This window comes from Lacerta agilis, chromosome 14, assembly GCF_009819535.1.
Source record: "Lacerta agilis isolate rLacAgi1 chromosome 14, rLacAgi1.pri, whole genome shotgun sequence".
Lineage (NCBI taxonomy): Eukaryota > Metazoa > Chordata > Lepidosauria > Squamata > Lacertidae > Lacerta > Lacerta agilis.
In genome coordinates, this window is record NC_046325.1 from 18,659,213 (window position 1) to 18,785,540 (window position 126,328).

General features: G+C 46.7%; 6 protein-coding genes and 2 non-coding genes across 16 annotated transcripts; 6 read left to right on the forward strand and 2 right to left on the reverse strand.

Annotated features, from left to right (window-relative positions):
- The first annotated feature begins 6,183 nt into the window (after nucleotides 1-6,183).
- Nucleotides 6,184-6,273, forward strand: LOC117059508. The gene has a single exon (XR_004427927.1). It is a non-coding gene; the product is annotated as a small nucleolar RNA SNORD88 (small nucleolar RNA).
- Nucleotides 6,274-6,762: 489 nt separating this feature from the next.
- Nucleotides 6,763-6,852, forward strand: LOC117059509. Its single transcript, XR_004427928.1, has one exon. It is a non-coding gene; the product is annotated as a small nucleolar RNA SNORD88 (small nucleolar RNA).
- Nucleotides 6,853-7,534: 682 nt separating this feature from the next.
- LOC117058231 (integrin alpha-M-like) lies at nucleotides 7,535-30,897 on the forward strand. 4 transcript variants are annotated; one of them, XM_033169262.1, is made up of 7 exons: nucleotides 7,535-7,609; nucleotides 25,070-25,147; nucleotides 25,795-25,922; nucleotides 26,796-26,941; nucleotides 27,172-27,325; nucleotides 28,945-29,095; nucleotides 30,569-30,897. In XM_033169262.1, exons 3-7 carry the CDS (start codon nucleotides 25,830-25,832, stop codon nucleotides 30,721-30,723), a joined length of 699 nt encoding a protein of 232 aa, XP_033025153.1. In that variant the 5' UTR covers nucleotides 7,535-7,609; nucleotides 25,070-25,147; nucleotides 25,795-25,829; the 3' UTR covers nucleotides 30,724-30,897. The 4 variants fall into 4 exon arrangements, with proteins under 4 accessions (XP_033025153.1, XP_033025151.1, XP_033025152.1 ...); XM_033169260.1 differs by lacking the exon at nucleotides 7,535-7,609 and adding an exon at nucleotides 18,835-18,864; XM_033169261.1 differs by lacking the exon at nucleotides 7,535-7,609 and adding an exon at nucleotides 20,112-20,212.
- Nucleotides 11,547-20,314, reverse strand: LOC117058229 (testicular acid phosphatase homolog). The gene is made up of 10 exons (XM_033169258.1): nucleotides 20,136-20,314; nucleotides 17,895-17,990; nucleotides 17,393-17,479; nucleotides 16,493-16,630; nucleotides 15,707-15,805; nucleotides 14,472-14,567; nucleotides 14,252-14,387; nucleotides 13,530-13,609; nucleotides 13,022-13,128; nucleotides 11,547-12,070 (listed from the first exon to the last, which is right to left on the reverse strand). The coding sequence occupies exons 1-10, from the start codon at nucleotides 20,304-20,306 to the stop codon at nucleotides 11,641-11,643; spliced, it is 1,440 nt and encodes a 479-aa protein (XP_033025149.1). The 5' UTR covers nucleotides 20,307-20,314; the 3' UTR covers nucleotides 11,547-11,640.
- Nucleotides 30,898-37,607: 6,710 nt separating the features above from the next.
- Nucleotides 37,608-45,838, forward strand: RABEP2 (rabaptin, RAB GTPase binding effector protein 2). The gene is made up of 12 exons (XM_033169785.1): nucleotides 37,608-37,870; nucleotides 38,151-38,381; nucleotides 39,709-39,830; nucleotides 39,911-40,030; nucleotides 40,536-40,859; nucleotides 41,392-41,487; nucleotides 42,498-42,596; nucleotides 43,469-43,612; nucleotides 43,739-43,916; nucleotides 44,095-44,106; nucleotides 44,214-44,290; nucleotides 45,529-45,838. The coding sequence occupies exons 1-12, from the start codon at nucleotides 37,864-37,866 to the stop codon at nucleotides 45,589-45,591; spliced, it is 1,473 nt and encodes a 490-aa protein (XP_033025676.1). The 5' UTR covers nucleotides 37,608-37,863; the 3' UTR covers nucleotides 45,592-45,838.
- A 4,782-nt stretch (nucleotides 45,839-50,620) lies between these two features.
- On the forward strand, nucleotides 50,621-55,754 carry TUFM (Tu translation elongation factor, mitochondrial). Its single transcript, XM_033169775.1, has 11 exons — nucleotides 50,621-50,710; nucleotides 51,907-51,953; nucleotides 52,099-52,261; nucleotides 52,900-53,066; nucleotides 53,288-53,392; nucleotides 53,555-53,719; nucleotides 53,825-53,957; nucleotides 54,086-54,190; nucleotides 54,379-54,530; nucleotides 55,107-55,226; nucleotides 55,417-55,754. The coding sequence occupies exons 1-11, from the start codon at nucleotides 50,656-50,658 to the stop codon at nucleotides 55,588-55,590; spliced, it is 1,386 nt and encodes a 461-aa protein (XP_033025666.1). The 5' UTR covers nucleotides 50,621-50,655; the 3' UTR covers nucleotides 55,591-55,754.
- Nucleotides 55,755-58,016: 2,262 nt separating this feature from the next.
- On the reverse strand, nucleotides 58,017-72,766 carry ATXN2L (ataxin 2 like). Of its 3 annotated transcripts, none has more exons than XM_033169069.1 (23): nucleotides 72,392-72,766; nucleotides 70,988-71,024; nucleotides 69,801-69,857; nucleotides 69,093-69,164; nucleotides 67,221-67,371; nucleotides 66,981-67,105; nucleotides 66,754-66,845; nucleotides 64,964-65,164; nucleotides 64,538-64,713; nucleotides 64,106-64,210; nucleotides 63,801-63,998; nucleotides 63,456-63,545; nucleotides 63,134-63,198; nucleotides 62,763-63,028; nucleotides 62,604-62,673; nucleotides 61,922-62,116; nucleotides 61,764-61,836; nucleotides 61,450-61,637; nucleotides 61,235-61,364; nucleotides 61,018-61,139; nucleotides 59,959-60,168; nucleotides 58,693-58,870; nucleotides 58,017-58,470 (listed from the first exon to the last, which is right to left on the reverse strand). In XM_033169069.1, the coding sequence occupies exons 1-23, from the start codon at nucleotides 72,643-72,645 to the stop codon at nucleotides 58,421-58,423; spliced, it is 3,105 nt and encodes a 1,034-aa protein (XP_033024960.1). In that variant the 5' UTR covers nucleotides 72,646-72,766; the 3' UTR covers nucleotides 58,017-58,420. The 3 variants fall into 3 exon arrangements, with proteins under 3 accessions (XP_033024960.1, XP_033024958.1, XP_033024961.1); XM_033169067.1 differs by having other exon boundaries at nucleotides 62,763-63,034; XM_033169070.1 differs by having other exon boundaries at nucleotides 61,973-62,116; nucleotides 62,763-63,034; nucleotides 72,392-72,765.
- Nucleotides 72,767-88,175: 15,409 nt separating this feature from the next.
- On the forward strand, nucleotides 88,176-99,827 carry SH2B1 (SH2B adaptor protein 1). 4 transcript variants are annotated; one of them, XM_033169257.1, is made up of 11 exons: nucleotides 88,196-88,316; nucleotides 89,212-89,382; nucleotides 90,904-91,832; nucleotides 91,969-92,070; nucleotides 93,385-93,476; nucleotides 94,416-94,522; nucleotides 96,237-96,425; nucleotides 96,591-96,817; nucleotides 97,142-97,313; nucleotides 97,568-97,676; nucleotides 98,609-98,767. In XM_033169257.1, exons 2-11 carry the CDS (start codon nucleotides 89,349-89,351, stop codon nucleotides 98,625-98,627), a joined length of 1,980 nt encoding a protein of 659 aa, XP_033025148.1. In that variant the 5' UTR covers nucleotides 88,196-88,316; nucleotides 89,212-89,348; the 3' UTR covers nucleotides 98,628-98,767. The 4 variants fall into 4 exon arrangements, with proteins under 4 accessions (XP_033025147.1, XP_033025148.1, XP_033025145.1 ...); XM_033169254.1 differs by lacking the exon at nucleotides 97,568-97,676 and having other exon boundaries at nucleotides 98,609-99,827; XM_033169255.1 differs by lacking the exon at nucleotides 97,568-97,676 and having other exon boundaries at nucleotides 89,212-89,339; nucleotides 98,609-99,827.
- The last annotated feature ends 26,501 nt before the right edge of the window (nucleotides 99,828-126,328 follow it).

A 126,328-nucleotide genomic window follows, 5' to 3' on the forward strand; every position in this document is an offset into this window, starting at 1 on the left:
TCTGTCCTTATGGAGAAAAACTGGGGAAGAGTAGGATGCCACTTTGCCTTCGTTCTGCTTCTTCTCTTAGACGCATCCTATAAATATCCCCCACATCCGACTCCCATACCCATCTCTTGGCTCAGCCTCTGAGGGCAGGAATTAACAAACTGTCTATTTTGGGGGCATATCTGGTTTCAGCTGCCATTTTGAGGGCATGAACCACCCAGAGGATGGGCTTGTTCAAACACTACAAGAAAATGACTGGAACTTTCTTTTTTTGGATGCTATACAAGGAATTCTCAGGAAATGGGCAGCATTAAAAGGGCCATGAGTTTTCCAGTGACCCAGATATAGCAGAGAGAAGGGAGCCAAAGGGTTGACACAGGTAAAATACATTTGTTTGACTTCTAGCTAAGATAAAATGGGGTCATACAGACCTCATGGAACTAGACGTTCTGGAACCTGGATATATCTGGTGGAAGGGTGATGTTGTGGTTGTTATCCTCCAAGATTTATAGAAAGCAGTATCATTTTCCCGTACACGGCTCTATGATGAGCTGGCAGGCTGCGGCTGGGCACGTTCTACTTGGTACTGTGGTTGGCATTCAAGATGGAAACTGAGTTTATCTCAAGCCACCTGCCAAATGTTTGCAGCTGCAATGGGAAGCCTCCTTCAACACATTGCTAAAGATGTGCAAATTCATACATTCCTCCCTGGAACAAAAGCACCAATACACCTCAGTAATTCCTACAATAAGTGCTAAATGCTAGTAACATTTGGTTGTAGTAGAGTAGCCACATGTCCAGACATATCCAGAAAATTGGCAAAAAAAAATGTCCTGGAAAATCCAGACGTATGGCAGCCCATGTCCTCAGAAATAGCTCAAAAACATATTTCACTTTTTGAAATATGGCAACCCTAGGTTGTAGTCAACACTAGTCCTACTCAGAGTAGACCCAGTGGTGCTAATTAAGATGGTTTATTTAAGTTTAGGGACGCGGGTGGTGCTGTGGTCTAAACCACTGCCGATCGGAATCCCCATGACCGGGTGAGCTCCCGTTGCTCGGTCCCAGCTCCTGCCAACCTAGCAGTTCGAAAGCACGTCAAAGTGCAAGTAGATAAATAGGTACCACTCTGGCAGGAAGGTAAATGGCGTTTCCGTGCGCTGCTCTGGTTTCGCCAGAAGCGGCTTAGTCATGCTAGCCACATGACCCGGAAAAACTGTCTGGACAAACGTCAGCTCCCTCAGCCAGTAAAGCAAGATGAGCGCCACAATCCCAGAGTCGTTTGTGACTGGACTTAACTGTCAGGGGTCCTTTACCTTCTTAAGTTAAGTTTACTCACCTCATTGCATCTACTCCGAGTGGAACTTGCAGTGCCGGATTTATACGCTAAGTAGGATGAAGCCTAGGGGCTCTAAATCTAGGGGGCCTCGCCAGCCTGCCCACTCCCCAGTGCCGCAATCTCCCCTCTCCCAAAATTGTAAACCCAAGACTTCATGCGAGGGCAGGGCAACTCAGGCCCAGCAACTATTAGACTCAGGGCTAGCCAGTGGGGCCCAATTTTAAGCAGTGGGGAGCAACATTATTTATTTATTTATTTTGTAGGGCCACAGTTCACAGCCAAAGTCTGCAAAATCTTATAGATATAAATAAAATCCATCTAGATTGCCCTGGTGCAGGGGGCCCCTTAGGAGCGGCCCACGGGGCCCAGTTTGGCCCAATTGCTCCAATTGCCTTAAGGTCAGCCCTGATGAGACTGTGCAGGGGTTGGACTGACAAGCCCTGCACCTTCTAGGTCCCTGGTGTCACCATTCACAGTACAGACTCCATGACTTGTTATGGAAATAAAGGGGGGCACTTATTGGAAATCAGTTTTGTCACCTCTTCCCCCCCCAAACCCCGAGACAGTGAGCCCAGCCACCTTTTATTCACAGTCGCATAAGCACTACACTACAGCATTGTAGCCCTGCTCCATGTAACTCCTGCCCCGTCATTTGATAGAGTGCCCACATGCCCTCCTTCTTGACATGAAATGCTCTCTATTGGAGTCTCCAGGTCCAGTACAAAGACCATAAGAAGGGAGAGCAGGGACCTTGAAGTTCCCAACAGCTGTTAACCAACCAAGCAAGCACACAGGTCACCTTTGTCACAATCAGGAGTGCCTATGTCCTGGCCAGGCCTGCACCCAATCTTGTTTTTGTACAATCTTGTTTGTCCTCAGTAACCAAAATTATATTATCAACATATACAAGCAGAAAAGTTGTTTTCCTTCATTTGCAAGGAATCATTCAAAACAAAGTGGCACTAATAAAGAAAAGTTCCAGAGTGGCAACAGAAAGCAAACTAAAAATGTTTTTGCAGTTCATCAAAACTATCCAGCAATATCAAGTTATAGGAAAACTGGTGATATTAACAGTAATCCTTCTAGTTGGTTAATTGGTTCGGCTACTTCCATGCACATGACGTGTGATGCTAATTATTTCCCCCAAGAGTTAAATGATAACTAATCAGAGGCAGCTACAGGAGAGCTATGAAATTCAGGTGAGGGTCAGATGCCTTGTCAATCCCAGCAGGTATATAAGAGGACGACCCAGCCTGCCCAGGCCTGCGGCCTGCCATAATAGCTAATAGTAATTAATAGACCTCTATGAATTTATCTAGTGCCCTTTCAGAATCAGGGCTGGAAGGGAATTGCGAGGTGATCAGTGCAAGATCTACTAATGCAGGAAGCAGCTACAGCATTCCCAACAGATGACCAACCAAACTCTGCCTAAATGCCTCCAGCAGAGGAGAGCCCACCATCTCCTGAGACATTCACTGTCAAACAGCCCTTATTTCTCAGGAAGGCTCTCCTAACATTTAATAGAAACTCCTCCACCCTGCATTTCCACCCCATTGATTCTGCTTCTAGTCCTGCCTCCAGAGCTACAGCAAACAAGTTTACTCCATCTTCTGCATCACAGGTCCTCGGTTATTTGAAGGCATCTATCAGGTCCCCTTTAGTCTTCTTTTTCTGCAGGAAAAACCATTTGGCTTCCACACACCCTGAGTCTGGTTGTCCTCCTCTGGATTCACTCTTGGTCGATGTTCTTCTTAAAATGTGGCGTTCACTCAGAACTGGACACAGCACTCTACATGTTGCCTTGCCAGTGCAAAACACAGTGTAGGGATTCCTTCCTGTGATCAGGACACTATGTTCATATTGCACTAGCTTAGTTTTCAACGTCAAGCCAACTAAGTGAATAGTCATCCCCATATACTGTGCCAGCAAATTCCATATATCACTGTTACTGTATTTTTAACTAATACAATTATGTATCATCTTTCCAATACTGTAATTCCCATCTCACCCCAGGGTGGTTCCATAGATAAGAGAATTTCTATTTGCAAATTGAATGCTGCAAATAAAAGTTCTTTCTGTTGTTGTTGCTTGTCTTGTCATACAGCTGATCCAAATCATACATCTCCCCATAGCATGGATGTATGATCCGGGTTGTGCCCAAGACAACTTATTTTGGGTTGCATAGATGTTCAATTCCCAGCCATTTACAATAATCTTGCCTGCATCTTCCAGAACTGCAAATATGGAACCGAAAGAAACCAGGAAGCATCTTCACTTCCATTGTAGAAGATTAAGAAGATGTCAAAGATGCACTCCTGGTGAGAGAGAATATGGCATAAATTTACAGGAAATAATGTTACATTCAGGAGGCAGGAGAGGGAGCAAAACCTGAGACAAAAGGGCAAGGGAAGACCCAATTCTGGTACTGCGGATGGAGATTTCAACTTGGGTCTAGATTTGAGTCTCACCTCTTCCACAGGCTCCTTGTGTCACCAGGGCTCAATAAATCTGAACATAAGGAGAGCCTGCTGAGTCAAGTCAGTGGTCCATCTAGCCCCGCATCCTGTTCTCAGAGTGGCCAGTGAGATGCATATGGAAAGCCCACCAGCAGGACCTGAGCACAAGAGCACTCTTCCCTCCTACTTTTCCAGGAGCTGGTATTCAGAAGCACATTGTGGTTGACCTTCAACGTAGCAACAGTTTTTCTTACAGCAGTATGGTAGTTATGCTTTAAGAAAAGTTACAGTCTGAAATTGCACATGTTCAGAGTATTTCACTTTTTAAAACTCTTTGTTTATTGCTGTAACATAGCAGTGCAAAAGTCTTGCAAAACATGTGGTGAGAGAGGTCTTAGAATCAGAGTTGAGAGGGATCACAAGGGTCATCTAGTCCAACCCCCTGCAATGCAGGAATCTTTTGTCAGTGTGGCTCAAACCCAGGATCTGAGATTAAGTCTTGCACTCTACCGACTGAGCTATCCCAGAATTGTGTGCTTTGCAATGCATATGGCCATGTAAAAGGGTGGGGGTGTTCACATTAATGCCATCAAATCCAGGGTTTAAAACTACTGAGAATACCCACTGCTCTTTCATCATCAACATGAGCAGCAGCAGCAACACTTATTTTCACATTTTTATCCCACCTATTCTTTGGAGCTCAAGGTGGAGTGCACTGCTTTCATTTACTAAAATGTATATATACCGCTTGCATGGGCGTAGCCAGGATTTTTGGGGGGGCGGGGCGGGGAGCAGAATCGACATGACTGATCAGTTAGTTATATATTTCTATTGTTTTACATGATCTGTGGTGGGTGGGTCAGTTGCCCCACTCCCATGACCTCTTGGTTGTATTAAAGAAAATAAAACCTCAAAGCGGATTTCCTCCCCATTTTATAGTCACAACAACCCTGTGAGGAAGGTGAGACACTTTGACTGGCCGAAGGGAGCTCAGAGAGCTTCAGGGCCAAACAGGCATTTGAACCCTCGACTCCTTTGCTACCAGCCAAAGTTGCTTCTCTATGCAGAATCTCCCGGCACTAAACAATCCCGCAAAACCCACCGGCAGAACCTCGCGCCGCCTTCCTCTGCCTCCCCTCTCTTGCGCACGCGCGCCCAGTTACGAGAGGGGAGGGGCGACGCCCGCGTTCCATTTCATCAGCTATGCGCACGCGCGGGAATGGTGGCCGCGCGCGAAAGTTGACGAGTTCGGACTCCGAAGATGTGGGCGGGGCGAGGCGGGAGTATAAAAGGGCCACGTGCGGCCAGTCTTCTTCCTGTTTCAAATGGCGGCGTGCAGGAGTTCGGAGGTGCTGCGGGATACAAAGGCAGGCGGGCGGGCGGGCAACGGGCCGAGTAACTGGGTTGCTTATTCCTTATTGGTTCCTCCACACCCTCGCCCGCTTCTGCTAGCCTGTCTGTTGGGGGAAGAGGAAGAGGTTTAGAATAAGAGCTGGGTGGTGGAGTTGCAGAGGCGGCGTTAGGGTACAAATAGGTAGAGAGGGACCCATAGTGGAAAGGGCACGTAGGGCTTGTGTGGTGAATAAACTGGAATGTAGCAGTAAAGAGGGAAGGGGTTGCGGTAAGGTGAGGATGCTAAAGACTTGTATAAAGGTGCTGAGTGTGTAAAGTCAAAGGAGGGTTGATGAGGCTCAGCAACGTAAGGGAGAATAGTTTTGTAAAAGGGTTTGGTTAAGGGCTATAGTGTAGTTGGCATGGGCGTAGCCGAGGGGGGCAGGGAGTGGCAGCTGCCTCCCCCAAATCAATATAAAATATGTCTAACTGAGGTTCTGCCCCCCAACAAAAGGCCTGCTCCCTCCAACAAAAATCCTGGCTACGCTCGTGGTAGTTAACAGAATTTTGGGGGGGTAGAAAAGGGATTTTGACTGAAACTGGCAGATGGGACTGGTATAAGAGAAATTATATAGGGACTGGTATAAGAGAATGCAGTGTGCTGTCAGGCAGGATTCTGGAAGAGTGCCTCTAGTGGCATATTTTACTAACCAGCTTTCCCTTCCTACAGCAATACTTCTTTTTGTCTATCTCCTGCTTAAAATGGAGCATCCATCTTGGGCCTCCAGTGACCTGATGAACTTGTGGTTCTGCGTAAGTGTTGCCCTGCTGAATACTGTTGCCCTGGGAAATCCTGAGCTACTGTAGAAGGTTTTCTGGGCACTTCAGTTAGATAGTAAAGAGTGAAATACCATCTCCCTTTCTAGTGTGCCAGAGCATTTGTTGGGTGTTCCATGCAAGGTCTGGCAAGTCCTGTATATGAGCCAAATTTCCTTCCATTGGAGATTGGAGTGCATTGTAAGCCAGGAGAGCATTGCTGTGTGTAGGTGGGAGTGCCGTGGTCACAGGGTTCTCCAATGATGTTAGCACTGGGCGCGGATTGTAATGACGATGACAGTGCCCCCCATGCCTTTGACATCATGGGGGACTGAGGAGCAGAATCCCTGTTGATCCCGGGAGGTTGAGGTGGGGGGAAGACTCTGGTGGGATTAGGTCCGTGTGTTGAACTTTGAGACACGTGTGTACAGTTGTGGCGGCTGGGACTTCCTGCAGAGGAGACAATGGCAAAACACTGGCGAATGAAAGCTCCCCCCCCCATGGCACTCGTTGAATTTTGTGAAAATCTTTTGGGATGCTATCTTTCTCTGCTCTCTTCTCATCCAGGTGTACAGCATAGCTTTGGGGAGGGGTGGTGGTGGATTGATCTAATATAGGGAACAGTCCCATGCATTCCCAGCTCCTAACTATGATACCTTTATTGTTGGTAGGTGACCCTGATGATGTACCCAAGATGAATATCTGCCTCGCAAGTTGGATATAGGTGCTTCAGTGGCAGCCAAGGTTGGTGAGCATTCACTTAATGTCAAGTCGGAAGAGGGGTATTTGAATAGAGTTAGTGCAGTGCTAGAAGTGGGACGGGAACGTGAGATACCCCAATGATGTCAGCACTGGGCTCTGATCGCTGTGATGATTTGGGTGCCTTCTGGGGACTTGACACTCCAGAAGACTGAGGGGTTCTGGATATGAGAGTCCCTACTTGGCTGTGCATCTCGTGTGTCTGAAGAGGGACAACTATGGTCTCCTAGCATTAATGCTCTTGCTCCATCAGCTTGTAAGCATGAGTGGCTTAGGAATGACACTGCAGCAGTTGAGCTTTTCCTATTGTTTAGTGCTAAAGTTTGTGTGTGTTATAGCTTCTGGAAGTACGGGACTACGTTTCTGTTAAGCTGGAGTAATTAACATTTTTAATGGTAGGGGGCCAGTGTATCATGCTGTCCAGATTGCCCCACCCCATTTTAAAGCTGCTTAGAGAGTTGGGAATTTGGAGTGGAGAAGCAGTGCCCATAACTTGCCACAACTTTTTAGATATTGAAGTTTGTGTGGGGGTCACCAGCATGGTGTCCTCCAAATGTTGGGCTCCCTTTAGCCCTCACCAGCATAACAAATGGCCAGGGAGGGTGAAAACTGCAGTCACGGCAATAGTGTGGCGCACCATGTTGGCTACTCCTGAAATTGTGAAGCACTTAATTTCTCTACATATTCTCTCTTTTTAAAAAAGAACTGCGTGGCAGGAAGGGAAAATGTGCTTGCAGGCATGAAATCCAATATGTGTAGTGAGTGATCTGTGAAACTGAAACTAGGCTACACCTTGTGGATAGTGTGCAAAAAAGTATTGCCAACATGGTTTGCTTTCTTCCTCCAGATATGGGAACACCTGAGCTCTGCTCTTGCAGACGGGAAGATGCAACTGGTTCCATGCCCTAACGGCTCACAGGTAGAACTGGGCAGGAAAGGCAGAGGAAAGATTATCTGGGCATTGAAAAGCACAGTGGTTGATCCTTAAGGGTTATGCCAAGGTTGTGATGAAGGGGGCCTCTTTTGCAAGATGGGACAGTGCTTTTCAGTGACTGCAGCAAAGACCGAAATGGATGGGTTTCTCCCACAATCTTGAAAGAATCTCCTGGACTATCAGCAAGTCACTGATACATTTTTTAAAATCCACTGATCCCCCCCCCCCTTTGCCTTCCATCATTTAAATAGCCTTTGCACACAAACCTTTCCCCCCAACTCTGCTTGGTCACCAGCCTCCTACTCTTTCAAACAAGGTTCTTGGTTTCAGAACCAAGTAGCTTGGCTCTTTGCTGCAGCTTTCTGTTAAGAGCAGTTGAGTTGAGCTTCCATCAGCTTTGCCAAAAGATTGGCAGTATCGGGCACCTCCTACCCCTGAACTGTGCCAGTTGGTCATTAAAAGAAAAACTGTTTAAGGACTGGTACCTGAGTTTGATTTCTTTCCTCTTCCCTCCTTGTCCTTTCCCCCATGTGTGTTGTGTTTTTAAGATTGTACGCCTGCAGGCAGAAACTGTCTTGCTTTTATTGATTGCATATAAGCCATGCTGGTAACCTTTGTTGAAGAGCAGAGTACAAATGCTCTAAATAAATTGTTGATCATAAGCCGTACACATCCTCCAAAGCAAGGCTGTTTGTTTCACCTTGGATTCTGAAGCAGCCTGAATATCTTGGGGTTTTTTGCAAAGAATGCTGCATTTTGCACAACCTTGCCATGTACTCTTTTTAACTTGGGATTGTATGCTTCGAGGCACGGACAATGTTATTCTGTGCAGCATTTACTTTTTTCAATAAAATGTAGAAACAATAAATTGTTTTGCATTGTTGCTTAGTCGTTTAGTCGTGTCCGACTCTGTGACCCTATGGACCAGAGCACACCCGGCACTCCTGTCTTCCACTGCCTCCTGCAGTTTGGTCAAACTCATGTTGGTAGCTTCTATAACACTATTCAACCATCTTGTCCTATGTTGTCCCCTTCTCCTTGTGCCCTCAGTCTTTCTCAATATCAGGGTCTTTTCCAGGGAGTCTTCTCTTCTCATGAGTTGGCCAAAGTATTGGAGCCTCAGCTTCAGGATCTGCCATTCCAGTGAGCAGTCAGGGCTGATTTTCTTCAGAATGGATAGGTTTGATCTTTAATTCTTCTTTGCATTGGCAAGGTTTGGAAAATCTGGCCATACAGATGTTGATCTACCACAGATGTCTTGTGTGGGGAACCCCCTAAGGCGGGGGTAGGGAACCTGTGGCTCTGGAGCCGCATGCGGCTCTTTCGCGGCCCTGCCGCGGCTCCGGGGCGGCTGCCTGGGGCGCGGAGGTGGCGCGGAGTGGTGGGGGCACTGCGCCTGAGAACTCCTCGGCCGGAGGGAAGACGCGCCAGCCCTGCCAGCGATGGAGGGGCGGTTTGCAGGGGGGAGAGAGAGAGGGAGGGAGGGGGCAGCCGGGGGGGAGGCGCGGGGGGGCGGGGCCTGGTGCGACGGCGGCAGCGCAGTTGGCGGAGCGGAGCGGGGCCGTCCCCGCCGCGGCCCGCCACTGTGAGCGCGCAACAGGCGCTCCTCCTTCGGCTCCGGGGCGGCTGCCTGGGGCGCGGAGGTGGCGCGGAGTGGTGGGGGCACTGCGCCTGAGAACTCCTCGGCCGGAGGGAAGACGCGCCAGCCCTGCCCGCGATGGAGGGGCGGTTTGCAGGGGGCAGAGTGAGAGGGAGGGAGGGGGCAGCCGGGGGGAGGCGCAGGGGGCAGGGCCTGGTGCGACGGTGGCAGCGCAGTTGGCGGAGCGGGGCCGTCCCCGCCGTGGCCCGCCACTGTGAGCGCGCAACAGGCGCTCCTCCTTCGGCTCTGGGGCGGCTGCCTGGGGCGCGGAGGTGGCGCGGAGTGGTGGGGGCACTGCGCTGCGCTCCTGGCCCGCCTGGCCTGCGCCCGCCGCGCCATCCTCCTGACGCGCCGCGCCTGCCCGCTTCCCTCCTTGGAGTGTCGGGCCCGGCGGGCGGCTGGGGTGTCCTTGTGGGGCTTGGCTCCGTTGCGCCTTCCCCGCTCCCCGGAGAGGCGGGCGGGCGGGGGACCTTCCCGGCGTCGGTCGCCGGATGGTGCTGCTGCCGCCTCCGCCTGGCTTTGCTGCTCCGCCTCGCCGTCCGGCGCCTCTTTGGCAGCGGGATCGGGGGGGCGCCCGGGGGCCCGGCCGGGACTCGGAGCCTTCCTGCGCCGCTGTGCAACAGGAAGGCCGGGCGGCGGCGGCGAAAACGTCCGGGCTGCTTCTGAAACCTCCGCCAACCGGTGCTTCGCCAGCGCTCGCTGCGGGCGGTGTACATGCTCAACGATGGCCCCAAGGGCGGCTCGGGGGCCCGGAGCCCCGAGGCCGGCGCGCTGCAGAGCCTGGCGCGATTCCCCCCCCAAAAAAACCTGTTTTTTGCTTTTTTGCTTTTTGCCTTGCTCTCCCACCCCCCCTCTCTTTTTTTTCCTCCCCTCCTTTTTTAATCCAAGGGGAGAAATCCCATTTTTAAAACAAACAAACAAACGAAAAATAAACAAACACCCCCCACAGCTGCTGCAGCCACTCTATTTGAATTTTTATTATTACCCTTTTCTCCCTCTTTCCCCCCTTTTTCTTTTCTCTTCCCCTTTTGTTTTTGTTTTCAAAAAAAGGAAAAAGAAGAAAAAGATTTTCCCCCTTTATTTTTATTTTTTAAACTACTACATATTTTTAATAGATATTCTCCCCACCCCACCCCACCCCCAATTTATATTTTCCCACCCCACTTTTCCATTCCCACCCCCCTTTTTCTTTCTTTATTAATTCGCTTGCCAACCTATCTTAGAGGGGGAAGCCCTCTCTCCCACCCACCCCACCCCCAATTTATATTTTTCCACCCCACTTTTCCATTCCCACCCCCCTTTTTCTTTCTTTCTTAGTTCGCTTGCCAACCTATCTTAGAGGGGGAAGCCCTCTCTCCCACCCACCACACCCCCAATTTATATTTTTCCACCCCACTTTTCCATTCCCACCCCCCTTTTTCTTTCTTTATTAATTCGCTTGCCAACCTATCTTAGAGGGGGAAGCCCTCTCTCCCACCCACCACACCCCCCCAAAACAACTTTGAGCTGAACCCCAAAAAACGGGGGTAGATCACTGCTGAAAGTAGATCACAGTTTCTTGGGAGTTGGCCACCCCTGGTATAAGACATGTAACTAGAATAAAAATTTTAAAAAACCAAGCAAATAATTGTAATAACTACTGTAATAAAGCACTGCTATAATTATATATAATTTCCCTAAAATTTTGGTTTCATTCGCCTTTCCGTGCTGAAATGTCACAACCTGAAGGACCATGGCTTGCCCCCCCCCCCCCAGTTTTGATCCTGGGTACGCCCCTGAGTCAATGCAAAAAAGTAAGAACTTATTCTTGTTGTTTTTACTAATTATACTTTGCATTGGCTCCTATACGTTATTTATTATTATTGCATTAAGGTAAGAAACAATATATGCAGCGTTATATTTGTTTTAAATGTCGCAATGGTTTTGCGGCTCCCAGGTTTTTTTTTTTCCTTTGGAAACGGGTCCAAGTGGCTCTTTGTGTCTTAAAGGTTGCAGACCCCTGCCCTAAGGCATTAAGCACAGCTTAGGACCGGTGGTTAGAGCGTGGTGCTGATAATACCAAAGTTGCAGGTTCAATCCCCATATGGGACAGCTGCATATTCCTGCATTGCAGGGGGTTGGACTAGATGATTCTCAAGGTCCCTTCCAACTCTGATTTTAAAAATTTGTGGTGTATGTCTGTCAGAGCAGATTACATACTAAAATGAAAAGCATGTGGCCCTCTAAACAATGTGGAGGCACAAGAATTTCCTTGCCGTGTCTGACAGAAAGGTACACACAGTGTAGTACTCACAAGCATTGCGCTACTTGCTTTATTTTTAAGTCTCCTAATAATTCCCTACAGTAAATGTGCCTCTTGCCTGTGCTGCTTGGACCATCAGCTTCTGTGGATGGAGTCTGAGTTTGCACCCCTTGGCTCCAGCCACTCTTTCCATGAGGGTGATTTGTGGTTGCCGTGAGCCCATATTCCCATCACCTCCTCCAATACATGATGCCTGCTCCGATTAATGCCGTGCTCAGCAGGCCTACTGCCACAGCCAATGCTGTTACGGTGCGCCCTGCAGAAGGAATTGAGCAGGTGTGAGTGGGAGAGTCTGCGCACCTCTGCCCAGGGGGAGGGAAAAGACCTTGCGTTACCTGTGCCTTCCTGAGGGTTTTGGCATTCGGCATCCCAGTCCAGTGGGACGACTGCCCTCGTAAGATGAATGAAGAGCGGCAGTGGGCAAGGTGTGGGGCAGTCGGGCAGGGCTAATGTGTGGGGCTGGTGGCTGCTTTCATTCCGATAAAACATGGATACACTGAAGGAGCTGGAAAGATCAAAAACACGGGATCTTAGTAAAGGTTGCACTCTTCACCTCTCATAACCCTGCGCTGCCAAACATTGGCTCTGATATTTGGTGCTTTCCTTCCTGCAGTGTCTCAAAATGTTCTGGTACTGTCTCAGCCTCTTAACTATGCTGTGCTTTGTGTTAATGTGTCAGCAACTGCAAATGTGCTGATAAGTCGCTGGGAGGCAGCTGTTAATACTGCAAGGGATACTAGGAGCTGACAGAGAGAGAGAGTCCCTCCAAATAGTGTACTCCTTGGTTTGGAGAGGACAACTTTTAAGAAAGGGTAGTAATAATAATGTTTCCTTATATCAAAGTCGGAACTAAAAAAAAAATACTGGACAGAGAAGACTTACTGTACTCCAAAAGGTGGCTTTTAATTTAAAAAAACCAAGGGAAAACATGCCATGGTTTCAAACAGGGAGCCTTTCCCCAGCCCTGCCTGGAGAATACTGGGGATTGAACCTGTGTGATCCTTTGCATGTGAAGAGATGTGTCCTACCATTGAGTTGTGGGAGGATAGCGGAGCCGCAAAAGGAACAGGGGTGGGGTGGGGCATGTATAAGCTGCATTTTCAACAAGTAAAAATTTCAGTTCTTTATGCAAAAGCAATTGTACATAATTTGTTCTATTGGGCACATAGTTATAGAGGAAGCTGAAAGCCTGAGCACATTCTGTCCCCCTGGGATACTGCTGCAGGTTATAAGCCTTTTAAGCTCACCCTCACAAGTCTTGAAGGCTGGACATTTTTTTGCTTCTTAAAATACTGCCAGCATTTTATTTCACCAGGATGATAATCAGTAGTTCATCAGCACCTGTGCAGTTTTTACATGCATTGCACATCAAACCTTTCTCTGTGATGGAGAGCAAATTCAACACCCAGCAAAACGAGAGAAACTCTTCCTGCCCCACAGATGGAACCAGACTTACTTATTGCTTTCCTGGTAGAACTCGAACCCATGACAGGCAGCATAGGGTGGAGGGGGACCATTGTAAATGCCCAGGGCTCCTTGAAGAGCGATTAAGGTGCTGTCATGCTAAAAAGTAGGTGAACAGAAAAAATGTAGCCAACATGTTTTTTTGTTTTGCATTTTACAATATATTGCTATGCCCCCCACTCCCTAAAACATGCCACTTTTTCATGTGCAGACTAGATGATATTACTTTGCTTCCCCCCTCATCTTCATGGAGGGTGCTATTCAGGAACCTCCTTTTTCCCCTTCATGTGATAAGTTTATTTCGTAGTTTGCAGGCTTAGTTTTATAGTTGTAGTTTTAGTGAGACTATTTCTAGCACTTTCAAAAAGGACTGCTTGCAGTGAACCCACTAAAGAGCCCTGAGATCCTTCTAAACAGGCAGGCTGCTATACACACTTAATCCCCCCTCCCCAATCTTCCCACATGGTCCCTCTGAAGTCTTAAGGTGGGAAAAGACTTACAGCAGAATACATGATCATCTTTAGGGGCAGATCTCGGCACACTACTTTGGAGAAGTTGCTCAGGATAGCGCCCAGTAATACCCCTGCAGGGTGGGAGAGAGATTGTTGACTGAGGGGTGTCCTATGGCAGTGTTTTTCAACCTTTTTTGGGCAAAGGCACACTTGTTTCATGAAAAAAATCACGAGGCACACCACCATTAGAAAATGTTAAAAAATTTAACTCTGTGCCTATATTGACTATATATAAAGTAATTTTTCAATTTTTCCCACGGCACACCAGGCAACATCTCGCGGCACACTAGTGTGCCGCGGAACAGTGGTTGAAAAACACTGTCCTATGGTATGTCGCAGAATAGCTGACCAACAAACACAAAACAAGCAGCTCTGCAAATAATTGGGGTCAAGGGGGTGCCATGTTGCATATGAAAATGGGAGTCCTGCAAGCACACACATGTGCTGAGCACTGGGGCATGCACCATCAATAACAGTTGAAGGGTTGAGTGGAAGAAAAACCATAGTAACAAAAAAAGAAAAACACAGAAATGTCATGACCCACACATAAATTGGTCAGGTATGGATCTGTGGAGGACAATGGGGAACACATTGAACTGGGAAATAGTGAGTTTTCAGGTGCTGTGTGAACGGGCTCTCCAGGTTTTTTTCCTCAGTACCGTGTTTTGTCAAAGCAGCGTTAGAATGTTTATCCTCTAAAAATCAAAATTTACCTCCAGTGAATCGCGCCTTCTCCTGGCTTGCATGCATTCCCACATGGGCTTCGACATTGAATGCTTCCATCTCAGAAAGGGTGGCCAAGACCTGTGGGGTGGCCCAGCTAGGCAAGGTCAGGTTGTGTGTTTTCTGCAAGGAAAGAAAAAACACTTAGAGAAAGGTGTGGTTGGAGGCAAACTGGGGGGAGGCTGTAATGCGGTGCAGTATGCCTACCTGGCAGAAGAGGGAGTCGTGGACCCTCCAAAGGCCCCTCAGGGTCAGCTGTTCCTGTTTAAGCCCTGTATGGTTTGCCATCTCTCTCATAAAGCCCTGGGAAGGGGGAAGAAGAATTAGCTAATAGATTGGAACTTCAATGGGCTTCGCCTGGAGGAAGCTAGTTCCACTATCCTACATGGTCTTACTAACATCAGTGGGGGTATACGTCCATGTAAACCGACATAGGCCTGAATGTTGTAAGTGAAGTGGTGTGGCTTCCAAAAACCCACTCCCATGTAGGGTTAGCACCACAGACCCATTATGGATGGCATTCAGTGTATGTTTCACTCAAGACTAGACCTATTAGAGTTAATAAACATGACTTAAGTTAGGCCCAAGGGCCCCTGCCTCTCAAATTTGTATATATTTTAAAACTATATATGTGTGTGCCTTTTGTTTGTTTGTTTGTTTTTGGGGGGGACTGTAGGGTTTTTTGGTTCTGAACATGCTTTTTTTCTTTTGTGAAATGGGTGGTTCCCATGACAGTTTCTTAGATTTCTTAATGTGCCCTCAGGCCCAACAAGGTGCCAGCTGAGGCTGATGGGAGTCCAAACCAGCTGAAGGGCACTAGGGTTGGCAAAGGCTGCTACGAATGCTTACCTAGGAGTAATTTATGTTTGAATAAACATGCTTGCATTACACTATTGGGCACTTTTTTAAAGTATTGCTTTTTTATCTTGTATCTGTTGTTGTTACTGATGTTTTTTATTTCATTCGAAATAGCTTTAGCTTTAATTTTTTGGAAACCACCCCAGATTCTTGCCCCACAAAGCGGTATATGAATATTTTAAATGAATAATAAAAATGCTCAGATTGGGTGCTAGACTGGTCATCAGAGATTTCCAAAAGTAAACAAAGGGCTGCCTTAAGCAAAAGAAGGCAGTCAGTTTTCTTGTCAATGGCAATGTAAGACAAGACAAGAGAACTGGTATAATGTAATTCACTCTGCAGGGAATCTTGGGAACCGTCTCTCTCTCTCTCTCTCTCTCTCTCTCTCTCTCTCTCTGTGTGTGTGTGTGTGTGAGATCAAGGCAGAGAACAAGACTCCCCCTCTGGTTGGTGCATTCCTCTTACAATGGTTGCAAAGAGTTGGATTGATGAATTGGATGAAGAAGAAATCCTGACTTTGGAATCCATTCCCCCCACTCTTCCTTCCTTCCTTCCTCCTAGCCAACCCCACCTTTCCCTGATACCTTCCAGGTCTCCATTTTAGCCTGATAGCTTGGCAAATTAATTGTCTCTCTCATCAGCTGTTGGTATCGTAGGCAGGTCCGGGTTGGCGGCTTCAGCAGCTGTGAGGTGCGGGGTAGGAAAAGACAGAAAATGCTGATTCTTGGGGAAAGCTGACCCCTCTTGCCTTTCCCATATGTAAACTATTGGACTACACCTCAGCAGAAGCAGGAACACTGATTGAATCTCACTTTCACATCCGTATACTCCTGCTCTGCCCAAAAAAAGGTGCCGTGTAGTGCTGTCTTCAGCAACCTGGTGTCGGGCAGATATTTTGGCCAACCATTCCCATCAGCCTCTGACAGCACAGGTGGTTGATAGGAATTATAGGTCAAAATATTTGCCAGACTACCAAGCTGGCATAGTGGGTCAAATGCTAGATTTCATGACACCCATCTAAATGGTAAATATCCTTCCTGAGTTTCTGTCCCAATTTTTAAACTTGACCAGAATGAATATGCAGGGCCTAGACAGGACTCATGCAAAAATGTGGTAAGACATCAAAATAAAAGAGGCAGAAAGAAATTCATTCTTGATAAAAGTTGGCTTTCGTGAAGTGGCACCCCCTTTTTTCAATCCTTAGCTTCTCTATCAAAAAATACATTTGATGCATTGACCACCTTGCAATGGAAGACTCGTAGGATGGTGTTCAATAAAAGCGATATAAGAAAATGCCACGTAGAATCAATGCAAAGCAGAGAAGCAGCTGATAAGAACCAGTAAAATCTGGACAGGTTGCGAAGGATTACCTTATCATACTTAGTAGGCACGGTGTGGATGGGGACAGGTCTCCAGCTGATCTCTGGATCTGAGCTTGGATAAAGCCCCATCAGGTTGGCTTGGGCGCTCATTAAGGTGCGGTCGTAATCTGTGCTGCGGATATAGATCTAGAAAGGGGCATAATGATTGGTTGGCCTGAAGGTGGGTGAAAGCCTTGGCTGTCCCCGAGTGCCAGTGGGGTTATTTATCCTGTCCTTGGGACTCTCCAAGCGCACACATCTCACTGGCCTCCACTACGCCCTCTCGAGGTGCTCTGGCCTGCCTGGAATGTTTCTTTGACCTGTGGTGCTAATGTCGCTTGCTTGCCCGAAGAGACAATAGAGTTGTGTTGGTGGGAGCGTAGAAGCTTTGGGCTTTTGTGTGGCTGGAACATAGCCTGGGAAGCCAGTGTTTGTGTGTTGGAGTAGGACATGGGAGACCAGGGTTCAAATTCCCACTCAGACATGAAACTTACTGGGTGACCCTGGGCCAGTCACCATCTCTCAGTCTAGCCTACCTTACAGGGTTGTTGTGAGAATAATACGGAGAGGGGAAGAGCTGTGTATGCCTCATTGAGTTCCTTGGAGGAAAGGTGGGATGTAAAAATCAAAAATCTCCATTGTCCACTTGGGCCTCTAGAGCCACCCAGTTTTTCCCTCTTGTTTCACCCACCACCCATTAGCTTTTTAAAAGGTGGGTAGAGCTGCTGTTATGGGTTTGGATACATTTGGGGGAGGGTGCTGCTTATTTTTGCATGTCAGCTAATACTTGAATTGTTGCATGCTTTATATATATTTATTACTGTATTCATATTTGCTGCCTAGGGAATTCTTGGATGCTGGTGTGGAATATATATATTGCCTTTATTAAATAAGCAAACACATATTTACCTCCTGTGGTTTGTAGGATGCACTCAGGAAGCCAGTATATCTCTCTCTGAGGAATCGTCCCAGTGCCTTCTGTTGCAAAATACCTACCTGCAGCAGACAAGGAAAAAAGCAAGTGGGGGGGGAGGAAAGATATGAAGCACCCTCCAAAACAGGGCTGTCCCATTGCTCCAGTGCAAAGCGAAGGCTGAGATCAATCGCCTAACTTGGAAGTGAGGCACCAATCTCATTCACCTTTACTCACACAAAAACTCCAGTCATGGAAATGCTGGCAAGTGCCTTTCTCCCCCTTCCCCAAGTTGTGGCTGTAGGTGACCATGGGGATTGGCAGGGCAGAAAACAAGGAGACACGACAGGTGGAGCTTGAGCCAATGGCAGGGAGAGCCAGCTCCTGACTGGTTGTAAAGCAAAAAGACAGCCAGACAGGGGCAGTGCCCCCTTTGCCTCCAGTGCTCATCCCGCCCCTCTGTGCACACACACACACACACACTCCCCAAGCCCCCACCTCAGTGAGTTGCTGGAAGCCTTGTGGCCAGGGTGCTGCTTTGTGGGGATCCGTGGGGTAGGTGCCCAGAGGGGATCGGTCACCATGGCGATACACCTAAGAAAGAAGGGGATCAGAACAGCAACATACAGCAAACCGAGTGATAGTTGAGCCCTCAGATTTCTTACCTACAGGACCAGGAATCTTTTTGGACTTTTAAAATATCTTCAGGGCTGTCACATGTAAGAGGGAGCATGCTTTTTCGCTCTCCTGTTCTTGAGGGCAGGACTTGAACCAATGGCTTGAAGTTACAAGAAAGGAGATTCTAAGTAAACATTCGGAAAAACTTTCTGACAGAGCTGTTCAGCAGTGGAACAGACTCCCACGAGAAGTGGTGGACTCCTTCCCGTGGAGATTTTCTAAGGCAGAGGTTGGATGGCCATCTGCCATGGAAGCTTTCGCTGAGATTCCTGCATTGCAGGGGGTTGGACTAGATGACCCTTCGTTCCCTTCCAACTCTTAAGATTCTGTGATCCTGGCCTGCAAAATGGGACCTACTGTGATTTACCTTTCATATTATTCCACCTCCACACCCACCCACACCCCTTTGCTATCTAGTTCTCTCTCACACATGCACAGAAACAGACACGTGTTTTCCCTTTCTGTAACAGATGGCACTGCTAGAGGGTCAGTCTAAACCAGAAACAAGATGCCTGCACCAATTCATTTACAGGTGAGGGGCAAAGAAAAGCAACCACAGCCGCTTTATAATTTTTACTTTTGAGTTTACATGACATGCTCCAAGTGTATTGCAAAATAAAAAATATGTACTATTATATGTATTATTATAAATTATGCATCCCATATATAAAACAACAACTCTGTTTTATAGCATCTAGTGCTATAAAAACTACCCCTTTAAAGAAATTAAATATACAAATTTCTAATTACTCCTCTTCAGATCTGATGCATTACAAGAGAACCATCCTATGTGTGTGAGTATATATATATTTCATAATAGGCCTAATACTTGTTTTCCACACTATCCCTTTAAAACACTCCCCTCCTGCCCCTTACAGGTGTATTCCTAATACCAAGCCTGCAGTCTTTTTCTGGCACCTCTGTGGAATACATTTTCATTAAAAGTGGCCAGGGATTGGGTGAGTCAGGGTAAAGTAATTAGTATGTTATTACCTTCTTAAGACTATTAGTTCGATCAGTTAAAAAAAAAAAAAAAGGATGTGCCAGCATCAGGTATCTGACAAAGTGGTCTTAAGTGCATGGAAACGTATGCCACAGTAAGTGTTAGTTTCTAAGGTGCTACAAGGCTCTGGGTGTGTGATGTGTCTCTGTGCCCAGCGCAGACACAGATCTATGGTGCCCTTCTTGTACAGAACTGTCCTGCCCACCGTGATGGGGTTGTAACTACGGTTAAGACAGACTTGGACTGGATCCATTGACATGAATGGGCATGACTAACTTAAGGTCCATTAATTTCAGTCGAGTTTGACCAACACTGGAAACAACACAAAGTGTTGGCGTTTTTAATAGCCAGTCACCTTAATGCTTTTCTGAGTTTTTATTGTTTTTTTAAAAAAGTGTTTTTTCTGTTTTAACAATGTACACCACCTTGATATTTTATGATACAGGGTACTGACATACTTTTATAATTAATTAAATATCAAAGTCATACACACACACACAGACACAGTGGTACCTCGGGTTACAAACACTTGGGGTTGCAGACTCCGCTAACCCAGAATTATTACCTCAGGTTAAGAACTTTACCTCAGGATGAGAACAGAAATCGCGCGGCGGCATCGGGAGGCCCCATTAGCTAAAGTGGTACCTCAGGTTAAGAACGGTTTTAGGTTAAGAACAGACCTCCGGAACGAATTAAGTTTGTAACCAGAGGTACCGCTGTGTGTGTGTGTGTGTGTGTGTGTGTGTGTGTGTGTGTAAGTGTAAGTAACTGAAAGTCAGTTCTAAGCCACCTCAGTAAGATTTATATCCTGAAAGGTGGGATATAGCAATATATTAAATGAAAGAGAGGCAACTCACTGCTTGGAGCAGAATGCACCCTAGGCCTTCATTCCCGACTCAAGGAATCCAAAAGCTCTGCTTCCCATCTCTGACCCCATAGACCTCACACACCTCACAAAGTATGATGGCTCCATTCCCTCTTGCTGTGCAGCACTAGACCCATGCTCCTTCCCGGAGAACCCAGGCACCCTAGTTCCTGCCACCCACCCTCCTGTGTACCAGCGTGACGAAGCGCAGCGTCCTCTCTTGGGCCAGCGTGAGAGGCAGAATATCCTGGATGAGGAGGAGAATCCAAGGTGCCAGGGTTACAGAGAGCCTCATGGTCTCTGCCACCTGGAAAAAGAACTGTTTGAGGGAGGGAGGGCAAACTCTTCCGTTATATAGACCCATCCTCAGACCCTGTAATTATCTCTCGTTTTCCTTTGCTGACAGGTCAGATTTAACAGGCTCGTGTGTGTGTTAGTGTGTGTAAAGAGTGTCGGTTCCACCTCTCCCCCCCCCCATTTTACACCCGCCAGTCACCTTAAAACTACCTGTTTGTTAAATGGGGGGGGAGGAGATTCACTTGCCATGATGATTACAACTCCCAACCAAGACATTACGTCTTGCCTTCTCCACCTGCAGAGAAAACATCTGAGTCTGTGATAACCAGTTGCCAGGTTTGTTTCTGGCTGAGGTCCTATGTGTTTAGTCACTGGGTGTCTGGCAAAAATTCAGCAGGTAAACCCTTTTGCTTGAACAGAGATGTGCCGAAGAGGAGCTTCGCCTGATGGATTTCTGCCTGTCCTCCAAGCATTATAAGTTGAGGAGCTTTGCCCAGGGGGTCAGGAATCAAATCATGTCAGGTCATCGTTACCTGACAAGAATTCAGTTTGCAGACTCCTCCAACCACCTGAAGGATGTGGGACCATATAGTCACCCCCAGACATTAATGAGTCCAGTTTTGCATGGCTGATGCCAGCCTCCCTCTTGGTAGATCAACAAACAAGTTCAGGCTCTTGATACACTTGCACCTTGATGCCATCTTGCCAGACAACTAGCCCAAGCGTCTTGTTGATTTACACCTGGTCTCCAGAATGTGACGTTTTGCAGGAGATGGCCTCAGCAGAGGTGGAGGTAAACGTGACAGAAATCTGTCTGACTTCGGCTTGCAGTTCACAAGTAAAACCTCCAGTGGCAAAACATTCTAGTGGGGAGTGCTCCTGTTCCTGTCAGCCATCACAACATCGCCACAGTGTGTCAGCATTCTGGGCTGCATCCAACCAAATTAGAGCACAATCATGGACATTAATAGAAGAACTAAATTAGTCATGTCCATCAATTTCAATGGGCATACTCTGATTAGAAGTTACTTGGCTGCAACCCAGAATGTGGACAGACTGGAGGGGAAGGGAATGGAGTGTCATGGAGGAGGGTGCACCCATGCTACAAGATTTTGTTGCAGGTTTGACTTGTGAACTCTGGAGTCTGACCCTGTGTGGTCATTGAATGCAGTGTCTTTTTCTAAACCCTTTTTGTACTTCTGTGTTCCTCCAAGCCTGCAAATATAGCTCCCTTGGCTGTGGACAGTGCTGTTTGGGCATCAGCACTGAACATCAGAATAGAGAGAATGTTTTGGAGCCTTTGGTGGCAAAGAAGGTGCCATTTCCCCTTGTTCTTCAGTCCAATAATGGCAGGACCGGGCATGAATTATTTGTATAATTTGTACCGGACCCAGGATTTGCCTTTTGTTAATGCAGAATATGGAATTAGGTGGGTGAAGGTTTGTTTGTTTTTGTAAGGTACATTCGATGCTAGCCATTCACTGTGGTTGTTCAAAGAACCCTTTGAAATACGGACTCTTTCTGCTTCCTTATTTCATCTTAAAAAGGAACATCAAGGAAGGAGTTCCGGGCTGCATCAAAATATTGGTTCCCCCACAGCTTCTAAAAGCTGCAGTCCAGATGGCGAAAGCTCTCGCCATGGGAATGACGGGGCAGCCTTCCTGCATGGTGGCTGCTGCTACATATTGAAAGAGAAGGGGTTGGGCATGAAACAGAGCAGGAGGGGGGAAGTGCGTTCCTACTTTTTAATTGCTAGTTTGGAATCCTGGTTGGGGAAAACTGAGTCATAAGTTGTTCTGCGTCCATAGCTGCTGCTTCAATGCCAAGTGCTGAAAGCAAATGTTGGAAATGACTACCAAAGCTACTAGTCCACAGGAATGTTCAGTAGCTGATCCACACATATGTATATGAGAGGCTGCTGCTAGCCATACTGCATAAGGGTGTGGGGAGGAGGCATTCCAGAGCTTTCCAGTATATTACAGTGATACCTTGGTTTAAGAACAGCTTACTTTATGAACAACTTGGATTAAGAACGCTGCAAACCCAGAAGTAGGTGTTTTGGTTTGTGAAATTTGCCTTGGAATAAGAACATGTTTTGCTTCCTGTTGAGTGTGTTCCATTTGTAAATTGAGTCCCCCACTGTACTTAGGCTCCACCCCCTCCTGCACCACCAGCACTTTAAAAACTTGGTAGACCAGGAGGAGAAAGCTAAACCCTGAAAAATCACCATGCTGCAAACCCTAACAAAGCCCACAGCAATAGGCCCAGTTATTTACCAGGGAGAGGTCTAAAAAAAAAAAAAATCAACTTCCTGGCAAATCAGTTGGAGTGTATGATGATGATGCCAGAAAATATTTCAATCTGTGTTCATTTAATTTTATAAACAAACATACATAATGGAGCAATAGCAAAATATAGGTCAATTAACAACAGGGTTGGTGCAAGGCCAAAAACCTAATACAAAACCACCATTGGAAAAAGACAGAGCAACTGAACAAAGGAGAAATGCGGCCCCATGGAAGGAATACCGTTATCCAAGTTTAGTTATCATGAGTTTGAGCTGGGATAACATTGTTTTCTCTTTTTATTTATTAAATACAGCACTTCCACATTTCTCTAAATTTGTCAGGCCCTTTTGTTTTCCTTAACGCTTTCATCTTGTGTGTTCTTTTTTCCATTGAAGCAACTGACCACGTTTCTGGATACCAAACTTCCAATGAATTCAGCCTTTTGCCGCTTTCGCAGTGGTTGGCCATAAGATTACCAAGTCTTTCAGCATAACTTTGCCCTTTGAGTCATCAAACGTATATTTTCATTAAGGTGCTACGGGGACACTTGTTATTTTCACTACAACCAACTAACCTGGCTACCACTCAGGAGTTCAAAAGGGCTGCAAATATTTGCACATCGAAAAGAGGCTGCAGCTGCCTGCAAAGTGAGGTTGCTGCTTTCTCCTCTCCCAACCCGATAGATGGCCTTTCCTGGTCAGTGCCCTTCTGACTTCCAGCCTACGTTCAGGAGAAGCCTTTGCCCCATTGCACCAGTTGCAGCTCTCCGATAGTGAAAAGACTGAAAACTGACAGGCAGAGATCAGAGACAAGACATGGGAGCTTTGGGGATCTCCACCATCATCATCACCCTCCTTTTCCTGGGAGCAGAAGGTCAGTTCCAGCTATCCAGGACTTAGGGCCGTCTCTACCGTTAGGTAGAGCCAGGCGACCGCCTCAGGCAACAATGTTGGGGGCCGGGAATGGCAGCAATGTGTGGAAGGGCCGAGGTGTGTGTGTGCCACATCCTACGACCTGCTCTAGGTTGACCTCAGTTAATGGGGTGTGGTGGAAGACAGTGAGTGTCCTGTGGCCAACACAGAAGTAAAGCTCAACTGCCATTTTGGTTGTATTTTGTTTGTGGAAAATCTTGTCCTTTGTCCCAGGCAGAAAAAGTGTTGTTCTTGACGCTAGAACAAGATTGGAGCAACTTTAAAAGTGTATTTTTAAAAATATTGTAATATTTGAAAAATAGGACAGTTTTTGGAAGAAATTGAGGCTTAGGTGTGTAATTAGAATATGATTTAATTAAATTAAGATAGTAAAGATAGACAATGATTGGAAAGGAATGTAAATTAGAGGATTAGAAACAAGAATGTTTAAAATGATTTGGAAGACTGCTAAAGATGTATTATAAAGAAATCAGTAAAGAGGGAATATATGTTAATAGAAATAAGATGTATTTTAAATTTTTCTATTGAAAGTAAGATTTAAATTGTCTTGATATGTGGAAAATCAATAAAAAATTTAAATTAAAAAATGAAAAGAAAAAGTGTTGTTCAGGCCTTGGTCACTCCTTACTGGCAATAATCTCTTTTTTGGTTGGCTGTTTCTGATAAATCCCTGTCCTTTAGGATTGCCATATTTCAAAAAGTAAAAATCAGGACACCCCGAAAATTGTTATTGTTGTTTTGTTATATTTGTACCTTGCCTATCTGACTGCATTGCCCCGGCTACACTGGCCGACTTCTGACAAATTAGAAACCACAGTAAAACATCAAACATTAAAAACTTCCCTGTACAGGGCTGCCTTCAGATGTCTTCTAAAGGTCACATAGTCCTTTATTTGCTTGACACCTTGACGGGAGGGCGTTCCACAGGGTGGGTGTCACTACCGAGAAGGCCCTGTAACCTCACTTCTCACAATGAGGGAACTGCCAAAAGGCCCTTGGAGCTGGATCTCAGTGTCTGGGCTGAATGGTTAAGAAACTAGCTGTCATGTCTACTGCACTAAATATAGTTTCGGAACAGTCTTCAAGGTAGCCCTACATACAGCACACTGCAGTAGTCTAACAGACTATTCTAACTAGACTTAAGACTTCAGCTCTCTTTCCAAGACCTCTAGTCATTTCCAGGTGACGAGTGGATGCATCTTGTCTCTAGCACACTTTCACATGCACAAACACTAGAGGCCCAGTGCAGCCTGCCATTTCAGATGCTGCAGCTCCGGAAGTGTATTTTGACAAGTTGATATTGTTTTGTAAAAGGAGGTTCAGTGAGGTGTGGGGCAAGGGCAGCTGGCAGAGAGATAAGCAGGGCTGGCAAGCAAGGGGGGGAAGCCCCTAGTGAATTATATAATCAAAGGGTCAAATAAGTAAAAAACATGTATTTTGCAGACAGATCAATAACTTGATCAAAGAGAATTCTTTCATTTTCACAGACGTGCAGCAGCAAGAACGTACACACCTCTCTACCCCACCATGTCTCTATCTCACACACGCCGTCCCCATTTTCTCTCGATTGTCTTGGTATTGGCTCACCTCCTTTCCCCCCTTTCTCACAGGGTCTGCTGGTGATGGTTTTGATCTCACAGATGCCTTGCTTGACCCAGAAACCCCCCAGAGCAACCAGCAATTAGGACGTGAGTGGGGACTGTGCAGAAGAATGTTAGTTGTTGTTTCCTCGAAAGAGACGATTATGCTGCTTTAACAGCCGTGGGCTCACCCAACAAATAATCCTGGGAATTGTAGTTGCCCATCTTTTTACTCAATAGACTCAAGATATTAACACCCTGGACACTTTAAATTACTTTTGATAAACATCAGTTTCAATTGGATACCTACTGGGGACATTTGGATAGCATCTATCAATTTGTATGTGTAAATTAAGATGGATGTAGTGGCGCTTACTGTATAGTTAATGTGAGCTGACAGTGTTTTGTTTTCCCCTTTCCTCCTCCTTTCTTTTTTTTTTAATTTCTTTCCCCCCTTCCCCACCTTTTTATAAAATTGCAATAAACAGAAAAAAATAAATAAATACTATACCCCATGGAATTAGCAGAAATTCAAGAGGTGAAGGTTCTTCTAACAAGGAGCATAGTGATTTGAGAAGAGATTTACCTGGCTGTCATGTAGCCATGATTAAATGCATGGGACCTGTAAGAGGTGCATGTGGGAAATAAAGGTGGTGACTTTATGCAGAAAATTAAACTGCCACTGAGTTAAGGAGTCTTTGGAATGAAAAGGAATGGTTTTGACTTGGTACGAGCCTTTCTGGCTTGCTTTTCAGAGTGTCAGAATGAGGCCCGGGACATTGTCTTCCTGATGGATGGTTCATCCAGCATGCGGGCATCAGAATTCATGCAACTGAAGGTGTTCATTGCATTCGTAATGAAAAGCATTCCCCATAATGCGCAGGTCAGTAGGGGAGATGGGCAAGAGGGCGTGGTGTCAGCTCCCAGAGTTGGTTTAAATGCTGGAAGATTCAAGACAAACGCCAGGATTCTTGCAATTTTCTTGTGCCTTGCTGCCGGGCACATACCGCTGGGGTAAAAGAGTAGGATTTTGTGGGGGAAAGAGCAGGCTGCACTGAACCTCAGCATGACCCCTTGTTCCTGATAAATTGAGTGGGGTTTGGCTAAGAAGCACAAGGGCCCACAGCCTCCAAGTCCCTTGGGAAGCCATTGCTCCCTTCACCGGGCGTTTTGTGTGTGTAGGAGTTAATAATAAAGGTTGTGGTGGAAGCGTTACTGGATACGTTGGGGTTACTGTTCAAGGGCAGCAAATTGTCAAATATTTAGTTAATTATTATACACATAATCACCATAAGGGGTTCCTATTTGGGTTTTCGGCCTGAGGCAGCAAAACGCCTGTCTCTGTTTAACAAGAACAGTAACCAGACCTGAACTGGGAAAAACGATGACTATAATTCAGAATGGGAAGGCAGCTGGGTGGCTACTGGCCCCCAAACAAATTGATCCTGGCAGCTGTTAGCAGATTTATGAATCAGGTTGCTTCTTCTGTCTGGCACACCTGTTTAAATACAAATATCACAGGGGTTAAGAAGAGCCCTGCCTGGTCAGGCTAATGGCCCGTTGAGTCTAACATCCTGTTCTGACAGTAGTCAACCAGATGCCTGCAGGAAACCTGCAAGCAGGACATGAGGGCAATAGCAACCCTCCCCACTGGCTTTTCTTGCATTCAGAGGGATACTGCCTCCGGCAGTGGACAGTAGAGCACAGCCATTGTGGCTAGTAAGCCATGTCCTCATTAATCTCTCTCTGTTCTCAGTTTGCCCTCCTGCAGTTCTCTAACCGCTTTGAAGAGCATTTTGACTTCAGACGCTTCAGCAGAGACCGGGATGCCGACATCTTGATCGGTGGAATCAAACAGCTGGGAGGCTCCTCCTATACGGCTACCGGGATCAGAAAAGTGGTGTGGGTATCTTTGGTCCCATTCTCTCCCCCTCCTTCCCTGCCGCTGTGAGCTGCCTCCTCTTTTTTCCCTTGCTGGTGCAGAAATTCAAACAGTGCTTTTCCTACCATGGAGATGCAGCAATGGTGAAACGCAGAATGCCTGTCGAGCCTGGGAAGGTGGGAACTTGGGCCTTCATAGCTGTTTATTTGCCACACTCAGTGCCAGCCTTTCTCTCCCCTCCCGCTTTTAGGAAAGAGCTATTCACCACACAAAAAGGAGCTCGCCCCACAGCCAAGAAGTTCCTTGTGATAGTGACAGACGGGGAGAAAACAGGGGACCCTCTGGAGTATGCAGACGTTGTTGAAGAGGCCAACAGAGCTGGAATCACGCGCATTGCAGTTGGGGTGAGAACAAACTTACCTGCCTATGTTAATTATTTAAGTTGCATGTTTCAAGGGCCAACCCTTCAGCTAAACTGGAACTGTGGGGGGCAGCTTACAGTGACAGTACAAAAGCAACAAAACCTCAGGCTGGTGTACAAAACTAAAACCAGCAGTAGACTAAATGGACAACCAGAGCAGATCAGCAACCATTAATACTAAAAGCTGCATGTTCCCCAACTCTTGCTTTACCTCATCTGTAAAATGGGAATAACTGTGGACCGAATGTCATGCGCCTTCTGGGGTAGTTTGTCCACCTTTGGTCCCCAGCCTGCACTCAGCTCTCACCTGTTGCTCCTAGAAGCTGTCAGCATGAGGCAGCAGCCACACCTTGGGAAACGGCTTTGACTGGCCAGATATACCTGGGAGAAGAAAAAGCTAAGGAGTTAACCCTACACAAATTCGGAGTGGAATCCCCAAGACGGTTGGATGGCGCCTTGTATGCCTCCTTCCAGCAACTCCTGCAGCCAAGCTGGTGCCAAATGTATTGCTCTGCTTTCCTTTGGGCCACATCAGTGAGGCTGAGAGGGGGGTCTTTTCGTCTGGGCAGCCTAGGCCCTCCAGACACACTGCCTAGGCTTGCGTCCATGGGTGGTCACTTCGGTGCTCCCAGAGATGCGTTCTGTTGTCTCTCGAGGCAGATGGATGCCAGCAGGAATGGAGGAAAACGTACCCCAAAACCATAAAGCATTTTTGCCAGATTTCAGAGTGATCAAGCTAACCCATGTGTGAGAAAAAGTTCATACATGTTCCTTGGAGGGAGTTGGGGCTTCACCTTCCTCCAGCACAGACCTCTCAAGGTGTGCCCAGGTTGCTGGTGTAGATTAATCATTAACTCGCCCCAAACCCACAGAGCCTCTGTCTGGGAGAGACTGGTACGCAACTAGTAGTTTTTGCAAACTGGGCAGGTCATTTGTTTTCCAGATGGCTTTGTGGTCGGCAGCACACCTATTACCTGAGTCCTCTGTGTGGCGGCTCCCTCAGCTCTCCTCTCCCTGTTTACTTGAGGCTGTCCCCATTTTCTGAGACCTCTCTTTGGTATAAAAAAGCCCACAAGCTTCCCAGGCAGAAGGCCACAGGAAACACACTTTCTCTGGGGGCTTGTTTGTAAGCAGCCATCCCTGAACCCTAAAGGGCACAATGCAGTGAGCATCCCACCCTTTTGGAAGTTCAGAGTTATATTTTGAACATGACAGCATAGGGATAGACAATGTTGTTTTCTAGTGCATCTTTAAACAAAACCACAAACACCACCTCAGCTTTTAAGTCAGCAGAGTAAACGAATGTGGCGGATTAAATGACTACAATACCCAGCAGGCGTGGCAGAGCCTTCTGCAGGGGCCCGAAGAGGGAGAGGGACACAGGAAGTGATGCACATTGGGGCATTACAACCACCCGCCTATTTCCATCTGTGGGAGGTTGGAGGCGATGTGTTCTGGGCCATGCTGTCCACTCCTTGCCGTGTCACTGGGGGAAAGGCCTGAGCTTTGGTGAACCCCGCCGTTCCTCTCTCGTGTCTGCCTCACATCACCTCCAAAGTGCAGCACAAACTGCCTCTTGGTGACTTTTGTTTCTCCTGGAAGGTTGGCCTGGGATTCACAAGTACAGCCGCCCAGCGCGAGCTCCATGCCATGGCCTCCCACCCGCCCACAGAGCATGCCATTGTCGTGAGACACTTCTCAGGCCTCCGGGACACCCAGGCGGAGCTGAAAGATAAGATTTGCACCAGCCACGGTACTAGGATTAGGGGACCGGGGGGGGGGGTGAAGGGAAGGGTGGGGGGAAGCAGCAACCTGTGAATTTGGGAGGGGGGTCTGGAAAAGACTTTGTATATTCTGCATTACTGTGGATATTGATATTTATTTTTTGAAAGTACACAACGCAATGTAAATAATTTTGTGTTTCTATATTCCATAACAAATCTGTGGAACTTGCTGCCACATGATGGGGGTGAGGGCCACGCTTAAGCACCTTTAAAATGGAACTGGGTAAATGCAAAGAGGATCGAGGATGAATCTTTACCAATCAGCTGTCGGAAATGTTAAATGTTTTATGGTGTTTTTATATTTTGCCAGCAGCTGCCCACAATGGCTGGAGCAACCCAGTCAGATGGGTGGCATATAATAAGTTATTATGGTAGCTAAATGGAGTCTCCATCAGCGGAGGCTGGTCCTGGTCCATTAGGGCAAATGGGGCACTGCCCCACAAACCCCTGCCTGCCCACAGCCAACCTCCAGTTGCCTGCCTGCTTACTTCCACCCAGTCCACTGCCTCCTCCTTAGTCTCAGTGTTGTACCTTGTAAGGAGGCAGGGACAAAACTAGAATTAGTTGGCTCTGCCTCTCAGTGGCTCTGGCTCCACTTACTGTTGGCCTCTCTGCCTTCCGTCCTACCAGTTCCAATGGCTACCACTCACCACCCATCTCCATGTTGTATGGGCAAAAACACCACCAGGAGGAGGTGTGGGGTTGTTAGAAGAGATACTGCCTTCACATCCTGCTTGGAGGTTTGCTGGAGGCATGTGCTTGGCCACTGAGAGGAAGAAGGTGCTGGACTAATTGGACCTTTGGCCTAATCTGTAAGAAGTGTGTTATACTCTGATGTTCACAAGATTTCTAACCATGCTAACTATTCAATGTCGTGCTAACCATGCAATGAAAACACATACAAAGGAGAGAAGGGGATATATCAAACAGCACAAATTTATAAGATTGGTCTTTTTCGTTTTTAAGCGGGGGCCCTATGCCTTTCATAGCTGCTAATTATAATTATAGAATTAGAATCATACCCTGCCCATCTGGCTGTGTTGTCCCAGCCACTCTGGGCGGGTTCCAACACATATAAAAACATACTAAAACATCAAACATTAAAAACTTTTCGATACAGCGCTGCCTTCAGATGTCTTCTAAAAGTTGTATGGTTATTGTTCTCCTTGACGTCTCGTGGGAGGGCATTCCCATGCAAGAAAGGCAGAAATTCAGCCATATTGCATTGCCTGCCCCAAGCAGGGATTGGAATTTTGAAAGTTGGTAACTTTTTGCTATTGCTTGGCTGCTAAAAGACACAGTGGCCCTGACTTCTGAAGATGGTGGGTGAATTGGCCCTTAGCAGCCAGAGCCGTATCTGGGATTACAAGGCAGGACTTCTGGGTCGACCAAGGATGCGGCAACAACCACGTAATGGGCAATGGTGCTGTGTTTCTCTCTAGGTGCAGCTGCTCCACGGCCTTCGGTGGTGCCCCAGCCCTCCAACACCTGCTCAGATCCCCAGGTGCTGCAGAAACTGGAGCGAGTGCTGAGTGGCCTCGATCAGGTGAACACCAAACTGAATGCGCTGGCTGCCAAGCAGGGGAAATGTGCCTAGGGTTCTCAACGCCTGAGATGGGCAGTGGATGGAGGCAATGTGGTTCAGGAAGGAAGGGGAGAGAAGGACAAAGAAGATTGAACGGCGAGAACGTCGGATCCTGGCACATGGCGCGTAGCTTTTTAATCTGGTTTCTTATAGGGTGCAGAAGTCAATAAAGCTGCCTGCTCACCAGTTGGGTCCCTGCTGTTTCTTACGCTGCAGCATTAAATTGACTCCACATCAGTGCTGCTAGAGCTCTTGTTATTTTTACTAGAGTAATTCATTAACTTACGAGCTGCCTTTTCCTTGTGCGTCAAGGCGATTTACAGGCCTGCAATAAAAGCAGCTAAAAACAGCTTTTTTTTAAAAAAAATGCATTAATAACTGGAGATAGGTTTAAGAACGATACACAGTGAATACCCAAGGAAGAGATATTTTCATCCAGGTGGAAAAGCTTGTTGAAACAAAAACTGTCTTCAATTGTTTCTGGAAAGATACCAGTTGGTGCCAGTCATATATTGGCAGGAATGCAGCCGCACAGACTGGGAGAAGCCCTGCTCTGAGTTCCTGTGGAGAGGGCATCTGATATTTTGGGGACTTGAAGGGGAAACCCTGCGGCAGAGCAAAGTGACGTACACACTGCATACGTGTGTGTGTGTGTGTGTGTGTGTGTGTGGCTATTTAAAAGGCTGCCTTCTCAAATAGGTTTGAGAGTTATTTTGATTTATATGCCTCACCCAACCCAAAAGCTCAAAGTGAAAAATACAAAAGAAGCTCACCAGAACAAAGATGCTGGAAAATGCTTTCTCACAAGTAAGGCTCCCACCATGCTCAATGGGGCTTACACCCAGGCAGAGGTGTACCTAGGGGGCTGCTGAAACCGGCCCCCAATGGGGGCACACAAAAATCACCTATCAGACTATGGAGTGTATGGCATATGTGTGTTTCTAGCATCGTGACACTCCAAGATCAAACATGAGAGAAATATCTTTCTCCCATCGCGGTACAAAGGCATGTGAATCTTTTCGCCCTTCCTCCTCACTTCTCCCTCCCTCTGGAGGTTTTGAGTACAGTACTTGGGTTGCGTAAAGTGTAGTGATTCCTGATGTGGCTACTGCACTAAAGTGATTTTTTTTCTAGGAGCGAGTGCCAATGCAGCTCCTTGCCAAGGGTGTACGGGACCCTAGATATGCCTCTGCTTCTGGGTAGGTGTATATAGGAGGAAATGTTACATAGCTGGGGTATATCTTTCTCCCCATATGTCTATTGGCACTCAGGGCAAAAGTAGACATTAAATTGTTTGTTGGTTAAATTTATTAGTCACTTGTCGCTTGAAGGCCCCCAAGCAACTTGCAATAAAGAAAAATATATACTAATACAAAATACCATGGTGAGAAAGGGGGATCATATAATACATTATTATTTTGTATAAAATACTGTAACACTAATGGAAAAACAAAAACAACACACCATCCGTATAAATAGTAAGAAACAACATTAACAGTGTTCAAGTAGTAAACAAAGCAATACTCCCACCCAATAATTAGCAAATAAAATCTCAGACCATAGCAATTAGCCTGTTTTTGTGCAGTTTTTGGACAATTTTTCAGCACAGGATCCTGATCTAGATCTTGGGGAGCTTTTAAACGTCTGTGGTCCTAACGTGGATCCTAACCTCCATGCTGGCAAATGTGTGTAAAAAGACTGCATTTGAAAGACACAGCTACACATCACTGTTGTGTAGTTCAGAATGTCATTTGATGAAATGAAACTGGCAGGAGAGTCTGGACAGGCATGAAAGAACCGCTTCATACATCACCCAGTTCATTTCTCAAATTCACGGCCACCATAATGCGGTGACGGCCACTAATTTAGATATCTTTAAAAGTCAGATTAGTAAATTTAGTAGAGAATAAGGCTGTCCCTTGATGCTATTCATGATGGCTACATACTACCTCCAATGTTTGCATTGAGGTTTTTCCACAACTGCTTTGAGATTTTTTCAAAAAAAAATTTTTGCAATCAAGTGGTATATAACTTGTATGCAATGAATGGCATCAAAAGGAACATGCCTGTGTTTACTGGGGAGGATGAGAAGGAGTGTGCCCTTGCCTTCATGTCCTGCTTGAACAGGATGCTCAGAGGGTCTGTGGTCTGATCCAACCAAGCTTTTCTTTTAAGTGGCAGTGGCAAGATTCCAATACAAGCACATTCAGTCCTAAATAACATCAATACGGCTTTTGAGCATGGACAGTGTGACACTTTCCCATTGAGGAAGCACAGGCTGTGCACACAGAACCCTCTACACTCGCACTGCTGGTTTGGGAAGTAGTGTACACACCATGTTATCCACAGGCCACATCTATCCCGTAGTTTCTTGTGAAATACTGTTTTGATGCATTCCCCAGCAAACCATATTTGAGTCAAATGGAGAAAAAGAGTGATTCAGCTTTGTTTTAAGCTAGTAATGCGTTTGCAGTGACAGGCAACCTCACTTTCTATCCAAATCTGCAAGCCGGGTCAAAATCCCACATTTTACCTTACGAGGCTGAAGAGTTTTCCCACCAGTTTTTTCTTTATACACTTAGATCCCCATTTGATCCAGATAGGGAAAGGCTGTAGCCCAGTAGTACAGCACATGCTTCACATGCAAAAGATGCATCTCCTAAACCCTGAAGAGCAGCTGCCAATTGGCTTACACAGCAGCATGCTAGATGGACCCAGAGGTCTGGTTTGGGACAAGACAGATCCCTATGTCGCTGATGCTGCATTCTGAATAAGCTGCTGGGCTTCGAACCCAAATACAACTCCTAAGCCAGCATGGTGCAGTGGTTGGACTAGAACCTTGGGAGACCAGGGTTCGAATCCCACCCAGACAGCCATGAAGCTCACTGGGTCGTTGTGAGGATGAAATGGGGAGGTGGCGTGTATTACACCAGCACCTTAAGCTTCTTGGAGGAGAGGTGGGATATAAATGCAACAAACAATGCACACCCATGCTCCCTGCACGAAAGTTACAATGCCTAAAGCTTAGTTTTGCAGAACGTAGTATCATAGAGTCTTAAAGAGTTGGAAGGGACCCGAGGGTCATCTAGTCCAACCCCCTGCAATGCAGGAATCTCAACTAAAAGCCTACATGGCAGATGCCCCCGCTCTGCTTTAAATAAAAAAAAACATCCAAGGAAGGTACCTTGGAGGTATTATATGAATTTTTAAAATAGGGCATTTTCATTACAAAAATGTGGGTTTTTTTTCATTTAGCATAAACTTCCCCGCCCCTTAAAACTTCCTTTTCTTTAAACGCCCTCCTAATGATGACTGCAGAGGGGCGTGGAGGAGGCAGCAAGCAAAAGCAGAGAGGGCAGCAGCCGGACTTGGCGCAAAGCTACACCCACTTTCCCCCAGCGCCGGCTTCTCCCTTTCCTGTTGTTCCCCGCAGCGAGCCTCTTCCCACCGTCTGATCCGGGCAGGGAAGGAGGAGGAGCAGGAGCGGCCGGCCGGCCAGCCAGAGAGCGCGCCAGCTTGGGACTCTGCCCGGCTCCTGGGCCGGATAGGCAGGGAGGGATGCGAGACTCTTCCGGGGAGGGCGGAGCCCGGCCGCCTTCCTGCTTCCTGCCCCGCTCGGCAGGCAGCGTCTCTCTCGGCTCCTGCCTGTGCTGGGAGAAAGGAGACTTCTCCGAAAGAAGGAAGCGCCGAGAGACCCAGACGCTCCTGCTGCGCTCAGGCAGAGGGATCCTCCGGAGCCAAGCCGGATCCGCGCCCAGCTTCCAAAAATAAAAAGCCTCAGATCTGCAGGGAACCCCAAAAGGTAAGTAGAGAAGAGAGAGGGCGCAGGGGTCAGGACCCCCCAACTCTCCGTCCCACCCTCCCTCCGGCACCCCCAGCCACCCAGGCAGGAGTCGGAAGGCGGGAGCACCCCGCTGCACCCCCCCTCGCCCTCGCTGCCCTGCTGGACACTTTGTGCCCAGGCTGCCTTGCCAAAGGGGCGCAAGCAGAAGCTTCATCCCGGGCAGATCTCGACACCCCCGACGCTGCATTCCCGAGGTCCCAGCACCCCGAGGGGAGGGAGAAGGGCTCGCTCACTCTCAACCACCCGCAGCAGCAGAGCCAGGAGAGAGAGGCACAGCCCCGATGTGCTTCCCTACTACGACGCACCCGTCAGGATCTCTTGGATCAGGGAGCGGGGGGGGGGGTGGGGTGGGAGAGAGAGAGAGAGTCACCCCAGGGCACCCCCTAAAAAGCTGCTAGGAAAGGTGGTAGGAAAGCTGCAGATTAGAAGGCGCTCTGAGGCACTGGGGGTCCCAGACACAGCTAAGGGGGAGGATTTAGTGAGGCTGCCCTTCCCCAAATTCCCACTCTACCTCAAGGATCTCATCAGAAAAGAATTGGAAACACTCATCAGAAAGGAATGGGAAACAGCGGTGAAGCCCAGATCTCTGCAGCTGAGAGTGCATGTATCGCCCACAAGGTGATTTCACCCCCAAGCTGGACTCACCTGTGGGAAGCAGGCTTTACCTCAGAGGTTTATCTTTCTTTGGAGGGCAAGAACTGGTTAACGGACCAGCATGGCAGAATAGCCTAGAGCAAAAACTCTTCTGCCTGGCAACAGCAGTTGTTGGGCTCCCATGAAGTATGCACCCAACAGGACTCTCAAGCTACTGACATTGCTGGGTGGGTGAGCTTCTCAAGGGCCTGGGTGTCCTCTTATCTCAGGCCACTGGATTCTGGACACAATTCAAAGCAGATAAGCGAGTGCCACAAGGCACCCAGGGGCATATTCTTCCCACTTCCAGTCTCCTAAGGAGCCCTCCGCATCTTCTCACAATCCAGGCCATCAAACACATCCCAGGCCCTGAGAGGGCGGGGTCTTCCCAGCCTTCTTCAGGGTCCCAAAGCAGCCTGGAGACACATGGTCCATCCTGAGAGGGAATCTCCCAAGTTCCACCTGGAGATTTTGCGCAGCATCTTGGCGAGCCTCAGGAAGGGTGACTTCCTCACCTCCGTCAACCTGAGAGAACCATACCTCTACACTTCCATCAGGCAGGACCGTCACAGGTTCCTATGGCAACAACTAGTTCCAATTCCAGGCTCTGCCTTGGGGTAGCACACATAAGATGCTCTCAGGGCAGTCAGGACCAGAGCCCACAGACAGTGCAGCACACTCTTCTTGTCCTTCAAACCCTCCTGGCGGGTCAAGAAGTTCTCCAAGGGCTCTCTGGCTAAGAAGATGCATTTCCCTAGCTTACATTCAGCCAATCTCCATTTCCCAGAGGCCTCAGTTGCACACTCAGTGAGGCAGGGGGCCACAGCCTCCAGAGCTTCCTGGGAGATGGCACATCTAGAGGAGATCTGTAGGGTGGCTTTCTCTTCGGTCCATCACTACCAGATCAACCACCTTTGCATCAGAAGGCACCTTTGGGTAATGTGTCCTGCAAGAGAGTTCAGCACTCCTAGGCAGACACAGTGCAGGTTGTTGGAGAGCAGGGTCCCACCCAGAGATGCACTGATTTTCAGCATCCCAGGCCAACATTGGCTCCCAGTACATTTCCGAGCACAATTCAAAGTGTTGATGCAGACCTTTAAAGCCCTAAAGGCCTAAATGGTCTTGGCCCAGTATACCTGAAGGAGCGTCTCCACCCCCATTGTTCAGCCCAGACACTGAGGTCCAGCTCCAAGAGTCTCCTGGCGGTTCTCCCATTGCGAGAAGTACAGTTTCAAGGAACCAGGTAGGGGTAGTGGCACCCGTCCTGTGGAACGCCCTCCCGTCAGATGTCAAGGAAATAAACAACTACAGTTGTACCTTGGTTTTCGAACACCTTGGTACGCGTACGTTTTGGCTCCCGAATGCCACAAACCTGGAAGTAAGTGTTCTGGTTTGCGAACGTTCTTTGGAAGCCGAAGCTCCTGCAGCCGATCGGAAGCCATGCGTTGGTCTTTGAACGTTTTCGGAAGTCAAACGGACTTCCAGAACGGATTCCGTTCGAGAACCATGGTACGACTGTACGTGACTTTTAGAAGACATCTGAAGGCAGCCCCGTACAGGGAAGTTTTAATGTTCGATATTTTACTGTGTTTTAAATATTTTGCTGGCAGCCGCTAGAAGAGTGGGTGGGGCAACCCAGTCAGATGGGTGGCATATAAATAATAATATTGTTGTTGTTGTTGTTTGTTTGTTAGGCCTCCTCCTCCTTGATCAGAGAAATTGAGATTCTTAATTTACCATGAATTTCTGTTTTTATCTACTGGAGGAGGCCATTACCTCTCTTTCCCCCCTCGTTTTGTCCACAGCAGGCAAACAGCCAACGACAGAACAGACATTGCGGATTCCCAGAACAACTAGGGATCCAAGGGGGGAGGCTCTGCCTTCCATGGAAGAGCCTCTGATCCCTGCCTATCTGGCGCCTGCAGCGGGGCGAATCTCCAGCCAACTGGCCTCCACCACTCAAGAAGAGCAGGAATTCACGGTAAGTGAAGAATATCCATACCTCTAAACTTCAAGCTACCCACCCTGATGATCAGCAAGAAACAAATGACAAAAGGAGGGGATGCTAGGGAGGGGCCAAACTGAATGGAGAAGAGCCTCCCTAGTCCTCCTGCAGCAGTTAACTAGCAGCGCTGTATTTCGGGGCAGGGAGCAGGAAGGCACAGCCCAAGCTTGTCCACTTTATCCAGTTCTGCACAACACATTTCCCGCAATGCTTTATTTGAAGCTAGGATTTGTAGCCAGATTTCAGCCAGAGGCTACCTGGCAGTAAATAAAATAAAGACACGACAGCCTCTGAGCATGGGCGAAGTGTGCGTGTTGAAACCCAAGCGCTCAATCCGCAAACAGGTATTTCCCGAATCAAACCAAGGAGCTTGGAGGTCAGCTCGCGACCACACACCTTTTGTTCCGCAGGCCTTGCCAGGAGCGGTGAAAGCACCATTTCGGCAGCCGCTGTGCCATCTTCAGCTTCAAGTCTCTTCAGAATCCCTCAGGAAATGTCCGACAGAGAGGGAAGATGAATAAGTAGCCATCTCTGTTGGCTCCGCTGGGATATTTTCGTCCATGTCTAGCAGCATACAATAGATTTTTGTGCATTCCTGTGTTTTTACTCGGCTGTTTCCGGGCTCCGCCCAGCCTTCGGGGAACCCGAAGCAGCGACAGCAACAGCCAGGATGGAAGGTACACCCAAATGTGCCTCCCCTCTGAATGGCGGGCAGGAAGGTGGGAGGCCACGCCCCTCATGGCTTCACCCTAGAATGGAGCTCTGGGTTGTGTAACATGGGGAGGGGGAGTCATAGGTCACAGTTAGAGTTAGGCTGCTTGGGTTAAGAGTCGAGGGTTAAAGGGTTAGCAGTGTCAGGTCAGAGTTCACAGGGCAGTGGGGACTTTACAAGTCCTGGGTTCAAGTTAACTTCAGTTCTGTATCCATATATATATATATTTTCCTGCTCTTCCCAAGAACCTCAGCAGGTAAAGGATGTGGGTGCCCCTCCAGGCCTGAACCTCCCCCGAGATCCAGAACCCCAAAAGACCATCCAGATACTGCAAGCCCAGCTGTCGGCTGCGTTGGCCGAAGTGGAGACCGTCCGAGCTGTGGCTGCCGTGAGCGAAGGCACAAAACATGAGGCCGTGGACGCTGTCCGGCGCCGGTGCCAGGAGGAAGTGGCTTCCCTGCAGGCCATCTTGAAAGGTGAAGGGCCTCAAAGCCTAGGCACAGCGGGGAAGGAACAGCAGGGACCTTCATTTGTTCTTATTTATTTTTTTCTAACCTGCCCTCAATCCCAGCAGATTTCAGGACAGGGTACAATGATGAGAAATATTATGTGTATATAATAAAAAGGCAGCAGGTTTTCAAACCTCCCTCGCAGGAACCAAACATAAGAAATGTCCTACTGGACCAAGTCAGTGGTCCATGTAGCCCAGCATTTAGTTCTCACGGTGGCTAACCAGTTGCCTGTGGGAAGACCGGAAGCAGGACACTGGTACAGCAGCCATTCTCCTCACTTAGGCTCTCCCACAACTGGCATTCAGAGGCCTTCGGCAGTGGAGGTGAGTCGCCATGGATTGCCACGAATTTGCTGAATCCTCACTGCCTTTTGTGGAAATCAATTCCGTTAGCCCTACTCAGAGTAGACCTATGGAAACTAATGAATCTAAGTTAGTTGGGCCCATTAACTTTGATGGGTCTGCTTCGAGTATGAGCATTGGATGCAGCCCATAGGTTAACTCTGCACCATGTGGAGAAATACTTTCTATTTATTATTATTATTATTAATTAGATTTATATACCATCCTTCATTCCAAAATCTCAGGGCGGTTCAACAGAAGGAAATACCGTATTTTTCGCTCCATAAGACGCTCCTGAACATAAGATGCACCTAGTTTTTAGAGGAGGAAAGGGGGAAAGCCCTGGTTTTTTGAGGATCAGCTCAAATTTGTGCAGCTTTTTTTTGCAAAGGGGGGAAAGCAAAGGTTTTGCAAAGGGGGAAAAGCAAGAGGAAAAGCCCCATTTTTATGGGGTTCAACTCACATTTCTGCTGATTCTTAAGGAGCCCTTTCTACAGTTTGCAGAAAGATAATCTAATCAGCCAGTTACATGTGGCTGGGGAAACAAACAGCCTCCCTCTGCAGGCACATTCAACAATGGAGGCCTGGGTAAGGGGGCGGGGCCCAGAGGGAGCCGGGAGTCTTATCTCTTTCCCGATCTCTTGCTGATCAGCTGCTGAGCGGGGTCCTTTCAACACCCCCTTCTCTCTCTTTCTTTTAAAAAAAGCAGGATCTGCTTTTGGCCCCTTGGCAATTCGGCTCCAGGGACCACCATTTGCTCCGTAAGACGCACAAACATTCCCCATACTTTTTGGGAGGAAAAAAAGTGCGTCTTAAAGAGCGGAAAATACGGTGCAGGATTAAAAACAAGTAGATAAGTAAAACAAAGCAGTTCTAGTATAATATACGAGAGGGAGGCAGCGTCCGGGATTCCTGGCTTGCCTGCTGAGACCCCTGCTCGCTTTCTACAGACACCATCTCCAGCTACGAGGCTCGTCTGTCAGCTTTGGAGCGCGACGGTCGGGAAAATACCTGGAGCCGCTTGCCGCCAAGGCCCAACCCCCTGGACTCGTTGGAGAAGCAGATGGAAAAGGTGCGTGGTGGCCAGACAGGGCTTAACCTGAGAGCAGAGGAAGAAGGCTCTGAATGTTTCCTTTCTCTCTCCCCGCACAGGCGCAAGAGGACACTCTGCGGCTCCGGGCGATAGTTCTCCCCATGGAGCAGGAAATTGCTGAGCTGAAAGCAAAGCTGGCACATGCCGAGGGCCTGGTTCAAGAGCTGCAGGGTGAGCAGGTGAGTTGGATGTGGGGAGTGGCAAGGGGGCCGTAGAGGAACAGGAAGGAGCCAGAACGGGAGAGCGGCTTCAAAGCAGCTCAGAATAGGGTGAGGATGCCGTTCGAGAAGAGGGGAAAGGGCAGCGCTTGCCTGAGGGTGATTCCTTGCTCCAGAATAGGTTGACGGACAACCTTTATGAACGCGGCACTGGCAGTCTACATCACGAGTAATCTGCATCTTCAGGTGTTTCCCTCATCCAGTGCAAATTAGCACACAAGCTGAGCGATGGCAGGACAAACTCGCTCTTCCTGGCTGGCTGCAAGTCTGGGAATGTCAAGGTGTGAGTCATGAATGGAAACTAGAAATGCCAACTAGAAATTTCAATTAAGGGCTAAGGCGACAGTGGTTCCCTCCTTAAGCTTCCAGATTTCCTGGCTGTTAGAATTTGGTCTTTTCAGAACCCACACTGGGCAGCCTGTCTCTGGGAGGGCCTCCTTGTTCATTCCTTTTCCTTTTCCTTCAGCGTTCTTTATGTAGCTCTGCTGAATCCCTCCTCGCTGACCCTGAGGCCGTGCCCTCTGATGCCCTTGGAGACGACCCTGCCACTTTGGCGGAAGGAGGAGGAGTGGCGGAGAAATTTGCCCGCAGCCTGGACAGCGTTTCCATCGCCTCTTTCTCGTCATTGGCACCGAGTCCGGGGCCTGCCGTCCGGCGCAGGCGTCCCCCTAGCCCTGGGACGGCCTCCATCGCTTCCTCCACAGGGACCCTGGTGCCCGAGACCATCTACTTACCGCCGGCCGGGTACCAGCTGGTGCCTGAGTCGGAGTGGACGCAGCTTCACACACAGGTGCGTAGGCAGGGCAGAGTGGTGTTCAGCCCCGGATGGGCCAGCGGTTTTCTGTCCAAAGCAGGGCTGTTCGAGGACGTGTGACAAGGCCTTTTCAGTCGAAGTGCCACACCTGTTGAATTCCCCACCTGGCTCTGTTCCTTCTGTCTTTCTGCCAAGTAGTAAGAGCGAGGCCCACTGTGCCGGGCCTGTGTCTGGATTCCGTCGTCGCTAATGGTTTTGAGGAGTTTGCTTTCCTAGTTTTGGTTTTGTTTTCAGGTGGGTTTTTAGCTGCCTTGGTGGGCCTTCCAAAGGCAAAAAGGAAGGAGGTTAATATTTTGTCATATAGAAATAGAAATAGTTTATTGTCACTGTACCACATGTTTACAGTGAGTCATTGGGCTTATGAATCCCATGGCAAGTCTCTACTAAATAGAGGGCTCCTCTGTTGTGTTGTGATCCTAGAGGGAGATGTGGGGATGGTGGAGACGGGAGGAGGAGATGTGCCGGAGTTCTCCCTGCCCTCATTTTGTCCCTGACTTCTTCCGTTCAGGTGCGGCAACAGTGCGAAGCCCTGGAAGAGGGGGCACGGGAAAAGGCCGGACTGCAGGAGGCACTGAGGCGCAGCAATGAGGAATGCAGCAAGCAGGTGTGTGGGGAGGGGGGGGGAGAGCCCTGCCCTCGGGGCCTGAACCTAAACCTGCCTCTGTGAGCCCCCACTTCTTTCTGCTGCTACTTTGGTGTTAGATCTCAGTCATGCTCTTCCTCTAAGGTTCCTAATTAACTAAGTGCTGGGGACCCCTTGTTTTTCAAAAGCCGAGCCATGGACCCCCTACTTTTGAAAATGGCGATATCTCTATGGCAGTTTTTGTTATGGGAATGGTGCCACCATAGGCACCAACTCTAAGGGGTCTAGACCTTTTGGACAACCCCCCCCCCCATGGGCCATATGAAACCGCCTCAGTCTCCTTCTCTGCACAGGTAAGGTGCTTGATCGCCCACCCACCTCTCCTGGGGCACCTTCCTTCCTCTCCCCTTCTCTCCTCCAGTGTCCTGTGAGCCTCCACCAGAGGGGACTTGGCCACTGCCTGGGTTGGGCCTGCCATCGTACCCCAGGGAGCCCCCAGCTCAGCCGCCCGTGTAGCACCACCTCCCATACCCGGAGCCCGGCTGCCTAGGCCTCAGAAGCACCGGGTGAAGAAGGAAGGTGGCGGGGCCTCCGCCAGGCCAGGGGGCTTCACCCTAGACTGCACTCACTTGGTTCTGGCCTCCCTCCATTTGTCCTTCCAGCAAGGGCCGGGCCTGTGCCCCCCAACAATTTCCCCCCCCCAACTGGCACCACCAGATGCCATGGACCCACTGGGGTCCGCCAACCACCAACTGGGAACACTTAGCTTCCACCAGGAGCTCTGGGCGATGTGCAAGATCATCTCCTTTCCCCCCTCCCACCCCATTTAATCCTCCCTACAACCCTGTGAGGTAGGCTAGGTGAAGAGATAGGGACTGACCCATGATTCATGGCTGAGTGGGGAGTTGAACTTGGGTCTCCCTAGTCCTAGCCTAACACCTTAATCACAACACTGCATCAGCTCTAGAAGAAAACTGCAACTTCCCCTTCCACTAATTGATTCCCCCCTTCCACTCTCTCTTTCTGATCAGGTCCAGGTTCTTCTGACTCAGGTGCAGACTTCAGAGCGCCTCCTCCAAGGCCTCCAAGCTACAGTGAGCGAAACCCAGCGCCAAACTCAGGAGCAAATGGTAGGGGGGGGGGTCGTTCTGGGGGACAGCATTGGTGGGGAGCCGCTGTCTGGCAGGGGCAAGGGGGGGTGAGGCTGGCCTGGGGCAGGCTCTTATTTCAAGTGGCAAGCTTGGGGTGTGCATGGGACTCTGGTTTAGGAAGGCCCTGGGTGTTGACCCAGGGCTGGTTCTTAATGTTGCAGCCCCTCTGTGGCTGCTTGGGGGGGGGGGGGAATGCCTCCCTCTGGCAGTGCTCAAGCACTGTTGTGAAAAAACCCTCTTACTTAATGCAGCACATTGGCCCAAATGCAGCCAGCTTCTCTGTGCCAGCACTGCAGCGCACGACGGGTGACTGCGGGCCTTGGGTGTGGGGGAAGAAACTGCACATTGCGCTGCTTTTATAGGCAATGTGTGGGGTTTTGAACGCCGCTGACCGCTGGCTTTGCAGCATCCGCATGCCAGCAGTGTGCAATGCTGGCAAGTAGGCTGTCCAAATCCAGCTGAACCGATGCACAGGATGAAGGGCTTGTGATTTCTTCACTTTTTTATATTTGCGTCCTGCGTTTTGGCTGAGAACGTAGAAAGCTGCCGCATACCGAGTCTGTGATGTATATATCAATTAAAATTTGATGATATTATACTGCTTTATTGGTCCTTTGCTGTCTTCTTGTATATTTCGAAGAGATTTTTCAGTATTAAGTGGTTTAGAAAAATAAGTAAACAAGCAACAAGAAGAAGAAATAAATCCACACTGTGCCTGGTGCTACAAGGGCTTTTCTGAGCCATTCCTCTCATGTGCGGCGGGGAGGTTTGCACCTTTTAAATCATTCCTCTGGAAACCCAGGTCCAAGTTGAAGTTGTTCCTTTTCCTCCTGCCTCCTTCCTTCCACTAGGCTGGCCTGGCTGCTTCCCACAAGCGCCTGAGCTACGAAGTGCAGCGCCTCAGTGCTGAGAATGAAGGGCTGCGGGGGGCCAGTTTTCAGGATTCCCACCCACCGGAATCTGATGAGAGCAGGAGCTTGCCTAGCACTGTCCCGGTAATTCTGACCCGCCTCTTCCTTGTATTGGGCTGAGGACTTGGGATACTGGCGTGGGACGGCTGGAAACGGCAGCATTGTATATCTTATATATGGTGGGTCGTCCCCCCACATCTGCCTCCGTAGGAGCTGCAGGCCTTGGTGCGCCAACTGAGGCAAGAGTCTGCCTCTCAGCTCCGGGCTGCTGAGCACCAGGCCGAGCGCCTGCGAATCGAGATTGTGTCCCTGAGGGAGCGGCTGGACCAGGAGACGGCATCTCGGTCAGGACTGCAAGGGGCGCTGGAGAGAGAGCAAGAAGAACGAGGTGAGCAGGGCGGGGGGGGGGGAAGGTGGGCCAAGAATTAGGTGAGGGAGGGGGGTCTCCTGGGATCAGCATCTGTTGGCTTTCTAGGAATCTGAAATAACTTTGTGGTGTTGTAGATGCGATTAATGATTCTCTCTTTATTTTTGTCCTCTCTTCCCTTGTGGCTTCTGGCTGGCAGAGCTTTTGCAGGGTGAGTTCTTAGGCGGTGTGAGTGTGTGTGTGTGTGCGCACATTTCCACAGCTGAAGGTTCGACACTGTCGTCACTGGCCAACCCTCTTTTTCTTTTCAACCCCCAGCCTCCCTGAACAGTATCCGGACTGAGATGGAGAGGCTGCAGCAAGGGCAGAAAGAGATTAGCAGAACCCAGGGACGTGTGAGTCTTTGTGCTCCTTTTCTCTCAATAACCATTTCACTTCCCAAAACCATACGTGTTACCTCGAATCCCCCCACCCTCTGGATGGAGGATATAGATTTGAGGAGGTGGGAGGAAGGATCATGGTAGAATAGAAACCTCAAGGTCCTACTTAAGTTAAGGAAGAGGTGAGTAGGATCCTCTGTGGAGATCCATGAGATCTCTTCCGCACCTCCAAAGGCCATCCTGTAAGTGTCCATGGGTGATAAGGCCCCTTGCCTACTTGTCTACACAGGAGAGTTGCAGTGCGCAAAAACCATTTTTGGTGAGCAGCAGTGGGCCCAGGTGGACCACCACACCTGTTCCCTTTGTCGCTTCCTTTCACTGCTAAAACAACACTCTTTTCTCTCCTGACCTTTCAGTAATGACTTTTTTATATGCTGCAATTATCGGCTCTTGTCAGGGTTGAGTTTAATCTACCATTGGCACTGAGCAGGCATAATTCAGCACTCTGAGAATCTCATCTTTCAGTTTTGGAAGGAAACAGAAACCCTGTTTAGGCCTTAAGCATAAGAAAGAAACACTGGAAAGGACGTGTGCAGTGTCTGGTGAGATCTTGGGAGTCCAAGGAAGGAGGACTGAGCCCTGAGCTCCGATCTTCTATGGCTCTTTGTCCTTCCTTTCATTGCCTCAGTCCAAAGGTGGGAGTCCTGTGTGCCTCACTCAACTGGGAGGTATGCATGTTTCTAATTACAGTACAGTCCTACCTTGCATCCCGAATGCCTTGGTACTTGGATGTTTTGGCTCCTGAACCCAGAAGTGAGTGTTCTGGTTTGCCAACGCTCTTTGGAACCCGAACATCCGACGCGGCTTCCGATTGGCTGCAGCCAATCAGAAGCCGCGCTTTGAAAGTCGGACAGACTTCCGGAACGGTTTCCATTTGACTTCCAAGGTACAACTGTAATAAGCACACATATTTGGGTTGTGGTAGAAGCATACAAATGTTTGTGATAGTCACTTTGGTCAATACTGAAGTGCCATGCTTTTAATTCACTTCAGAGAAGGGGTGGGGGTGAGCTTTGAGTGGGTGGGATCATACACTGTGGTTGTGAGGTTGACACCTGCTTTTCTTTCCAGATGTGTGTGAGGCTGTTTCTGGTGATGTCAGACACTGGTGGGAGGCTGGGAGAGAGAGAGAGAGGAAGGAAGGCAGGAAGGAAACCTCTGTGGGTTTATCCTCTTTTCTTTTTATTCTACAGGTGCAATCTGATGTTCCCTCTCTGGGAGAAGCCAGCGGCCTTCAGGATAGGTCAGAGCCTTAGAAGGAGGATAGGGGAGGTCACATCTGCCCTTCTTCACCTTCTTGGCACAATGGGAACCTCAGGGAAACCTGCCAGGCACCAAAGGGGTCATCTCTGTCCTCCGGAGCTCTTCCAGGTCCCCTCTCTACATGGGCAGGAGAGCAAGAACTCTGGAGGGAGGGTGGCTGGAACCTCCCATTCTTACTCCCCTTCCCACCGAATGACACTGGAGCTTCCAGAACACAATAAATGAATTTTTTGTACCTTCCTCCATCTGTGTGTCTCCTTTCCTTGGGTAGCTGAGTGGACTGTAATGGTGGGTGGCAGCAGTAGCACAAATCTTCATTTTGCTTGAGAGGAAGCCTCCTAAATGGATCACAGGAATCGATTTTCTGCTGTCCACCTTTGAGCATAGAGACACATCCTAAAAGTGGGCCCAGAGTGATGCAGTCGTAAAAATATGTATAGAGCCATTAGCCATTGTTAACATAGTTTGTATTCATTTTCATCTTTAAACTGTTGTGTAACGTAAGTATTGCAGGTATAAAATGATGTATAGTTGCCATAAGTTCAGGCATTGTATCTGAAGAAGTGTGCATGCACACGAAAGCTCATACCAAGAACAAACTCAGTTGGTCTCTAAGGTGCTACTGGAAAGAATTTCCTATTTTGTTTCGACTATGGCAGACCAACACGGCTACCCACCTGTTTCAGGCATTGTGTCATTGTGGTGTTTTTCTATGTGAAAAAGGAAGTTGCTTGGCTGAGAAGAGGTTGCATGCCCATGTGCCATATCTAGTTAAGAAGATTCCTGCATTGCAGGGGGTTGGACTAGATGACCCTCAGTGTACCTTCCAATGCTACAGTTCTGTGATTTTACAACACTTTATGGGTGCCAGTTCATTTTGATCTATTTCTTATGAACCTAGAAAGTCGCCTTTATACTGAGGTAAAACATTTGCCTCCATCTAGCTCCGTGCTGTCTAGTGAGAGTTATTATTTAATTATCTTTAATAAAGAGTGGGCTAAAAATGCCCTAAATAAATACAATATACTGGCTGACAGGGACATTCCCAACCTTGCCACTGAGCTAGTGCCTGTTATCCCATATGTAAGGTAAAAAAACCTTATATACTTTGCATTGGAAGTAAGAGGTGGAAATCCTTTAAAAAAAACACACACACAAACACACAAAACACCAAGTCTTGGAATGAAACTTCTGTAGGCTTCCAGTGGGTAAGGAGAGACTTTCTGGTGCCATTTTTATTTTTTTTATTTTTTTTTATAAGAATTTATTGGCATTTTTCTATAACAAACATATACCCACACCCACACCTACAATTAAACAAATGCAAAACAGATAGAACAAATACAAACAATGTCAAGCTTTCTTATTGCATCTTTCTAGAAAAAAAAAAATTTCTAATTCCATATCTTGACTTTTGACTTCCCCTGCCTTTTCACCTTCGAGTTTGTATCCTTGATCTATTTTATAACCATTTCTCCTACAAAAAAACATTAACTTCAATTGTATAATTACATTCAATTATATCTTCAACATTTACTAAAAATGCATCATCATAATAATACCTCACCATTTAATCTTCTAAATCCATAAACTTAATCCACTTGAATTCGCTTTGCTTATACTCCACCTCATAGATCTTCACAAATCATTCGCATCTAATCTATCTCTTCTATCCTTAAGGTTGCTGCTAGTAACGTAAAAACTTGAAATATCTCCTTTCATGTTCAAATAAAAATTATAATAAAGTGTTGTTGACAGTATTCACCCTCCGATTTCAATTTACCATATCAGGCTGCTTAAAGTTTTACTTAATACTTCACCCCACACCCCCTCTGTCCATTATTCTTCTCCTGATGGCATCAGCACTGAACTTCCATATCTCTTCCCTCTCCAAGCGTCCACAGATCCAGGCACAGTCCAAACCTCTCCTTGCCGCGAGTTCAGAGGTGTCCCTCTCATCATCTCTCAGCTTCTTCGGTTCTTTGTAACATTCCTTTTCTTCTTGTAAATACCTTAATTCTCTGTCCCTGGCCCCCGAGCTCACACCTCGGGGACTGGATATACGAAATCTTAACGTCGCCTTGGGGCTGCCACCCCCAAAAGGCGAATTTCTTCTCCGAAGTAGCTCATTCATTTCACTCCATCTTTGCATCCATCCTCTCAGCTCTTTGGCAAGGCTTTCTTCCAAAGTATCAAAAGTTTTGTAAGCCTCCTCTGTGGGCAATTGGTTCCATTTCAGACCCCCACACAAGACTTTGACTTTTCTATAAAGCAGTTCCACCTTCAAGGCAGTGAGTCTCTGTTCGTCCGTTAGTCCAGAGTTCAGTGCCAGTTCAAGGACGAAACCCAGCATACTGGCAGAGGAGGAGGAAGCGGGTGTCATATTTCTACTCCCCTCTTTGTTCATCGCCATTTTCCTGAACTGGAGCGCAAATACCGCAACTTTAAGAGGAGATATTTTCCTCTAGTTAACTTCCCAAAAGAAAAGTTTGCCAGTCTCCTGTGTCAATTTTAAATACATTGTAACCAGTTCTGTAGCAGCAATCACTCAAATTGGTTAGATTCTTGAGCTCGAAGGGAGGGAGGGCAGGCTGCCATTCTCCTTCCCCCCGGATCGTTCCAAAAGCACGATTTCTAATCAAATTCTTTACTCACGACCACCGGGTTCTTTTAGCTCCATTCTTCACAGGTAGAACTTGGACGCTCACCGCGGGCTCTGTCGCCGCATTTGCATCCCGGTTGGGGCATGTCCCCGAAGCCCGGCTCCGTTTGCCCTTCACCCCCACTCCCCCTTTACAGGGGGGGCAAGGGAAGGGTTCAGAGCCTCCGCGGGCGCAGCCGGGGAGCCCAGGGTGCGGGACGCTCTTCCCGCACCCCAACCGGAGCCGCGCGCTGCGGTAGCGCGGCTCCTAACCCCCGGGATGGACAAGGCGCTTCGGACCCGAAGCAGCCTTCGACCACCCGGCGATGGCGTCGCCGCCGGAAGTCCTCTGGTGCCATTTTTAATACCTTTTTGTTTTTTACACTATTCTCTACCCCTCTATCCTTCCTGGACCAGGAGAGAGAGAGAGAGAACCATTTAATGCATGGGTGATTGGGATTAGTTTTAGATCAGAAGAGTCACCAAGGATTCTGAGGGTGTTGTGACCACAATCTCTCTACCTTTTGGGAATTTTTGACCTTGGGGTGGCATTAAGGTCACACACACACTGCTCTCCTGGGCCTGTAGAGTCAAAGAACCTGCTTTGCCCTTTCAGAATGGGGTGGTGGGGGGGACCAGTTCCACAAAATAAGCTCTTTGTCACTATGGAGAGGTGAAGATATAGAGTGGTGCCAGTCTTGTGACCACTGAAAATCCACGACCAGTCCAGAGCCCATAGGCTCAGCCCAGAGCTCCTATAGGGAGTACTCGAGAGCACTGGCCAAAATGGTTCAGTTGGAAGAGCATTAGACTGAAAGTAGTACTCAAGAGTAGTCCCATTGACATTAATGAATACTGCATGGCAAAGTTAAGTTCTTTGCTTTCAGTGGCTTTGCTCTGAGTAGAACTTAGCTGAATACCACCCAAAGTAGTAGCAACCTGGCTAGTAACTAAGCCTAGGTACACGTAACTGACACAGTTTCCGCCCTGTTTATTCCTGGGTGCCCTTCCTCCTGTGCTCTTCCAAGTTTTGTTTGAGGCTGCAAGTTCCTCCAGGGAAGAACCTGTTTATCCTCTTGCATTCTGTTCAGTGAAAAGAGCCATGCACATGGATACTGAGTGTTATCAAGGCGACAGGTGATAAAACACTCCGTGTGGTCGTAAATGCCACTTAGCTTATTTGCAGGCATTCTAGTGCTATCTGGAATTATTTGCATTTCTTGCCTTTCATTTTCTCCTGCCCTCGTACTCGGCCACTCACATCTGCATTTGTCCTGCAGTTGATGGTTACTCCTCAGGTTTCTGATGGAAGAGGGATTTAGTCTACGGGAGGATGGATCAGGCTTGCAGGATCGACACTGTGGTTTTGTTTTTTTCCAGACAGAAGAAAGGCAAGAAGTTTATGCCAAAATAAATTGGTTCATTTTTAAGGTGTCACAAGACTCTTTATTTGTTTATGAGCATGGAAGGTTCCCATATCTCACAATGGCTTTTTGCCTGACTTCTGGGCTCTGGGTATCATTCAGTTTTCACATATTATTTTTACATTTTACAACACATAAGACCTTAGTTAAAAAGAACAGGAATCGGTATCTTTGTTAGTAGGCCTAGTGTCTTTCAGGAGATGGGGGCTCAGGAGAAACAGAATTCTGCAAAGTCTTGGTTTTCTCTGTTGTTCCCTCTAGGCAGCTGCCTCTTCAGCTTTGCAGGCAAAGGAGGGCAAAACCTGTTGGGTTTTATTTGAGTGATCAAAATTGCACCTGAGCCGGTCTAATGTCAGTACTGTCTGTTTAAGAAACAGAAGAAACAAGTGTCTGTGTTTTGTTCTTAATTGCCCAAAATGTGGGTGTTACTCTGTGTATATAAGGCTCTGTTGAGAAGCAGTTTCTTGTTGGGAGTTGAGAGGTGTGGGGAGTGTGGGTTCTTTGATAAAACATATTTGGAATTAGTTTAAAAGAGTCTCTGGGAGAAGGATAGCAGCTAACAGGGAGTTCTAACTTCGTTTGCTTAAAACTAAAGTTTAGATTAGAAAAGCCTTTTTCTTTTACTCCTGGCGGCCTGCTTCAGCCAAGTCAGTTTCTGTTGCGTTTTTTTCTTCTTTTAACTACTTTTATGGGCCACTGTTAACTGGGGTGTGTGTTTTTTCTTTTGCACCTTTGTTCAGTACCTATTTTTTCCATTAACCCCCCCCCCACAAAATTAAAAAAAAAATCGAAAGTACCCCGGAAGTCTACTTTCCATACTGAGAGAATGCAATTGTTAACTCTGCACTAACTCTATAGAGCATTCGTCGCCCGCGGCTGACGTTTCTTCACATTTAACGGAAGTTCTCCGTCCCCATGCTTCTCCACTCTTTCCTATCTCTAGGCAGATAGGAGGGGGCGGGCGGGTGTGATTACTTCCGGGAGGACCTAAGATGGCGAGCCGCGCGCTGGTGGTGGCGCGAGGAGGGCTCGGCGGCCGTGTTATCGGTTGGTTAAAGGGCCGGGAGGCGGGGGGGGGGGAGGGAAGGGAAGTGGTGGGCGTCGTGCCGGCTGGCAGAAAAGGAGGCGGGGAGGGAGAGCGAAGAGGCAAGGAGCCTCTCCTTAAGGAACCCGTGCAGGAGAGACCCGTGACCTTTTGTGCTTGGCGGTCTTCTACTCGGTTCATTACGGCCTCTTGCCTTAATGCCGGTCTTGGGATCTGAGGCAGCGGCGGAGCAGCCCATCACGTCAAAGCGGGGGGAGGCGGCGTGTGGCAGGAGGAGGGCCCGGCCCTTCCTTTTCCCTGAGTGTGAGAGACTGGCCCCTCGGTGCATCCCTCCAGGCTTCTTTCCGCGGCTGCTGCTGCTCCCCGCCCCCCTGCGGCAAAGAAAGGTGGTTCCGCCCCTTCTCCCGCCCGCCCGCCCGCCCGCGGAGAGCTCTGATTCTCAGCACGTGCCAATCAATGGTTTAGCGTCAGGGATGAGCAGGGAGGTAGCAAACTGTGCGGGTAGCAAACGGTTCAAGGTGGTTGAAACAAGAGAGATGGTGAGCAGCTCCAAAAGGGCCCCTCCAATCTGAGCGGAAAAGGGCAATGAAAGAAATAGTGTGGTGCAATGGTTAGAGTTTTGTTCGTTTGCCTAATGAGAGACCAAGGTATGAATCCCCACTCGGTCACATAGCTCACTGGGTGACTTTGGGCCTGTCACAGTCTCTCAGCCTAACCTACCTTACAGGATCGTTGTGAGGATAAAATTGGGGGAGGGGAACTAGGTACACCACTTGGAGCTCCTTGGAAGAGGTGGTGGTATATAAATGCAGCAAATTGATACATATGGGGAGTATAAGCAAGTGTAAAGTGATGCACAATAGGGCAATAAGTAAATAAACCTGAATTTCACATATACACATTCTTTTATTCAGTGTGTTGTATGAGCAAGGTTGTTTAGCGGAATATAGAGATCCTGCCCCCTGCCCTACAAGTCAGCATATCAGATGCTGTTATTCATAATGTTTATTTTTAAAGTGCTTAAGTTCACATAAAATTACTTTTTTGCAGCTGTTGTGTCTTGAAGGTTATGGACATATGCAGAAGAAGGAAAATTGGGGGAGACAGGGACATCAGGATGTGCAAAGATAATGTATTTGTTATAAAGTGCTACAGGAGTCTTATGAAAGTGATCACCCATTTTGTTTGTGTTTTGCAGGCCTCCGTGGCTGCCTGCCTCGTTATCTGCAAGGTTTTATAGCTACGGTAAGAATTCTGGGCAGTAGTGGGCAAATTAATGTTTTAATTTGTTGCAAGCCACCCAGAGTGGCTGGGGCAACCCAGTCAGATGGATGATAATGATGATGATATAGGTAGAGAGGGCTAAAATTCTGACACTGTTCTTCTGCAGCCATCCTTGACCTGCCCAGCCTTCTATGGGCATACGTTCCTTGTTCGAAGTTTTGCAGTTGAAGCAAAGAAAGTATTTGTACGAGACAAACCGCACATCAATGTTGGAACAATTGGGCATGTGGACCATGGTAAAACTACATTAACGGCAGCCATCACCAAAAGTGAGTGTTAGGGGTGGGAAAGGTTATTATTATGGAAGATGTGCTTTTAATTCTTAAGTCTGCTCCTCTCCCTTAATTCACTACAAGGTTGGGGGCTCCATCTGCCCCAGAGTCAACAGTTTTGATTTCCACTATGCCTGGAACTGATCAAAACAGCTAGTTGAAGGAAAGTCAGCTGGCAGCCAGGGGGCCAAATCAAGCCAGCAAGGGCTGACCACCTAGCCTCCAAAATAGATCCCATCTCAAAACTGCACATCATTGTGATACACCTCTACTTTCTCTTGAACTGAGATGCAGGCAAAGGGAATGTGAACAGCGAGACCTGTGCCTTAGTTGCTCACTCCCTTGCACATGTCGGTGTGAGAAAATGGGCACCTTTGGTGTCCAAAGGAAGGGGCCAAAGCCTTAGTTGCTGTTCAGACTAGAGAATGGGTTTCAAAAGCCCTTTAGCTCTTCCTGCTGACCTGTTCCCATACCAGCTAAGACGGATAGTCCTTGCTGGCCTTTCAGATTTGATCAGATGAAAACGTTGCTTCGTTCTTCTTCTTCAAAAAGTGCCACTGAGTAAGACACTAGACCATTATATTTTTTTTTAGAAACTCAAGAACCTTGTTCACCCCTTCTACTGTTCTTTCCAGTTCTGGCAGATACTGGAAGCGCCAAGTTCAAGAAATATGAAGAAATTGATAATGCACCCGAAGAGAAGGCACGTGGGATCACAATCAATGCCTCCCATGTTGAATATTCAACAGCTAACCGCCATTATGCCCACACAGACTGCCCTGGGCATGCTGATTATGTTAAGGTATGTGTGAGGAACTGGGAATCCATGAAAGCCCTGAACACACTCATGATCCTTATCCAAAATTCCTGTTGATGGCACGTGCCATTTAAAAAAAATTCTTGGAGGATTGCCAAGATCTAGAAAACTTTCAAGCCATATCAAACATGGGAGCCTGGTTTTTCAAAGTAGTTCATGTTCTAGAGATACCACAGCCTGACATGTTTCCCATGTCTTCTCTGTAGAACATGATCACAGGAACAGCGCCACTGGATGGCTGCATCCTCGTCGTAGCTGCCACAGATGGACAGATGCCACAGACAAGGGAGCATCTTTTGCTTGCCAAACAGGTGAGTCTGTGGTCTTGGAATGCAATAGAATAGAGATGGTTTGGGTGACCTAGTACATAATTCTGAGAATATGATGGGTGCTTCTGTCAAGCAGGGCTGGAAGTATTGAGAAGGGAGCAATGTACATGTGGGTCACCCTTGTTTTCTTCCCTACCACCTCAGATAGGAGTGAAGCATGTTGTAGTGTACATCAATAAAGCTGATGCAGTCGATGACGCAGAGATGTTGGAGCTAGTAGAGCTGGAGATTCGCGAGCTGCTCACAGAATTTGGCTACAATGGGGAGAAAACGCCCGTTATCTCAGGCTCCGCTCTGTGCGCCTTGGAGGTCAGTGGTGCATACACACATTTAGTCTGGAGTGTCATTCCTTAGCAATAATTCTTCCATTGCTTAATCATTTATATCACCACCTTCCATTCCCATTCCTTGCAGCACCGAAATCCAGAGCTGGGCTTGAACTCCATCATGAAACTGCTGGATGCGGTGGATACACACATTCCTGTGCCACAGCGGGAGCTGGAGAAGCCCTTCCTGCTTCCCATAGAGCACGTTCACTCCATACCAGGTACTAAGCTTCATAGGTTGCCCACATTTGCTTTAACGGAGTTGCAGCTAGGGAAGATCCTATAGGGTTGGCTGGCTGTCCTGTACCCCCATTGCTTATGCTAGCTTCATCTGACTGCTTTATTCCAGGCCGAGGCACTGTGGTAACTGGTACCCTTGAGCGTGGCATTATCAAGAAAGGAGAAGATTGCGAATTTATAGGGCACAACCGGGACTTGCGCTCAGTGGTAACTGGTAAGTCCTTTAGATTTTCTGCAAGACTCGTCAACCTCCTGGTCCCCCCCCCCCCCAGTCTTCCAAGTTTGTCTGATGGTAGAACAGGTATAAAACACCCCATGTGAAAATGGCAGCCAAAGTTATGGTCGGGTGGGGGAAGTCCCCAGAAAGTTTGCAAAAGGTAACGGCACTCCTTTTGACTTCAGGTATTGAGATGTTCCACAAACAATTGGAACGGGCAGAAGCTGGTGATAATTTGGGTGCTTTGGTGCGGGGGCTGAAGAGAGAGGATGTACGGCGGGGGATGGTTATGTGCAAGCCCGGCTCCATCAAGCCGCACCAGAAGGTCGAGGCTCAGGTAAGCAGGCAAAGAAAGGGCAGGGCAGATTTGCAAATAAAAAAGGAAGACTTAACCTAAGGAACCTCCTCACCCACTGTATCCCTGCCTGGCAACTGCACTCCTCATATGGGGTCCTGCTGAGAATACTACGTGCCTCAGAGGTGCACTTAACCTGCACTAGGAACTGGGCTTTTAGTTTTGCAGTTCCATGACTTGGGAATCAGTTAACCACTAAAATCAGGCAGGCACCTAGCAGGGTGCTTAGGCGCTTAATGAAAGTCCTTTTTTGTTCAGGAAGGCTTTCCCTGAGGATGTAATCCAGTCATTTATGGAAGATCAGTGTAGTCTAATGGAAGTGGGTTTCTTTTGTTTGCATTGATGTTTTTGTTTTTAGTGAGTTGATATTATTGCTTTTAAAGATTTTGTTTTATTCTGTTTTTATCATGATCACTGCTTCAGTGGCTTCATGCTATAAAGCAGTCTATAAATTTGTGTAATTATGACCGGACACTTTCATATCCCATAAAATGATGGCGGTTTAATTTGGAGCTCACATTGTCCAGACAAGGCAAACAAGTCACTTCTCCTTCCCAGGTTTACATCCTGAGCAAAGAAGAAGGTGGTCGTCACAAGCCCTTTGTTTCTAACTACACACCTGTCATGTTTTCTCTGACCTGGGACATGGCCTGCCGTGTAGAATTGCCTGCATCAAAGGTTTGTCTTTTCTTCCTCTCTTCCCCCCCCCCCCCGCTTTCCAGCAGCCTGTTGCTTCCTGCAAGCATTGCTGAAGTGACTTATAGAATCCACATTAGAGAATAGCTCTTGATCTGCTTTCCTTCCAGTGCTCAACTGAAAACAGGTACAACTACTGCATATCTTACAGGTCTTATTTCCTCTTCCTTAGGAAATGGTGATGCCAGGTGAAGACACCTCCATTATTTTGGCATTGCGGCAGCCCATGGTTTTGGAAGTGGGGCAGAGATTCACGCTACGGGATGGACACAAAACCATTGGCACTGGAGTTGTCACAAAAACACTGCCAGTAACTGCAGAAGATAAGGCGAAGTGGGAAACTTAAGGATATCCCTCGGAAGGATGCTTGTGAGGCATTTCAGTCCACTGAACATGTAGAACACATGAAACCAGGAGTTAAGCGCATTGCAGAAAGAGGAAGGATATATGTTGAAAGCTTTACAAGCTATGAGCGGTTTCTTGGAATAAAGCCCCTTGCTGCTGAAATTATACCCTAACTAAAGTAAGTGGTTAGCCTTATCACCTTGGGTGAGGTGAGAAAAGCCTAATGTGTTCTGCTCATTTCAAGGGTGGGTGGGTAGGGCAAGTTGGTTAAATAAAAACTTGAAAGCTAATCTCGAGTGCTATTCTGTTAAGTGGTGTAAAATTAAGATTAGGCAAAACTAATCTTATGGTGCTGGAGGAGACTCTTGAGAGTCCCATGGACTACAAGAAGATCAAACCTATCCATTCTGAAGGAAATCTGGAAGGGCAGGTCCTGAAGCTGAGGCTCCAATACTTTGGCCAACTCATGAGAAGAGAAGACTCCCTGGAAAGGACCCTGATGTTGGGAAAGATGGAGGGCACAAGGAGAAGGGGACGACAGAGGACGAGGTGGTTGGACAGTGTTCTTGAGTTTGAGCAAACTGCGGGAGGCAGTGGAAGACAGAAGACGGGCATGCTCTGGTCCACACAGTCACAAAGAGTTGGACACGACTAAACAACAAAATCTTATGTGTAGTTAATGGGTACAGGTATCTGCTTGCAGGGGCACCAGCGCTTGTCAGTTGATCTCAGATAGTTAAGAATTTGGAGCCTGGATACATTATGCCCAGATGTGCCTATTGAGCAACCTACAGGTGGTTGCACAGCTTGAATCCACAACCAGGCTTCCTGTTTCTTGGGCCCTCAAAGCCTGAATAGTCAGGCATGGGAGGCCTTATTTGTGTGTACTCCTTTAAATAACACATGGAGCCTAAAGCAGAGGTGGCTCTGTACATCTTGCCAGCAAGTATGGACAGCATTGCAGCATTACCAGGCAGGGGTGGCTTAAGGGCATCTCTACAGATTATACCACACTACCTAGTTCAAGTACATTTTCTAATTTAGTAATATTAATAAAAAGTAGATCTATTCCCACACACATGAAATGTACTTCCTCTCCCCCTACCAGCCCTTTTTGAATATTGAAGGAAGAGGACTAAATCATCCTTGCGATATGAAAATTTTTGTAGCATACTTTGATTTCCTGCAGTGGTTGGTAGAGATAAAATGGTCAGAGAAGAAATCGCTAGATTTTTATTTCATTTGTCCAAATCAGTGTATATCTTAATGCTGAACTTAGTATTTTCGCCCTGTGTAGAGGATTCTGGCCTAGACCACAGGGTGGGTGTTGTGAGCCTGTGACTATCCCAATGTTGCTGGATTGAAATTCCCACCATTCCTTGTGCTGGCCAGAGCAGATGAGAATTATCTATGGGCACAGGTTTCCCACCCCTACCAGAGCCCTAACTGCTCTAAATCTACAAGCTCTCACATTCCAGCTGCAGCATCCAGTTATGGCTACCATCTAGAGCTTCCATGTATCAACAATCCATGGGCAAGGCACAGCTGCTCTCACCTGGGTGAGGAAAGAGGAACTAGGGCAGAACATACTGCTGGTATGTAAGCTGTATCACAGCCTGCCTGAACCTGGGGAGACAAGCCATCTGCATGCCTCACTCCCACCAGACTTCGACGCCATTAAACAAGCAGCCCAGGCCCCCATTTCTCATCAATCATGACACAGCCCAAATCAGACTCTTGACATTTAAGCAGACTCCCAGATAATAAGATAAGTGTCCACTCCAAGGCAAAGTCCTGGAGCAGCTCAAAGACCATGGCCCAACTCATGAAATTTAACAGTCCCAGGCACTGAGTGGCTGAAGTATAAAGCCTGGCATTTAGCTGCTTATGGTCTCCTTAGCTTGTTTTAAAAAATAGCAGCACCAGCCACACAACTTCATTTCTGCAACTCTTCTCAAAAAAATGTCACCCATCAAGCCTGTGGTGGGGAGCAGCAACCCAATCTCATAACATTTTCTGCTAAGGGCCCACAACACTACTGTCCAGCCTCCCATTCTTTCAGACTTTATGTGCTAATTTCAATAAAAGCAATAATTAAAATTTTATTATTCAGATAAAAAAACACTGCTAGACCATGATGTATAATTTTTTACATTAGTGGTCCCTGCACTAAGAACCACTGCTTTAGGCTCTGCATTACACTGCCAACCCAACTACTTACCCCTGCTGATTAGTCATTTCAGCAGCAGCAGGGAATGAGCAGAGCACTGGATGAAGGAGTCTCAATCGCTCCTCCTTGCTAGAGAAGCTAAAACTCTGGGGAGATCAAAGCCACTGCCAACAACCCAATTCTGTAGAACCATGAACAAGGGTTACTTGTTAGAAATTGGCCCACCCCACACAGTCAACCCCAAAGCTCAACATTAGTTAGTTTAAAATTTTATTGGTTTTTTTTTTTTTTTTACTTTTTAAATATTTTTACTTAATAAAAAGTCAAGGTTTGTCCATCTGGTCATGTCCTTGTCAAGTTAATGTGGGAAAGTGGCATTTGCTCTAAGAGCCCGAATGGAGTCATAAATAACAGAAAAGAAACCCTGCCCTTCTCCAGGCAAGGGGAAGGGGCCTTTCTCCGTCCCGCTGGCTGACAGTGCCCCATGTGGGCTTCACTAAACCAACGGAAAGGAAGGTGCTTGGCGAGGGGGGGGCTGGGCCGGGCCAGACTGCGCCCCTCCAGGGGCCTCTGCCATGGGCATGAGGGCTGGCCCAGGCTTGGGGCCAGCAACAGAGCCAAGGCTGGCTAGGGTCTCAGGTCACAGGGAGAAGCGTGGACATCAGTTCCCAGGGGGGTGGAATGGAAGCTGCTGGGAGGGATGAGATTGAACTGGAAAGAAAAGAAAAGAAAGAGGTAGTGAGGATCACAAAGATACAAAGTCCAGAACTACCAACCCTCAACCCCACCCCTATCGCAAAAGACACAACCTAGAAAACCCTAAAAATCGTCCATATGTCTCTAAGCTCTTCCATACCCAGGAAGTCAGTATAGATGACAGCCTGCTCCATTCAGTTCCCTCCCTCCCTTCCTCAACTTCCTAGTTTGACTTACCTTGGTGGTGCCCTATATAAGTGTAGTGGGAGGGTGTGGATGCTGAGAGGGTGGGCACACCACTCTGGGGCACACCTCCCTGTGGAGGCCCACCGTGGGTCTGCGAGGGGTGCAGCAACATGACCTGTGCTCCAGGATGAGGTGGTGGGGCAGCTGCAATTCCAGTCTGGACATGAGCCTGTGGAGAAAGCAAAAGTGATTTCAATCCACACCCCAGTACCTTAATAAGCAGCGGATAACATCACACTTTACCAACAAAATTAGCAGAGAAGCCCAAATCTGTAAAGTGCAAGGAGATCATATATATTTGGCAACTCATTTTAACTGATATAGCTGAAGTATTATTGGCATCCCTCTGTCTCAAGAGACAATGGAGTGTGCTTCTGGGAGCCATCCAATTGTCTTTGGGACTCCACTGCGGATTTGTGTAGGTGTAGGCTTTACTCCTGAGCCTTTTCTTCTTACAATAATATCCCACAAGGCAGCAGTGGTTTAGGATCAGAATTTTCCTTCTCCTAGGTGGGCTATCTTCCCAGGTTGGTGGGCCATATCTGTCCCTCACTTCCCTCTACAGCACATGCAGAAACCGCCTTCTTGACCATCAGACCCACTATTGGTCTCATCCACTAAATATGCCAGAGCCTGTCTTTTCATGAAGGGGAAGTCCCTAACTCAACAAGAGTTTGAGTTTGGCTACACTCAACCAAAGAAGCCGTTCCAAGGGTGTGGCCACTGTTGCATGCTGACAGCTTCTAGGAGCCACAGGTGAGAACTGAGTGGAGGATGGGGACCAAAGTTGGACAAACTACCCCAGAAGGTGCACAACATGTCCCCCACCAGAGGTACCACCTCTCCCCACTAACACGCCATACACTCTTAGGTATTATATAGTGTTCATCAGCGCTTTTTCTAAAAAAGAGGCACAGGAACTCCATTTGGTGGCTATTTTATGTCTGATATAAATCCTTAAGTTGTGATTCTGCATCAGATGAGTAAGAACAAGTGTGGTCGTTTCATATGACATAGCCACACTAGATCTTGTGCTGCATTCTGGATGGAAGCTAGAAGCACTTAAGAGATGTGTAGTGGTTAGTAGGTTTCAAAGATAAGGTGGTGCTTTTATGTCCCTTGTGTAAGTTGCACAGTGGTGTTCAGAGAGCAAGCTTATTTCTTGGAGTGGTCTAGCCTCAGGCTGATGGAAGCTTATTGGGAGTCCCTGACACAATCAAGGCTATACTCACCCTTCCCAGGGGCAAGCACACTCACCTGGGTGACGTGGGCCATGTTGGCGTAGCTGTGCTGCAGCTGCTGGTGGGCATGGATGGCGTAGACTGCTTGCTGGGGGAAACTGCTCTGTGGAGACTGAGCACTGGGCCCTGGCGTTATAGAGGGTGGCGTAGCTGTCAGTGTGGCTGTGTGGTACAGGTTCTGCTGCTGCTGGGCACTGGCCAAATGAGGTGGCTGTCCAGCCTGGTGCTATGGCAAGAGAATACAAAAGCCACAGTTCAAGTACCAGGGGTAATGCATCACACCTACCTTCAAGATATTTTCTTCTTCCCTCTTTGCTACTGCCATACAGAAATGTTATGCATTCTATGGAGATAGGGAGTGCCTAAGGGAGTGCCTAAGAATATGTGTAGAACAGTGGGTGCTGGGTGGCTCTCCGCTTTCCTGAAGTATATTTGCCCTTGCTATTCTATTTCCTCTTCCCACAATAAAACCTTGAGCATGTGATGAAAGATTCTACATTTGCCAATTCTTTTCTTAACTGATTTGCAGCTTAAGGCAAGGCCAGATAAGTCAATATTCTAAGCACTAAAAGCAGACCCTCTGGTGAAAGTCAATTTTACTAATTCCCCCTCTCCTCAACCTTACTAATTCTGATTAAATGGAGGGGTGAAAGAAAGAAACATAGCCAAGGCTGTTTGGCAAATATACTTTTCAAGACAGTTATGGGTCCCCGCCATGCTGTTCATCTGTTAGTAGCTGTTTATCCTCAAGTTGCTGAATACTGTCCCTAAAACATGTGGGTGCTTTTACAGAAACCACGCTGTGCTATAAAACTTGGGCCCCTCAAAGGTACAAATCAGCAAGTAAAGATGCGATAGTCTATTCCTGGGACTCCACACACAGCAGCTCTAAGACTTCAGCAGAGACAAGAAATGGTGACAACTTCACTCCTAATGTAGTAATACCCCTTTCTGAGCTAGCCTAGAATTTCCAGATTGGAACTTGAAGGGTCACCCCAGCACTAATCTCTAACACAAAATCAAACTGTGCAAGTCGCAAGAGCAAACAAGCATCAAGTGCCTCCCACACTGGTACCTGCACAGGGCTGGGGGCGGCATGTTGCGCTTGCTGTTGGTTGCCCGTGGGTGTGGTAGCTGGTTGAGGCTGATGCGGATGCAGCTGTGTGGCATGGTGGGGATACGACTGATGCACTGTGGCTGGGGAGAGAAGCAGCAAGCAGTGGTCAACAATGCAAGGGGGGGGGGAAGAGAAGCTCAGAACAGACATGTCTTCAGGCTCTGTACAAACTCACCATAAAGAGCCTGGGGCGTAGGTTGCTCTGCCTGGGGATACTGGGGAGTAGACGATGAAACAATGGCCTGGGGATGGCTGCCGGAAGTCATCATACGTGGGTTGCTCTGCAGCATGGGGGCAAATACAGGCTGAAGAAAAGAACATGAATTAGATAGTGTGGGGCACACAGGTCAGCGCAGTTAGCTTCTCTACTGAAGTACACATTATACCCACCTGCGAGGGGTAGTGTGCCATGGGCTGCATCATAGTTGGCTGTCCTGTGAACTGTTGGGGGTTGTAGGAGATATATGAGGAATATGGAGTGGCAGCCATCAGAGGGGGCCCTGCAGCTGCCGCTGCCTGCATAATGGGAGGGGCTGAGGTGGGCTGATGCTGGTCCGAACGCTGCGGGGGCAGAGAGCCTGTGCAGAAAGAAAATTTATGTAGGGAAGCCAGTTCAAATCAGCACACCCTACCAAACTGCACAGCAGGTATACATTCCAGCCAAAATTCACCATGGCTCCTTAATCAATCTTTAACCCGCTTACCTTTAGCTCCTCTGTATTTGCTCTGCTGTCCAGGCACAGAGTTAGAAACAGGGTAAGGGTACATCTGGGGTGCCTGCAAAAGACAGGGGACATGCCAATTAATTGTAACACTAGCCTCCGCAATAATTTCAAAAGGAACCAATGATTATGCAGCTCACCCTTCTATCCAAAGGCAGGACCATCCACACATCATTCCACCCCCTTCTCACCTGCACAGCTGGGCCCATATGGATCTGTGGGATGTAAGAGATGTATTGTGGGCTGTACATGCCACTTTGCCCTGTAATCACTGGGATGGAGGGTGTAGAGTGGGTGCGTGGTCCTGGCGATGTGGGTGTGCTCGTTGACTTGTTCTGTACAGATAGGAGGAAGTAATCAGACATTAAATAAGCACCTATAAACACAAAGAAACTAACAGAATATAGAACAAGGCTGTGAAGACTTCAGAAACAAGTCATTTTTCAGGGGGTAAGAACTCATCTAAGATCCTCTAACTAGAGCCTAGTGCGGAAGCTATACACTCGGAATTCTGAACCTAGAAATTGGTTTTGTGATCCAGAAGTGGATGGAGCTTACAGTTCTTCTATACAAGAACATCCAACTCCAATTACTCCAAGTTCTCTTTCATTTCAGAGCTATAATTGGGGGGGGGGGGCATTTTGCTGCTGCCGCTATTGTTAAACAACTGGGAGTAAAAAAAAGCCTTACCCATCTACTGACAATCATCTCATGGTAGCTGATGGAGCCTATGGGATATTGAGCTAAGCTGACACAGATACATCCGCTCCCCCCTCCCATGCAAACACACTAACCACAGAGCTAGTTTCCCACATTACACACCACAGACAGGAGAGTCTTTGAAGGATTGAACTCCTTCGCATTTGGGTTCAGGGTTGACTTCTTCACCTGCCTGGAGAAAAGTACAACAGAAATTACAAAGAAGCCCACAAGAAATGTAGAGCAACAACTCATCTGCTGTGGTTACCACCACTAACTCACTCTGAGACAGGGCCATCCTCCTTGTCATCTGCGTCACCTTTGCCTAGAGGACTAGCAGTCTGGGTTTGGCGTTCCATGCCTTCACAGGGCCCTTTTTCCTCCTTGCTGCTGCCTTCAGACAGCTCTAAGTTGGGCTTGGGGGACTCATCGGGTACTTCACATGTGCCCCCTGCTCCAACCAATGCCTCTGGGGGCTTGTCCTTCACTTTTCCTTCAAGAGGCTCCTTGGTCCGGAAATCCAGCGTGGCCTCTGGGGAGGGGCTGGGCTGCAGCTTGGAGAAAGTAGACATGGAGTAAGCAACAGTGCCAGAAACACATTAATGCTCTGCCACACAAAGTATGCTGACGGGAGAAAAGGAGAACATTCTCACCTTAAACTGGGCCCCAAATTTCCGCAGCTCCTCAATCTGATTTCTCTTCTGCTCATTTTGGAGACCTAAAGCAGAGTAAGTGTCAAAACAATTATGTAACAAAGGATTTAGAACTCCAATCCCAAAACTTTGAAAAGTACTTGTGGAATTAGCCACCGTTCAGGAACTGCTGCATGAATGCCAGATATTTTCTTACTAATATTTGTAGTTTTTTATATATTAAAAGTAGAAAATATAAATCACCTGCAGAATCCAGTCAACAGAACCCAAGGTTTCAAAAGAGAAGTGAGCAGAGAGTTCAAAAAGTGCAGAAGACACAAACCTTTGCTTGCCTGTTTGACCAGATCTGAGGGGCCCATAACCTCCAAGGTCCTGCTAGGTTCTTTGGTGGCAGAGTTAGGCACCTCTTTAACTAGGAATGAAACAGAGAATCCAGAAATGAGCCTTAAAGTGAGAAGTGTCTTCTATGCAAGTATCTTCAGCAACTACTCCTGATCATTTTTTTAAGGTGAGGAGCCTGGCTTCATCTTTTGTCTTAAGCTCCTTCAGTTGATCAAATTCTCAAGAGATCTGATAAACTATCTGATTCATTAGGGGAGAAGATGCCTAGGTCCATTCCTTGCTAGGAATGGACCAGACTAGCTTCACCTGCAGTGTGATTCCTTACCCTCAACAGCAGCTACAGGGGCAGATACTGGAACCTTGGGTGATGGTGGTGTTGGGGAAGCACTAGACTCCATAGTAGGCCTCAATTCCGAGGGCGATGCAGGAGCAGCAGGGACTGTTGATCCCACTGGGGGATCCTGGGAAGAGACTGGCACAGTTGAGGCAGACTTAGGAGAACGTGGAGCATAGAGGCGACCCACTGTGTAAGAAAAGCAAAGTTATTAGATGCAAACAACATCACACCCAGCACGGGTGTTTACTGAGGGTCATGGGGAAATTCCACTTTAATTCCACTGCCTGCTGTACCTGAAGAAGTTGCAGCCGAGACTTCCATGGGTCGACTGGAAGGGGAAGACATGCTCTTAGCTCCTCGGATGGGTCGCTGAGACTTTGGAGACATTCTGGATGGACCTAGAAGGGAACCACAGAAGCAGATGAAGAGGCCACGCAGGCACACCAAGTGGTCCTTTGCTATCTTCAGTTTTCTACTGCTGGAAAGTGGGAGAAATTCCAGCATTTCTAGCAACCCAACACCATCATGGGTGTCTCAAAGGGAAAGTCATGCCCCAAAATTAAAAGAACACTAAATATAATCCCCCCATCCCCCAAAAACTAACACAGGAGGAAATTCCACAGCCACCTGTGGGAGCTTAATCAACAGACATTTAAATCCTCTAGAAGTAACTGCACCAATCTATTCAAATTTGCACCTTCTAAGCTTGGGAAAGTAAGCCTCACCTCCATTGATGCCTCGCTGCTCTGGAATGGAGCCTGTGTTGCCTTCTGAGTGGTGTGCACTTCCACGGGGTGGTAAAGACCCCATACCTGGCCTCCCACCCCGAGAACTGCTGCAGCGTACACCTCCTCTTGAGCCTTCTCTGACACGCTGGGGAAGGGGTATGTACTTGCCCTCTCTACAATGAAAGAAAATATTGTGGTAGCATAATTCCTGGTGCCTTGCTTGGAGTGAAAGCAAGAAGGGAAAATGGACAAGATGCCTTCAAGTGTATGAGATGAGTAAGTTCTCAGGTACCAACCTTTAAAAGTGGACCTCAACATTGTTCTTTCCTCCCAAGAGATGCAGTGGAAACCCAACATGCCTTGTGTCAATTAAGGGATTTTGCCGCTGGATCAAAACCAGTCTATAATTCTCACACTTCTCACCTGGATGCCAGACTGGGGCTGTCTCTTCCCGACACTTGTCTTTGCACAGAGCTGTGCTTCTCCTCTTCTGTGCGCCCATCATCATTTTCCATAGCAATGCGCAGTCGGTACTGTGGGCTCGATTCAATCTCCCGAGCCAGCTGGGCAGCCCTGGCTTCTCGCTGCCGGAATTCCTCTGAGTTATCCTTTTCAAGAGGGACACTACCATGCACAGATGGTACAGTGAAGAGTAAGTAAGGACACAAAACAAACACGCTCTACCAATCACACGTAGACACAAGCCTGTTGCCCTCAAACGAACAGAACCACCCAACACTTTTCCCAAGCTCCATTTTGGAAGAATATATTCCAGCAGTTCAAGTCCTTTCTCTGGCCTATGAAGGGATTGAGAACTTCAGATGCTACTGTAACGAAGCTTTCATCAACACTGATTTCCCACACAAACATGCACATGGAAATTAATTCTAACTGAAGAAAAAAGAAAGCTTTCTTTAATACAATGTATGAACAGTGAATGTCAAGGGCTAAAAATGAAAATGTAGCAGCATAAGCAAGAAAAATTAACTTTACAAACTTTGAACATTTAAGAATTTTAGAGGTCAGGGTGGCAAGGTTCCAAGCAACACATTACATTTTTAGAACACACTAGCAGACTGTGGATTGACAAGTTTTATAACAGTGGAAAAATAAAAGCCACCCACAAACTGGGTTTTGGGGGGAAGATGTGAGCATTAAGAGAACCTGGTACATCTGTACAGTAGAGTTTAGGGCAGGAGAAACCTGGACATCTGGTATGCTTGGTATTCAAGCTACAGGCCCATGCAAATGCAGATGCATATATCCCAAAGTAATCAAACCTTACATACAAGCCCTGGCATCGTTTGCATCACGGTACTCTACCCTCACAAGACCAAACGTTCTACAGCTTCTAAGCAATACAGTAAATTCCAGCCTGCTCCATCATTCCAGGGTGGGTTAACAATATTTGTCACATTTAAGCTTGAGATCATCTCCTGAGAGTTTAACCCTGCCTAACAAAACAAAACAGAAAACCCAACCTCATTAATCCTTCATTGCTTTTGACTGATGCTCAGGTTTCTTCAGAAAGCCACCAATAACTATTCATGAGTAAGGTGTAGGGGTGTGGGTGTGAATGAGAAAGACAGACACAGGTCTGGTAGCCAAGATTATTTCAGGGTTCAAAAAGGTGATCACTCAGTCCACTGCTCTTTAGCCTGTTACCTTTCACCAGTTGGTCAATGGCTTGTAGGAGCTGACAATAATTGCACGCTCTTGGGAGCTAAATAAAGAGACAACTGACTAATCCGGGACCTCCCCTGCACTGGAGCTCCACTCTTTAGTCTAGAGCCTCCAGAATGATTTATCCTAAATAGCCATACCATCTACATCATGTCCTGCAGGGGCAGCCTTTGTGCACCCTATAAGATGTTGCTTGACTCTAGCTCCTATCAGCCTCAGGCAGCATGACTAATAGTTAGGAATGCTGGGAGCTGACAACCCTGATATACAGTGGTACCTCTGGCTACGAACAGGATCCGTTCCGGAGCCCTGTTCGCAACCCATGACATGCGCAACATGTGACGCGTCAGCGCATGCGCAAACCGCCGAACCCGGAAGTAACGCGTTGCATTATTTCCGGGTTTGGCATGTTTGTAACCCGTGCGGTACGCAACCTGAATTATTCGTAACAAGAGGTACGACTGTATTGCTTCAAATCCTTCCTCCCCTGTACCCGCCAGTACAGAAATAACCGAAAAGTGTTAACTCACGTATAAGAGGAGAGGCTGCTATCATAGGTGGTTTTTATACCATAATTTTCTTCATTGAACTTGAACATCTCATTTGGGTCCCAGCCATTAGACTAAAATGACAGACAAAGCAATCATTTAAACAGTGAGGTACCTTTGTCAAAAGAACAGCTTAGCAAGGCATCAGACCCACAGCACCAGCCCCAAGCAACCATCTTTTGCTGCTTCACCCAGATCAGAACACTTGCCATGTCAGAATCCAAGTCATAATCATCGCTGTTGCTGTCTCCTCCTTCCCAGCGCTGTAGTACCTTCTCTTTGTGCTCCCCATTCACCTTGGAATTCATGGCGATGGCAGAATCTGTGAACTTATCTAGGACACAGAGCAGAAGGAAAGGTCATAATGGAGAAGATCCAAGCTCTTCCACTCCCTGCCAAGTCCAGTCCACACATCAGACCTCAACCCTGCTGTCTTGAGGCTGTATTACCTTTGGTGGCATAGTTGAAGTCAACATTGTGGAAGTGAACCAACATGACATCGGCAGGTTTGAAAATCATGGTGTCCACAATATCCTCTCTCCTGGGCCCTACTGCCTGGTCAGGTACCATCCTGTGCACAGCATCCACAGCAAGCTCGAACTGCAAACACAATCCCTGTTAACATATAGATCACACATCCCTACCCACACAGAGACAGCTGAAACTGGAAGAATGCCCATATTTCATGACATCAAGTGGCCCACTGAGAACTATCTAATACCAGGCTCCATCCTTGCATTCTCAAACAAGCAAGGTGGTTGGCCTTTGTGTGAGGGGTGACACACACAAGATTTTATCTTATATTCTATTTCTGATCTTTAGATGAGTGTGTCCATGCTTATGTAGCTAAAACAGTAACACTCAAGCAGGAGGTGTCTGCAGGCTTAGGGGAACCTTAAAAGATTCAATAATTTTTAAAAGACTATGGGGGGGACTGCAAACAGCCCAGTGAGGGCTGCTCAGGAAACTAGATGGGAAAATGAAATGAGGTAGCTGGAAAATGAGAAAGGAACAGCACAAGCAGAAAATGGATAGAGTGCACCTTCTCATAGTCTGCATACGTGATGCCATTTCTTTTACCAATGAATTTTTATACTACTTTTCAGCACAATTACAAGTGATGTACATAAAATACAGAATATAATCAATTAAAATCAATTCTTATAAAAGACTTAAAAATGACTGCAGCCATTGTAACTCTAAAAGATTATGAGAGAGATACACCTTCTCTTGATGCCAAAACAAATGTACTGTAGAGAAAAGGCACATCTCATTTCACACCATGTTTATATTTTGAAATGTCCCCAGGAACATAAGAGCTGTCGCTGTCCACAAAAAACCCCAAAAGACTTTAATACAGCTAGCATACGGCACCAATGTGTCCACACATGGCACGCTCAAAAAAGGTAGCAGCAAAAAGAAAAAAAATCCTTCTCTTTCTAGATAAGCTCTCTTTTAGTGTGATTTTTAAAAAAAACCAAAAACCCTGCTAACGCAAGTCTCAAAGCAAATAAGCTTTATGCTCCATTGACTTCCTTGGAGTGGTTGCATTTTTATTTTTTTTCAAAATAAAAGAACGTAAGAGAAGTCTGCTGGATCTAGGTCACTTGCACATCTAACCCAGCATCATGTGGCCAACCAGATGCCTCTGAGAAGGCCACAACCTAGACATCATCACAACACTCTGCCCACCTGCCATTCCCAGCAACTGGTATTCAGAGACATGATGCCTCGACAATGGAGGTAGTACATAGCCTTATCCTCCATGAATCAGTTTAATCTTGCTTTAATGCCTTTCAAGTTAGATGGGTGCCTGTGAGATCTCACGTTAGGAAAGTGGGAGAAAAGCTTTTCTCTATCCACTTTCTCTGTCCCATGCATATTTTTGTAAACTTCTATCACATCACTGCTTACTCACCTTTCCTCTAAAATGAAACTCCCTAACTCTGTAACCTTTCCTCATGGCTGCTCCACCCACTTGCCATTTTCTGAACCTGTCCAAACTCTACAAGATCCTTTTAGAGGTGAGGCAACCAGAATGATACACAGTATCCCAGATGCAGAACAATGTGGCCAAAAGTGAAGAAAGTGTCATGCTATCGCAAGTGAAGTATCAACCATGTTACACTTGTGAAATAAGAAAAAATTAAAGCAGGGACCTCATCTTTAATGCTAACTTGCTGAAATGTGCATTCCACAGATGCATTGAAACCACTGGTGGTGAGGCCCTACTTGTTCCTAATACAAAGACAGCAGAGAAAAATCCTTTAATACTCAAACCTACTTTCAAACACTCACGGAAAGCCAAACCAAACACTCACCTTGGAGCTCAAGGTTTTAAAAATCCCCTCAAATGTGTTTCCATTTTTCACCTTCACATCACATGTGGACCCCTGCCAAGAGAAAAAGGCAGAAATAACACTAAGGAAGAGTGCATGACATTTCAAGTTATAAACTGAAGCCCCTCTAACTCAATCCAATCAACAACTTTTTCCAAGAACTATGCCACCAAAAAGAAGAGGGGGGAGGAATGGTACTAGAACCAATAATTTGGACTGTTATCACCAATGTTGATCATATCAGGGCTAACAGCAACCACCACAACCTGCATGTGGCTTCAGGTATAAGATCATAGAATTGTAATGTTGGAGTGGACCCAAAAGGGTCATCTAGTCCAACCCCTTGCAATTCAGGAATCTTCTACCCAATGTGGGGCTCAAACCCATGACCCTGAGATTAAGAGTCTCATGCTCTTCTCTAGCATTCTGTTCTTACATTGACCATGTCTCATATTCACAAAACCATCTGGAAACAAAGCTAAGTAAAACCAATAGGAAAGGAATGAATAGGTAGCGCACAATGTGAATAGTAAGGTGCAACAAACAGGTGCTTATCCTGCAAGTCTCACCAAACCAAGTGATGGGACTGGGGGGAAATGCCGCAACAATCACCCTTTACTGCAGAACCATCCACCTGCATATTGACACTTCAAATCCTACACCCTCCTAGCTTCTCTCTTGGAGACTCACCACAACTGCTGTCAGGAAGTGCAGCATTCGGGAATTGTTATAGACACCCTCAAAAACCTGGTGATAGTTAGAGAGGAAAGACAGACAAGGTTTATTAGAAAGTTTATACAGTCACACCTTGGATTGCGATCGCTGTGGGTTGCGCGTTTTCAGGTTACGGACTTGCCAAACCCGGAAGTACCGGAACAGGTTACTTCTGGATTTCTGCGCTTTGCACATAAGCACTAAATTGCACTTTGCCCAGAAGTGCCGAATTACATCACACGCGTGCACAGACATGGCGCTGCGGGTTGCAAATGTGCCTTCCGCACGGATCACATTCACAACCCGAGCGTCCACTGTAATGCTATATTGCCCTCTGGCACTGCTCTGGCACTTCCAAGTGTTAGGTATGCAGCTTCAGGAATGACAAATGGTTAATTTAACAATACTAACAACCTTAGGGTTAAATAACTATTGAATCACCTGCTTCCTTCATAAGCTCAAGCTAGTTTTAGAACCTTAAGCCAGGAACTGGGAAATCATAAGATAAATGGTGCCCTATATCCACTTTGGTCAGAGAGCATGAAGTAGAAAAGACCAATTGTATCAGAAATTTCCTGCCAGGTAGGGAGTGCTCAAATACTGCTGTGGGCCCCCCACACAAACCACAGAGTTTTTTTGGTGTCACATTTCAGTTTTTGTGCCTCCCAGTGACATAACTGTAGTGCCCCTAGTGAACTTGAAAACTCAGAAAAGAGCAGAGATCTTCCACTAGTAACCAGTTATGAGTTGGCCTCCTTTGCACTTAGATGCAAAATAATAGTGCTCTAAAACACTACAGGAAACCCAGCCTGAAATATGCCAACTGACCTCAAGTTCTCATTACATGAAATTGTTCTTATCTGTGAAAGTTTAAGACTCTTAGAAAAAGGTATCACACAGAAGAAGCTATAACTAATGGAAGAGGTTTTTTCTTCTTCTTTTTGGCCAAATAGGAAGACTCTCAAATCTTGTTTTGGGGATGCCTTGTTAGTCACAGAAATTTCAGCCTGGATAAACATTCATTCAGACATCTCAACAACTAATACAGCATAGCTACTTAGGGCTCAGATGTCATCTAGTAGTTACCCAAATCACATAAATCAGGAATCCCAAAGTACAACAATTGTCTTATGGCCCTGGAAGGCTTAGCTCCTAGTACTTACGGGAGACTGCGGAGGTCCTTTGCCTGTGCTCTGGCCCCTGAAAATGAATCAGGCACAAGGGTAACTCACAGGAAAGTGATTGATGTGAACCCCACCAAATAAAAACAGTGTTCAGATCAACAGGCCACCTTTGATGCATCAGATCATTACAAAATTGTTTTATGATACACTAGTAGGAAACCAATATTTTGATAAAGAGAAAGAAATAAGGAATTTCACATTAGCTAACAAAACCTCTTCAGAAAAACTGGTGGTGCGTATATTATAAGAAATTTACTCTCAGCTGACAAGTAAAAGATTACACACCAATGGGATGGAAGTATATACTGCCCCATAAATCCTTCCCCTGCCTATCTAGTCAAGAATCCTGACACAATCCTTGTGCGGAAAGGGTTCCCTGCAGCTCTACCTGCAGCTCTACTTTTCAGACCAAATATTTCAAGGCAGTTGAAATAATAACAAGTGATAACTATATGGTAAAGACAATCTGTGCTATATGATGCCCTGCTCTTGAGATAAGAACCAAAATATGAAAAGCAGGAAAATTTCCATATAGCTTGTTCAGTTTTTAAAAAATGTTATGACCAACGGTTTGTGGTTTTCTAGCCCTCATCTTCCTCATACCAGAGGTACTCCTCTGTTTGTTATTTGGACATTATTTGCAAATATGGACACTGTCTTGAATAACATGACTGAACATAAAGAAGGAAAAAAGCACCCTGATGACTATCTCAACAAAGCCTTTTTAGCTCACTATTCTACTAAACTGGAACGATTTTTTTGCCAACGTCCATTACTCATCCATAGAAGTGGCTTACGCCTAATAAAAAAGAAATGACCTAGCTAAATAAGGGTGCAAGGTAAGTGCAAACCACCATAGCACATTTAATAAGGAGCCTGTTGCATTGAGATCAAGGGACTTACTCCTGAGTCCACATGGCTTGCATGCAGTACTTTAACCAAATGCCACCCATACCTACTCATAAATTAAATCCCACCAAATCAATTCCCAACGCCTACAAAAGTGCTCCAACTCAAGAGTATGAGGGCCCTCACACCTCCCCTTCCATCCCCACCAGGAAAAATACCTAAAGCGTCATCCCTAAGAAACAATTATGATCCCCCCTCCTTTTTTTTACTCACACAGGCCAACTGGAATGATGCGCCCCTGCATCATTTTAGCAAAGGGCGCACATTGGGCAATGCAACGTCGAATCGGTGGCTCAGGACTTAGGCTTCACTTATCGGAGCCACACATGCTCTCCGCGCCGGGCCAAGTCCTCCTTTCAACCCTTAGAAGCGGGAGCGCGCGCCGTTCCTTATTTCTCTCCCCTCCGCCCCGTCTACACATACACACACATTTCCCCGGATGTAAAGCCGGTTTTTGTTTCTCGGTCAACGTACCTTGTGCCGATTCCTCCCGGGGGGCCTCCCCCTCCGCTACCGGGGGGCGCCACCGTCGCGGCTCTGGCTCCTCCCGTAGCCCCGGGGCTGAGGCTGCCGTTGGGGCTGGCGGGGGTCGGGTTGGCCTTGCGCGAGGCGGCGGCAGCGGCTACCGCGGTGGCCGGGGGAGGCGGCGTCGGCGTGGTGGGCGGCGGGGGAGCCGAGGCGGGAGAGCCAGGTTGAGGAGAGGGCGGCGGGAGCGGCTGCTTCAACATGGCGGTGGCGCTTGGCGGCGGCGAAAAAGGGCCGGACGCCGCAGGCTCAACCCCCCCGTCAGAGCACGCGCTCGCGCGAGGCCGTTGAGCAAGAGAGGAGGAAGAGGAGAGGAAGCCGAGAGTCAAAGGGCCCCCTCCCTCCACGGCAAGCGCGAACGCGCACGCACTTCTCAGGGCGCCGCTTTGGCGCAGCCTCACGAGGGGAAAAGGAAAGGGGAAGAAAGATTGGGGCGGGTGAAGAAAAGGGACACAAACCGGTCCACCGGCTGAGGCGAGGGAGGGAGGGCGGGCCTGCGTCCGCCTCAGAACTAAGCCGCCTCCGCCGCGCGCTCCTGTTGCTGGCCCGGAAGGGGAAACGGGCAGGCAGGGAGGCCTGCGGTCGCGGAAAGGGGGAGGGGTAAAAGACGCGGAAGGAGGGGGGAGAAAAAGAGAGACACACAAACGACAGCGAGGGAGATGGGTAGAATAAAAACCGCCTCCCGATTCGCGTCGCCTTGCGCGTATGGCCGGCCTGCGTGATGTCCTGCCCGCGCGGCAGCGAACAAAATGGGGCGGAGAGAAACCTTTCCTTGCTGTGGCCAAAACGAGTCCCTCAGGAGGCGCGCGCTCTTATTGGCTGCCTAGCCCTTTCGCGGTCTCGCGCATCCAACGGGAAGGGGGGGGGCGAGGAGGAGGCGGCGACGGCGAGGGAAAGAAGTTAAAAGTCCCGAGCGCTCGAGCCAATCAAGAGGCAGCGCTTCGGAGCGTAAAGGCCGCGAGGCGAATCACCCAGCCTAGGCGGAGGGGGAAGAGCGGGGCTGGGGAGGGGGGGGGAGAAGCCTGGAAGAAAAAGCGCGCAGAGAGAGAGAGAGAAGGAGGCGGGGGGGTGGGGAAGTGGTGATGTTGGCGTTGAAGGCCCCCACACGAGCGGTCTCAAACCCCACTCCGCCGGCCGCAGTTTTCTGTTTCGTATCGGGAGCGCACTTGCTTGTGAGGTTTGAGTGGGGGGGCAGGGAAGTACGGTTCCCGCTGGCCCGCGCGGACGAGGAGTCAATCCGGTTGCTGCACAATGAGTCCCTGGTGGAGGGCGGGGTTTCGCTCTGCGCATGCGCCAGGCGCGCTCCCTCCTGCTGCGCACGTTCGGTACTGTCGCTGCTGCCGTACGGGCGCTCTCGCGTGACCAGCGGCGCGCTCACGCGCTCCCTCCGCTTCACAACCAATCGGGAAACAGAGAGAGTGGGTGCTTGGGTTCCCGGCGGATCCTTCGAGGAAGGCGGGGATGTGTCCGGTAATGGCTTAGGGCTCAGTGCACATGCGTAAGAGGAAACAAAGACTTGTGTCTGCCTTGCTTCCAAGAGTTCGTTATGCGCATGTGCTGAAGGAAGAGAAGCCGTTGCGCATGTCCGCTGCTTACGTACAAGAGCAAAAGGCTCTTCAGCCTCGCACCCGACGAAGCGCATGGGAAATGGGCGGGGCCTCCTGCTGAGACAGAAAGTCCCGGATTCGTTAGAAGACAGGTGACCCCAAATGACCCCGCCATCCCTCAATGTCACGTGGGTTCCAGTATGGCCTTGGCCTCCATGACCTCCAAGGCACCCCCAAGCTGTCAAACGTGGCTCAGAGATGCTTCTTCAGAAAGATTATTTTCTCCTTTTTTCGTTATGATTTTAAGCGATTTTTCAATAAACACAGAAAGTTTATTATTTTCAACAGAAAGGGACCATGTCTGGAGAAAATAATAATAATATCTATAATAATAATAATAATAATAATAATAATAATAATAATAATAATAATAATATCACCTGAAGAAGTGTGCATGCACACGAAAGCACATACCAAGAACAAACTTAGTTGGTCTCTAAAGTGCTTGCTACTGGAAGGATTTTTTATTTTTATTTTTTTGTTTTAATAATAAGAAAATAAATAATAACAACAAAACAACAACAACAATAATAAATATTTTTACCCTGCCTTTTTTCCTGACAGGGACTCAATGCGGCTTACAGATAGAGTGACATATGATTAAATATGCACTCCATGGGGCTATAGGATATGTAACTGGAACTTTTTTTCCTGGTAAGGGACACATTCCCTCATGGGAAATATGTTTGGGAGAAAGGCACACAGAAGGTTTTTAAAATATGTTGTAAACTGCTCCCAAATAATGTATATGCGATTAGAAGAGCAGGGTATAAGTTTCCAATTCCATTAATAAATACTTGAAACCTAAATGGTGATGTGTACAAACAAAAGAGCTATCTCTCTTTCAGCTACACTCAGCTTTTAGGGATGGGGTGGGTGTTACAAAAATTTTAAGGTCATATATAAAAAAATTAAATGTTCATAACTGTATATGATCCTGAAGTTGAGGCTCCAGTACTTTGGCCACCTCATGAGAAGAGAAGACTCCCTAGAGAAAACCCTGATGTTGGGAAAGATGGAGGGCACAAGGAGAAGGGGACGACAGAGGATGAGATGGTTGGACAGTGTTCTCAAAGCGACTAGCATGAGTTTGGCCAAACTGCAGGAGGCAGTGAAAGATAGGCGTGCCATGGGGTCACGAAGAGTCGGACACGACTCAACAACAACAACAACAACAACAACAACTGTATATATAAACCACATATCTGAAACCCCACTGATTAGGTCCTGAATGACCTCAATATTTCGCTGAAAGGTCAAAGTGGGAAATCTCCCCATTGTCTCTTTCCTCACAAATCCTGTCCTCACAAATCCTGTCTTAAGGGCACATTCAAGATATGGACAGGGTGTGAGCCTGTGACCTAGATTCAGGAATTAAGTACAAGTAGTTATAATAACAAAAGAGTGGCCAAACCCAGATAGTGGAAACAGGTAACCTCTAATTTAAACCAATCCTTTAACCAGCAAAAGGCCGCAGCTTCAAAATAAAGCCTTAAGTCCGGCAGGGCAAAGCCTCCTCTCTCTTTAGAGTCTGTTAAAATCTTAAATTTTATTCTTGGCTTTTTGCCCTGCCATATAAATTTCGATAGGTCCTTTTGCCATTTCTTAAAACAGTCTAGTTTGTCCAAAATTGGTATGGCTTGGAATAAAAACAGCATCCTTGGTAGGACATTCATTTTAACCACTGCTATTCTTCCCATTAACGACAGTTTAAGTCTTGTCCAGATCTCCATATCTTTTTTTATCTCCATCCACAATTTTTCGTAATTATCCTTATACAGGTTCAGGTTCTTGTTTGTGAGATTGATACCTAGATATTTTACAGATTTAACAAAATTGAGGCCTGTGGCTTCTTGTATTCTTTGGATCTGTTCTGCACTCAAATTTTTACCTAAAACCTTGGTTTTCTGCTTATTTAATTTAAAGCCAGCTACAAGTCCAAATTGTTCGATTAATTCCAAGGCTCTGGGGACACTGCTTTCTGGTTCTTGCAGGGATAACATCAAATCGTCTGCGAAGGCGCGTAATTTGTATTCCTTCTCTCCCACTTTAATTCCTTTTGTCTGTTTATCTTTCCGAATCATATTTAGAAGGACTTCCAGGACCGTAATAAAAAGTAAAGGGGAGATAGGGCACCCTTGTCTTGTTCCTTTCTCTACTTCGATCTCCTCCGATATCACACTGTTTACAATGACTTTTGCTCTTTGTTCTGTATAAATGGCCTTAATGCCATTTAAAAAATTTTCTCCAACTCCCATCTTTTCCAAATTCTTTTTCATAAATGTCCAAGATACTTTATCAAAAGCTTTCTCTGCATCAACAAACAATAGTGCCGCATCTGTATTTATGTCTCTCTCCAGTTTTTCTAAAATGTCCACAATAATTCTCGTATTATTGCTTATTTGTCTTCCTGGCAAGAAACCTGCTTGGTCTCTATGTATGTAGTCTTTCAACACTCTTTTCAACCTTGTAGCCAAAACATTTGCGAAAATTTTATAATCCACATTCAAAAGGGAAATTGGACGATAATTTTTCATTAGAGTCTTATCTGTATCTGGTTTTGGAATCAGTGTGATAAAGGCTTCTTTCCACGTCTCTGGTGCCCTATCTCCTTCTAGTATTTTGTTGCAAACTTCTCTTAACGGCTGCGATAGCCAATCTTTCAGTGTCTTATAATATTTTGCTGTTAGTCCATCCGGTCCTGGAGCCTTCCCCAATTGCATATTGTTTATTGCGTCTTCTATTTCTTGCGTCGATATTGGGTGGTTGAGAGTTATTAATTTTTCCTCTGGGACTTTTTGCAATCCATTCTTTTCCAGAAATCGGTCTATCTCTACTTCTTCTATCTTCTCCTCCTTGTACAGTTGCTTGTAAAATCTCTGAAAACACCATCTGATTTCCTCCGGTTTCTCTACGTTTTTTCCATTTACTACCAATTTGCTGATGACATTTGCCTTTTGTCTTTTCTTTAATTGCCAAGCTAGTAGTTTTCCACATTTATTAGCAGATTCAAATGTTCTTTGTTTCATCATTTTCACTTTCCATTCAATATCTTGATTCATAATATTCGCATATTGGGATTGCAAGTATTTGATTTCTTTTTGGATTTTGACACATCTGGGGTGTCCTCTTAATTCCTTTTCCTTTTCTTTGATTGATTTTAACAATCTCTCCATTTCTGCACTTTGTTGTTTCTTCTTTTTTGCCTTTTCACTAATGAGGAATCCTCTCATTACCGCTTTACTTGCATCCCAGGCAATCCTTTTCTCCACTTCTGAAGTCCAATTAATTTGAAAATATTCTTTCATCTTTTTTGCCGCTCTTTCTACTAGCTTGGTATCTCTCATCAATGCGTCATCCATTCTCCATCTAAAAGAGTCCTTGGAAATCATTTTTAGGTTCACCTGTACCGGATTATGGTCTGAAAGCGTTTTAGGGCCGATTTCTGCCTTTTGTAATTTTGGAGCCAATTCATTCGAGATCCAGATGTAGTCTATCCTCGACCATGACTGCTGGGATTCGCTGAAATACGTTGCCTCTGTTTCTGTGGGATTTTTTAATCTCCAAGAGTCCACCAAATTCAAATTGTCCACCATTTCAAAGAAAGTCTTTGGGAGTTTCCCATCATTTGTTAATTTTGTTCTTTGAGATCTGTCCATTAATGTGGAAACTGCCCCATTGAAATCTCCAAGGCAAACTACCTTATAGTCCAAATAATCCAGCAGCAAGTCCTCTAATTGATGTGTTGGACTTGGAGGGACATGGCAACATGTTTGGTTGGCATGCATACCTTTGGTATGACAAGGTTAAAATCCACAGAACCTTTAAGTCTCATATAGTTAGAAAATCCCTATATCAGGTTTGGATTAGATACAAAGACCTGCTTGAGAGAAAGACTCCTAGATGGATCTCTCCAGTGGAGGCCAAGGCATATAAGAGACCGAATATGTCTGCAAACTGGTTAAGATATATGGACATATTGCAGCAGGAAGGGGACTCTTTTAAGCTAAAAAGCTATGACCAAGTAAAAAGTCAGGTCCCCGACTGGCTGCATTATCATCAGGTTTATGAAATATTTAAAATGGACAAAAAAGTTGGTTTTCAAGTAGAAAAATCAAAACTGGAAACAGAACTGATAGAATCAAACTTTAAAAACCTTTCCAAAATGTATAATCTTTTGCTAGAGTGGCATACAAAAGACGAATTGGTTAAATCGTCAATGATAGATTGGGCAAAAGATGTAGGACATAATATTATGATGGATGACTGGGAGAGATTGTGGCAGAAAGGTATCAAATTTACTGCTTGTCATGGTTTAAGAGAAAACATAATGAAAATGGTTTATAGATGGTATTTGACACCAGTTAAGATTGCTAAGATGAATACCAAAATGTCAGATGTATGTTGGAAATGTAAACATGCGAAAGGTACCTTTTTTCATATGTGGTGGTTGTGCCCAGCGGTAAGTGCTTTCTGGGATAAGATTTATAATGAGCTCAAGAAGGTAATGAAAGTTACCTTTTGTAAGAAACCAGAGGCATTTCTTCTGAGCATAACCAATGAAGAGATACCCAGTCAGGATAGAGTGTTTTTTATGTATGCCACAACAGCAGCTAGAATTCTATTGGCAAGAACATGGAAAGGTGAAGAGATACCAACGGTGGAGGAATGGCAGATGAAGATGATGGAATATATGGAACTCGCAGAACTGACCGCCAGAGTCCGGGACCAGAGGGAGGGGAAGGTGTCACAGGAGTGGAAAAAATTTAAAGACTATTTAGTTAAATCAGTTAAACTGAATATTTGAGCAGAATTAGACAGAATATCGGCTTTGGTAGATATGTGTTAGATATAAATGGTAAGAGGAATTTTTGTTATGTGAAAGATGTATGTGTCAAAATATGTGAAGATAGGTCGCCAAGATAAGATACATAGTTATTAAGATATTTGACTAAGTAAAAGCTAAGTATATTAAAATTTGGGCAAATGTTAATTGAACAATATATAAAGCTACCTTGAAGAAGTATTCGTTTTTTGAAGACAGGGGAGGGAACGGGGGAAGTCCCCAAACAGAGAAGTTAAAAACAAGAAATGTATAAAGATAGATAGTGGATAAGGTTTGTATATGTTCTTTTCATGCTTTTATTGTTGTTATTGTTTTTATGTTGATTATGCTTATTGTTTATTATGTTTTGTGTTGATGTTGTATTCTGTTTTTTCTTTGTCTTATTGGAAAATAATAAAATCTTATATATAAAAAAAAAGAAACAGGTAACCTGCCAGCCAGGAGATAAACAACACTCTGATTTCTGTTGGAGACCGCCTTTTCTGTGAAGTAGGTATGATGTATCTGAGGGGTGGTCTTGGACTCCAGGGCGGGCAATTTAAAATGTCTATATAAGGGCTTGCACCCATGGCTCTGGGTCCCTCCTCCTCCCTCCTGTGTGTGGGGAGCACCACTGTTGCAAAAGCTTTTAATAAAGATCAGGCTTACTAGCTGCTTTGCTTCTCAATATTTTCTGGTTGGCCTCTGTTATTTTCTCCTATCGATGGGGGACTCTTGTGTAAGGGAATAAGGGCAGATTTTGTTTACAACAGGGGCCAACAATAAACAATGTTTTGATATAAAACTGCAAGCAAAGGTAGCTAGTCCCTGACTCCATTTTGCTCTTATTACCATCTTAGGAACATCACCCTGTTTTCTAACAGCAAACTCGTTCTCCTAATGTGGAATCCCTATGTAGACAAAATAGCACCAATCCAAACTAAAGAGCAAATTATCAGCAGGCTTAGTAGAACTCTAAGGTTCCCACAAATACAACAAATCTTTGTTTTGTTTTGGGGGGGGGGGAGAAGTAAGAGAGAAAATCCTCCCAAATACCCTAACAAGGATTTAATATGCTCAGTGGCATAGAATGATGGCTGACTGAGAGGAATGGAGTCTTCTGGAGAAGTACAAGTTTGGAACTTTGCATAGGTGCACACCACACAACATTTTATTGCAGGTCCTATTTGTATATGCAGTACTAATAGCTTATTCTCTGAGTGTCAATCCTAGCGTCACTGAAATGGCACTAACCACACAGAAGAGAGATTTATGAGCAGGCTTGGGGTGGGGCACACAACCCAAGGGCTTCTGGAAATGCAAGCAAAACACTAGAGGTGGGAAATCCCAAAATTGCCCTATGCTCACTTGCAAGAGAAATGGGGTATTTTTGGGGTGGTGCTGAGGAGACGGTAGATGACAAAAGCTTCCACCTTATTGCAAGACTACCACATATGGGAAAAGGTACCTTCTTTCTCTTTACATTTCCAACACTTATTCAGTTTTGATTTATACATTTTTGCCAATCTACTAGGTGTTAAGTACCGTTTATATACCATTTTCATATAATTTTCTCTTAAACCATAACATGCTTTACATTTTATATCCGTATTCCATATAAAATCTTATACATTTTAGACATCACTTTAACATTACAGTTTAACAGGTCTCTCTTTAATTGTGATAGTTGTTCCCCAAACCCCCGCTTCCTATCCTTTTTAAATACTTTATTCAAATGATGATATTGTAACCATGTTGTTAATATACCTGATAAATCCTTAAACTCCTTTAAGTTAAATTCTCTACCCTCCTCACTTAGCAAATTTCTATAGGTTGCCCATCTTTCCATCATATTTTTCTTTTTCACCACTATGGTTTCCAAAGGTGAACGCCAAAGTGATGTTTTAGTCTCCAATAAGTTTTTATATTTATGCTATATTCTATTTTTTTTAAACAGAATTTATTAGCATTTTCATAATATAACACAAACCCAACCCCACACCTACAAATACAAAAACAAATACAAATACACATAATGTCAGGATTCTTCTTCTTATCTATATACCTTGCAAAAAAAAAAAAATTCTAGCTCTGAATCTTGACTTTTGACTTCCCCCGCCTATACACCTTCGGTTTTAAATCAATATACTATTTCCTTAACAACTTTTCTCTGTAAAAAAATTTAACTTTACTTAAAAAGAAAAAACACAATTGTCTTAATCTTTGCATTATAACCTAGATCTTAACCAAGTATTCTTATAGCTAAACTTATTTCTTCTATCCTTTATCATGCTGCTTTTGACTTAAGATTCAATATCTCCTTACTTATTTAAAATAAACTTGTAATTAACAGACTTCACACTCCGATTTCGGATACCATGGCAGACCATTTGGATTGTACATTTAATATTTCAACCCACTCCCCCTCTGTCCATTGTCTTTTTCTGTCTTTCACCAGAACCAAATCTCCAATTGTCTTCCTCTAAGTGTCCACAGGTCCAGGCTGCATCCACAACAAACCCCGCATCGAGCCTCAGGGTGTTCCTCCCCTCCATTCTGGGTTTCTCCGTTTCTTTTTCTTCTTCTTCTTCTTCTTGTAGAAATCTTAATTCCATGTCCCTTGCCCCCGAGCTGCCACCTCGGAGTCTGGATATTGTAAATTTTCCCGTTCCAGGGCTGCCACCCCCAGAAACCGGCCCCCCTTCCTTTCGGAGTTGCCCAGCCATCTCAAACCATCCTTCAAGCGCCCCTCCCAGCTCTTTGCCAAAGTTTGTTTCCATTGTGTAAAACTTTTGAAAAGCCTCTTCTGTGGAAAGTAAGTTCTTTTCATTTATAATTCCACTCAAAATTTGTAGTTTTCGATTAAGCAGTTCCAGTTGCAAGACAGTAAGCATTTCCTCATCCTCCAAACCAGAGCTCGATACCAGTGCAAGCGCAAAGTCCAGCATTTTAGGAGGGAGGGTGAGTATCAAGTTTCAGTTCCTGTCTCTTCCTTTCTTTGTTTCAGTTTTTTCCCACGAAAGTCCAAGTCGTCGCCATTTCTCCGATGCCGGAGTATAAAGACCAAAACTTCAAATGGAGATATTTTTTCCCCAGTTAACCCCCGAAGGGAAATCTCAACAGTCTCAGTTTTCAAATTCCAGATACTTTCTATCGATTGTTGTAGCAGCAGTCACTTAAAGAGTTAATTCCTTTCATCTCCCGAAGGGAGGGAGGCGGGCTGCCTTTCTTCTTTCCCCCAGATCGTTCCAGGAATACAAAGAGTCAATCAATTACTCACCGCCTCTGGGTTCTTAACAGCTCATTAAGGACAGGTAGAACTTAGACGCTCATCACAGGCTTTGTCGCCGCATTTACATCCCGGTTGGGGCATATCCCCTATAGCCCGGCTCCGTCGTCCCTTCACCCCCACTCCCCCTTTACAGGGGGAGCGGGGGAAGGGTTCGGAGCCACAACGGGCACAGCCGGGGAGCCCAGGGTGCGGGACGCTCTTCCCGCACCCCAACCGGAGCCCCGCTTTGCGGTAGCAGGGCTCCTAACCCCCGGGATGGACTGGGTGCTTCGCAGCCGAAGCAGCCCACGACCACCCGCAATGGCGTCAGCCGCCGGAAGCCCTATATTTATGCTATATTCTATACAATTTTTTCCTAATTATATGGTTTGTGAAACCTTTATGTACTTTTGCCTTTTCATACCACAAATAAGCATATATAAGGCTACTGGCAGCAATGCCCAAAGTACCCCTCAACACGCCAGTTCTCAGCCCCTGTGAGAATGGGCAAGATTTTGGAACAATAGTAGTTGTAGTTAGGGATCGGAGAGAAATTTGGTTTGGCTTGCATTTTAATATTTGTTGTTGTTCAGTCGTTCAGTCGTGTCCGACTCTTCGTGACCCCATGGACCAGAGCATGCCAGGCACACCTGTCTTTCACTGCCTCCTGCAGTTTGGTCAGACTCACGTTGGTAGCCTCGAGAACACTGTCCAACCATCTCATCCTCTGTTGTCCCCTTCTCCTTGTGCCCTCCATCTTTCCCAGCATCAGGGTCTTTTCCAGGGAGTCTTCTCTTCTCATGAGGTGGCCAAAGTATTGGAGCCTTAGCTTCAGGATCAGTCCTTCCAGTGAGCACTCAGGGCTGATTTCCTTTAGAATGGATAGGTTTGATCTTCTTGCAGTCCATGGGACTCTCAAGAGTCTCCTCCAGCACCATAATTCAAAAGCATCAATTCTTCAGCGATCAGCCTTCTTTATGGTCCAGCTCTTACTTCCAAACATCACTACTGGGAAAACCATGGCTTTAACGTGTGTGTTTTTAACGTGTTTTTTTTAAAAAAAAAAAAAGAGAGAGAGAGAGAGAGAGAGAGAGAAGTCAAAACTGACAGATACATCTCTAGTTGTTATCCAGTAACAGTCTGTGGGCTATAAACTAGTCACTCCAGGCTATAGCTGGTTCAGAATAAATGCATGAGTGAAGTCCAACTCATGAAGAAGATTGTAGAAGGAAGGTTCTAGAAGGGTGTGTAAGGTGCTACTTGCTACATAGGCACCAAGTCCCTGGGTGCCCTGGCTCCTACAACACTTAAAATAAGGAGGCTGGGCACCCACAAAGTGTGGTGTGGCCGCACATGCACACCACAGGGCATGTGCGAGCTACGTCATCATGCCCTCTGCTGTGTGCTCGTTATGTCACCATGCCCCGCTATGTGCTCAGTTATAGGCAGTAACACGTTTATGCGTAGGACCTGTAACAAAATTATCCCACTGTTTCTTCACCACAAGCAGGATCGCTCCTGTTCTGAGTTCCTGTCACCTAGCTGTGCTCCCCTCCAGCATATGCATTTATTTATAAATAAAAATTTTATACCACTCAATATAATAACATCTCATTTAGTGGTTTAAATAAATCCACCACCACATTTTTTTTTAAAGCGAGATACAAACACAACTGTACATAGCAGATAAAATCAAGCTGTGTACAAAAAAATTAAAAATTAACCAGAGTCAGAGTCCAGGAAAGCTTGGGTAAACATACCAGTTTTTAAGAGATGTTTAAAAGCCATTACTGTCTCTGTCTCCCAGTTCACAAGAGGGGAGGGCATTCCAGAAGGTGGGTGCTGCCACCAAGAAGGCCTGCTTCTGTGTTGTCACCAAGTGACAATTCACTGCTGAGAGAGAGACCAGCAGGGTCTCCTCAGAAGAGCTTAAAATATCAGTTTAGTCTGTACCACAGGAGGCTGCCTGCTGTACTATAAGCCAGAGTGGGAAGCCACAGACCTAGGAGTGATTTGATCATCATGACTCTCTGCAGGCCACATCCTTTACTGAGTCACACCCCTCACTGGCCTTGCTTCACCACCATCCATGTTTGCGCTTGGCTGGCATGGAATGTGTCCTTGAACTCTGGCCATGCTTCTTTCTTGCCTGTATGGAAGAAGGGGTGGTGCGAGAGTGTGCACGAAGTAGCCTAACAAAAAAAGGTAACATTGTTTGTTGCTCTGGGCTCACCAAACACCACCATATGCTCCAGACCTGGTTCTTAAAATATTGTAAGCTATTAGAGCAAGAGTGGGGAAGCTTTTTGGCCCAGTGGGTCAGATCTTTTATTCCCCCCCCCCTAAAAAAAGCAGGCCAACTTTGACAAGTGGGTGGGAGTACTCACCGGTCAATCGCCTGATGTCATACAGATGCCAGGTGATTGACAGGTGAGTAGCCACACCAACATGCCAAGGTTGGCCCACTATGAAGGAGGGAAGATACAGCACAAAGCAGGATCGAATTCCTTGCACATCAGTTGCACATTTGCAGCAACAAGTTATCATCCTGCTCCTCAGAAACTTTTATATTAATTAATTATATAATAAATAGCAAAACTAAAGTGTTGGGGTGGGCAATATCAGATCACATTGTTTCACACAAGATTTCATGATTCATGGCATGCTTCAATTTGTAGTCTTCACAAATCCCTTGAACTGATGTGGCTTGACCTCATGTTGTTTAGAAACCAGTATCAATTTTCTGCTATATTCTAGATGTGTGTGTGTGTGTGTGTGCATTTTGTGCTTTTTTGTTGTTGTTGCTGCTTGTCTTTATAACCATGAGATAGATGTGCTGTTTGTTCTATATAACAGGCTTCGTAGTTGTGTGAGTTAATACTTATGGGATTTCCCTCTGCAGAACTGCTCCAGTCCAGTATGGTTGATAGGATGTGGGCTCCAGTAGTTCCCCCCTGCTCTCCTAAACTTCTATTTTTGAACCATCAGTGATCTCATACGGTACATTTCCACATCCCAGCCCAGGTTCTTTGTGGCAGACTGACACTGGCATTTTCTGGTTGTGCCTGCTTGTGAGCATCATATACAATCCTAGCTGATGTGCAGCGACTTTGGTTGAGGCCATGCCCCTAATCTCAAGATGTGATTTGGACAGGTTTGTAGGCAAGTCTAGCATCTCCCCACCTTTGATAGTTCAATAGGGATTGTATTACAAAATACTTTTATCTGAAATCCCTGGGAATACTAAAAGTTGCTAAGAATTGACTCTACCCTAATTGCCTTTAGAGACGTTCCTCCCACCCACAGGTAGCAGGGGGAAGTACAGCATCAGGGCTCACGCCTCTCAGTCAAACTGTATTTATATACAGGAGCTTTTGCACTCTATCTTAGCATTCATCCACACCTGGGTATCTTCCTCAGAGAAGAAGAAGAAGAAGAAGAAGAAGAAGAAGAAGAAGAAGAAGAAGAAGAAGAAGAGGAGGAGGAGGAGTTTGGATTTGATATCCTGCTTTATCACTACCCGAAGGAGTCTCAAAGCGGCTAACATTATCCTTTCCCTTCCTCCCCCACAACAAACACTCTGTGAGGTGAGTGGGGCTGAGAAACTTTAAAGAAGTGTGACTAGCCCAAGGTCACCCAGCAGCTGCATGTGGAGGAGCGGAGACACGAACCTGCTTCACCAGATTATGAGTCTACCACTCTTAACCACCACACCACACTGGCTCTCAATATAGCTCCAGGACTAATTGGGATGCCCTCTTGTCTTGCTTTAGAAGTTGAAATAAATATTATTGCTTCCCTTAAGGGGGTCTCAGCCTTGTAAGGAGGACCGGACCCTCGGAGAGAGCACGTTTGTGGAGGGTCTGTACCGGTCGGGAAATGACAGAGACCACACCAGAAATTCCAAATGCAAAGTCTGATCTTTATTTTAAAAGAACAGAAGACTGTTGCGACAGGGTTCCCGCTCACATAACAGAAGGACAGAGTGAGAACCCCAAACAAAAGAACTGCCTTTACTTATATACTTTTTCATTTCCATACAGAAATGGCACGAAGAGAGGATTAACATAAGGTACCGGTAAGTAGGATGCTGTAAGATCTTGGGTGGTGTTAATGAAGATGTCGTCTGCTTTGAGGTTGGGAACAAAAGGTGTTGAGTGGTTTTTCCTTTCCAGTGATCTTGACTAACGGTTCTGTTTTTGCTTCATTTTCATGAAGGAATTCCGGAGGTTTTGGGTGATCAGTGTGCAGATTACATGGCTGGATATTTGGGAAAGGCTTATCAGTGTTGGTGTGAATTCCTGTTCTGCATGATTGTAAATGCTTATGTGAAGTTCCGTTTTTGCATACTTTTATTAATTAAACTGGTTTTATGTTGCATTTTGTGTGTATTCACAGTGTCATTTATAGACCCAGTAGATGGCGCTGTGGCGCAGGAAGGTATTTTGACAGCTTGTGATCAGCAGAGGATGGGGATACAGCAAGCAAAATATAAAATACATTCTTCCAGGTACATTTTCTAGTAACACTTCTTTAAAAGGATACATAAAAGAGATACATTCAAGTATATTTGATACAAAGTATTGGTTACATTATAGTGACACAGGTTTGGAGATATACAAATAGAAAGATACATTTATCAAGATTTTTTCTAAGAGTTGCAAGTAAAAGGATACATTCTTTAGTAAAAGATACATTCAGATACATTCTTAAAGTCCTAAGCTCAGTCTTTTACATTCTTATTAGCACATAAATGAAGAATAGAGCCAACTATGAGCCAAACATGGATATAGACAGGGTCAATTCTCTAATTCCCCTCTCTGATGATGGTCTCTCTTATGACAAAGTTACAGGTGAAACTCGAAAAATTAAATTATTGTGGGAAAGTCCATTTATGTAAGCAATTGTTTTCATTAGCTACTGGAGTTTAATATATGAGATAGACTCATGACATGCAAAGTGAGATATGTCAAGCCTTTGCTTGTTATAATTGTGATGATTATGGTGTACAGCTGATGAAAACCCCAAAGTTGAAATTGTTAATTTGGGGTTCTCATCAGCTGTACACCATAATCATCACAATTGTAATAAATAAAGGCTTGACATATCTCGCTTTGCATGCCATGAGTCTATCTCATATATTAGTTTTACCTTTTAAGTTGAAACAAACCTTTCCACGATATTCTAATTTTTCGAGTTTCACCTGTACAGTAGCTGGATTCAGATATTTAAAAGTGGATGTTAAGGATTTTGTTGGCAAATGGAACCTGCACGGATATGACCATAAGCGCCAGCACTCAACCTCGTTCATGCTTCCAGCAAATTCATAGAGTGCCAGCAAGGTTCCAAAGACCCGATGAAGGGCACTTGTAGCAAAGGGATTTCAGGCTGGTTTCCTTGACTTTTTCAACGCCTGGGCAGATAAACTTACCGGTACATTGAAATATAATCCATTTGAATGCAGCTGCTGTACCTTTGTCCAGAACAAATCAATCGCTTCAGTGGATTCGAGAGAGATGTGGGAAGCCACAATCCCTGAATAAGGCGGCCGATGATTATGGCGAAGCTACAAATGAGCGGCTGCTTATGGATTTTTTTAAAAGCGAAAGAACTCTGCACTTGCTCAGAGGCTGTGCACTAACGCTGCAATTCTGTGCACACCTGCATGGGAAGGAGCCCCCACCGAACGCGGGGGAACTTACTTCCACGTAAATGCGCACTGAGTTCCGGAGGATGATGTTCCTGCGCCGTCGCCCCAGCAACGGGACAGAGATATATTACGCCGAATAACCGCCCCCCCTTTTTTCCTACAAAGGTCCGGGAGCCCCTGGTAGGTCTACGTCACTGGTTGTCGTGGTAACAACTTGAACACCTGAACCAACGAGAAGGCCAGCTACGTCAACCGACGCTACGCGCATCTTACGCGGCCCCTCCAGCGCTAAGCATACGTTCCTCTCTATGGTAACTTGGAAGCTTAAAAAAAAATACTACAACAACAACAACCCTCGCCACCTTCTTCCTCTCAGAGGATGACGAAGACGGATATTAAAGGAAGAAAATAAAGTCACCTGACCGAGAGGAAACCCGGAGGGGGAAGTGACGTGCGGCAGACAGGGAGAAAGACGGGGACAGACAAACCCTTCCTCCTGGAAGGGATCCGAGGCCGAGATGGTAAGTGACAGGCGCACGGAGCCAAGCGGAGCCCCCCCCCCAGCGCCCTCACCCCCCCCATCCACGAATAGCCTCCCCACCCCACCCGCAGTCCCGCCCTCTGAGGAAGGACGGCTCGCTCCCGCGCACCCGCTTCCCAGGGAGGGGGCTGCCAGGTCCAGCACCCGAGGGGGCTCCGTGCCTTCATTAGGCTGCGCGCCCTGGCCCGCTCGTTGGGGAGCCGGGGCCCGCCGGACTGACCGGGGCCTGACACCGAGGGCGAAGCGGGCATCAGATCGCCCGGCAAGACTCCCCACAACCCTCGGCAATCATGCCAAGTTGTGCCTCTTCCCTATGGGGAAGAGGGAAGCTACCTCACGCAGAGCAGCCAGCTTTGCGGGGTGCTTAAAAAGCACGAAAGAGCTCTCAGAGGTAGGAGGCTGGTCGGCTTAGAGAGGCATGAGGAGGTGCCCCCCTTTCCCTTCCCTAATTCGGTGCACGTGTGTATGGGAAGGAGATGTGCTCTTTGCACTCTGCTCTATGTGGCCAGCTCTGTGCCTTCAATAAGTAGTAGCGTCCACTCTTCTTCTCGCCACCAATCCCTTAGTTAGGGAATGGTCCGTTAGTGGTAGAGTACGCAGTTGTCATTCCGAAGGTATCCGGTCCGATCCCCTGCACCTCTAAAAGTTCCCCATGCTGCCAAGACTAAAAGTTCTGTCCATCAGAGGAGAGAAGTATTTGCTGTGCTGGACTGTTCCTTTACATCCTTTTCCCGAGTCCCCATGTGACATTCTGCTCCTGAGAAACTGCCATTTCCAATTCTGAGGTTAACAGGCTTTCCACAGAGGACTTCCCTGAAGCTTGCACCCTGTTTTTCACCAGTTAGATCGTGATGCTATCCTTTCTCCATTTTCAGTGCCTTGCATTCATGGAATGTCACATTCAGAGGAATCAGCATATTGGAATAGGCAAACTGAATAGCATTTACCCTCAGTTTAAATATCAGATGCAGCTGCAGGGAAGAGCAATTGGAAAAAATAACAGGTACTGGAAATGGTACTAAAGTCACTTGATCTTTTCCAACATGGTAAGAAGTGGAGCTTTGGAATGGTTTCTTCCCAGTTGAGGGCTGCGAAGATTACACTTCAATGTCCTCTGTAAGGTGGACATTGCTATTTGTAACAAAGCAATTTGCTTCTCAGCAGGGACGGGTTTAACTTTTGAGAGTTAGTCCTGCTATGGACAGGGCTCAACTCATGAAATCTTACAGTAGATAGATGCAGGTGTATGACTTTCACCATGAGCTTACTGAAACATGCAGGTACATGTATGTGGTATTATCCTATTGGAATGCAGGTGAGACCTCTTGTTACACCCTTAGGTCTCTGAAAGTGCACTCTCAGTGCACTCTCAAGTTGAAAGCACCTTCCATGTAGAAAGGTTGAAGTCCTTTCATGCTGTGGTGTTTTCAATCAAGCAGTTACCCCACAAGCATTCTGCAGTAATTCGACAAGAGGCATTACTGTGTAAGCACAGTTGGTCAGATTTTCAGTAGAAGGTATCCTTCAGTCACTTATTCCAGAGGTGATCCAATTTCAGTCTTGCATGATCCATCAATTCTTTTTTTATTTTTTAAAGAATCCCCATGGTCCATGAATGCATGTAAAATTCCAAAGTTAGAGTGAATATTCACAGTGTTTTTGCAGTGATTCTGAGTAGGCACTCTTGAACTTTTCAGGCATAAGTAGTACCCTGCAAATTTAGACCAAGGTCCATCCAGCATTCTTTCTAAGGATTCTAGTAATCAGTAGGTATAACTTATCCTCCAGAAGTTTTCCAGCAGCCCGTAAGTGGGCTGCAGTCTACTTTATGCCCACCCATGCATTCTTCACTGTCAGAACTGAGCTGTAACGGAATTTGGCCAAAATCATGTTGTTGATTCTTGCTAGTCATGAGATTCACCAAACTGTCACAACCTTACTGTATTATTCATTCCTGTGTTGAATAATTGTTGAATGCCACTTTAGGGATAGAGACTCACTTTGAGATCTAATTCTGTCTATGAATTAGAGATTCACCCTGAGATCTAATTCTGTCCCTGAAAAAAGGTGATCCGCTCTCTGTCTTCAGAGGGGATAGATGCTTAATTTGGAGCTTAACGTCGAATCTTCAGGAAAGCATTGGTTTGTAATTTACCTAAAGACAAGAACCAAGCACTCGGCTCCAGATTTGGCTCCTCCAATAGTTTCCATTGTTTTCTAATTATATTTGCTGGACTGCATCTTGGTTGCCCCTGTAATGCCATGATTCTCTCTTCTTTAATTCCAAAGCAGTCTTGTGCATTTAGAGTTAGGGTTGCCTTCTTTGTGAGAGTCTTCTGTTATATGACTTGAGATGTTACCTATAAAGTTGCATCTTACCGCTTGGGTAAGTTATTCAGGTCCTTAACAGTGTTATTGAGCTCTTACTCATTCCTCCTTGTGAGTGGCTGTATTCTCCCCCCAAATCCCCTTTTTTCCTTCCCTGCATCCGGAACAACAATAGTAACCTTGTGAGGTTGTTTGTTCCTCGTATTTTCATAACTGTCTCTCCGTTTCTCCTTCTGCAGGTCACAAGGCCACTAGTTGCAACAGCGGCCCAGTCCTGGCGCTGGGTTTGTTGTTACCCGGCCCCACCCGGGCAGTCATGAACGGGAGTGCAGTGCCCCTGTCGCCAACTGGGGGAGGGATGGTGGGGGAACCCGCCTCTCTTCCCTCTCCGGGTTGGCGGGAATTCTGCGAGGCTCACGCTCGCGCTGCCGCGGTGGACTTTGCCCGCCGCTTTCGGGCCTTCCTGGGTGAGAACCCCCAGTTTGCCACGCCAGGAGCTGAAGCTGCCTTCTCTCGCCGTTTTGCCGAGCACTTCCTGGAACACTTCGAGGCGGAGGTGAGCCGGGCCTATGCCAGCGACTCGCCGCCCCGGTGCGACATCGCCCCCTTCACCGGCTGCTCCTCCGCGCGTGACCTCTCCGAGACGTGCAGCGACTCCTCCGTGGCCTCCCCTGTGGAGCCTCCCCTGGGGCCGCCCTCTGGCCTCTCAAGCAGCCAGTCTCGTAGCTCCGAAGACGTTTCCACCGCAACAGCCGTGACGGCCACCAAACCAAAGCTGAAGAAGCGCTTCTCCCTGCGCAACGTGAGCCGCAGTGTACGGGGCAGCGTCCGGGGCATCCTGCAGTGGAAGACCTCGGCCGAGTCGCCCCCTGGCAGCGCGGATGGGGTGACCACCGGAGCCAACAGCAATTCCAACTCTTCAGGGGGTGGTGACTCCGAGCGCTGGACTCACCGCTTCGAACGCCTGCGGCTCAACAAAGCCTCCCCAGCCACCCTCCGCGTAGAACTGGCCAGCGTGCGGCGCGAGGGCCTGCTGAACTACATTGTGGCCGACGACGGGGCAGGCGGGGGCAGCCGGACACGCTGGCAGAAATGCCGCCTTCTCCTGCGCAAAGCAAGGAAGGGGGAGGGGGAGGGTTACCTCTTGGAGTTCTACATCCCACCAAAGGTGAGCCATGGGTCACTGCATCAGGGTGGGGGGGAAGAAATCCCGGGCGGGGAGAGCCGAAGGATTACCCCGCACCAAGATTCCCAGCACTGAGGGGCATCGGCGTAACTGTGGCTCTCCCTAACTTAATCCCTAGGCATCCAAGCCGCGGGTCAGCATCGCCTGCTCTTGTGTAGTGGACGTGCGGACAACGACCCCCTTGGAAATGCCAGACAAAGAGAACACCTTTGTGCTCAAGGTGAGGAGGAAAAAAAAATACCAAGGTTGCATAGGGGCAGAAAGTTAGTGGCTTCATTTTGTGAGCCTGATTTTTTTTTAAGTTATTCAAGTAGGTACCAAAAACACCAACAACAACAATAACAACCTAAACCTTAAATGTATTCCGTGATAATTGGAGCCATAATGCTTACGTGCCTTTGAGTTAATTTGCATATTTGCTTATAATAATATTAACACTTCTCAATGAGAGGATGTGCCCCCATTCTCTGTCTGGGCTACCTTCCCAGAGGAAGTCCCTTCCACCAGCAGCTAAGACAGCAGCAAGGGTGGGGAACCTCAGGCCCAAGGTCCAGATGCAGCCCTCTGTCTGGTCCCTGGGACCCTCCCTTACTGGCTGGAAGGTAGCCTCCTGCCTAAAGCCAGGAGCTGTATCCATTGCCCACCCAGTTTTTGTCTTTCTGGCCCCTCCCATCACTGACATGTGGCCCCCAGAAAGCTGCCCATATGGGAGTGCAGCCCCTGGACTTGAATAGTTTCCCCACTTCTGCAAGGCAGACTGGCTGGAGTGTGCATTCAGCCGTTGCCTACTTTTCTCCTTGCTTCTCACTTCTGGTGGGATCTGCTGCTGCCTGGTCCCTCTCTAGCAGGACCTCACTAGCTTTGGCAGGAGCCACTGTTCCTGAGCAGACTCATGACAATTCCCCGGCCTTCTTTTTCTCTTGGTTTGATTTCATATGCTTTGTCATATGCTTGGTTTGCTTTCATATGCCTGGAGGCCAACCATGACATTAGTATGCTTTGAGAGCGAGAAGGGTATGTGGGTGCTTTCTGATCTTTTTTTTTTTTGGCATGGTAAAAGCACAGCAAATGGCTTCAGTCAGCATGGTGTAGAGGGGCAGCTAAGGCAGCTGGTAAAGAACGTGGGACAAAGGTCTCCTTAAACACCTTGCCAGCCATTGCTGCCTGAGCTGACTTGTTTCTATTGAGGGCCAAAACATGCAGAGGGAGGCCGCATTCTCTTATTACTGTCCGTGTAGACAACATTGAGTTACATATACCAAGTGTTTGATTCAGTATAAGAACGCTTTCTATCTTCTCAGTTCTTGCAGAAGGTTTTTAACTTGAGCATTGTTTGGCTTCAACAGCTTGTTATTCTTGCACAAAAGAGTTAGGAAGCAGTTTACTGATTTTCTCATGGTGACATGTTTCCTTTTCCCCCTTGGCTTTTGGGAGGCACCGGAGGGGAGGGGGGGTTCTAGGAATAATGAGCCCCTCCACGCACCCCAAAGCATAATGTGTCTATGGCTGTTCCCTTCCCGCTCGTATTTCACAGCTGTCAAGCTCCTTGGAGTACATCCTTGAGACGGTTGACTCGCTGCAGATGCGTTCCTGGTTGGCTGACATTCAGGAATGCATGGGCCTCAGGTAAGTTGTGCCAGGCCATGGGAGAGGGCCAGATCTCAGCAGCAGAGCACTTGCTGGGTATGCGGAAGGTAGCACCCTTAGCAGTTAAAGGGATCACAGGTAGCAAGCCTAAGAAAAGCCTTGCTTGCTTCCTTTCTCTAAAAATCTGGAAGAACTGCTGCTTCTCAAAGAAGGCAATTATGGGCTATGTGGACCTGTGGTCTGAGATAGAGTGACAGATAGGACAGCTTCATACATTACACGAGAGCCTTTAGGCAGACGAGAATGGGAAAGGTCAGCTAGGCATGCCTTGTAATCTTTGCACACACTAAAAGCATAAACCAGAGATTGGGGAACTTTTGGTCCACCAGATGTTGTTGAACTGCAACTCCCATATTGGCCACAGCCAGCAAGGCCCAGTGGTCAGGGATGGTGGGAGCTCTTGGCATCCATCTGTCTCAAGAGACAATGGAGTGTGCCTCCGGTTTGGTGTTAGCAGCACCAAAGTGACCTCTCAGGGTGGGGAGGCCACAAGCCTAGGCAGTGTGTAAGGCAATCCTGGACTGCCCCGAGACAAGACCCCCAATCTTGGCCTCACTGATGTGGCCTAAAGGAAAGCAGACCAATATGTTTCGCCCCAGCTTGGCTGCAGGAGTTGCTGGAAGGAGGCATACAAGGCACCACCCATCCGCCTTAGGGACTCCACTCCGGATTTGTGTAGGGTTTACCGCTTAGCTGTAGTCTAGCAACATCTGGAGGGCATTGCACAGGTTCCCCCGTCCCTGAAGCAAGCAGCATACCAGACCAAAGCTCTAGCATATCCAATGTTTCTGTTTCCAGTAGCAGCCCAGCATGAGTGTGATAACCCTCCCCTGCTTGCCCCCCTGTACCTGATACTGGGGAATATATTGGCCTCGGACACAGATGTTTGATTTTGGCTAATGGCACTTGTCTCCACAGAGAGAGCACTGATAGCCTGGAACAGCCGTGTATGAACCACTCGGAGAGCATGCCCAGCCGCGAGCTTCCCATGGTGCCGAGTGAGAGCAGCGATCAGCTCAGCCAAGGTCTGTGGCATTCTCTCCCACCCCCAGCAGAGCGCCAGATTCACTCCCTTGGCAAAACAACCTGCTGCCATGTTGGGGAAGGGCCCGTAGCTCAGTTAGCCGAGCACATGCTTTGTATGCAAAAAGGTCCCTGGTTCAACACTGCCAGGAAAATGAAAATGGTTCTTCCTAAACCTGAGCAGTAGTAGTCAAGCAGCATTCTGCCTTACCCTTCTGGTAAAATGCAAATCCATCTATTGCGGCAAGATGATAAAATTCTACCTTTGTATTAATGTTTGATCCAGCAATGGGGAGCCTGTGGCCCTCTGGGTGTCATTTCACCACAACTCCCACCATCCCTGCCAATTCGCCATGTTGGGCGTTGGAGCCTAACCATCGAGAGGGCCGCAGGTTTTTTATTTTTTGTTAGTTTTATGTGCTGCCCTTCATCACAAGATCTCAGGGCGGTTCACAAGACAAAGTTCCCCATGTGTGGTCTGGTCTTAGAGGAGGAGAAAGCTGTAGTGCCAGCTTTCTACGCTTTCCAACCTGAGGTATTTCTTCAGAGGGGGGGCGGAGTTCAAAACAGGAATGCACACGAACTCCGTATGCTCTTGGAAGCTCCTTGAGAGAAAGGATGGGGTGAAGATGTAATAAATGAAATAAATAACTTTATTACAAAATAATAAAAAAACTTTATAGAACAAATATGTCTACATACTAATAAGAACTGGTTTTGTCTCTTAAATAATGACACACTGTGTAGTATACAATGACATATCATCACTGTTATCACTCTTTCACTATATATAAGGGCCTGGTGACTTCTGTTTCAGTGTATCTGAAGAAGTGTGCATGCACATGAAAGCTCATACCAAGAACAAACTTAGTTGGTCTCTAAGGTGCTACTGGAAGGATTTTTTTAATTATTTTTTTTTTGTTTTTATTAATTTTTGTTATTGTTTCATTTTTAGTTGGTTTAGGAAATCTTGTATACAGTTACATGGGATTTTAAATGTATTTCACTTTTCTGTGGAGTTTAAATGTATTTTATTTTGTTCTTTTTTTTTTAATGTGGTCTGTGACCTGTAACTGTTCGGTTCTATTCCTAGAGATAGAGGTTTGGGAGAGTGTGGCTTCCGATACTAGCTTTCCCCCTTTTGTCAATTTTTGATCTTGACTCTTGTTTCTGTTTGTTGATTTGTAATAAATCTTGTAAATCAGGAAGGAAAGTGCTCAGAGTTCTCCCCACCCGATGCCCAACCATTTTCTCTCTCAATGTAGTCACCTGTTGGTTGCTTAATTGTATGTTAAAACAATGTATACAGCATCAGCCACAAAGCTGTTACTCTACTGTTGGGAGGAAAGGCCAGTTTTAATACTTAAGATTTTAAAAAAATCAAAATTTGGAAAGGCAGGAACTATGCTTTCTATGCTGTATAGTGGACAAAATGTAGCCTTCACAAGGAATCGCACAGTATTTTTTCGGTGTTGAGGCACAGGAAATAAGCAGGAAGAAGAAAACAAAGAGAGAGAAGAAAAAGAAAAGAGAGAGAGAAAGATAAAAAAGAAATAATAAAGAAAAATAATTTTTTTCATTTGCCGCTTACATAAGAAAAAGCTATTTTAAGACATTCAGTCCATGATAACCTCAGGAATTGCACAATGTTTTTTGAAGCTGCCTTGGTGTGTGGCTTGTGACCTGGCCTGTTTGTCCATCCCCTCCCCTCCCCAGGTGCCTATGGCGGACTGATGGAACGCCCCTCAGCCTCCATGTCCCCCAGCTCCGTCTCCATTGCTGCCTCCCACTTTGACTCAATGGAGCTGCTGCCTCCTGAGCTGCCACCTCGAGTGCCGATTGACGAAGGGCCGTTTCCCATGGGGCTCCTCCACACGACCTTCCCTGAAACCCCGGACACCACAGGTAATGCCTTGGAGTGGAGTGGAGTGGAGTTCTCTCTCTCCATTCTGAGAGAACCGGGGGGGGGGGGGGTCCTGACAGGCTCAAGTGTGAAATCTGTGAGCGAGATTTCAGAATTCTCGCAACCGGCTTTGGCAGACGACTCTCGCCCCTCTCTCCCTGCTCCAGGTTCCTTCCTTTTCCAAGGGGAGCCCGACCCAGGCGGGGGAAGCCTTGGCGAGACAGACCACCCTCTTTCCGAATACCCCTGGTTCCACGGCACCCTGTCCCGCCTCAAAGCGGCCCAGCTGGTGTTGGCAGGGGGAGCCAGCAGCCACGGCGTTTTCTTAGTGCGGCAGAGTGAGACACGGCGCGGGGAATACGTCCTGACCTTTAACTTTCAGGGGAAGGCGAAGGTGAGCGCACATGCGCGGGTATCTGTGCAAGCCAGCGTGGCACAGTGGCCAGTGTTTCAGACTAGGACCTTGCAGACGAGGGTACTAGTCCCCACTTAGCCGTGCAGCTCATTGAGTGACCTTCAGCCAGGCCTTCTCAGCCTTGTTTTTAGGCTATCATTGGGCAGAGGAGAGCCACATACACCGCCTTGAGTTCCTTGGGAGGGAAAGGTGGGGTGTGAATGCAATTAAGAAAAAGAAAGATGGTGCCAATTGTGGGACAGGGTGGGAGAGGATCAGGCCCTTGACAGCACCTCTCACCAGGCCTCCTTATCTCACCACCAGCACCTGCGCCTCTCCCTTAACGAAGACGGGCAATGTCGGGTACAGCACCTCTGGTTCCAGACCATCTTTGACATGCTGGAGCACTTCCGGGTCCACCCCATCCCCCTCGAGTCGGGCGGCTCCAGCGACGTGACGCTCGTCAGCTACGTGGTTGCTTCGCAGAGGCTGCACGGTGAGCGTAGCCAGAGCCCCGGCGGGCCCTGGGCTAGGAAGACTATTGACACCGTTGCCAATCCATGCCATGCTCCATTTCCCACCCATCTCCTCCCATTGTGGCTCCAGACACATTCCCCCCCCCAGATTCCCCGCCCCAAGTCTTCTGCTCCATGCCGCGCAGGGGCGATGGACCCCCCCTTCATGTCTGCCGCTCTCCCTTTCTTACCCCACCCTCAATCCCTGTTTCTGATGTGGGCATCTCTGTCACAGGCCGGGACCGGGCTGGGAGCCGAGCGCCGGTGTCTGGGTTCAGTGGGGACCCCGACTCGCCCCCCAACCTCATCTCCATCCTTGCTGCCGCCTCTGCGGGTGACTGCGTGTAAGTGTGCCATAGCTACCACGGGAGAAAGGCAGAGAGTTGAGAGCGTGTGTGTGTGTCACAGCCCCCACGCCATAGCCCATCGCTATCCACGGGTCATGCAGATGTGCGGTGCCCATAACCACCCACTGTGTCTGTGACACCAGGTATGGGGGAGATTTCAGAGGGAAGAGCTCCTCCTGGCATCTCCAGGTAGGGTTGAGAGAGTGCGGGGAGATTTCTGCCTGAAACCCTGCTGCTAGGTTTTGTAGCAACGCTGAGGGAGATGGACCAGTTGCCTGCCTTGTAAAAATCGGCTTCCTACATTCCTTCTCTGGAGATGGGCTTTAGCCGTGGTGACCATGTGGAGCTTCAAATGTTACAGGATGTGCTGCCAACCTTGTCTTTCTGGCAGCTTGTCCTGTAACATACAGAGCTTCTCTGTGCTCCCTTACAGCCCTAGTTTGCAATTAAGCTTATGGTATCCTCTGTGCAATCTTGATTGTGTTGGATACAGCAGTTGGCTTTCTTCGTGCAGGGCAGAGTTTGGATATTACTGTTTTTTAATGCAAAGTGTATGCACAGCACCGAGTCATGCCAGCCTGCCTCATCCCCACACAGCTGCCCCGCAGTTTTCCCTGTATGATTTCATCAGGCCACGGTGCCATGCAGCGGTGCCATCTAAGTTCTGATGTGTGTTGTCACCCTTTCCCAAGCATTGCCCAGAAGATGGTGCTCAAAGTGCTCTAGCTACTGGATGTAGACAACACTGGAGTTGCTCAGTTTTTAGAAAAATGCCATTGGGATAGGAGCCCCTTGCTCTGGGCTGGACTTTGGGGGGGGGGGCTCAGATAATTCTCTGTGTCCGCCATCCCACGTTTTGTCTTAACCCCGGGCCCTCTTGTCTCTCTTTGTCTGTCTGTCTGTCTGTCTCTTTTCTCTTCTCTCCACAGAACCGAACACCTCTCGTAACCTGCCGCCGCCTCCGCTCCCCCCAGCTCGGCCGCCTCTCGCTCCCCCTGACCGCGGATTGCCAGAGTCTGAGGAGCAGGCAGAGGAGGAGGGCCAGATGGTGGAGCCAGAGGTGGACGAGGCAGCGGCCACAAGAGGAGGAGGAGGAGGAGGAGGATCCCTTCCCCTCCCGGAGGAATCAGAAGGACGAGCCCGGGCTGTGAACAACCAGTACTCGTTTGTCTGAGCCCCGTGAATATGAGCCAGAGAAGGACACGAGCCCTTCTGGTGCCCATCGCCGGGGGAGACCTGGCCTTGGCCCACGGGTGCAAGATGGGCTCGAATACCCAAAAGACTTCTATGCTTCCCTCTGTAACCTTTGGGGGGTGAGGACTGGCCTTGCCCCCACAGTCCCATTCTCCCCCACCCCATCGCCCCATTCCCTTGGGTATGGAGCAAACCCCACTTCTGCTTGCCCCGAAAACATAGGTACGAGACCTTCCTCCTGGTTTCGTGATCCCAACTTGCGACAGATTGGTACGCACTACTTCTAGCCCCGTCTTGGGTACTAAGGAAACGGGCCTGCTCTTTCTCCTCTTCCCTTCCTCCTCCTCCTCCTGCCCCTGTGCCCAAATCTCTGCAGTTGGGCAGGAGTAATAGCTCACTGTAAACACTACATGGAGGGGTGGGTGGGAGTGGGGTGGTCTGCCCTTCTGACTCCAGACACAGTCTTTTGCACCCCTGCCCTTCTTTGCTGAATGTATGGAGTCTCCGAATGTAACGTCCTCGTCCTCCCCATCTCCTCTCTTGGGGCGATGGGGAGGGGGAGGCCAGCTCCCTCTTCCCTGGTTGGAAATATATTTATATTCTTTCGTCTCTCTCCTTCTTCTTCCCCCTCGCCCTACCCACCCCGGCTTGGGGACTGGCCACGCATTATAAAGTCTACACTACCCCAGGTAAAAATTTAAAATGTTATGAATATACACCTTTCACAGGTACTGTCCCCTCCTCTTGTTCCTGCTGCACCCCCCCCCCCCACCTTAAGATTTATTTTTCTACTGTGGACTAGGTGGACTGCTCAGGCCCTCTCTGTCTCTTCAATTCTCTCTTTTCTTAAAATTTGCGCTGAGGTACCGTTTGTTCATCTGTGTCTTTTTTTTTTTTTGATTAATTTTTTTTGGGGGGGAGAGTTTGTATGAAAATAAAGGAAATGTCATTTTACCTTTTCAAAGAAAAAATGATTTGAAACAAACACACAATAATCCTCCCCATACACCACACACTGGACCTTTAAAAAAAAAAAGTGGGGCAGGAGGAGAATCTCTTTCCTTCTGGATGATCCCTGTAGAACTTTCTTAATAGGAGCCAAGAGGAAATGAGGTAGCTGATTTGATGCCACTTCCCTGCCCCTGTCCAGCACATGTGATCCATCCAGTGATGCTTAGCAGCGTTCATATAGTGCCTGGGTGTGCTCAGAGTGCTTCGCAGACATTGTGCACATGTGGCAGCATGAAGTGGTAGAATAGGAATAGGCAAACTCAGCCCTCCAGATGTTTTGGGACCACAACTCCAATAATAATAATAATAATAATAATAATAATAATAATAATAATTTATTGTTTGTACCCTGCCCATCTGGCTGGGTCTCCCAGGCCACTCTGGGCGGCTTCCAACAAATATTAAAATACATTAGAATATCACAGATTAAAAACTTCCCTAAACAGGGCTGCCTTCAGGTATTTTCTAAATGTCAGGTAGTTGTTTATCTCTTTGACCTCTGATGGGAGGGCGTTCCACAGGGCGGGTGCCACTGCCAGGAAGGCCCTCTGCCTGGTTCCCTGTAGCTTTGCTTCTCGCAGTGAGGGAACCGCCAGAAGGCCCTCGGCACTGGACCTCAGCGTCAGGGCAGAACGATGGGGGTGGAGACACTCCTTCAGGTATACTGGACCGAGGCCGTTTAGGGCTTTAAAGGTCAGCACCAACACTTTGAATTGTGCTCGGAAACGTACTGGGAGCCAATGTCGATCTCTCAGCTAACAGGACCAGTGGTCAGGGATGATGGGAACTGTAGTTTCAAAACATCTGGAGCGCTGAGTTTGCCTATGCCTGTGGTAGAACGACTTCAGGCTGCAAATTAAGGACATAATTTCTAATCCTTCTCTCTGGGATTGTTGTTTAAAAAACTGAAGCAAAGCAACAGCAGGTAGAAAGCTAGCACAAGAAATCAGCAGAGCTGAAACTCCTCTCTTAAGATGCTTGGGTTTGTTATGCTGCCTTGGGGTGTCGGGGGTTGCGGAAGCATTCAACAATGGCAACAACCACCTGCAGTCAGAAGTGGTGTGGTGTCATTAGTTGCCTATGTAGACCAGGCCTCAAAGGTAGGTCATATTGCAGCTGGAAGCGGAGGTGGCGGGACTGAGAGAGTGCCGACTTAAACAGAGGTTGCTCAGTGAGGTTGTGGCACAGAGGCCAGTTTATAAAAGAGCATTATCTGGCTGCTGGGCCTCCACTAGCTCCCCACCTGAATGAAATGATGGGAAATATTAAAGTGAGTCAGAGAGTAAAAAAAAAAAGCAAGAAGCTGAGGTGTGGGGTTTTTTGTTTGTTTGTTTTGGTAAAAGTTACCTACAGGGTTGAATAACTAGGAGGCTGATTCTTGAAAGCTGTAGCTCAGGAGATTTGGGCAGAAGGTGACTATGGGGGTGGAGTTAAGAGGTGGACCACCCCATCTGCTTAATTCTTCACCCACTACCACATTCTGCAGCCCTGTATGGTGGCAGCATAGTCTATAGATCACAGCTGTGCTAATTACAAGGGCCTGTGATTGATTGATTGATTGTTGGTTGTCTGTTAAGAAAACCCAAGACAAATTTAATGTGCTAAGTGGCGGATGACAAACAGTGGCCAAAGGTGAATCGGGAGCCACTCTTGCAAGAAATGGCCTTTCTGAACGCAGAGAAATGTATACAACCCTTTGGGGCTAAACCCTTTTCCACAGTCAAATGGAAGTCTAGGGCAGCTGTAGAGAACTTTTAGCCTGCCAAATGTCCCCATCATCCATGGCCATTGGCTATGCTTTCTAGGGCTGATGGATGTTGCAGTTTAGCAGCATATAGAGGGCGAGAGGTTCCCCACTCCTGGTCTAGGATATGTTATTTACACTTACTTACATACATGCACACACCCTATATCAAATGTAGTGTTTTGGTTTTTGGTGGTGCATTGTAACCGAGTGTTACCCACAAGCTTGTGTAGATAGAAGGGAGCATCTTTAAACCCGTAGCCCAGATGACACAGATAGAGGGAAAACATGGGGGTGGGAGTTTTCACTTTGTATCAGTGCTACCAAGAACAACCAGCAGCCCATGGCTGCTGCCTGTCTTGTTGATTTTATGCAAAGCTTTTAAGTATTTTGTTGAAACAGGTGAAACTTGAAAAATTAAGAATATCGTGGAAAGGTTCAATTCTTTCAGTAATTCAACTTAAAAGGTGAAACTAATATAAGAGATAGACTCGTGACATGCAAAGCGAGATATGTCAAGCCTTTATTTGTTATAATTGTGATGATTATGGCATACAGCTGATGAGAACCCCAAATTAACAATTTCAACTTTGGGGTTTTCATCAGCTGTACGCCATAATAATCACAATTATAACAAAGGCTTGACATATCTTGCTTTGCATGTCATATATTAAACTCCAGTAGCTAATGAAAACAATTACTTTCATAAATGGACTTTTCCATGATACTCTAATTTTTCGAGTTTCACCTGTATTTCATAGTGCAAATGATGGGTGATATCCAACCCTACATTGAAGACAAACCAGTCGATTTAAGCAACTTATATACAGTGACTTCAATGGGTCTGAGTTGGACTAATGTTTTGTTTTGTTTTTGTATGTTGATCCCAGAAGCTAGGAACATGTTTTAAAACAATGCATTTCAAAATTTTGAAAATAAGCATTTGCACCAAATGTATGTATTAGCATCTATTTTATTTTCTCTATAAGCAATTGGATTGGTGATATTTCCTATGAAAAAAGGTATAATTCTGCACTTGTGGGCAGAGTGGCATGTCTTGGAAACTGACTGGTCTGGCCCCCGTTGACAGAGATCTCTCAGGATGCTACAGTGTCAATGCCTCAGAGATGCACTTCACACCCCAGGAATCTTTGCAGTGTATAGCCTCTCCTCCAGATATATCACACCTCCTGTTACGATGGGTGACAAGTGGGATCTGCAACAAAATGTTGCACTGCATTCTTCCTCCTAAAACATGTATTCTGGTACAGCTGAGTACCGAGCCCACTTCCGTTGTTGTGGGGATTTTGTTTTCCTGTTGATGGTGCACGGTTTTTGCAACTTAACACAAAGGTCTCCAACATGCTGATACTTCCCTCTTCTTTCTCACTGGCCCCATTTTGGCTCGAATCCTGGTGGCACTCACCACATGAGCTTGCTATTAGGAGGAGTGATAACATCATGGAGGGACAGCACTCTACACAGTTTAGTTTCCTTTGGATATGGGAGCCTTGGAGACAGGTGGCAGCAGAACTGTCCTTTACAAACGTATAAGCAGAGCATGAGTCAAAATGGATACTGCGCTATAGAGCAGAAAACCTTGCCTGAGAGCAGTTTGGGCAGCCTGCAGGGGCGTAGCAAGGTAAATTGGTACCCAGGGGCAAAAAAAAAATTGTCACCCCCCCTCCCCCAGAGGCGTAGGAAGGTCAGATGGTACCCAGTGCGGAAAATTTCTTGTCAAACCCCCCCCATTGATTCCCCCCCTGCAAAAATGGTTTTACCTTATTTCATATTTTCTTACAAAGGAATAATAACAAGTAATAATAATAATAAACTTTTATTTATATCCCGCCCTCCCTGGCCGAAGTCGGGCTCAGGGTGGCTAACATCAGATACGCAACATAGGTATAAAATCAAACAATAATTAAATTGCCTCCTAAAAACATCTCAAAATCAAATTAAAGTCTAATTAGATGGCTTTCCACAGGGTTAGGGTTGGGAACGGTAAGTGCTCCACTGAACTGAAATTTCAGCCTTCACGACATAGGAAAACAGCCAAGTAAACAGCTATTTTGGTGGAGGAGGGACAAGATATTAACCGATATGCACGAAATTTCATATATAGCTATATAATCCCTAGTACAGTGGTGCCCCGTAAGACGAAAATAATTCGTTCTACGAATTTTTTCGTATTGCGGTTTTTTCGTCTAGCGAAGCGGCAATGACAGCCGCGCTCCGCTAAATGAAAAAAAAAAAGACGGAAATTTTCCTTCTTGCGAAGCAGCCCCATAGACTTTTTCGTCTTGCGGGGCAGCTTCCACTAGACGAATGCTGTTCGTCTAGCGAGTTTTTCGTCTAGCGAGGCATTCGTCTAGCGGGGCACCACTGTATAGTAAGATAAGACCTTTGGAGCAGGCATTTTTTAAAAAAAGCTTTCTATGAACCACCCTAGTAGGGCAGTAATTGTTCTTTGATAATTTGTCACCCCCTCCATTATGGAACCTGGGGTGGACCGCCCCCTACGCCCCCCCTTGCTACGCCCCTGCCTGCAATACAACGCTCCTAGTTCTAACTCCAGCAAGGAACTTGTCTTGTTATCCCCCAAACCCCCCCCCCCCCAAATCTGCTAAGCACCGTACCACTGCTTTAGGGCCATAAGGAAAAGTTATCATTATTTTGTCAAAGCCCTGATGTCTAATACGGCATTACTATAATGCTAAATCCATAATAGACCCATATTTGCTACTAGATATCAACGCACACTAATAATCACAAGGTCTCCCATTTCTTGCTTGTGCTCGCTAGGCTTCATACCTCAGGTATTAGTATGAAGTTTGCAGGAGGAGGATGACCTGAGGGTGTTGTTTTTTAATTGCTTCGGTGGGAGGGATTGAAGATGACTTTAGCAGGTTGGAAGGTGAGGGCGTTGAGCCTTATTTCTGCCAGAAGAGGGCGCTACTGGTCTTGATTGGTAGACGGAAGTTCAGCAGCAGCCCAGTACAGCGCTCCTTTCAAGATTCAGATTCGGCACAATGGGCCCCCTTCCGCTACGCCTCCTGCCTCCATTGCCTATGTGCCTGCTTTCCTTCAGTTAAAGTTGGGAAAGTGTATACGGCAAGCTCAAGCAGGCAAAAAAAAAAAAGAAGGGGGGGGGAAACATGATGCTAAAATGAAAACTTGCATTGCAGTACTAACTTCTGAGATTTGTTGGAATGCACTTATGTGGTTTCCTATGCAGAATTTGAGCTTCGGATCAGAACTCTGTCAATGCTACTACAGTACTGCTGATTTTTTTGCTGACACTCGAATTGCATTGGAACTGAGGCAACCTGACTTTTTGAGTTTGTTTCCTCTCCCCGCCCCACCACAATTTCTCCACTATGCTTGGTTCCTCTGTGAGATATCCATGCTGTTCAAGCCCCGTGGCGCATCCATTTCAATACCAATTTGGTGAGAGATGCAGTAACCCAGGTGCTTTTATGGAGCATCTTGGGCATTGTGATTCCTTGATACCTCACGGGAAACAGATTCTCCTAAGGTGTTTTTTTTGGGGGGGGGTAGGTGTTTTAAAAACACACACATTTATTTGGCATGTGCCAACATTGGAGTTCTTCCATTCTCCTCACCATCCCCTGTGTAACAGTCACTGTGCAGGACAGATTAGATCAGGTATTCCCAAACTCAGCCCTCCAGATGTTTTTGGACTACAACTCCCATCATCAACAGGACCAGTTGTCAGGGACGATGGGAATTGTAGTCCCAAAACATCTGGAGGGCCGAGTTTGGGGGGTGCCTGGATTAGATCAAAATAAGGTGGCATGCCAAAGGTGAGCCAGGGAATGGCATAGCTCAGAAGGGATTTGAACACAGGCCTCCCAGCTTCACAGAATTGTAGAGTTGGAAGGGGCCACGAGAGTCATCTAGTCCAACCCCCTGCAATGCAAGACACTTTCGCCCAATGTGAGGCTTGAACCCACAACCCTGACATTAAGAGTCTCATACTCTACTGACTGAACTAGAATTCAGTACCGGCATCCCAATGTGACCACACTGCTCCTACTGTTGTTGCAAGAGTTTGAATTACTTCTATCTCTTTTTTTTGTCATTAATCATATGGTTTATATTGTTGTATTAGTTTTGAATATAAATAAAACTAAAAAGAAAAAAAGATTGTTGCTCAATCCACTACCCTTGCACTAGCTCTCCGATCTGGGTCAATTGCTTAGTTTTCTATGTGGGTTCTCCTGCTGCCCAACACTCCAGTTGACTCCATGAAGCTGCACCTCCATCCCGCTTGGTGCCTTTCTGGTCCTGCTGCCTGGGGAATGTGGGGACAGCATGTGGCAGCGCTGGTGCCTTTGTCCTAGGAATGCCCTGAGTTATTTTTATGAGTATTTTTTTTATAGTACCCACCTAAATAGATCTGCCAGCACAGGGGTTTTCACTCTCACAATGACCCCTCCCCTCCCCTCTGCTCTACCTCCTACCTCTGGGGGTTGGAGGAATCCCCAGAAGACATTAACAAAGGCTGGCTAGCTGGTTGGGTGCAGGGAAAGGACTGGAAGGGAAGTTCACCTGCACATTCAAAAGTCCTTGCAATAGTAGGTCCGCCCTTAGGGCTGTATCCAGCACTGTGCATGCAGACTCTCATTCACGCAATGAGGCTCCCCCTTCCTCCCCACCTGCCTGAATGCCTCCAGAGTGTGGTCTGCAGAGTCCGCCAAACACCCCCCCCCCCGCCAGAGCGGACTTTGAGGATGTACAAAGGACTGCCTCCCTCGGACTGAGAAAGGTTCCCCACCTCTCAGCCTTATCAGTGTCTGAAGCAGCTAGGGAGGGAAATGGGCTGCTAAAAGAAGAGAACTCCGAGGCCTGAATGCCACGACCACAGCAAGCCTGTCCTGCACGATCACCTTCCATAACTCTGGCAGCCAGGGAAGATGAGGCAAGCAGGGCATCAGATGACACCTTGAGCAAGCAGGGACATTCGTACCCGTTCCAGAAGGGGGCAGCATTTCTGTTTCCCAAAGGGTTCGACTCTGATCCCAAAGAATAATAATAATAATAATAATTTATTATTTATACCCCGCCCATCTGGCCGGGTCTCCCCAGCCACTCTGGGCGGCCTCCAACAAATATCAAAATACAATACAGAGTCACAAATTAAAAACTTCCCTAAACAGGGCTGCCTTTAGGTGTTTTCTGAATGTCAGGTAGTTGTTTATTCCCTTGACTTCTGACGGGAGGGCGTTCCACAGGGCAGGCGCCACTACCGAGAAGGCCCTCTGCCTGGTTCCCTGTAGTTTTGCTTCTCGCAGTGAGGGAACCGCCAGAAGGCCCTCGGCGCTGGATCTCAGTGTCCGGGCTGAATGATGGGGGTGGAGACGCTCCTTCAGGTATACAGGACCGAGGCCGTTTAGGGCTTTAAAGGTCAACACCAACACTTTGAATTGTGCTCGGAAACGTACTGGGAGCCAATGCAGATCTCTCAGGACCGGTGTTATGTGGTCCCGGCGGCCACTCCCAGTCACCAGTCTAGCTGCCGCATTCTGGATTAATTGCAGTTTCCGGGTCACCTTCAAAGGTAGCCCCACGTAGAGCGCATTGCAGTAGTCCAAGCGGGAGATAACCAGAGAAATAAAGATACTGTGGTACCTCTGGTTAAGAACTTAATTCGTTCCAGAGGTCCGTTCTTAACCTGAAATTGTTCGTAACCTGAGGTACCACTTTAGCTAATGGGGCCTCCCGCTGCCGCCGCGCGATTTCTGTTCTCATCCTGAGGTAAAGTTCTTAACCTGAGGTAATACTTCCAGGTTAGCGGAGTCTGTAACCTGAAGCGTCTGTAACCTGAAGCATCTGTAATCCGAGGTACCACTGTACACAGGCCGAATCAACCCTGGCGATCAATGGGGTGATAGATGTCGCAGCCAGATCGCCCTCACATCCAGACCGTATGTCCAAAGCATTCTTATACCACTTTAACAGTCATGGCTTTCCCCAAGGAAACTGTAGTTTGTTAAGGGCGCTGGAAACGGTAGCTCTGTGAGGAGGCACCATGCTTCAAGGCACATTTGCACATTGTTGATTGCATCAGAGAGGAGGCGAGTGAGAGGGGTGGGGTGTCTTTGCCTGACACACATGATCCTTTTGGTTTCCCCATCCCTGCAACAATGCCTGTGGTAGACTTTGGGCTTTCGAATTTTAGCAACACCCTGTGCCCTGTTAAAATGGTCCTCCTGCCTCTTGTGCTCTGTTCTACATCATTGTTGTGGCGCCCCCTTGCAGCACCAACACCCAATGTGGCCAAACCAGTCGCGCCGCCTCTGCCAATGGCTTCCCATCCCGCCGGAGCTCGTATACATGAAGCTGTTATCTGCGTATGTGCACTCTCCTGCTCATGTGTGACAGCTGTACACCCCACTCTAAAGTACGAAATGAATGCACCTTAAGTTTCTACTTGGAATGATAGTGGGTTGAGGGGAAAAACACAACACAAACACACAAGTATTCGTCAAACTACAGGATCAATGTGGATTGTGGCTAATGTAGTGTGAAAGGGGTTTCAAAAACTAGCATTGAGAATTCACTGCAGAATAAGCAGCCATGTTAACATACCCTGAGCTTCTGAGATATTACCAAACTTTTTTAGAAGAGAAGAACGGGGACCTGAGATTCTCTGGGCAATTATTTTTATGCCCAATAAAACATTATGTGCTTGCAAATTACAATTCTCATCAAATTGAACTCCTTGAACTGCTTATATTTTGGCTTTTCTATCTATACCAGTGCTCTTCTGCTTCAGGACCCCAGATGCTGTTGTCCTATAACTTCCATTATTCCTGATCATGGCTTTCACAAAGAATCCTGCAAATTGCAATAGTGTCAGTTTTTCACCACATTCCTAACCCTTCCCTCATCAAGTACTACAATTCTCAAGGGAGAGGGAATGACTTTAGGAACATAGAATATTGCCTTATTTCAGACCAGACAATTTTTCCATCTAACTAAAGACAGACTACTCTGACCGGCAGCAGCTGTCCAGAGTTGCAGACATAGGTATTTTCCACCACCGACTGAAGCTGGGTGGGTGTGCTGTGACTCAGCAACGTATGTCATTGGACATGTCACTACCCTTTATCCACATGTCTGCTTCTGTTCTTTCCCCTTTGTCTTCTCCAAGATCTGCCTGACTTGGGCACTTCAACTCACTGGATACTTCAATCCCTTAGCAACATACTTCAAAAGCTGAAGAGATTCCACCCCCCACCCCCCCGGTGGATGTACATTGATTTTTTTATAGTGCATATATTCTCTAAAACAAAGAGGACTAGAAACTTATTCCATGTTTAGTTTAGATCTGTGGCGGCTGTCAGATTGTGTACTGAACCAGTAGCAGGCAGAAGCTACATTGGGATCTGGGTGATTTGCAATAGATGGGCAAGCATTTCTGACTCCCAGAAACTAATTTTTGGTACTGTGCTACAAACAAATTCTAAACTTGAAAATGGACTCAGAGTCAACCTATATTTTCATTTCAAGTGTTTCCCTCCCTGCCCTCCCTATTTAATACCTGCCCCTGGTTGGTGGACCTTGAGCTTCTCATAAAACACAGAGTAGATCCCATAAGCCTGAAGCCTGCCCACTCCTGTACTAAGACTGTAATCCTTTACACACTGACCTGGGAATAATTCAGAGGGACTTGCTTCTGATTGGAGTAAACGGGTATAAGATTGTGCTGTAAATGATACATCCCCCTGTGGTTCAGAGGCTGAAAATTACATATTGTCTAATCGCCTAAGGTAATCCTATGTGTGTACTCTGTGCTAAACACACAACCATATGCCAAAGTAAGCAAAATCCAGTGCCTTCTATAATGAAGCCTATTTACATATATTTCCTTATTTTTGCACCATTCATTCCACTTCTTCTGTTCAAAGGCAGAGGGCAAATAACTAGGTAGCTTACTGAAGCCAGACTGGTGGCAGGACAATGGAAGTCTTACCAGCCTCTTTCCTCAGCCTCTTACCAGCTTCTGAGACTTTGTCAGTGATTGCCTGCACATGTTGAAGCCTAACTTTGCAGCCACAAGGGCTAGAAACTTGTTTATTAAAAGAAGTAGAAAATAAAATGATGAAAAGTACCAAGGCGTAACCTTCTGCGCTTGGAACCAAATTTGAACAATGTGATTGTGGAATGCACACTAATTCTGACTAAGCTCTGCTGGCTTGCTTTTCTTTTGGCTTAGGAGCTGCTGGACACCCATGGTTTTAGGTCACCAGGCAAACAGCCCTCTTGCAGCAGAGATGGCCATTCCAGACGCAAGTTTAGGTTGTTAGTGTTTCATGTAGTAAAAATGGCTGTACAGGAGAGATGTCCCTGCCTTTAGGTCCATTCACATTGTATGTCTCAGTCTGGACCCAATCCAATCAGCCCACCAATATCAGCCTATCTGTTCTATAATCTCCCTCACCCCCCCCACCCCCTTCCCATCTTAGTTTCCCTTTCCCTCTGAAAGTCTTCTCTTGAGCTCTCTAATCCAGAGGCGGCAGCTGCATCTATTTTCAGCCCAAGGAGCTTGCAGCTGCTCCCCTTATAGGGTAAAAGCCGGTGCCCCAGCAGGGGACAGACACGGACACCACCTCCTTCAAGACGGATCTTGTGGCCGGGGAAGGTGTAGGGGGAGGAAAGAGGACCTGTCATTCAGGCTGGCCTGGAGAGTGAAGGGGGGGGTAGAGAGGAGAGTGATGCTGGGGTGAGGGACCTCAGCGAACCCTTGTTCCTCCCAGCATATCCATGTGTGATGGTGGCACCACAACCCTGGTGGATGTGCACATTTCTGAAAAGGCAGGGCAGGGAAATACACAGTTGCGTTTATGGCCGAGCCAGCATGGGTGGGAGGGTGGGGAGGTGACATGGAGCCAATGCCCCAACCCCAAAGTTGGGTCTTTGAACCAAGCCCCCAAGGTGAAAGAAAAAGAGGCATGTTGCACTAACAGGAAGGCAAAGAACCTGGTAGATCACACCAAAGGCCCATTTTGTCCAGCAACATCCCATTTCCCATAGTGGCCAGCCAGCCAGCCAGCCAAGCCCACAAGCACAGCGACAGCATAAAGGGCCACTGCCCTCTCCCGGGAATACATCTCTTTAGCTTACACAGGGATGGAGAACCTGCACCCTTCCAGATGGACTCCCATCAAGCCCTAGCCAGTATGGACAATGGTCAAGGATGATGGGAGCTGGAGTCAAGTTGGAGGTCCGCAGGTTCCACAGGTGGCTCACCGACTGTTATTTTATCCACCATGGGCTGTTATTACAGTCAGGGCACCGTCCTATGCATTGCCTTCTCAGAAACAAGTCCCATTATGTTCAATGGGTGCCTACAAGTTCCACTGAACTCAGCGGCCCTGACTTTGCACTGGATTGCACTGGCACTGTATACATTAGTGGAATATTTAAATAGTTCCAACCAAGTGGCATGCCTAGGCTTTCACCTCATTTTCTCCACACAATAACCCCACGCGGTAGGCTAAGTTGAGAAAGACAGTGATTCGTCCAGGAGGAAGCTAGTCACAGTAAGGCTGTGTGTAAATGCAGGTAGGTCATTTCCCCCTCAATCTGGATCAAAGCTGGCTTGTGGGGGGGAACAGATCGAAACACAGTATTTCAGAAGAAACAACAGGACAGATACATATTGGGGCCAATGCTGTGCGTACACCATTTCCCAAACCAGCGATGGGTGCACACTGGATACAGAGAAAACAAGAGAGTCTACACAGCCAAAAATTTGCGGCTTAAAAGAGGTGTGACTCTCCTCAGTACATCTTCAGTACATTAGCCTGTTTTTCCTAACTGGCTCTCATAACGGGAATATAACAGGCAGAACTGACTTAAGGCTTGTGAACTGTTCACAAAAATAAACAACCAAATTGGGTTTTTGTTCCTTGAAGCAGGCTTTCAGACCAGGTGTCATAAAATCAAGAGTTAAATGACTCCCCCCCCCCCCCCTCTTTCTCACAGTACTCAAGTTATTCTGGCATCTGAAACAGACCATCCCACAAGTGCTTCCCTCCTACCCTGGCAATAAAAAAAAATTACTGTGAGTTTGAGGGGTCAGTCTGTATGATGCCAGAGTCCTGTCTTAATTCCTTGGGTCCTGGATCCAGCAAGAGTTAAAATCTAATGCAGCACTCCATTGTTGAACTAGTCAGGAAAGTTTATTTACCGTATTTTCCCGTGTATAAGACGCCCCCGTGTATAAGATGCCCCCTATTTTGGGGGACTAAATTTAAATATAAAATGAGGGGAAATGGTCCAAAGTTGTTGAGCTTTTTTAGGAGGAATTGCATGCGCGCCATCACCCCAGCAGGGCTGTTGCTGGGGGCTGGCAAAGTGGGCAGCTGCTCCCCCCCGCCACTGCGGGTGGGAAACGTTCCCAAGAGCGCAGGCCACCAACCAGCTGGCTGGCAGCACACAGCTTTCCCAGCACCACCACTATCCGTGTATAGGACAACCCCAGGTTTTTTTACATGATTATTGAGTCAAAAAAACTCGTCTAATACATGGAAAAATATGGTATGCTGGAATCCAAGGCTGTGACTATGGGAGAAGCAACACCTTTTGGGGTTTTAATGTTGTGAGCTCAGGTTGTATATAAGTGCCTCTCATTCAAAGGAAACTGGACACTGGGTAGCACTGGGTACCAGGGGCCTCTGGAATCTCTAGCCACTTGGAGACTGGGGTGCCATGTAGCAACACAATACCAACAAATCAAAAATAACTAACCATTTTCTGCCCTTTCACGACACACAAAATCAGCCACCTCCCTCCCCCAACCCATTCCATATGCAAATAGGCAGCTTTTGAACAAGCCCCCCGTACTGCCACGTTCTGCCTTTGTACCTACCAAAAAGGTTTTCTCTGTCCACTTGGCTTCACCGCCCTGCTTGCTCTTTGCTCAATCCCTTGACCCAGAAGGCTTCACTCCAGTTCAAAAATGTTTGGTTTTGAGTTTTGCTGGATGAACAGCTGGTGAGAGAGATAGAGAGAGAGAGAGAGAGAGAGAAGGGTTTTGTACACTGGCTCACCATAAGAAGAAAAGAGAGGGAAAGCACTCTCACACAAGTTCACACGAACTATAACACTGAAAAACTGCAACCATTTAATTTCTACCAGGTAAAAAGGTAAGTGGTTTTGTGGCAACAACAGTTTTACCTGTTGCTTTCAGCTGCCACCACCTACTGCCTAGTCTATGCCCCTTAAGCTGTTGCATCATGTGCTCTTGAAGCACAGACTAATGGATAGACTTGAAGGGCCTGGTATGGCCTATGAGCCAACTTTTGAGGAAAAGCATTATAAATGCTCTTGTCTTTTGATGAGGTTGATAAGAGATACAGGAGACTACAGGAAATCTGGGGGTTGAGCTTAGCTCATCAAACCCAGAGCCCTGGAACCTGTGGCCTCAGTTTTATAGATGAAAATATCTCTGAGCATGGGCAGAATCTATTCTTTGGTCCCAATAAGTACCCACACAACCTACAGTATCTGGGATGAGTCTTACAAGGCAGGAAGTAGGCCTGGCAGCCTGGCCTGAGCCCTGGAGCTCATGTCATCTTGGGGAAAAAGTTCTGGGTTGAATTATTTCGAGGGCTTTTGGATCCTGTAGCAAGATAAGAACCTGGGGACTTTCTTATCATGTGAATGGAAATGAGCCAGTTGGCTCGACGGCCTCCTTGAAAAGAAGATGTGTTGCAGTTATTCTTGTATCTATGTGAGCGTGTGATCATTGAAGGTTTTCATTGCTGAGTCTCTGAACCACAGGTTCACGAGCCACTTCCAATGAGCAAATTTTTCAGTATTGGGAAAAGCACGTTTCTGAATGGTGTATGTGCATGTTTTGATGCAAGAGAGAGAGGGAGAGGGAGAGGGGGAAAAATTCTATTTCTCTCTATGTGAGCAAAATAGATATTTGTAATCCACTCTTCTAAGGAACTCAGGGAAGGTTATCCCATTTTTATCCCCCTCCAAGTAAACTGTGAGGTTGTTTAGGCTGAGAGGTCACGACTGGCCCAGGATCACACAGTACACTTCAAAGCTGAGCAGGGCTGTGACTCCAGGGCTCCCTGGGCCAAGTCCAAGTCTCTATCCATTACGCACACTGAATGGGCTCTCATGAGATTCTCCTCCCGTCTCAAGGACCTCAAAGCTGTTTAGGTGATGGGATGGCTTTGTGAAGTGCTAGACAGCTGGTGGATATTTGGGTGCAAAGGAGCTTCTTAATCCAGGAAAAGGAGGCAGCTCATAGCTGATGGCATCCATCATATTCCTAGCTGGGCCCAGAAAGCCTGGCTATGGGGCAGGGCAGAGGGCATGAAAGGTCCCATGTCTGACAAACAGAGAGGTGGTTCAGTGGTGGAGTTACAAATTCTTTGCACAGCTTGTTCTAAAGCAAGAGTGGGGAACTTTTTTTGGGGGGTGGGGGTGGACCAGGGCCAAAATGTTCCATTCTGGGAAAATTTCCAGGAGCCTGATGGCAGAGGTGGGTAAGGCCAGAGGCTAAAGTGGACAGAACAACACAATGGGAGTTTTACCTTTGTATGGTAGGTGAGCTTCTTTCACATTCACACAAACCTCTCTTTCCTCCATCTATCCAGGCAAGCAAGCAAGAAGCATCATTAGAATTCCATGTGCCTATGGTTGGCCACTGCGAGAACCAGATGCTGGACTAGATGGGGTGTCATTGGCTTGATCCAGAAAATTCCTCATGTGTTCTTAAGCACGTATCTGCATCTGAGTTACTTCAGAGAAAAGATTCCAGCAGCCTAATTTGGAAGAAAACACACAGAGAGACAAACTGACGAGGCCAGCTCTATCATTAGGGAAAGTAAGGCGGTCACAATTGATTTGCCATGTCAATAAAAGGCAACAAATAGTTAATTGCTTAATGTATTATAATTGTATTTTTACTAACGGTTGTGGGAGAGGCATCTCCGAGATTTTTGTGCCTCAGACGCCAAAGTCACTTGTCCCCTTGACTGACAGGAGGGTATTTGCTGCTCCAATTTGGCAGCCCAGAGTATTGGCCTGATCCTGGATAGAAACCCTACAGGAAATTCTGATCCCAATCTACCTTCTGCCCATCCTGATCTGCAAGATATGGAAGTGAGGAAGTCACACCAAGCTCAGATGTAACAGAGCGCATGTTTTTAACCGTGTTGGGACCTCACCTAGGATTTCACAGTGAAGGGTGGGATAAGTACATTGAATTAAGTATATAATAATACTTTTTTTTTAACGTCCTAGAGGGGTATGCCAGGCTGCCAGTGACAGTGAGATCTCGGCCCCATCTCTCGCAGGCCTTGCTCAGTTGGTTCCACTGTCGCCTAAGGGATTGGCAACTTGGCCTGAGGTAACCCCATCCCTCTCTAGTGAGGCCCTGGGGAAGGTGATAAGTCGAGGATGGGGTGGGGTAACTGACCTCACCAGCTGCAGCTCCTGGCACAGCAAGGTGAAGCAAGGACATGGTGGGGAACCCCAGGCCATGCCCCACACACTCAGAGCCCCATATACTTGTATGTGTGTAGCTGTGCACCTGAGGAATGGTCCATTCTGAAGACATATAAAAGTCATTGCACAACCCACCGTGACAGAACTAAGTCCGCTGTACTTTTAAAGTACATTCGGCACACGTGTTCCTCCCACCCCCCAAATAATTCTAGGCCCCCATAATTTGCCCCTCACAAAGCTACAATTCCCAGCAACCCTTAACAAACTGCAGTGCCCAGAATTCTTTGAGGGTGGGGGAATGTGCTTTCAGGGTATGGTGTACAGTGCATGTGGCCAGATTTGTTATGTTTCCTGGGCTTTTTGTTCAAATGGCTAGAATGCACTCCCTTCTGCTTCCTAGCCTTGTGCTTGCAACATTCATACATGAACTTGAGTGACAGAAGTATAAATGTCCTTTTAGTGTCTTGTGTGGAAACATCCAAGGAGGGTTTAGATTTGTGCAGCAGGCCCTGGGTGCTAGAATTTCAGGGTTCTCAAGGAGAAGGGGCATAGATTGTGGAAGCCAAGACTGAGGAAATGTTGCCTCTTCATCTAATCTCTTTCCCTCATTTTCTTACTTTCCAGATTGCACCAGCTACCTATTGCTGCCCTTGTGTCATTATTTACCACTGTATACCCCCCTCTCAGTCCTTGGGAATGTCAGCCTGAAGACCACCCCCATGTCAGGGCCTTCGTTTCTTCAACCCTCCCTCCCTCCTCTCCTCCCTCACCCCTTTCCTTTCTCTCTCATGGCCGCTGACTTTGCCAATCCTGAAAGGTTGCAGCAGTAATCGGACCCAGGCGGGATGCAGCTGCTGGGCTCGTTATTGGGCCTAGGGAACTCAACACCCTCTCCTTGCAGCACATAAAATTCACGGGTTTCCCAGGCTGGCTCATTGCATAACTTGACCCTGAGCCCTCTGCACATGGTCTCTCTGCTCGTTCTTGCTCTGAGTGACCCGGCCTCAGAGGCCCTGCTGTGGAGATTAGGCAACACAATGGCCTGCCTCACTTCTGGGAGGGTGGCAGGGTGGGGGTCAGCCCTTGGGGACTGGAGGAAGGAATTCTGGACCACAAGATTAAGTCTGTTGCACCTGAGGCCTCGGAACTGCTTCAGCCACTAAAGTCCCTCTCTTGCAGCAGGAGCAGAAACCATCAATTTATCTTCCTGCCAACACCTATAATGGATGAGCCTCCCAAGTGTGCATATTACCAGCTCTCCAGCAATTTCCTCAGGTTTCCTTTCCGCCTTCCGAACACAATTCAAAAGCATGTTTTAATTTGCCAGCCTGAAATTTAGAAGGGCCTTACATTGATGGGCAGTGCCATCTCCTATATGTTCCCCAGAGTTGGTGCTCAAAGTGCAAGTCCCTGATTCAGAACCTACTTCGGCCACATGAACTCATCAAATGTCCTTAGCCTAAGGTTCCCCTCCCACCTCTGCAAAATAGACTTGCCTTACAAGGTTGTCGTAAGGATAATTAAGATAATGTATATGAAGTACTACTGTTTATTATATATATGAATTGAGGAATCTGCAACGAGAGCCCCTACCCTCATGTTCCTTCCCTTAGGAACTACCAGTGCCTTTGTGTCATTAGGGGTCATTGCTCCAATCCCAATTGTCATCTCATACCTATTTGCATGCCCAGTGACCAACACAATTAATAGTAAAGAAAGATTAATTTGGGTAGTGTAGAACCCCAGTGCAGCTATTCCATATGCCTTCCTACCATGTAATGAGCATTTTGCTTTATGTAACTTAGGTTTCATTGTGACTTTCAAGATTAGCAGAGAGTGTTCTTGTACCTATATTATCTGTGTACCCAGTTTACACCATTAAGTCATGAAAGGCATTTTTATGGCCACTCTTCAATGGTGGTACTCCATAGTCTGAGTCTCAGCATTTTGTAGAAGTGAACATAGGAAGGTGCTTTATAATGTGTCAGACTGTTGGTCCATCTAGCCTACTGTTTGAAGCAAGGCCTGTAGTAGTTTTGGGATAGATCTACAAATAAGATACTAGATTTCTTTTAGGTCATGCTTATAAATCCAGTTCTGGAAAGGAAATTTAGTTTATCGAAAGCCATCCGATCCAATGCAATATTTCCATAAGCATGTGAGAACAAAAATGTTACCTCAGTTTCAGCTCTTAAGAAGAGCCCTTGAGGCATAAAAAGAGAGAGGAAACTCTGAGGTAGCTGCTCTACTATGAAGGAGATACTGAGAGAAATCTATACAAGCTCAGAGTGCTCATCAGAAAGACAGCAACAGAGTAAAGCTGATCCACATGATAGATTAATGATGTTTTGAACAATAGGATTGTTCCAGAGTTCCCAATGCCTGTATTTGTCTCCTCAGCAGAAATTGTTCACCAGTTACACAAAAGCTGCTTTCTTCAAGTTTGGATGCCCAACTTTTCTATTACTTAGGCCTGATCCGTACACACAGCAGAATAAGGTTATACAATGCTGAGGTGACTGGGTAATTTGTAACACCATGGGCCACCAGTGTGCATGTGACAGAGTGTGCCATTTTTAAAATTCCTCTCCCGGTATCAAGTTTCCTGCAAATTAAAACAACAACAACCTAGCACATTAGAAGGTTTTATTATCCCTCAGTCCGCACCCTGCTGTGATACTTTTCCAATTCCAGACTGTTTTTACATTGAAAAGCTGCAATCTGGAATGTGTCACATCCAAAAAAATCCTGTGAACTGTAGTTTCACCTTCACAAAGCTACAGTTCCGAGCACCCTTAGCAAACTACAGTTTGCAGGGTTTTGAGGGGTTGGGGAGTCATGTGCTTTAAATGTGTGGTGTAGATGTGACCACGGTCCCTTTTGGTACCTCAGGAATCTTCCACGACATTACCAACTAATTCTGCTGTATTGCCTCACTTGGTATAACTAGTATATATTATCCCCTGAGGAAGGGCACAGTTCAAAATGCACCATGAATTCTGGGATAAACACCTGTTTTTCAATAAATTTCTTCCTACTATTGATTAGCTTCAATCGTTCATTGTTAGCTTTCAGTAATGTAGAGTCTTTCCCCTTATTCTGGTTGTTGCCATTTTACAAAGAGGTGGAGCAATGATGAGATTGGTACTGGCAGAATATATAGCCAGTGTGGCCTTCCAGATGTTGCTGAACTAGAAACTCCCATCAGCCCCAGCAAGCATGGCCAACGGCCAGGGATGATGGGAATTGCAGTTCAGCAACATATGGAGGTCCAAAGGTTCCTCACAGCTGATATATATGATGGGGGGGGGACACAGGTCAGGAAAGGAACACATGAACAAATACATGGGATAGATATTTGAATGAATTCCTCATTCGGGTATGATGGCATTCACCCAAGGGATCTCCAGAGGAGACAGCTGGGCAAATCTCAGCTGGGCAAATATAATTAACTATTATATTTGAGAACGCATGGAGGACTGGCAAGGTACCAGCAGCAAAAAATAAGTGTGTATTAGGGTTGGGAGAATATGTCAATTTTTGGTTTCTCTCATAGAATCATAAAATGGTAGAGTTGTAATGGACGACGAGAGTCATCTAGTCCAACCCCCTGCAATATAGGAATCTTTTTGCCCAACGTGGAGCTCAAACCCACATCACTGAAATTAAGAGGCCAATGCTCTACCAGCTGAGCTATCAAGTCATTTCAGTTTCTAATTTTTCCAATAGTCAGCTCTCCACATTTCTGTATGAATTTGAGATTATTATTTTTTTAAAGTCCTCATGAAGATTCGACAGCATTTTAGTGCCAATTTCTCCTAATATACACATATTTGAAAAGCAATTTTCTGTAATAGAATGCATTTTTGTATGTTATTTTCACTAATAAATAACATTTATATCAACACTTTATACTAGTATATGCATTTTAATACATCAGAGGAGGTGCAGATTTCAACAGATGACTGTGCTTCAGTTCGCATCTTGTTGCAGAAATTGCAAATTAGATAAATTTGCCTTTAAATGTGTACTGACTCTCATTTTTCCTTCATCCCTAATATGTGTCTGTGTGTAACTTCCTAAATAGAATAGATGGAAGAAGGAAGAATAACTGTAGAAGGCTGGAACAAGATAAGTTATTATAAATCATACCAAAGGAATGGTTGTGTTAGTCCACTGCAGAAAAATCAACTAAGAGATTGGTGGCACCTTAGACACTAACAAATTTATCACAAAAGTAATTTTTGCATCTTACTTGTGAATCCATGTGATTCGGTACAACTTGAATCAAAGCATAAGCTGTTGTGTGAGAGAGAACTCATCTCATATTACTATATTTTTGTTGTAACGGCCACCACCAGATTCTTGCTGGTTGTCTTTAATTTGTAGGCACTCTGAAAGGAAAATGCGGTTGTGACGTAGAGGTAAAGATGGATTTGTTTAAATCAAACCCTTGACTGAAAAAGCAAGTATCGTTTTAGTTAAGACAGAATGGACATTGCTTGATTACTAAACAGTCCATGCTGCTAATGCTTTTTAGACTAATCTGCAGCCTAAACCCTGATTTCAACACCATCCATTACAGGTTGTCTGGAAGTCTTGCTTCTCTGTTCATGGCATCCGTGAGTGACATGTGTCAGAAACAGGGGAACAAATCAGCGGCTGTGATGGTCTGTGGGTGAAAACATAGCATGGCCATGGAACAGGTGTGGGAAGATGATGGATAGGCTCTGGACAATGTAGTGACTCTGGATTATGTGCAAAGGCTGGAGGGGATGGAGGAGAGAAGGGTGGAATGGAGGACTAAGCTAGTTTTGCCTTTGTCTCTCCTGGCCACCCATGGCCCACTACTCAACCCTACCCCTCCTGAGCTGCCTGCCCCTACATGAACTCTGAAGGATGGTTTCCTGTGAATATTTATTTCTAGCCTTGAGCTCAGGGGAAAGCCCCGGAGGATGCTACTGCTGTCTTGTCAGGACTTTACACCTGCTAGTACTGCTACAAATGGGGCTGAAATACATTACATTTGTCTTCATTCTGGGACAAAGTAGATGTAATAATAGAAATCCCACAATCGAATCTCCTCCTCTTCCTCCTTTTTTAATAGGAAAAATGCAGCCACCATGGGAGCATGGGAGGCTGCAGTGCTCGAGACGGTTTTGTTTTTAACCTATTTGCCTCCTGTGGCATTTTCTTCATTTAAATTCCCTCTCTTTCTTGCTATTAATTGTCCCATGAGGCAAATACCAGCTTGGGAATGATAATTTCAAGCAGAAAGAGGATGTAGCGATAGGGTTACCGGCCACTGCTCCCCAGCACTGTGGTCCAGATCTGAATCCTGCCCTTCTGGACCTGAATGCGCCATTTGAAATAAAATGTGTGCGATCCCATCACAGATATCCCACCGTCTCATCATCAAAGTGGCTCTAGCCTAAACAACCTTAAGAACAGATTTTCCTCTGAAGTTCAACAGTCTTCTCGATCTGTACTCCCCAGCTCTGTTGTATGGGACTGGCTGGGACTGACTGGTTGAGGCTGTCTAGTTCAGTGTGAAAACATAAGCTTTATTAATGGAACAATTTGCTTTTTGATATTGAATCGATATTGTACCATCATCTTCTGGAATAAATTTAAGATGCATTCTGTTGCATCTAAATGAAAAGACCACCTGGTCTTTAAATGTTTGTTGAACATGCTTTAAATGTGGATCGGACTTCCGGTGGGGCGCCATTCCGATTCAGTCGGGTCCTCTCTCAGCTCCGAGGGGGGCCGGTGTTTTTGGGCCAGGAGTGACCACAACCGCACTGTGGGCTCCGTTTAAACCTCAGGAAGAGCGCCCTGAGGACTTGGGGTCTAGCGGGAGCCAGAAGTGCTTTCCTTGCTCTTGAGGAGACCTCGGGCACGGCTCTGTAGACCTATCAATTGCCTGAAAACATGAAGCGGTGGAGACTGACGGAGATGAGCGCTTTGCATTTCCCTAATTTGGATTACAAAAGAAGGACTCTGTAAGTACTTAGAACGATTGATTTGCAAATTCTATTGAAATTCGGCTTACAGTGAGAGATCAAAAAAGGAAGTCCATCTCTCTCTGACAGCGGCAAGTTTAAAGTAACACCTAGAAACTGTAGCTATGAAAGATCTGCCTATTTTAAGTGGAGAACTGATTTTGTATACCTTAGAAAGCCCCTGTTAGGGGGGGTAGACTGAGAGTTTGATTTATTTCTTCTTGTGGATTATAAACTAAAAGGGAAGATACCATTAATCCCCCTGGCTAAGGAGGCAAGGAATGGCAGCTTTGGTCTGGATTGCGCAGCTGGAAAAATACTGAGACCCCATTACTTCCTGCTTACTCAAATCCCATGGTCTCCTTGAAGTTTAGACTCAACAATGACACTACTCCAGGAAAGAATATTGTTTGAACTGCAACTACTCCAACAGAATGTTTTAGACAAGTTTGCTCAGATTGGAGCTACTTTGCATAACTGTTCTATATACCCACTTGATGGAAACGATGGAAAGAATGCTGATCCAGAGGATTTTTCTGAAGGGGAGGACACAAAAGGTAGAAAACAAGAAAGGCTTCCCTGGCATGAGAGGCGGGGAGCCTATAGGTTGGACAGTATAGAGAACCCCTGGGGTGGCAGCCCAGAGGCTCGAGAACAACAATCATGGAAAATGCAATACGGAGCTGAGAGTGGAGGGAAGATACTTTGTGATAAAGTTGCTGCAACTGCTTATCAGGAAGAATGCTACATTCTGGAGGAGAGGAAGCTACAATTGAAGGAAATAACAGAAGCAAAAGAAGCAAAACTGAACATGAAGCAACAAGAAACTGGACTGGTGGAATGTGTGTGGGGGAGACCGGTGGGGGATGGGAAAGGCAAAGGGAAGGGTGATGATGGACAGGAAGGGGTGGGGTAAAGTATGATTTAATGGGGATTTTATAAAGGCTGATCACGGTACTCCGACACCAGAGGGAAAACGGACTATGAGATGGAAGAAATACTTAGGTATTTGTTAATATGTGTTGATTTTTTATATATTTGAAATTGGAATCAGAAGAAATATAGGCTACAGCATAACAAAGTTAAGTGAAGAGAGGATAAAAGAAGTGGAGATGTGGAATTTGATGTTTTATTTGATAAGAATAAGATTTAGGATTTAAGATATGTGGATTATAATTGTAAGATTAAGATTAGATATAAGAAAGTAGATTTTACAATGTTACAAAGTTACTAAAGAAGATTAGAAATGAACGCAAAAGAGAGGATGTGAGGAAGTCCCAAGTTTAGGATTATAAAGAGGATAAGGATGAGTAATTAAGTGTTTTGTTTGTGTGTATTTTATGTGGTTTTTGTAGTGTATGTATTTGTGTTTTGTGTATTTTTGTTATTAAAATCCAATAAATTATTTGAAAAAAATAAAATAAAATAAATGTGGATCTGCCTTTAGCTGAAAACAACCCATTTTTTATTTTAAAATGTAAGCCACATTGAAGTATTTTTTAATGTGGAAAGGTGAGGTAAAGATAAAAAATTCTGAAACAATTCTGCAACAGTTCTGCTAGATACCAAAGATGTCTCGAATCTCTCTCTCTTTCTGTGCCTCCCCTCTTGAATTAAAGAAATTCAAAACTGCTGCTTCTCATTCTCCCCACCCCACCTACAATCCTTGCAGGTAAATTTCCCCTTTGGGATAACATCCATAGCAATTCAGAGTACCTCCAGTCTGTTGCTATTTTGCAGGAGGTAATCTATGTGCATAACAGAAAATTTAGCACATTTAAAGTGGATTAAAGTGCTCTGTTGCCTAGTGCAGCAATTTTCCTTTTATGAACTGTTTTGGAAAGTAACAGGGAAATGCAATTAAAAGTGTAGGATGGATCAATGACTAATCCGAACACCCTACAAGCAAATCACGATGAATGCCGAGGAAAAACTAGATGTAGTCTAACCACTGTGTAGGTTTTGTGCAAGCAAATCAGGATGAATGAAGGATTAATACTTAGTGTTGTATAACTGCCCCACAAACAAATAAGAATTAATGTTCGGAAAACAGTACTCTGCAGCATTGTGCAAGCAAGTCAGGATGAATATTCAAGCAACTGGTAGTCTCAAGGGCCCTTTAGAGTCAGTAATGCCCTTTAAAAACAAAACAAAACAAAACCCTGACTCCTGTTAGGCAACACTTCAGGCAAAACCAGCTTGTGTTTATTTGAATCATCAAAATGGTGGCAATCAAGAGGGCCAAGCTATGTTCTTCTTCACTAAGATTGTTTAAGGTAGAGGCAGCCTTCAGATTAAATTGGTAGCATAACAGTCTGCTCTGAACCACCATGGCCTTCTCATAGTTCTGCTGACGAGGACCGTCTGGAATCAGTTCTGCGAGGTAACATAAAACTGTCCTTTTGAAGAGGGGCAGCTTAGGGCCAAACTATATGTGTCACCATTCAGAGCATGGATTAAGCTGGCAGCTTTCATTATGAAAGGAAAGGAGCTAGTTGTTGGGCCCTGTTCTGGTACGTGCTCCCAGTGAGGATCAGGACCCCGTGCTAGGTCACATCAGCACCGTACATTTAAAGCACCCTTATACCACTTTAATAGCCAGGGCTCCCCCCCCAAAAAAGCTCTGGGAACTGTAGTTTGTTAAGGATGCTGAGAGTTGTTAGTAGACCTCTATTCCCCCGCACAGAGGTACAATTTCTAGAGTGGTATAACAACTAGCTACAGGTCTCCTCGAGAAACTCTGCTATTACGAGGCGATGGACAAATGCACATAATAAATAAATGGGGATCCCTGCAATTCCGGCTGACACAATACTCATGATAATCATACTGTAATTGTTCATGTGTGCCTTCTGGTCTCACTCACGTAATGGCAAGAAGACAGGATGGGAAAAACCAGGAATGGGTTACAAATCAGGAATGCGATTAACAATGATGCTAAGTATTTTAGAGAGAAGGCCCCTAGGGAAATGAGGCTCCTTGGCAGTACTGTAGTTTAAATATCTGGTGCTTCCCAATGTGGAAAGTGCCCAGCTCGCTCCCGGCAAGGGACTTCTTAGAAATTTCCTGCCATTTAGGAACGTGGTATCTCTTTTTGCAAGATGGGGAAGTGGTGGCCAAGTTCCTGGCCAGAGGCAGAACTGACAATATTGTAATGGGTGGGTCAGCTGGTCTGGCTGACATCCTAAGGATTCCGCCCGCAGGCACTGTGACTCTGGTTGTAAAAAGAAACTGCTAGAGTAGTAGATCTCCTCGCTTCCAGACCACCTGTTGACTATTCAACCCGATTTGTTTGCAGAAAGTTTGTGGGGAGTTAGGCAACACTAGCTGTGGAGCAAGCATTTACGCTGATTTGTTTGCAAGGATGTTATACAACAGTATTTCAAGCAATTGCTTTCCAGTGCCTTTTCATGTCACTTCCCCTATCGCAAAAAAATCTGTGGGGTATTTTTTTTGGGGGGGGGGGTTGAAGAGAAGATTTGTGTCACAAGAGCTTCAAATCAACAACAACCTGAATTTGCCAGTATGTGACTGAATCACACCTCTGAATGGTAACAGAATCATAGAATTGTAGAGGTGGAAGGGCCGCAAGGGTCATCTAGTCCAACGTCTTGCAATGCAGGAATCTTTCACCCAATGTGGAGCTTGAACCCACAAGATTAAGAGTCTCATGCTCTACCCGTCTGGAAATGCCTGGGTGAAACTTGGACAAGTTTAGCCCAGCAGATTCCCTTTCATTGCGCATATTGGCACCAATGTGCCTTTGCATAACTAAAGAAATGGCCACTGATTCCTTCTGGACTGGTAGTGAGCATGTCTGTCTTTCCACAGTTTCCCCCAATTTGTGGTGGTTGATGACACCAGGCAGTCTACAAAGACGATGCAGTTTTACTTCAGAACGGCTGGAAATGACACACAAAGAGGACTGCACAGTAGTACCTCCAGTTACTTAACCCTCTGGTTACTTAAACTTTGGGATGCGAAAGCGGCAAACCTGGAAGTATTTTACCGGGTTTTTCCGTGCACACATGCACAGAAGCGGTCCTCAGGTTGCGGAAACCTCGGGATCCGACCGGACCTCTGGAATGGATCCTGTCCGCAACTGGAGGTACCACTGTATTGCTCTCTTCAAGAATCCTATGGTGCTGATGGTTCCCCCAGAAATCCCCTAGAAATGTGTAAATACAATCATCTATCATAAAAAACACGAGTCAGTCTCTATTTACCTCGTCCAAATGGAACAGGACCTGTGTACATCATGCACCCCTGGAATTGTAACTGCTTGGAGGATTAGAGAAGGCATAACAATATTGTTCCCCTGAAAAGCGCTAAGAGCTAGCTGAATCCTCAGAATTTATTTATTTATTGAAATATTTTTGTCTGTACCATCAACAAAGGCTCCAGGAAAGGCTAACAAAAATCTATGTAAAGCAGTCCCTGCAGACAGTTTACATAGAACCTGACATGCACAACACACAAGGAAAAGAGGCAGGGAGGGAGGAGGGGGAAAAGCAAGCTCAGGCAGTAGTCCTTTGTTACAGAGTTCTTGTAACCACCAGCTGGAATGGACAGATTTGGAGAGGAGGAGCCAAATGTTTCTGGTCTTTCAGCAGAACAGATGGAGAGGCTTTGCAGTCCCAGTCCAGCTCTCCCACTATAGCCTTTGGTTGAAGACAGAAGACAGTTGAGGCGGGGGCCTGTTGAAGCTGGTCTTTCAGCAAAGCCATTGCAGAGGTCCTGTGGTCCCGTCTCCTGTAGCCTGATGAAATGGCTGTTATCAGCTGTCAGGGGCTTGAATGTCCCAGTCTCCTGCTTCTTGTTGTTATGCATTGCAGATGATTTTAAGAGTTGGCAGGATGGAATGGGCTGAAACCTGGGATTTGGACTGTGACACTTAGGCCTGTCTAGTCCAGCATCCTTTTCCCCCACAGGGGCCAACCAGATGCACTCGGGGACCACAAGAGACCTCTCCCACTGTCATTCTGCAACACCTGGAATACTGAAGCATGTAGAGAGGGCGTGCTTCCATCGCTGGAAGGACAATGGATAGCAATGGAGGGCAGAACCACAGCACGGAAGCTGTGGTACTCAGTCTCTAGGGAAGTTTGCCTTGCTCTGCACACACCATACATTTAAAGCATATGCAAAGCACATGACTTACTCCAAAGAATCATGGGAGCTGTAGTTTACCC

Coding starts and splice junctions, on each gene's coding strand:
- RABEP2 (XM_033169785.1), top strand. Junction 41,488..42,497: donor ATGAGGAATGCAGCAAGCAG/GTGTGTGGGGAG, acceptor CTTTCTGATCAG/GTCCAGGTTCTTCTGACTCA. Junction 42,597..43,468: donor GCCAAACTCAGGAGCAAATG/GTAGGGGGGGGG, acceptor TCCTTCCACTAG/GCTGGCCTGGCTGCTTCCCA.
- LOC117058229 (XM_033169258.1), bottom strand. CDS start 20,306: ATGGGTCTATATAACGGAAGAGTTTGCCCTCCCTCCCTCAAACAGTTC. Junction 15,806..16,492: donor TGCCTACTAAGTATGATAAG/GTAATCCTTCGC, acceptor CGCACCTCACAG/CTGCTGAAGCCGCCAACCCG. Junction 12,071..13,021: donor TTCTACCAGGAAAGCAATAA/GTAAGTCTGGTT, acceptor TGATCTTTCCAG/CTCCTTCAGTGTATCCATGT.
- ATXN2L (XM_033169067.1), bottom strand. CDS start 72,645: ATGTTGAAGCAGCCGCTCCCGCCGCCCTCTCCTCAACCTGGCTCTCCC. Junction 67,106..67,220: donor CTTCAACTATGCCACCAAAG/GTAATACAGCCT, acceptor TCTGTGTCCTAG/ATAAGTTCACAGATTCTGCC. Junction 63,035..63,133: donor AATTTGGGGCCCAGTTTAAG/GTGAGAATGTTC, acceptor ACTTTCTCCAAG/CTGCAGCCCAGCCCCTCCCC.
- SH2B1 (XM_033169254.1), top strand. CDS start 89,349: ATGGTACTAAAGTCACTTGATCTTTTCCAACATG. Junction 91,833..91,968: donor AGTTCTACATCCCACCAAAG/GTGAGCCATGGG, acceptor CTTAATCCCTAG/GCATCCAAGCCGCGGGTCAG. Junction 94,523..96,236: donor CAGCGATCAGCTCAGCCAAG/GTCTGTGGCATT, acceptor TCCCCTCCCCAG/GTGCCTATGGCGGACTGATG.
- LOC117058231 (XM_033169259.1), top strand. CDS start 23,343: ATGGGAGCTTTGGGGATCTCCACCATCATCATCACCCTCCTTTTCCTG. Junction 25,148..25,794: donor GAGCAACCAGCAATTAGGAC/GTGAGTGGGGAC, acceptor CTTGCTTTTCAG/AGTGTCAGAATGAGGCCCGG. Junction 27,326..28,944: donor TCACGCGCATTGCAGTTGGG/GTGAGAACAAAC, acceptor TTCTCCTGGAAG/GTTGGCCTGGGATTCACAAG.
- TUFM (XM_033169775.1), top strand. CDS start 50,656: ATGGCGAGCCGCGCGCTGGTGGTGGCGCGAGGAGGGCTCGGCGGCCGT. Junction 51,954..52,098: donor TGCAAGGTTTTATAGCTACG/GTAAGAATTCTG, acceptor GTTCTTCTGCAG/CCATCCTTGACCTGCCCAGC. Junction 53,720..53,824: donor CCGCTCTGTGCGCCTTGGAG/GTCAGTGGTGCA, acceptor CATTCCTTGCAG/CACCGAAATCCAGAGCTGGG.